The following is a 144179-nucleotide window of genomic DNA, read 5'->3' on the forward strand; positions in this document are numbered from 1 at the left end:
CGTTTGGGTCCTATTTTCATCAAATTCTTCCTTAGAACTTGATCTAACGGCTTGGGAGAGCGATCTACCACTGTTTGGAAGTGATTGGAGGGGATTGGAGAGTGGAAAATAGGATTTGTTGGAGGGTACAAGGAGTACAAATGACCTAATGTTGCTCTCGACTGCCTTTTAAAAATAGGGGTCCCGCCGTTTCGACCCCAAGTTTTGCTTGGGTCGACTCAAGGAGGGGTCGACCCCACTCAAGGCTCGGGTCGGCCCGGGTTCAGGCTCCAAATTTTTTTTTTTATTTTTATTTTTTATTCTTTCTGATCCTTACCAAATCTTCATGAGACATTGATATATGTGTAAGGAATCTATAAATTAATAACTTTATCAATGTTTCATAGGATTTACAAAATGGAAGGAGCGTATCATGAAACAACTTTTTTCCTTTTTTTTAATCAAAGGGATCACATATGCCTAATTCTTTTCTAAGCATGCAAAATCTATCTTCACTTAGAGATTTTGTAAATATATTAGCTAATTGTTTCTTGGTACACACATGCTCAATACTTACATTCCTATTTTGCACATGATCTCTAATGAAGTGATACCTAATTTCAATGTGCTTTGCCTTAGAGTGCTGAACCGAATTTTTAGTGAGATTGATGGCACTAGTGTTATCATATTTTATAGAAATTTTGTCAAGCTTGATTCTATAGTCCTCTAGTTGTTGCTTGAGCCATAGTACTTGGGCACAACAACTTCTGGCTGCGATGTATTCGGCCTAAGCCGTCGACAATGCTACTGAATTCTGCTTTTTACTAAACCATGATACTAAATTATTTTCTAAGAGTTGACATGTCCCACTAGTGCTCTTCTTATCTAATTTGCATCCAGCAAAATCTGCATCAGAGTATGCAAGCAAATCAAGACAAAAATCTCTAGAGTACCATAACCCTATGTTTGTGATTTCTCTTACATATCTAAGAATTCTTTTGACAGCACTTAGATGTGATTTCTTAGGGTCTGACTGATATCTAGCACATATTCCTACACTAAATACTATATCAGACCTACTAGCAGTAAGTTAAATTAAAGATCCAATTAAGCCTCTATAGAGTTTCATATCTATACTTTTTTTTTCAACTTTGTCTAGCTTACTGGTAGGGTTCATTGGAGTGCCTATTCCCTTGTAATTTTTATTTCCAAACTTCTTTAGTATTTCCTTTGTATACTTAGTTTGATGAATAAAAATTTCTTCCTTAGTTTGCTTGATTTGTAATCCGAGAAAGAAATTAAGTTCTTCCATCATACTTATCTCGAATTCTTCTTGCATTAATTCAGCAAATTCTTTACAAAGATTATCATTAGTGGCACCGAATATGTGTCATCTACGTATATTTGTACCACTAGCAGATTTTTATCTTTTCTCCTAAGAAAAAGTGTTTTATCTGCGTTTTTTCTACTAAAATCATTATTTAACATAAATTTACTTAGTCAGTCATACCATGTCTTAGGTGCTTGTTTCAATCTGTATAGTGCCTTATGTAATCTAAACACATGATCAGAAAATTCATGACTTTCAAAACCAGGGGGTTGCTCTACATACACTTCCTTATATAATCATTTAAGATGGCACTTTTTACATCCATTTGATATAGTTTGAAATTCATAAAGCATGCAAATATTAGAAGTAGTCTAATAGCTTCTAATCTAGCTACGGGAGCAAACATTTCTTCAAAATCTATCCCTTTTTCTTGATTGTATCCCTTAGCTACAAGTCTAGCTTTATTTCTTGTAACTATTTTATTTTCATCTAACTTATTTCTAAAGATCCATTTTGTTCCAATTACAGAATTATGCTTTGGTATTTCAGTTAATGTCCATACATTACTCCTTTTAAATTAATTTAATTCTTCTTGCATAGCATTAATCCAATTTATATCATGCTCAGTTTCTTCATAAGTTTTAGGTTTTATTTGTGAAACAAAAGCAAGAAAATCATTCAAATTTTTTAGAGAGGGTCGAGTGCTTACTCCTTGTGATGGATCACCAATAATTAAATCTTTGGGTTGTCTATGTGCGTACCTCCATTCCTTTGGCAAGTCTTGAGATTGTGGTGGATCATGATCATCTTCCTTTTCCTTTTCATCTTTCTTTTCTTGATTTGACACGTCATTAAGATTCAGCTTTTCAAACTCAATAATTCCTGCATCATCATCAAGAATACTTTCTCTCCTAGGGGACTCACTATCAGACTCATCAAAAATAACATTTATTGACTCTTCAACTACAAGAGTTCTCTTATTGAAGACTTTGTATGTCCTGCTAGAAGTAGAGTATCCTAGGAAGATACCCTCATCTAACTTGGTATCAAATTTGCTTAGATCTTCCTTGCCATTGTTTAAAATAAAACATCGACATTCAAATACTCTAAAATATTTAGCAGTTGGTTTCTTACTCTTCCAAAGTTTATAAGGAGTTTTCTTTGTAATCAGACGAATTAAAATACAATTTAAAATATGGTAAGCAGTATTTATAGCTTCAGCCCAAAAGTATTTTGGAAGATTTGACTCACATAACATAGTGCGAGCCATTTCTGCCAAAGTCCTATTTTTTCTTTCAACAATCCTATTTTGTTGAGGCGTTCTAGGTACTGAAAATTGATGAAAAATACCATTTTCTTTACAAAATTCTTCAAAGTGTTGATTTTCAAATTCAGTTCCATGATCACTTCGAATAGCAATTAAGGTGAAATTCTTTTCAATTATAACATTTTTATAATATTTCAAAAATGCTGAAAATGCTTCATTCTTATGTGCAAGAAACGAAATCCATGTATATCTTGAGAAATCATCCACTATTACTAGTCCATATTTTTTTTCCTCCGAGACTTATAGTTCTAGTAGGTCCAAATAGATCCATGTAAATGAGTTCAAAAGGCCTAGTGGTTGACACTACATTCTTTGATTTGAAAGATGATCTGGTTTGCTTTCTTAATTGACATGGTCCACAAATTTTGTCTTTTTTAAAAATTAATTTTGGCACATCTCTTATCAAATCCTTTTTGACTAGTTTTGATATTAAGTCCATACTAGCATGTCCTAGTCTACGATGCCATAGCCAACTTGTTTTATTTTTCTTTTCTTCATTAGTGATTAAGCATAACTCATTTTTCTTGGCTAAGTCATCAAGATCTACCATATAAATGTTTCCATGCCTATGTCCCATAAGTACAATGCTATTATTTTAGAATTTTTGATTATGCATACTGAAGCTTCAAATGAAACTTTAAGATCTTTATCACAAAATTGACTTATGCTAAGTAAGTTATGTTTCAAACCATTAACCAATAAAATATTTTCTATAAAAGTAGATAGAGTGATACGAATTTTACCCTTTCCAATGATATGTCCTTTTTCATTGTCTCCATAGGTTACCACTCCACCATCCTTAGATTCCAAGATGACAAATTGCTCTATGTCACCTGTCATGTGTCTTGAACAGCCGCTATCTAGATACCAACTGTTGCTGGGGGTCCAAACCGAGAACGATTGGCACAGCGGTATGAACGGGGTTCCCTTGGAATTACTTCGGCTGCGCTCCACCTTCCGCCGAGAAACCTGCAAGTAAGCCTCGCACCACCACCGGGGTAGTGGGGGCCCTCCGACGATCAAGTTAGGGGAGATCGAAGGAGAAGAAGAGGTAGCAGGTAAGATAATACTCTGAAAAATCTTGCTTACCCTCCCCTTCCCCCCCAGCCGCATATATATCAGGCTGGGGGGTTTTTCTGGGGATTGGTCATCGTGTGGCACGATGGGGTTGCCACTGACATGGTCGTTACAGGGCGTCGTGGGGCAGCGCTGGGTACGGCCATGGCAGGGCGTAGTGGAGCTCCGCTTTGTACGGCTGTTACAGGGGATCGTGGGGCAGCGCCGGATACGGCCGTTGCAGGGAGTAGTGGAGCAGGGGGCCGCGGCGTGCCTCAGGGGAACAGTCTGTTGTTGTCAAGAGATTGCCGACTTGGGGTCGGATTGCTGGATCAAGGGGCACCCGACTCGGGGTCGGGCTGCGGAGCCGAAGATATCCGACCCGAGGTCGGATTGCTGGATCAAGGGGCACCCGACTCGGGGTCGGGCTGCGGAGCCGAAGATATCCGACCCGAGGTCAGATTGCTGGATCAAGGGGCAGCCGACCCGGGGTCGGGCTGCGGAGCCGAAGATATCCGACCCGAGGTCGGATTGCTGGACCAAGGGGCAGCCGACTCGGGGTCGGGCTGCGGAGCCGAAGATATCCGACCCGAGGTCGGATTGCTGGATCAAGGGGCAGCCGTAGTCTTCCTGGGCGCGCGTGCCGGTCACGTGGGGCATGGTGGCTAAGTTCCCCCATAACAGTAGCCCCCCACTTCCGAGCCTGGAACCAGGAGGGGAACGGGTGAAGGGAGTGACGCTTCGAGATTGCCGCCATCCCTCGGAAAGGCGCGCGCGCTCCGAGCTCCCCGCCTTCTTTATGGCGTATGGCGGTTGTCGCTGATCTGGCAGTCTGCGGATTTCGGCGGACATCCTTCCTTAATGGCGTCGATTCGCCTTTGGGGCGCGAACGATCCTTCGGCAGCCGGGCGTCCTCTGGCGTCACCGAGGCGTCACCCGCCTTTCCGCCTATTTGACCGGGGGCCCTCCCCCGTCCGCCTTTCTCTTCACAGGCATCCTCGAGTTTCTCCCTTGTGCTGCTGCCGTTGCCGTCGGACTGTTCGTTCGCTCCTCCTTTGACGCTCTCGGAGCCGTTCTTCCTTCCCTTCCGGTGAGTTGCCCCACTCTTTAATTTAGGGCTCTCCTTACTTTCTCCCTTCGTATTAGTGTACCCCAGTCGTTCCGGTCCCTTCTCCCCTCTTGACCCCGTCCTGACCGTAGATTCACTGGCCGTTAGGGATGGACGAAGTAAGAGCGGACCGCATTCAGTCGGAGCTGGTCTCCGAAGACCTAGATAGGTTCGTGGCCCGGTACCACCTTCCCGAAGCCTGCAACGTTACGCTCCCGGGGCCTGAGGAGAGGATGTCCCATCCTCCTCCAGGAAAGGTCGCCATCAATGAGGACATCCTTCGGGCTGGGTTCCGCTTTCCCCTCTCGGACTTAGTCGTGCAGGTGCTTCGAGGTTTAAGAGTGACGCCGACGCAACTGGTGCCGAACTCATGGCGTACCCTGACGGCCTTCCAGGTTCTCTGCCGCATGCACGAGGTTCCCGCCACCCTGAACGTCTTTTGGAAATGCTACGGCCTGAACGGCCACCCCCGGGACAGAGGGTGGTGGTGCTTTGCGGTGCGGCGAGGGTGCGGCCTCGTCAAGGAGGCTCCTTCCTCCATTCATGGCTGGAAGGAGCGTTTCTTTTTCATCGACGTAAATCCTTCTTGGGGAATCGGGACAACCTGGGAGACGCCGATGAAGTCTCCGATCGGCCTATCGAGGTTGTCTAGGGAGGAGTCCGATGGCGTCGCCGTCTTGAGGGGGTTGGTTGCCGAGGGCCGGCTCCCCCCGGTGGCTAGCCTTATTTCCGAGGATGCCTTGGTGAACGTCGGTCTGAGCTCGGTCCCCGCCGACCGTGAGCCCGCCACCACTTCTTCTTTTTTAGCCCTTTTCTCCTCTTTCGTTTCTTCTTTTTTTTGTATGTTGGCGTTTTGCCATGTTGCATGGGTCTCGGCCCTGATGCAACGAAAGTTAATGCAAACAAAGTGTTTCTTCATTTCACTTTCGTCCTTCCTCTTTTTAACTCTTAGTAGCGTCTCGCCGACTCCTGACTCTTGAAGTTCCTTCGGCGCTAGGCCAGGCATCCGAGGGTTAGGCCTCAGGAAATTCTTCCGGCGCTAGGCCAGGCATCCGAGGGTTTGGCCTCAGGAAATTCTTCCGGCGCTAGGCCAGGCATCCGAGGGTTAGGCCTCAGAAAATTCTTCCAGCGCTAGGCCAGGCATCCGAGGGTTAGGCCTCAGAAAATTCTTCCGGCGCTAGGCCAGGCATCCGAGGGTTAGGCCTCAGGAAATTCTTCCGGCGCCAGGCCAGGCATCCGAGGGTTAGGCCTCAGGAAATTCTTCCGGCGCCAGGCCAGGCATCCGAGGGTTAGGCCTCAGGAAATTCTTCCGGCGCCAGGCCAGGCATCCGAGGGTTAGGCCTCGGAAAATTCTTCCGGCGCCAGGCCAGGCATCCGAGGGTTAGGCCTCAGGAAATTCTTCCGGCGCTAGGCCAGGCATCCGAGGGTTAGGCCTCAGGAAATTCTTCCGCTGGTCGGCCAAGGCTGGCGCAAGCCGAGGCGACCGGTCGGGGCTTCAGGCTAGTCTGCTTCCGGGATGATCATCGGGTTAGCCTGGCATCCGAGGGCCGAGCCTCGGAGAATTCCGCTCGTTGGTCGGCCAAGGCTGGCGCAAGCCGAGGCGACCGGTCGGGGCTTCAGGCTAGTCTGCTCCCGGGATGATCATCGGGTTAGCCTGGCATCCGAGGGCCGAGCCTCGGAGAATTCCGCTCGTTGGTCGGCCAAGGCTGGCGCAAGCCGAGGCGACCGGTCGGGGCTTCAGGCTAGTCTGCTCCCGAGATGATCATCGGGTTAGCCTAGCATCCGAGGGCCGAGCCTCGGAGAATTCCGCTCGTTGGTCGGCCAAGGCTGGCGCAAGCCGAGGCGACCGGTCGGGGCTTCAGGCTAGTCTGCTCCCGGGATGATCATCGGGTTAGCCTGGCATCCGAGGGCCGAGCCTCGGGGAATTCCGCTCGTTGGTCGGCCAAGGCTGGCGCAAGCCGAGGCGACCGGTCGGGGCTTCAGGCTAGTCTGCTCCCGGGATGATCATCGGGTTAGCCTGGCATCCGAGGGCCGAGCCTCGGGGAATTCCGCTCGTTGGTCGCGCGCCTATCACTTGCCGCTCGACGGAGTTTCTCCGTGGCCAGCTGCGATCGTGTTTCTCCTCCTCTCGAAGTGTCACCTGGGGAACACCAGAAGGCCATTAAATGCTAATTGAGGCGTTACCTGGGAAATCGGACCGGCCAGTTGCTGCTTGCGAGGAGTGCCAGTTAAGCGGCCGCGATACGCGCGTTCTTCGAGGTGGATGCGGCCTGGGCGCATGCGGAGATACGGGGGCCGCGGGATACACGCCGCCCGGAGTGTCCTGCACGAAGAATACAATTAAGGAGAACGACGCTTAAGAGATCGTGGGGGGATAAGCCTCGAGAGCCGGAACGGCTCCGGATTCGATGTGCCCACATTTATTGGAGCCACCCGCATCGGAACGACCGGGGGGCCACAGTTTGGCTATAAATATAAGCGTAGGTGCGGTGGAGCCTGCCAAGCCGGAGCTGTTCAGGTTGCCATGGGTCGTGGACCTCCTCTCCGGCGCGTGGCTGGGAAATCCCTGCCGGAGGAACGGGAGGCGCGCCCCTCGCGACTTCCGCCAACTAGCCGTTTCATCTGGGATCAACGGAAAGATTCTCCCCGGTGGAACTCTGCTCTAGGCGTTTCATCTGGGATCACATCCCCCCTCTTTTCAGTCCCACCTCCCGATTGAGCTCTGCGCTAGACGCTTCATCCGGGATCACGCCTCCTCGCGCTCTTCTCCCTTGTATTCCTTTCCTCCCCTTCTCCTGGGGAAGACCGGAATATCCCTTGGAGGTGGTGTTCCTCTAGAAGCAGTGTGAACTTCTTCTTCGTCCGCGCCGGCTCTTCGTCTTTTGCGTGAGGCGTCGATGGCGCCTCCGGGGGGAAGCACCCACGGCCAGTGGGATTGTAGCTGCTTCGGATGGAGGGTTCGGGATCCCAGATCTTCAGCTCCACGGAGTTCCCACCTCTTCTTTACTTTCTTTACTCCCCAATCCCCCTCTGGGAATTCTTTGTGATCACACGAATACGCCATTGTAACCAGGAATTATTGAAATGAAAAGAACTATATATTTTGTCGAACTGTCTTTCTGGCTTTGTCTTTCTACTGGTAATACACCTGCAGGTTAGCGGAATTCCAGCTCCTTGGAATTTCTCGACCATCTAGGGCCTCCAACTGGTAGGAGCCAGGTCGGTTTACCCAGCGAACCCTATACGGGCCTTCCCAATTTGGCGCCAGCTTCCCACCTTCCGCGGGTTGAGATGCTTTGGCTCGTCTTAGCACCAGATCTCCGATTCTGAAAAGTTTTGGTCGGACCTTGGAGTTATAATATCGGGCCACCCTCCGCTGATACATCGCCATCCGGACCTTCGCCATTTCCCTCGCTTCTTCCAAGAGGTCCAGGTTCCCTCGGAGTTGCTCCGAATTGGCCTCGGGTCGGTGCGCGGCCACCCGGGGCGAGGGGAGTCCGAGCTCCATGGGGACAACCGCTTCCGTGCCATAGGTTAGGCTGAAAGGCGTCTCCCCGGTAGGGGTCCGATGCGTGGTCCGATACGCCCAAAGGACGTTCTCGAGTTCTTCGACCCAAGCTTGCCCCGTCCGACCGATTCGCGCCTTAATTCCTTGGAGGATTGTCCGATTTGTCACCTCGGCCTCACCGTTGGTTTGGGGATGCGACACAGATGTGAACCGATGCTCGATCCCGAACTCCTCGCAGAAGTCACGGAAATGCTTGTTGTCGAACTGTCGACCATTATCCGAGATGAGGACCCGGGGTACCCCAAATCGGACAATGATGTTTTTCTTCACGAACTTCCGGACTTGCGCCTCCGTGATAGTGGCCAGCGGCTCTGCCTCCACCCACTTGGTGAAGTAGTCGATTGCAACAATCAAGAATTTCCGCTGGGCGGAAGCGACGGGGAATGGTCCGAGGATATCCATTCCCCACTGTGCGAAGGGCCAGGGTGCGGTGATTGGTGCCAAGGGGACAGAAGGGACTCTCTAGACGTTGGCGTGGCGCTGGCAGGCGTCGCATTTCCGTACGTGATCCTTTGAGTCCTCCAACAAGGTAGGCCAATAATAGCCTTGCCTCATGATCTTGTGCGCCAAGGACCTAGCCCCCGAGTGCGATCCGCAGACGCCCTCGTGGACTTCGCCGAGGACGTAGGCCGCCTCCGAGGGGCGGAGGCACCTTAAGAGGGGGGCGGTAAACGAGGTCCGATACAGCCTCCCTTCATAGAGTACGTAGTGGGCGGACTTCCTGACAAGTCGCCGAGCTTGATCTTCGTCTTCAGGGAGGATCCCTTCGGCGAGGTAGGCGACGAGCGGGTCCATCCAAGATGGCTCCGGATCAATCGCCATCACCGCTCCAGCCTCGCCGATGCTCGGGGCATCCAGGGTCTCCAGGTAGATTGCCCTCGACAAGTTGTGCGCCTCTGCGCCCACCAAGCGGGACAACCTGTCGGCCCTGGCATTTTCGCTTCTGGGGACCTGCTGGAGGTCGACGCTGCCGAGGTCGGGAATGAGTGCTTGCACCTTCCGGACGTAGTTCTGCATGGTCGGACTCCGGGCCTCGAACTCCCCACGGACCTGCCCGACCACCAGCTGGGAGTCGGTGAAAACCTTCAAACGCCGGATGCCGAGCTCCCCGGTGAGTTTGAGTCCCGCGACTAGGGCCTCGAACTCCGCCTCGTTGTTGGTCACTGGAAATCCAAACCTCAAGGCATACTCAGCTATCACTCCATCAGGACTGGTAAGGACCAGCCCGGCTCCTCCACCCTCGGGGTTCGACGACCCATCGATGTGAAGCGTCCAGGTCGGGAGGTCGAGGCTGGGCGTTTCCGACGGTCTAGGCTCCGCCTCCTGCACCGTGCACTCAGCGAGGAAGTCCGCGAGCACCTGGGCCTTGATGGCGGGTCGAGGCTGGTAGCGGATGTCGAACTCACCGAGTTCTACTGCCCACTTCACCAGCCGTCCCGCATTCTCGGGGTTGCTGAGGATCTGCCGTAGTGGTTGATCAGTTAAGAGGGTGACAGAATGGGCCTGGAAATAGGGGCGGAGCCTCCTGGTCGCAGTCAGCAGCGCGAAGGCGATCTTTTCAGCCTTCGTATACCGCATCTCGGCATCCCGTAGGACCCGGCTGATGTAGTACACGGGCTTCTGGAGCTTTGCCTCTTCCCGAACCAGCACCGCACTGACCGCGGTTGGGGAGACCGCCAGATAGAGGTAGAGCATCTCCACTTCTTGCGGCTTGGACAGCAGGGGAGGAGACGCCAGGTATTCCTTGAGCTGGTCGAATGCTGCTTGACATTCGGCCGTCCAGAGGAAGTCTTTCGGGCGTTTTAACACTTTGAAGAATGGTTGGCAGCGTTCGGCCGATTTTGCCACAAATCGTCCGAGCGCGGCGACCCTTCCAGCGAGCTCCTGAACCTTCTTCACTTTGGTCGGAGGGGACATACCTTGGATGGCCTTGATTTTATCCGGGTTGGCTTCGATACCCCGCTGGTTGACAATGAAACCGAGGAACCTCCCAGCCGAAGCGCCAAAGGCGCACTTCGCTGGGTTCAGCTTCATGCGAAACTTCCGCAAGGTGGTGAAAGTCTCCTCCAGATCCACGATGTGCTGGTCTGCCTGGCGGCTCTTCACCAGCATATCGTCCACGTACACCTCCATGTTCCGGCCGATTTGCTCTTTGAAGATTTTGTTGACGAGGCGCTGGTAAGTGGCGCCAGCATTCTTCAGACCGAAGGGCATTACCTTGTAGCAGTACAGCCCCCGGTCTGTTATAAAGGCAGTTTTCTCCTCGTCCTGTGGGGCCATCATTATCTGGTTGTAACCGGAGAAGGCGTCCATGAAAGACAGCAGCTGATATCCGGAAGTCGCGTCGACTAGTTGGTCTATCCGCGGAAGCGGAAAGCTATCCTTAGGGCACGCCTTGTTCAGGTCGGTATAGTCGACGCACATCCTCCACTTTCCGCTCGCCTTCCGGACAAGTACGACATTTGCCAGCCACTCGGGGTAACTCACCTCTCTTATGAATCCTGCCTCCAAGAGCTTGTCTACCTCCTGGTCGACCACCCGGATCCGATCCGGGGCACAGTATCTCTTCTTCTGCTTCACTGGCCGGTGGGTCGGGTCGACGTTGAGGGCGTGAGAAATGACCTCCGGGTCGATCCCAGGTACATCGGCCGCCGACCAGGCAAATACATCGGCATTGGCTCGGAGGAATTCCACCAACCGGGCCCGAGCTCCCGGGTCGAGATTGGCGCCGACCCGGACCGCCCGGTCCCGGCGGCCTTCCTCGAGGGGAACTTCGACCACACCCTCGGCCGGCTCCCCCTGCCGCAAGGCCACCTCGTCTCTGGCATCAAGGGACTCGACGTTGAGGGCTTCTGCGGGCTTCTTCCCTTTGAGGGTCGCTAAGAAACATTGCCGTGCGGTCGGTTGGTCACCTCGGACCTCCCCGATCCCGACCGTCGTGGGGAACCGCATGAGCAAGTGGTACGTGGAGACCACCGCGCGAAGGGCGTTCAGCCCGGGTCGTCCGAGGATAGCGTTGTAGGCCGAGGGAACACGGACGACCAAGAACCCGAGTCGCACCGTGGCTTCTGCGGGTGCGACGCCCGCAGTCACAGGCAGCTCAACGACACCTTCCACCGGGACAGCGTCGCCGGTGAATCCTATGAGGGGGGTGGATATTTTGCGCAACGATTGTCTGGACAAGCCGAGCTTTTGGAAGGCCTCGTAAAACAAGATATCAGCTGAGCTTCCACTATCCACAAGAACACGCCTTACATCATAGTTTGCCATAGTGAGGGAGATTACCATGGCGTCATCGTGGGGGGTCTGAACCCCCTTTACATCCTCATCACAAAAGGTGATTACATTGCCGACCCTCTGCCTCTTTGCGACGGCCGCACCTGACGCCTCCGTCGAGCCCCCTGCGTTCCTCACGGGCCGGGGGCAACCCCCAGTGATAGTGTGGATCACGCCCGCAACGGGTCGATTCTGCTCCCGAGGCTCCGGAGGAGCCGGGTCGGCCGGACGCGGGTCTGCGGGGGGACGTCGGTCGCTCATATATCGACCGAGACGCCCCCGGCGGATGAGAGCCTCGATCTCGTCCCGAAGCTGGAAGCAGTCTTCTGTGTCGTGGCCGTGGTCTCGGTGGTACTCACAGTACGCCCGGAAGGGCCTCTTCCCAGGGATCTTCCGCATCTGTCTCGGGGCCGGGAGGTCCTCCCGCCCCTTGATCTCCATAAGGATCTGGGCCCGGGGAGTCAGGAGAGGAGTGTACCGGTTGAAACGTCGGGGCGGAGAACGAGGGCGTGGGGCGCCGTGGTTCTTCGCCGGCGACGGGCTTCTGCGCCGACGCTGGGGCGTCGGGCTCCTCCTCTGGCGTGCCTCTTTCCGCCTTTTCTTTCCAAGCTTTGGAGGGATCTCGGCGGCCTCCTTGCTCCGGTGGGCGGCCGCCTCCTCGGCGTGCGGCCGCCCACTGGTTCGCCCGGGACAACAGCTCTGGGAAGCTCCGCGGCAGGCGTTTGTCCAGGGAGAAGGTGAGTCTGCCCTTCCGGAAGCCACGCTTCAGGGCTGAAAGAGCTACCTCCTGACTCAGGTTCCGGACCTCCAGCGTAACCCTGTTGAATCGGGTAAGATAATCCCGCAGGCTTTCTCCCTCGTTTTGCCGGACATCAAAGAGGGAGTCGGAGACCAGTCGCCGCCGGCTACTGACGGCGAAATGAGTGACGAAGAGGCGAGTGAACTGGTCGAAGGACCGGATTGAGTCAGCCTCCAGCCCGGCGAACCACGCCCTCGCCGAGCCACGGAGGGTTGCCGGAAAAGCCTTGCAGAGAAGGGGATCTGATGCTCCGTGGAGGAGCATAAGGGTCCTGAAACTCTCGACGTGATCCCGCGGGTCCGCCGCCCCGTCATAGGGCTCGATCGCCGGCATTTTGAACCCCGGCGGATTCGGGGTCCGCAGGATCCTCGAGGCAAGCGCCGGCTGGGAGGAGATCTCTAAGTCGGCGAAGGGATCTTTGGAATGGCCCTTCAGGACCTGGAGTTGTCGGTGGAGATCGTCCACCCGCCGGTCCAGGGAGCGCGACCGGTGGGTGGGAGGCAAGGGGCGGCGAGAGGGGGACCGACTGGAGCGCGGGTTCCTCGAGGACTGGGGGGTCTGGGAACGCGCCCGGGCCCGCCTCTCGGACCCCGCGCAGCTCCGGCGGGAAGGTCCCGGCAGAATGGAGCGTGCTCGAGAATCCTCCTCGCGCCGGCGCTCCTCCCCATGGGAGAGGAAGGAGCGCGGGTTGAGGAGGACAGGCGAATGCTCAGGCAGCGGCGGCTCCTGAACCCGCTGCGGCGCCCGGGACATCGCGCCCTGCAGATTCTGCACTGCCTCCGCGAGGGTGCGAACCTGCTGGGTTAGCTGGTCGAACTGGGCGGCTTCGACCGTCTGAACGGGCGGTGGGGAGGTGGAGTGTTGCTGAGAGTGTGTTGGAGATGCAGCGGCCCTCCGGCCAGAGGCGCGAGAGGCCCCGCGACCGGAAGCATTGGAAGCTCCACGACCACCTCGCCGTGCCATTACGATCGCTCTGAGATCCGGGCCCTCCTTCTAGCGCCAACTGTTGCTGGGGGTCCAAACCGAGAACGATTGGCACAGCGGTATGAACGGGGTTCCCTTGAAATTACTTCGGTTGCGCTCCACCTTCCGCCGGGAAACCTGCAAGCAAGCCTCGCACCACCACCGGGGTAGTGGGGGCCCTCCGACGATCAAGTTAGGGGAGATCGAAGGAGAAGAAGAGGTAGCAGGTAAGATAATACTCTGGAAAATCTTGCTTACCCTCTCCTTCCCCCCCTAGCCGCATATATATCAGGCTGGGGGGTTTTTCTGGGGATTGGTCATCGTGTGGCACGATGGGGTTGCCACTGACATGGTCGTTACAAGGCGTCGTGGGGCAGCGCTGGGTACGGCCATGGCAGGGCGTAGTGGAGCTCCGCTTTGTACGGCTGTTACAGGGGATCGTGGGGCAGCGCCGGATACGGCCGTTGCAGGGAGTAGTGGAGTAGGGGGCCGCGGCGTGCCTCAGGGGAACAGTCTGTTGTTGTCAAGAGATTGCCGACTTGGGGTCGGATTGCTGGATCAAGGGGCACCCGACTCGGGGTCGGGCTGCGGAGCCGAAGATATCCGACCCGAGGTCGGATTGCTGGATCAAGGGGCACCCGACTCGGGGTCGGGCTGCGGAGCCGAAGATATCCGACCCGAGGTCGGATTGCTGGATCAAGGGGCAGCCGACCCGGGGTCGGGCTGCGGAGCCGAAGATATCCGACCCGAGGTCGGATTGCTGGACCAAGGGGCAGCCGACTCGGGGTTGGGCTGCGGAGCCGAAGATATCCGACCCGAGGTCGGATTGCTGGATCAAGGGGCAGCCGTAGTCTTCCTGGGCGCGCGTGCCGGTCACGTGGGGCATGGTGGCTAAGTTCCCCCGTAACACCAACGTCTATTCTTGTCATTGGTTGTAAGACACACCTGCAATCAAAATCAAGGATGTACTTTAGGTGCCCAAACTATGTGGGGTCGTTTAGGGTTAGTGTTTGATGTTCCTTTTGGAACCCAAATTTTCTTGCATTTTAGCTTGCTCTCTTCACTCAATTTGTTATAGCTGAATTTTCTAAAATTACATTCGTATGCTTTGTGTCCTACTTTATTGCAGCAATGACAAGTTGTATTTTCATTTTTGGCTTTAACAAATATATTCTTTAAGTATTTTTGCTTTCTGTTTGTTTTATATCCTAATCCTGCTTTATCATATACAGCTTTTTGACTATCAAGAATCATATTTAATTTAGTCGAGCTAAGTGTAAACTTGTCCAATACGGATTTATATTTTTCTGCATCTTCTTTTAGTTTAAAATTTTTAGTAATTAGATTTTTGGTTTCATTAGTAAACTTCTTACTTAATGTTTCATAGTCATTAGATAATTTCAGCTTATCTTTCATAAGAGATTGATTTTCGTCTTTTAAAATTTTATTTTTATTAATTAGCTTCTTGTGCTCTTCCATAAGATCTAAAAATGCATCATGTAATTCTTCTACTGTAAAATCATACTCAAGTTCAAAATCTACCTCATCTTCATTGGCCATGTAGCAGATTTGAGCCGTGTTTTGCGGATCTTCCTTTTTCGAACTTGACTCCTCACTTTCACTCCATTCAGCAATGAGAATCTTCTTTTTGAGTTTTCTTGCCATCCATTTAATTTTGGGCAATCTATCTTGAAATGCTCGGGCTTGTTATACTCATAGCAAATTAGCACTTCTTTTTCTTTCTTTTTGTGCTTTCCCTTTTCTTTGCTTAAGCTGCCTTTGAGGAAGGGCTTTTTTTTGGTAAAACTCCTTCTTCCCTCTCATGAATTTTCTGAATTTTCTCGAGAACATTGTCATTCCTTCTTCATCATATTCCTCCTTTTCATTAGAATTCTCTAATTCACTGTCTTGTTTTGGAGTCGTGGTCTTCAGGGCAATGGTTTTCTTTTTCTTGACCTCTTCTTCTGAATTTTGCTTCATGGTCAACTCATGGGTCATGAGTGATCTTAGAAGCTCTTCTAATTATAGCGTGTTGAGGTCCTTTGCCTCTTGAATTGTGGTTACCTTGGCCTTCCAAACTCTTGGTAGAGACCTGAGAATTTTTCGCACCAATTCAGAGTTAGTATAAGATTTGCCTAAACTCTTTAGTCCATTTATGATATCCATGAATCTAGTGAACATTTCAGTTATGGACTCAGTGGACTCCATTTTAAACAATTCATATATGTGTACTAACATATTTATTTTTGACTCCTTAACTTGATTAGTCCCTTCATGTGTGACTTCTAGTCTATCCCAAATTTTTTTGGCTGAGATACATGTAAATATTCTATTGAATTCATTTACATCTAGAGAGCAGTAAAGTACGTTAATGGCTTTAGCATTTAGTTGCGCTAGTCTTTTATCATTGTCATCCCAATCTATTTCAGGTTTAGGAATGATTGTGTCATCTATGCTAATTGTGGGTGTGTGTGGTCCTTTAGATATGATATTCCACAAATTATAATCTAGAGCTTGAATAAATATCCTCATCCTAGCTTTCCAATATGTGTAGTTTGTGCCATTAAATAAGAAAGGTCTATTCGTGGATTGCCCCTCGCTTATAGAGCTTCCTACTTGGGTTGCCACGATTTTTGGCTCTTGATCGTGAGATCAACAAATACTATAAGAGCACCTGCTTTGATACCACTTGTTGCCCTAGGTGACAAGCCAAGAGGGGGGGTGAATTGGTTTTTCTAAATTTTTAATTATTTAATCAAATTGATAGATGAATGGGCAGTTTAGCTAATGTTAATTAAGTGCGTGTAGTGAAATTAGAATGGCACACAATACAAACACACAAGAAATATAGTGGTTCGGTGCTCTCCTAAGCACCTACGTCCACTCCCCAAGCGTCCCCTTAGAAATTCACTATAATCCCGCGGATTACAGTTGGATTGTTTTTTGGGCTCACAATCCAAAAATCTTTACAATTTGGTTTTTTAGGATCACCAATAACCTACGTTGGTTTTGCGGGCTCACCAACAACCTACAATGTTGATTTTTACAGGCTTATCAACTAACCTTACAATAAGATTAATAAGTAACAAAAGAGAGCTCCTAAGAGAGCAAATAAAGCAATTATAAACTACCAAGAAAAGTTTAGAAAATGTTTATTGCTTTGGAGGAGCTATTCTCTTCTTTGTCAAGCTTGCTTCACTTCACAATGATTGGTGGAGCTATTGATGACTCTTTGAAACTGCTCAACAACTTTCTTTTGACCCTTTTTATAAAGCAATTGAATGAGACTTTCTTTTCTAGGGTTTCCTCTTGAATATGCTTCTTTAATATCAAAAGATATCTTCCTCTAATGAATAGTATTTCTTAAATACCTTCCCAACCTCTATTAGTCACTCTCCAGCTGTTTGAATTAAAAAACTAGCTGTTTCTAGCCGTTGGGAGCTCAAAAGGTATTTTTGCAGAACTAGCCGTTGGGCTGTCATCTGTGCTAGGGTCGGCTCAAGTTACTGTTCATCAGTCTTGAGGTCGGCTCAAACTTCTCTAGGGTCGGTCCCTGCTACAGTGGGGTCGGCCCCTACTACAGTGGGGTCGGCCCCTGCTACAGTGGGGTCGGCCTTCTCAGGAAACACAGAGCCTTATTTTTCTTACTGTTTTCACTGGGATCGACTCATGCTTTCTTGGGGTCGACCCAAGCTCCAATGGGGTCGACCCAAGCTCCAATGTGGTCGGCCCTCTCAAGGATTCCAGAGACATGATTTTTGAACACTTATCCTGGGGTCGGCTCATGTTCTCTACTGTCAAGAGATGTTCCGAGTGGATATGGGTATAAGTTTAGCCCTCTGACCTGAGACCGCAACCTGTGACTAGCAAGCAACTCACTGTACTTTGGTACCGGACTATCTGAATTTCTAAATTCAGTGACGGAAGGTCACTGGGTATAGTCAAGTACTTGCGTAGTCAGTTGTGAGTCAAGATGGAATTGACTCCTGGAAATAAGAGATAATGCCTTGTGTTCAATTTAGCAAAACCTTGGCCAGGGTAATCCTTGTGAGAAGTCACAGAATTTCTAAAGTTGAATCACATCATGGATGCACTTATTACAGAGTTGACAGAACTCTGAAGTCATCCTGGCATTTAGGAGTCATAGGGATAAATTATACGGTAACGATAGTCCAAGGGTTCTTGAATGTTGCTTTGCGATCATTCGTCCTATCCGGACGTCGGGTACCATTGCTAGATGGTCATTTCGATTAGTACAAAAAGTTGTTCTTGTGCTACCGGCTTAGGTTCGAACCTATGGGGTCACATGCATAGAAGTTTCTAGGTTGATCAAATGGCTGATTAATGATTAAGAATCATTCAGGGGTAGTTTGATCAATTCGATTGGCAAAATTATCCTAAGCAAAAGTTGCATTAAAATAATTATTGAATTATTGGAGGGTTAATTAGTAATTGGATTACTAATAAATTCAATTTGATTGAATTATTGGACTTTAATTAAGCCAAATTGAATTAGATTCAATTTAGGCTAAATTAGGGTTTGACTCTAGTCAATTAAGAGTCATTATTATGAAGAATTAAGTGGAATTAATTGTAATTGGATTGCAATTGGGCTGAATTAATGAGCCAAATCAAATTGGTTTCGACCCAAATTAATTTGGGTTCATGATTGGGTCAATTTGATTAAACCAAGGTTTGTGCGGATTTTAAAGACCACATGTCGTCGTAGGATGAATATGACTTAAGTCATGTTCACACTATGCGGACTTTAAAGTCCACATGGCGTCGTAGGATGCATGCTCCCAAATCAATTAATTCTCCTAATGAGATTAGGAATCCTAATGTGATTAGAAAATTAATCAATTGATTAAGTGGACACATGTCATGCATCTATGAGCACAAGGATTGGACACTTGGCATTAATCCAAGGGTGGGTTATAGTCCCATACTCCTAATAAGATTAGGAGAAGCCCTAAACCCAATCTATAAAAGGGTAGCAAGAGAGACATTATGAATCAATTCTCTCCTCTTCCTCTCCACGCCAAGGGTTTAGTGATTATGATTTTTTAAGAACTTAGAGTTCTGAAAAATTCAGAAAAGGGTCACTTCATCTCTTCTCCTCTTCTCCTTCTTCATCTTCTTCCTTCATCTCATAAGATCAATCAAAGGTTGATTGATTTTAGGAAGAACAAAATCAGCCATAGCAGGGTTCCGTGCAAGCTAGCACTTCCGCGGGATCAGATCAACCCGGAGCTTCGCGTGGATCATCTGTAGAGGCCAGACACGTGTGTGGCTACGAGGCTCGACTTTCAGATCTTCAAATCCAACCTCTTCATCATAAGGTATGAGATTTATTTTATCTTAGTTAGGTTTAGAACTTAACAAGGATTGCTGATTTTCTAATTCTATGATTAATCATGCTTATAGTTATTTTTACATAAATAGTTTAAACGTTCCTATAATTTATTTTTGAGATATGATCTCCCTTGCATGCTTGGAATTAAAGAGTTTAATTCTATCTTTCCGCTACATTTTTCTAAAAATTTTTAAAATTACATGCACGCAAAAACCGGCTTTTCCCTTCATCTCTCTCTCTCTCTCTCTCTCTCTCTCTCTCTCTCTTTCTTCTTCTCTCTTGTTTTGCATGGGAGCTCGGAGGAGATGCATAGGCCTAGATTGGGTTGAAGCAATCGAGCTTTAGGCTAAGCTCAAATTTGGCCTTGGATTGAGCTTGGTTGAAATTTTGAATGAATTCGGGCCTCGGTCGGATTCCAACCATGGGTATTAAAGTGAATTGGGTCCTTATTTATTTCTTTCCCAATCCCATCACACTTTTTGTTTTTTTATAAATGCACTGTTAACTTGGAGGTGTGTAAGCTCGGATAGAGGTTGAATGGGTTTCTAGAGAAAGTAGGTTTTTTGGTGGCCTGACCTACATGCGATTTGATCCATTCAATCCACCCAATCTAAACATTGATCCATTCAATCCATCCAATCTAAACACTGGATGGAATAACCATGCTTGAATGCTCCTTTTCCCTAACTTAGCTGGCCAAACTAATTTATCTTTTTGTATTTTTAATTTTACCCTTATTATGATTTGAGGATGTGGAAAGGAAAGAGTGCATAAGAGAGAGTCTTAGTATAGACACCACCAGCTATAGCAAGGTGAATAATTCTCATGTTTGGTTGTAATCAACTCAATTTACCGGGTCCAAACCCTAGACCACCTAAACCCAACCTGAAGCTACCTAATCCAAATTCTTAACCCTTACCTCAAACCTACTAACCCAAGCTCAATGTTGTCACACCTAATTAGCTCAAATTTGTAGAGATGGATTTAAAACTGAGCCTTATAGATGCAATATGGAGCATGGCTAAGATAGATGTTATGAATCAATATATGGATCTCCCTATATCCTCACCACAAATTCTCCACCCATCATAGGTGCACATGGAAATGGATATTCCTACTTGTACAGAGTGCACCTTTATAAAATAAACTGTGCGTAATCTTCATCATTCTATCCTCCAAGGGACCACTTGCCAAGTGTTTGATTACAATTTTGTTTATTTATCCTTTCACCACACTATATTCCACATTTGCCAATAGGATTGAAAAAATATTACTAATTAAATTTCTAGCTTATATAATTCTTAATTCTTATTCTGTAATTCAGTTGGACCCCAAAAATTATTTCTAAAATAATTTCATAAATAAATATTTTATTTATAATAATAATAAAATATAATGAAAATAATTTTCATAAATCTCATTCGCCAGTTTTTCTTTGGTCCAACCTTATACAAATATACTGAATATACTACCTCAAATTGAGGCTGCTGGATTCTTTATTGAGCATTTATACAAATCTATCTGATGTACTTAAGACCCAACTTTATCTATATATTTGATCTTGAGAAGACCATCAACAATTGACTTAGTCAAAGCACAAGAACACTCCAAATATATTTGCATAGACCTCTCAGGTCAAAGGACATATAAACTAATTATGCTGAATACTCTTCTTAATATTAGTGATCACTTCTAGAAGGTATTCATATTTGGATCTCATTCAGTACATGTACTTTTACAATGCACCCACTCGTCTGCTTAAGGTCTCTACCTCAATGATGGAGCATGTCATCCTATTTATATAGCGGCACAGTGAGTATAGGCCTAAAATATGTAACTTGGCCTAGAACAACATGAATTAACAAAGAATCGAAAGACCACCACTCCGTGTCTATGATTCATTAATCATCGGTGTAGTCCTTCTACAATGTTACTCAACATATATACCATATGAACATCTCATGTCACAATCAAACACCAAATAAATAAATAAACATATATTTGAAAAGGAGAAATAAATAATTCAATAATTATTAAAATTATTTTACAAATTGGTTTTTGAGGGCATAATACTAACAGATCCAACGAGATGACTGGGCCAAGACCTCCCAAATTCTATAACAAACCTTTTATAAGCCCTTGTAAACCATTTATTCTCCCTTGTAATCCCAATTGAATTACAACCCCATCCCCATTTGGAACCTTGTAGATGATGCTGCATTGCAAGTGGCATCACATTTCTACTTAAGTTGCAGTTAGTGGCTTACAACAAAAGCTTGCTTCTTGTATTTGGAGAAGGATTTGGGAAATAGAAGGGTGTCGTTGAGAGACATCGAATACCTTGTGAGTGGACATCAAGTCCGTACTTTATGTACATGGCGATGGAAGTGTTCTAGATGAAGAGGCCAACATCTAAGCCAAATGAAGGCAAGTGCTTGAGCGTGCATCTAGGTGCCTATAGGGACGGAGCAGGCAACAGTACAAGCTTTAAGGAGGACGAAGAAGGTTGGAGGGGAGGGCAATGAAGGAGGAGGAGGCGGAATGGAGGGTGGCGTGGTGAAGTCCGAGTTGGAGGAGGTGGCCTGGCCAGGTGGTGATAGGGACCGACCGCAAATTCGAAGGTGACAACAAGTAGGGACTCGAGAACAAGGCATGGGAGGAGAGGGGAAAGGAAAGGGGAGAGACAACTGCAGTGAAGAGGAGGCGGCTAGTGCCAGCAACATCATCGAAGGTAGTGGCAAGGAGGAACTCGAGAGCGGAGTGAGGAGGAGAAGGAAGAAAAAATAGAGGACGAGAGAAAAACTATTTTTTAAAAAATTAAGATAACTACTTCAGCAATTGTGGCTCATCCTGCAGCTATTTTGATTACAATTTGATCAATCGCAAGATAGCCCTAAACTATAGCCTAACAAGCAACTAAACTTACGATGCAAATTGAGTCATAGGCATCTATACTAGTTGATTAGTCCATACCTACAAGTACTTAAGTTGCATCCAGCTCTATTTATGGGACTCCAAAGAATCCCAAATTCCAAAATCAAAAGACATCCTCACCTTCGAGTGTTATTCAAATTTTAATTTCTGAATTGATTAAAATCAGTAAAGATCCAAGCTTATATACTTTCCATGATACGCTACTCATCAAAATCCAGGCTACTTTACTTTCCATGATAAGCCCATAATTAGTGCCCAAATTCTTTCAATTCTCTTTGGACTAATCTTTAAAATGGTAATCGAACAGATTGCTCTCTCTCTCTCACTTTATATATATATGTGTGTGTGTGTGCGCGCGCGCGCGCATACGCGTTCATGTCTCGGGCTGCTTTTTGTTGGTAAACTTGAATTGTAATAATAAATAGCACAAGAGTAAATACAATTATGAGGTGCAATCTATCCTTCAAATCTTAAGGATAAAGAACAATGGAGCGTGGGCAACTCTCATAGCCAATGTTTGCTGTATTGCTTGTCATGAAACTTTTTCTTGCTCATGACTCGTGGCTCATGGCTTGCCTTCAAGAAAAGAACCTCCTCCCACAGCATAGTATTTAGAAGCTACCTATGGTATGCCTATAAGGGCTTGTTTGCAGTTTTATACATTAACAACATACTAGTAATTCTTCCATACAACTATTGAGTTCTTTCAAATTAAAGATATGATGTTTTCTAAAAGAATTCAAAGATGTGGCGCACAACAAAAATGCTGCAAGCATTTATATTATTTTGATTTAAAGATTATCATCTAATTCTTCCTTTAAAAAAATTCTTTCACAATTAGTTTTTTTATCATTTTTTCTTAAAAAAATCTATCTTGATCTCATCTTGCACGGACGATGCATTTCTTTGTTATACAACGTGAACAATTTTATAAGAGAAACAAAATAATTCAACAAATAATATTTTTATATATTAAAATTGTTAAATATTTTTAACAAATAGGTCCACCTTCGGTATTAAGGGGTTAAACTTATATTCCCTTGTTCTCTGCATCCATGCAAGTTTCTTCAGAATGCTCACGCTCAGCCCGTTTAATGAGACAAGCTTGCAATGATGTTTGACCTCTGACCGGTTTCCTCGATCAGACGAACTTGATCAAGCTTCTCACCAATCCAAGCAGAGCTATTAGATCGGTGAAAGAAGGTAAAAATAAAATAAAAATAAAAATCGAGAGGATACCGTGTTTGTAGAAAAGGAGGTCTGTCCGAATCTTTCGGCTATGTGTCAGACAATGAATACGCTGTCGCAAAACAGCTTTTGCCCATCTGTCCGAAACCTGCCCAAGATTCGGTCGGTTTCGTGGCCAAGTGCGATTGCCGAGGTGGGAAGACGTGACAGTCTCCGCGCCGGGCGCTGCGCTCCATGATATTACGACAGCGCTGGCTTCTTCGAAGCTTCCCCCTGATGGCGGCAAGTTCAAGACTCCGAAGGAGACGGAAGGCTTTAGCGGCTCGACATGCAGCGAGGTTTGTGCTAGAACCTGACAGCATGTGGTCCTCATTGATGAGGGCCAAATATGGAGCTCTGATATCTGGAGTGCGTGGAGGCCGCTTCCATTCTCCGGTGTGGAGGGAGATGTGTGCTAGGGCTACGTTGGTGCTATCAGAGATGAGATGGGCCATTGGAGATGGGCGGTCTATAGATGTTTTGGAGGACAGGTGGGTGACTGAGCAGCCGATCAGCCGTCTTCCGACCTTGGTGGACTCGGCGAGGATCGCTGGATTTAGGGTTAGTGATTTGATGGACCCAAAGGGGGGCTGCTGGAGGGAGGGATTGATTCGGGAGGTGTTTGGGGAACAGCTGGCAGTGATGATCATGGACCTTCCGATTCCTATGCAGGAGGTGCCAGATAGGTTAGTCTGGTGGCCGATGGGCCGAGCACAGGTGCGAGCCAGGAATCTCCACACTTTGACCAGTAGGGTGTCAGACCGGCAGATTGAGGGCAAATAGATATGGCGGTTACGGTGTCATCCGCGGGTGGCGCTCTTCCTCTGGAAGGTGGCATGGGGATGCCTACCGACCAGGGGTATGCTAGCCAGACGGGGCATGCGGATTTCTCAGTGCTGTGATCGGTGTTCAGGTATCGAGGAGACCATTGACCATGTTCTATTACAGTGTCCCAGGGCTAGAGAGATATGGAGCAGGTCTCCTGTTCTGTTACCCCAATCGGTGGAGTCGGTTCAGGATCTGATGCACGTGTTGAGAGCCTCTATGCGGAGCCCTTGTTCTGTTGAGGCGGGCATCATGATGGCACGCTTGACTTATCATATTTGGCTGGATAGGAATGCTGGTCTATTTGAGGGTAGAAGGTGGTCCTCGAGGATGGTGGTGGATCGAGCTATGCTATATGCAGGGGAGATTACCGCGGCTACTGCGTGGTTCACTTCTGGGATGGCTAGGGACATCTGGGGTACTCTTTCCACTGCTACAGCGCCCAGGTTCGCCCTTGTTTCTTGGGTACCCCCACCCCTTGGTCATCTCAAGGTGAATTTTGATGGTAGTCGGTCGGTGGATGGTGTCTCTGGAGGTATGAGATTTGTGATCAGAGACGGGAGGGGCAGATTGATAGCCGCTAGTGGCCGTCGCATACCAGGGCTTACCGTTATTGGAGCAGAGCTGAGGGCTGCTTGGGAGGGCTTATCCTACGCGAGGAGGGTCCTCGGCGCCATCCGGGTGCATCTCGAGGGAGACTCTTCGGTAGTGATCGATTGGATCCAGGGGGTGGACAGGTTCGGTGACGGTCATCCACTCATCTGTGAGACTAGGAGACTGGTTCAGGAGATGGGTGACTCTCATGCTACACATGTGTACCGGGAGGCGAACAGAGCTGCTGACTGGGTCGCCTCCTACGTTGCCAGGCACTCCGGAGAGTTTCTTTGGACATCAGCAGCTGATAGTCCCATTCCGTTGTTCTCTTTACTTTCTTTTGATATGGCTGGATGTACTCAAGTTAGAGTTATATGAACTGTCGTTTTTACCAAAAAAAAAAAAAAGAGGTACGTTCCTTCCAAAGTTCCAATTGCTTCGTGGCTTTTATTTTAATATATATTTTTTTTATTTGCGGTGGTGCAAGCGGCAAGTTCAATACGCGGGCGTCGATTAAATCAAGGAACCGCATACTCTATGCCTGGATAGTTCTATGTGGATATGCTTTCCTTCTATCAGTATTGAGATGGCGCTGGGATGACGTACTCACACGTGGATGGCCTAGTGAAATTTTCCACGGATTGGAAAGGGCACACGAAAACTTGCAACCTGCATCGAATATTTTCTGATGAAAGGAAGGCTCAGTGGAGGTTGCTACGTGGATAGAGTTTTGCCCCTCCCCTCCTCTCCTTTTTTTTTTCACCCAAAAAAAAAGAAAATTCAGTTTTTAAGTTTTAGATTGTCCTGTTGCCTAAAGTTCACCAAAAAATCAGTGCATTGAGAAGTTCAATATAAGTAGCTTGTCAAAAAAAAGTCTGACGACGGAACAGTGCTCTGGGGAAACTTCTAACGGATAGTTTCCTGCCGGAGAACTCTCCGTCGGTGTCGACGCCGGCCTAGGCGAAGTGGTCTCCGGCGTCGCGGGAGGCCGGTCGTCCATCCGGGTGGCGGGACTAGCGACGGGACCTGCTAACAGCTCGACGGAACAGGGTCTACTTAAAGTCTTCTTCCTTGCAGGGCGCCCTATGGATCGGAGGGGGAAGCAATCGACGAGGACGACAACGGAGGGAGCGGCGAGAGGCAATGGTAAGAGTTCTGGAGCCTGGACGAGGCCAGGGCCGTGGGTGACTCAATGGCCCACGGCCGCGGAGATCGAGCGGCTGAGCCGCTGCTTTCCGGAGGTGTTGCATCCTCCGGAGGAGCCGATCGCGGCGGCCCGGCTCGAGTGGGAAGGGCGGGCAGCGGTGGTCCGGAGCTTCGGCCGCCGTGTCCCAGCCGAGTGGGTGGCGAAGGAAGTCGCCGCCCGGACTAAGCTGACAGAGGTGGTGGCCGTCCCGCTTGCGGACGGCTACCTCGCCCTGAGGTTCCGGTCGATGGAGGACCGGGACCGGGCGCTGAGCGAGGGCCCGTGGGTGGTGGCCGGGCAACTACTCGCCATGACCCCCTGGGTGCCGGATTTTGAACCCGGTGAGGAGGCCGTGCAGACGGCAACGGTGTGGCTCCGCCTGCCTCGCCTGCCGCCGGAATATTGGTCGACGTCGACCATCTTCTACATAGCTGCTCGGGCGGGCCAGCCGGTTGCTGTGGACAGCTTCACAGAACAGCGGCAGGCGATGGGCTTCGCCCGGGTGAGGGTGGTGGTTGACACCACCAAACCTTTGCTGCCGGGAGTGCTGATCCAGGGGAAGACGAAGGTGCGATGGCAGCCCTTCGTCTTCGAAAATGCCCCGGTGTGCTCCCGGTGTGGGCGTATGGGCCACCAGGTAGCGGCTTGCCGCTCTCCGGCGACCGCTAGCGCCGAGGGGGGCTCGGGTTCGGCTTCGGCTTCGGCCTCGGCGGCGGCGGTGGACCCAGGGGGCGGGTCTGCCCAGCCAGCTCCGGGCGTCGGGGAGAACGCACAGGGACCGATCTACGGTCCCTGGATGGTGGCGACACGGCAACGAGTCCCGCGGGAGAATCGGCCGCCGTGGCCGGGGAAGACGACCGAGGCGCACCCGGGGCCCGGGTTGCCCTCGACTCGGCCGCTGTCTCCGGCAGCTCGACCAACTGCGCCGGTGTCCCCGACGGACACCGATGGCTGGCAGAAGCCGGCGAAGGTGGCTCGCCGCCGGTCCCCACTAGCCGTTGGGGGGGATGGCCACCCGGATACCTCCCTCGGCCCCTTCCTGGTGGACTCGGCCGATGACCTCCTGGCCGAGTCTGGGGACTCGGGGCTGAGTCGACGACTCGGCAAGGCTCCGATCAGGGCCGATCCCGAGCCTAGCCGGGCTGCCGCGGCCCGGGCCAAAACCCAGAAGCGGCCCAGGCCGCAGGCGGGCCTTGGCCCACCTGGGGGTACCGGGCGGGGGGCCCAGCTGGCCCTTGTACCTGTGGGCCGAGGGAACCCAACCGGGCCCCCCCAGCGCTACCGGGCCCACGAGGCCGGGCGCCGGGGTCGCAGGTCGGTGGGGGCGGGCCGGGGCGCGATCCGCGACGCGGGCGCGGCCCACGCAGTCGGCGCAACCCGCGCTGTTGGCGCGGTCTGCCCCAGCAGCATGCCGGAGTCTGGGGACGCGCCGAGCGCGCTGAAAGCGCCCGGTGCTGAGGTCGTGCGGGCCCAGGATTTGCTGGGCCCGTGCGATGATGCGCGCGGCCAAGGGGCCGCGCGGTCTGCCGAGGAATCGCGGGCGCTGGGCCCTCAGGCCCAGCCCGCGGTTGGTTCTTTGGGCCACGCCTCTTTAGGCCCACAGGCCCACTCATATACGCGCCTGGAGGGTCGGTCTGGACTTGCGTGGCAAGGCCCGAGCGAGGAACTAGCCGGGCCTTTCCGGTTTAGGCGTCCTCATCAGGGAGCAGATTTGGAGCTGGGTCCCCCCGCACACGACGATCATCTCACTTTGGGTGTGACGAGTGGGGCTCAGCCTGGGGACGTGCGGGTGGGCATTTACCATGATGGAGTCTTTCGGTTTGGCCCTTGGCCTCCGACTGGAGATGAGCAGCGGGAGGATGCACCCAGTGGGAGCGAGGCCAGGGACCACATCGTGCCGCCTTCGTAGGGGGGTCAGGCCGTACCAATGGTGATGGGAGGGGACACGGACCACACGACTGCTGTGCAGCACATTAGGGCGGCAGTCATGCAGGTCGCATCTGCTGAGCAGTGGGAGGGCCCAGGTAGCACGCTTGAGGCTGGCCCCGCGGCCCAGGGGGAGGATGGGTCAGAGGCCGACTACGTGGACTGTGATCCATGAGGATCCTAGCCTGAAATTGTAGGGGGGCGGCCAAGCCGTCCTTCATGTCATCCTTCAAACGGTTAGTGCAAGTTCATTGTCCGGAGATCTGCTTCATCAGCGAGACCCGGCTATCTGGTGAGGGGCTTGTACGTTTGAGACGGCGCTTGGGGAGGGACTGGGAGTCATACACAGTCGATTCCCGAGGGCTGTCGGGAGGTATCCTGCTACTGTGGAGGCGAGGGGTGGCGACCTTTGATGTCTTCCACAACTGCCCCCAACAGGTAGTTATGGTTGCTTCGGCACCGGATGTTGCGCCATGGGTTTTGTGTGGGGTGTATGCGAGCACGGATTATAGGGTCAGGAGAGTCCTTTGGCAGGAGATCGCCAGCCTTACCGCCCAGGGTGTCCCGACAGTTGTAGTTGGCGACTTTAATTGCATATTGAGTTCGAGCGACAAGAGGGGTGGGGCAGCCTTTATGGATAGAGCGGACAGAAGGGAGTTTCGCGATTTTGTGTCGCGTACTGGCCTGGTGGACTATGGGTTCTCTGGACCTCAGTTTACTTGGTGCAATAATCAGCTCGGCAGTGCTAGGGTTTGGGAGCGTCTAGATAGGGCCTTTGCATCCCCGGACTGGATCCTCTGTTTTCCTACATGCAGGGTTAGTCACCTACCTCGGATCGCCTCAGACCATTGCCCCCTGCTGATTTCCACATCATCGGGACCTAGTCATCATAGCCCCTTCTGTTTTGAGAAGGTTTGGCTATCATACCCCCAGTCTTGGGACATTGTCCGTGAGGCATGGCGCATCCCGGTGCGTGGAGATGCTATGCACCGGGTGTCGCGCAAACTAGAACTGGCCAAGAGGCGCCTTCGGCGGTGGAACCGTGAGACTGTGGGTGACATCTTCCGGAGAGTAGAGGGGGTAGAGACTGCGATCTCTGAGTTGCAGCGGAAAGAAGATCTAGAAGGTGAGCTCTCGGTGGATGATATGGGTGATCTCCGAGGGCTTCTAGCGACCCACCACTCACTACTACGGCAGCACGAGATCTTCTGGCGACAGAAATCTCGGGTTCAGTGGGTACATGAGGGTGACCGCAATACTAGTTTCTTCCACTAGTCTACGATTATCCATAGGCAGCGGAGCACTATCCACTCGCTGCGAGACGGGTCTGGACATCGGGTGGAAGGTGAGCCTGCCATTCGCCAGGTTTTGTTGGACTTCTTCCGTGACAGATGGACGGCGGATGAGGAGTCCGGCGACAGAGACCATCCCTTGAGGGTGGATGCGAGAATCGAGGATATTGAGAACGCAGCCCTGGTCCGACCAGTGTCCGCACACGAGGTTCAGGAGGCAGTCTGGGCTTTGGCTCCAGACAAGGCTCCGGGTCCGGACGGGTTCCCCCCGTTCTTTTTCCGACAGTATTGGGGTATCATTCGGACAGCAGTGGTAGAGGCTATTCAGTGCTTCTTCTCTCAGGAGAGGATGCCGGATGACTGGAAGGCTACCTTCATCACACTCATTCTGAAGCGTCAGGGGGCGGCGGAGCCTGGCCATTTCAGACCCATTAGTTTGTGCACAACCTTGTATAAGGTTGTGGCCAGAATAATGGTCCGTAGGATGAAGCCCTTACTGCCTGGCATTATCAGTCAGGAGCAGGGGGCTTTTATAGCCGGCAGAAACATCTCCCATAATGTTCTGTTGGCCCAGGAGATGATGTGGGATCTGCAGCGAGCATCGAAGCGACGTAGCTTGATGGCTATTAAGCTGGATATGGAGAGAGCTTACGACAGGATCAGCTGGAGATTTCTTCAGCAGGCACTCGAGGTGTACGGCTTCCACAGACAGTGGATCGGTTGGATCATGGGGTGTGTCAGGGGTCCAAGGTTTTCTATCTTGGTCAACGGCACACCTTCCCCTTTCTTCGAGTCCACCATGGGGCTGCGTCAGGAATGTCCTCTATCACCTTATTTGTTTATTCTTTGTGCTGACATTTTGTCTCGTGATTTGCAGAGGGTGTGTGCCCGCAGAGAGCTCGAGGCCTATGTTCCCGCCACGGGGGCTAGTCCTCTTTCCCACTTACTTTTCGCTGATGATTGCCTTCTTTTGGCCAGGGCGCGGGTTTCTGATGCACGGGTCCTTCGGAGGGTAGTGGCGGACTATTGCGCGGCGTCAGGTCAGAGAGTTAACTTCCACAAGTCAGTAGTTCACTTCAGCCCGAGTACGGAGAGCAGGGTCAGACAGGAGATCCGAGGGATTCTACAGATACCTCAGCAGGAGGAGACATTGACCTACCTGGGAGTTCCTATCACAGGTCGCAGACTGCGGGTGGCAGAGTGCTCCTACCTGGTGCAGCGGGTGGAGTGCAGGTTGGAGGGATGGAGAGCGGCCTCCCTGTCTATGATGGGAAGACTGACTTTGATCAGATCAGTGTTGGGGTCCATGCCAGTATACCTCATGGCCAACACCGTGGTTCCGAAGTCGACCCTGCTGAGGGTCGAGCGACTGCTGCGATGTTTCCTGTGGGGGTCATACGGCGGAGGCCACGGGGTGCACTTGGTGGCCTGGGAGCATGTCTGTCGGCCTACCAGTGAGGGCGGCCTCGGGGTGCAGTCCCTACTGGAGCGGCGCGAGCTTTTCATTGCTCGGCATGCAGCTCGGTTTTTGTTAGAGCCACACGGGCTGTGGAGTCAGGTGATGGCGGCCAGATATGGCCGTGGGGGCTCAGAGGCGGCACGGAGAGCGCGACGAGTCTCCTTCATGTGGCGTGAGATTGGGAGGTATTTGCCGACGGTGTCAGCAAATACCAGGTGGCTGATTGGCGATGGGCGGAGTATTGATGTGACTGCGGACCCATGGGTGGATACTGTTCCACTGAGGTGTTGGCCGACCATGATTGATGCCGAGGCAGTGGAGGGGTTGCGGGTCTTCGATCTTCTTGCCCCAGGAGAGTCAGCATGGGATGACGCTAGGTTATGTCAGCTGTTCGGAGGATACCTAGCTGAGAGGATCCGGTCCCTTCCGGTGCCAGGTTGCGGGGGGCCTGATGTCAGGGTTTGGGGCACCTCTTGCCGGTCCAGGGTCAGTCTGAGAGATCTCGCCGATGTTATCCTGCAGGAGCATGAGCCGGGGCAGGACTACACTTGGATCTGGAGGTCTGGGCTCCACCCGAGGGCGGCACTTTTCTTATGGAAGGTGGCATGGGATCGCCTCCCGACGAGAGCAGTGCTGAGCAGGCGAGGTTGGGGGATCCCTGCGGAGTGCGGGACATGTAGTGTTGAGGAGTCGATCGACCACGTGCTCTTCCAGTGTACGTGGGCGAGGTCGGCATGGCTGTGGGCAGGGTTCCCGCAGGAGGTTTGGCGTGGGAGGCCTCAGTTTGTACAGATGATGCAGCAGTGGCTGGCCCGGCCCCGGACAAGTCAGGAGGCTATTCGAGCGACCTGCACAGCACATCAGATCTGGCTGGCGAGGAACGCCCGCACCTTCGGTGAGCGCAGGGTGTCACCGAGGTTCGTTGCGGAGTTCGCGCGAGTCCAGGCATTGGAGATCAAACTTTCTTCAGATGGACCTCTGATAGCTCGGGTCACCTGGGGTTCCCTCTCTGCTCCGGCAGCTCCTCAGCAGGTGTTTTTCACCTGGGAACCCCCACCCCCGAGTTTCCTCAAGGTCAACTTCGACGGATCGGTCATGGATGGAGGTGCGCGAGGAGGTGTGGGTTTTGTAATACGGGATCTGCACTCCAGAGTGGTGGCAGCAGGAGGCTGTCAGGTTTTCGGTACGTCGGTGCCCGGGGCAGAGCTACGAGCTGCCTGGGCGAGTCTTCGTTATGCGAGGCAGGTACTGCAGGCTGACGCGATTGTCTTGGAGGGCGACTCAGCCACAGTTATTAGTTGGATCCAGGAGGAGCTGAGGGGTGAGGGCTCAGACCATCCCTTGGTTCGGGATATAGGGACGATGTGTGGGGTTGGGGTGGCCATCCAGGCCAAACATGTATTCAGAGAAGCTAATGGGGCAGCCGACTGGGTGGCTGCCTTCGCGGCTCATCATTCAGGGTACACTTTTTGGATGGGGGAGGGGAAGCTGCCACTGGCTCTTCGTGAGTTAGTCTTTTTTAACTTTATTGGGTGTATTCACACACGTACTGTATGAAAACCCGTTTTTAGCAAAAAAAAAAAAAAAAAAAATGTAAAGATAGAGAGCCCGTTCAGACCATCAACAACTGATTGCCTACTATGAAGAGAGCGCAAAATGCCTAATAATTTTCAAATGGAGCAAGCATGAAAAATCTAATTAGGGGAGAGGGGAGAAAAGGAGGGAGGGAAGTAGAGAGGTTGGATCAAGCCTCTTCAAAGGAAAAATTATAAAGAGAGAGAAACTTAAGACGATGGGACTTGTAGTAGGTAAATCTAGCCAATGATGGCTTGTTCTGACCGGTAGCCAAATGTGATAGTTGAAAGAGAGAGATAAAGGAGAGGGGAGGAGAGAGAGAGAAAACAAGGAGCGAAAAATAATTACATCTGGCTCACTAAAAGAGGGAGGGAGAAGCATAGGGAGAGGAAGAGAGAGAAAAAAGTGGCAGCCAGAGGGATAATGAAAGAAATACAAAAGAGAAAAAAAGAGAGGGACTTTGTAGTTGACTGGAGTTAGCCTACCAATGAAGATGGGTTTTTTTATAGAGGTCTTACAACTCATGGAATCTTGGTCAATGCATGTAATGGCAATGGACATACCTATCCCATCTATAGTTTCAATAATGATGTTATTCTCTTCTAATATATGTTCGCTGTAATTCTCATTAATTGTTATAATTATTATAATGGTTGTTACATATCTAGAAGTATGCTATTTCAAATTATTTTTTAATTTTTAAAATATGCTTGTCACAATGATCATTATAGAAATATAAGTAAAAGATTAATAATGAAAACTGATGATATATATTATTGGCCTATCGGATATAACACTATGCTACTCAAAGCACCTAGGAAAAAAAAAGCTTCTTAAAGAACAAAAACTCTCTCCCATTTCAATTGTAGAATGGCATACTATTTGACATAAATCAATCATGTCGGTCGAGGACCTAATATAAACACCAATTAAATCAGGCAATAGTAGTGGAAGAAAAAATTCAGAAGAGAAAAATAAATGTCTTCGAAAAAAAGTAAAGGCCAAAATAATGAGTTCATCTCTTCTCTTATAAAGAGTCCATGCAACTTTCTAACCTCTCTAAAAATTCTCCCAACCTCTCTTCATTTAACTCACTCCCTTTCTTTACACACACTCTCTCCCACTAAAAGATGAAAATATATACCATTACCTCTCACTAAAAGATAAACTCTTGTATATTGAGTTAAGACTTGACTTAACATGATAATCTGATTGGAGAAAAGAAATATTTTTTTCAAATCGCTCAACTTGAATTTCTCAAAAAATAATTAGAAGAAGAAGGAATATTGCGAAAGTAGGATTTAAATTTACTTTTCTTTCAATTAAATCATCCACAAAAAAATAAAGTACAAAGCCACTATTTATAATGGTGAGGTTTGCCCTTACATAATTTGGGTCGAATTTTTTTCTAATCCTAGTAAAACTCTCTTTCCTAAGATAGAGATCTCTAGAAATCTTTTAGAAAAAGCTAAAATTTTGGAGAAAATAGATTTTGACTTCTACATCAACTCTTTCTTCTGTTGCTTTGTTTGATTCTTCTTGGAAAGAGAGCTACGCATGGTCAAAGTTTTATCCAAAAAGAAAATTTTCGATTTGACCGGTCCATTTTGGAAAATGATAAAATTTTGGCCGATCCAACCTCTAGGAGATTAGATCAAAATGGTAGATCTTGAAAAAATACCCAATTTAAAAAAAAATAAGATCATCTCAATCGAGCTTCGTATGACTAGTTATTGTCTTCTAAAATTTGGGATATGACTTGCATTTCCGATGTGGCGTATCTTGCTCATGAACCCTATCCAATCCTGCTCGTAGTGGCCAAAGTAGTCAACATCAAGTCTAAGGATCCTCATGAATCAGGGCAGCCCCTATTTAAAAGATTTAGCTACCACTAAATTAGAATTGAAGGTAAAAAAATGTCTGCTTCCTTCGTCTCACGGTTGAACCATCTGGTTTTGCTTGGAGATAGTTTCTGGTCAAGCTCTTCTTCATTTATGAGCCTCAGCAAACCACTTGTTCTGCTCCTGCATCTGAACTTTATGGTAATGATGCTCGTTGATATCCTTCCTCATCGATGACTGATGACCCAAAAATTGATTTAAAGATTAATTTTGATGATCACAAAACCTTGAAGTATAATTACTAATGTTTGTGTTGCAAGAAGAAAGATAATTTATTTTGCAAGGAACATAGCAAGATTGGAAGAATACAAGAAGGCCTCCAAAGCTCTCAAGAAAAGTTGGAAGAAAGCTACAATTTATTGGCCCAAGTTTCAAGTTTAAAGAATTCAAGTTGGAGGAGCAAATTTAAAGAAAAATTCAAAAGAATAGTCCTCGAGTCGACTCCTGGAAGTTTAGAGTCGACTCTGGCACTCTAGAGTTTCAAGAAACAGTGCTCGAGTCGACTCCGATACTCTACGAGTCGACTCCGACTGAGAACAAACAAAAAGACAGAGAGTTGATTTTCAGCGCTACAGTGATCTCGAGTCGACTCCAACTTCAGTGCTACAGTGCGGAGTCGACTCCCAGCTACAGTGCCGGCAGACTACTATTCACGAGTCGACTCCTATTTCAGCCGAGTCGACTCCTGCTTCAGCCGAGTCGACTCTAGCACGCTGGGAGGCATAACGGCTAGTTTTTTCTTGATTCCAACTGCTCTATTTTTGTCTCTAACGGCTAGATTTTTGTTTCCACTCCCTCTAAAGCTATAAAATCAAGAGGAGAGCTAGGAAAGAATGCATGGAAGTGGGAGAAAACATTTAGGGAAGAGATTTGAAAGAGATTACAAGGGAAATCTCCCATAAGCACAAAAGGGCCATTCAAAGTAAAATAGAGAGAAGAAGAGCATCCAAGTGAATCCCAAAGCTTCCTCTCCATCCGTGTGCTGCCTCGGAGATCCTCTACTTCGTGCAAAATCAGAAGAGGGGCAAGTGAAGAAGAAGCCGAGTTCCTCCATCTACAAATTAGTTTGAGGGCTTCTTCTCTTTTCTTTACCTATTTACATTTGCTATATTTGCTTATTTGAGAAGCTTGTATTTGATTTAAACTCTTGTTCTAATATCTTGTAACTTGATTCAATCAAGGGATTGAATCAAGGGGATAAGGTTTGTTGGTGAGCCAAAGGGAAAAACCAACGTTGTAAGGTTGTGGTTGGTGAGCCTTTGGGGAAAACCAACTGGGTTGATTGTGAACCCGGAAAACAATCATTGTAAGGTTGTGGTTGGTGAGCCTTTGGGAAAACCAACTGGGTTGGATTGTGAGCCCGTGAAAACAATCGGTTGGTTCTAGTCGGTCAGCCTGTGAAAACCGACCGAGTTCGTTGTGATCTCGCAAAACAACAAGTTGGGTTCTGAGCTTGTAAAACAACCGACTGTAATCTAAGGGATTATAGTGAAATTCCCAAGAGGTCTTGGGGAGTGGATGTAGGTGCTGGGGTGCACCGAACCACTATACATCTTTGTGTTTGTGATGCCTTATCTCTTGTATTTCATGCCTTCCATTCATGCTTGATTGTGTAATATCTCTAGCTTTGTTTTCTATAGAGTTATAAGTGATTTGCTTAGCTTCCACTCCATTCTTACCATACACATAGATTAAGATTGATCATACAACTATAAGTTAATTTTAGATCAATTGCACCCTAAAGCCATAGTATAATTGCTCTAGCTTAATCTTCCACTGCTTTACTTGTAATTGCCTAGAGCTTAAGTAAATAAAATCCTATTATTCTGCTGCAGTCTATTCAAAGTAAAAATTAGGGAACATAATTTTTAGAAAACCCAATTCACCCCCCCTCTTGGGTTGTCACCTTGGGCAACAAGTGGTATCAGAGCAGGTGCTCTAAGATTAATTATTGATCTCACGATCAAAAGCCAAAGATCATGACAACTCAAATAGATAGTCTTCTAGAAGAGAGACAATTAATTGATAGGCCTCCACTATTTAATGGCATAGACTACATATATTGGAAAGCACGCATGCGCATTTTTATTCAATCACAAAACTACTACTTATGGAATATCATAATAAATGACCTTCACACACTCTCTCAAACTATTAATGAAAAAGACTTAGCACAATTGAATGCTAATGCTATGAACATACTATATTGTGCTATCCATGAAACTATATTTAATAAGATTTCTGCATGCTTATCTGCTAAAGAAATCTGGGATACTTTAGAAATTATTTATGATGAATCTCAACTTAGCTCACATGTGCTTCAATTACATACTAATAGTGAGACTGCAGAATCTCCCACATCAGCCGAGTCGACTCCCAGTTTGTCCGAGTCGACTCCTAGAGGAAAACAGTCTGAAAGGCAGAGACTCAGTTTTGGAGACCCTGTGAACGAGTCGACTCCAAGTATTTCAGAGTCGACCCCCAAGTTAGCCAAGTCGACTCCAATAAAGTCCGAGTCGACTCCGAGGCAGGACAGTTCAAAAGACAGAAAACAAACTCTTCGGCCTCTGAGAATGAGACGTCTCCCGAAGATCTCGAGTCGCCTCTCAAGTCAGTCGAGTCGACTCCAAGTTAACCCGAGTCGACTCGAGGAAGAAAGAACAACAAAAAAATTCAAAAGCTTCCTAAAGACAAAGAAGAAGAGGAAGCAAGAAGAAAGAAAGAAAGAGATAAAAAGGAAGAAACTTTTGACCAAGGAAGAGTCAAGCAAGGAAATGAAAGCTAGGAGCAACAATGATGATATTAGCTCCAAAGAACTACAAGAGGTAACTAACTTTTGCTTTATGGCACAAGAAGATAAGGTAAAATCTGAATCTATTTTTACATCAAATAATTTTCAAGAAGAATTTTCTTATGATGAACTTTTAAATGCTTTTTATGATTTGTATGGTGAATGTAGAAAATTAGCTATGAAAAATGAAAATCTTAAAAAGCTAAATTTGCAAATTTCAAAAGAAAGAAATTCTATTGCTGAAATACAAGACAAACTAAATTCTGAAAATAAAAGCTTAAGGTTAAATTCAGAAGAATTGATTCAGAAAAATCAATATTTAATTAAAAAAAATCAAAAGTTAAGTGAAGAAATTAACCAATCAAAATCTCTTATTAACAAATTCACTGTAAGTTCAGAGCGATTAAAAATGATGTTTGAAAGCCAATATGTTGCTTATGATAAATCAAAACTTGGCTTGACTCCTTTACTTAACAATAAATCTCTTGAGAAAAAGGTTATCAATTCACCAAGCAAACCATTAAATAAGATAACATATTTCAAACATGAAAAGAATGGACATAACAACTTTACCTATCGTTCTAACATAATTAAATCAAGTGGTAAAGTTATTACAATTAAACAAATTTGGGTTCCAAAAGGAACCATATGTCCTAACTCTCAAGGACCCAAGCAAGCTTGGGTACCCAAAATGAAAATATGAGGATGTAGACATAGGTGTGCCAAGATACCCATGGAACAAATAGAACTTTCATACAAATGGGTGTTCTAGACACACGTCAAAAAATGAAACTTAAAACATACTTATGAAAAGTAATTTTAAATAATAAAATAATAATAATAATAATAATGAAATCAGTAAACCTTGCATTTCATCATTATTTTTGCTTTAGTATTTGATTAAAATATGAATTGCAAGTATTGACCAATTTTGTGATATAGAAAATACTTTTGGAAATATAATCAAATCACTTCATTTTATAGTATACTTTACTCACTATTGGATAAGTTGCTAAAAGATTAATCAATTTATTAAGAATAACTCTATGAATTCTCTATATGCTTGATTGAGAGTTTTTATCCATGGCATTATTGTTTATTGATCATAGATATGATAATGTGTACTTGGTGTGCTTTTGAATATATGCACTATGAATACCAAGATTAAAGAAACCATCTTTGGCATATAAAATCAACTCATGCTAGTATGTACTTAATCTCAAAAGACCTTGCCATTGGCTTACTTAGATTATCTTCTGAAAGGTCAAAGTTTACTATGCATGCTAACTAAGGAAACAAACAAAAATCAATTTCTAAATCTAAAGATGTTGTTTCCATCACTAAGTTTTCAAAAGCTTACATTGGATGTGTTCTTGGCAAATAAAATTGAAATATTTTCTGTATTTGCTAAATCTTGTAAAAGTGTTTCAAATGATAAAGGTTTCCAAACTGTGAAGATAAAGAGTATCATGGCACACTGTTGAAAACCAAAATCCTGATAAAGTTTATACAGAAATTAATTATTTCAGCACCAAGGACACCTTAAGTAAAATAGGGTTAATAGAATTCTTGAAATGAAAAAGACAATTGTGTATGATAGTCATCTACTTAAATAATTTTTTTTTAAAAGGCTATCATTACTGCTTGTCATACATATGACTTCTATTAGATCTATTTTTGATGAAAACTTCTTTTGATCTTCTGAAAAATAGAAAATGAACTATTGCATATCTCTCATATTTTTCAGTCGTACATACTATGCTTGATATGTTCTTATAAAAATAATGCCAAATCTGATAAAGATATTTCTATCCTTGGATATCATTCATCAAGCAATGCATATAGAACATTCAATGAAAAGATTCGAGTTGTAGAAATATCAATTCATTTTGTTCCTTATGAGATTAATGATTAAATTATATATGGTTAATCTTTTACATATAACAATCTGAAAACTTGTTAATAATTATAACCAAATTGAGTTTTTCAGAAATGCACTTAATAAAGAAAAATTGATGACTACTAAAAGACTAAATCAAGAAAAGATGAAATAGATCTTGATTCTTGCATGATTAGAAATAAAGATCACCATTATCATTTGCTTGCTTTATGAGCTTTATATTCTATCAAATGAGTGTGTAGAATGGACACCTATGTGCTTACTTTATTAAAGAAGATATATGTTAAATTACCACCATATTGAAAACACTCATTACAAATATGATAAAGCAATATATAATTTGGAACAAGCATCAAAAGCATGATATAAAAGCTTAAGTAACCTTTTTGATAGAAAGTAATAGTGATAAATCTATGCATCAAAAAGAAGAATTTGTGATATCTTATTTGCTCAAAGTATGCATTGATGACATCGTTTTTGGTTCTACTAATGAAGAGTTATATGAAGATTTTACTTAGTTCATGCAAGGTGAGTTTGAAATATGTATGATGAATGAATTAACATCTTCTCTCAAACTCCAAATTAAGACAAACAAGAAAGGAGATCTTCATTGACCAAAGTTAGTCCACAAGAAAACTCTTATAGAAGATTGGCATGAAGAAGGTATGTCTATGACCCCATCTTGTAGAATTTGAAAAGGATGAGCAAAGTAGATCTATTGTTTTAAAGCTGTATTGAAGCATGATAGAATAATTATTTTGTCATACAGCTAGTAGACCGGATGTATGCTCATTATGTGACCTTGTGCAAGACTTCAATCTAAGTTTAATGAATCATATTTTATTGATAACAAATAAATCATAATCTGAATTTAGATAGAAACAACTGTTTAAGATAAGTTGATTAAAATTTAGCTAGCGTGTCTTATTAATAATTATCTTAAGCAAATAAAATCTAAACTAAATCGTTTTTGAGAAATTGATTTGACCTTGATAAATCTTCCTATTGCCTCACATGCTTGTCCTTGAACCATCTTGGTTAATGAAACTATCTCTTTAGTTCAAGTGATATGTGCTTGCTTATATTTAGGCAATCTCTTGAGTAAAGTGACTCAATATTCAACTATTGTCATATCTTATATTGAGTCATCTAGTTAAAAAATATGTTGGATGAATATTTTGTATCTTGAAGAAACTAATGACTTTCTTTCAAGAAAGAAAAGGAGTTTGTTAATGCAGGATCCTTGAGCAAGAAAATGAGAGATCTCAACTTGAAGGATATCTCCATGTAAGATACAATAAACATTCACATGCAAACAAGAGAGAGGACCTTCTTCAGCCAAAAGTTCATACATAAGAAATCTAGTAGGTATTTGACTGAAGAATGCAGAATGAATTGGTAATTCTAGATACTTCTCTCGTAAATTAATTGAGCAAAATCAATAACTTAAATCTTATTATGGCATGATTAAGGTCTTTAATTATTAATTTTTGATATCATGTCTATATATATATATATTGATTGACTTATACTTTTAGAAATTGTTTCATGGTTTGCCCAAACTATAATATATTTTGCATATGGCATGATGTCTTGAATTATGAGTTCTCAATATTTTGTAATGTTCCAATGCTTGAATGTTTGAAATACTACATAAAGTTTTTTTTTTAAGTAATATTAAAAAGAAATTTCAGTTTTATCATTCACGATTATCTTTGAAAGTTAAATAGATTTACAAAAAGAAGAAGAGAAGGATATTTCTATTTAGGCAAAATGAATTGATCTTGATCTATCTTTATACTTGCCTAACTTTGATACATAATGTCCTAATACTTGTTAAAATATCCTCCATTTTGTATCGAAACTCAATATTAAATACAAAGATTCTGAAAGTGCTCGAATGTTATTGAAATATGTATTTTCAATCTTAGTGATTTAAGATGAGCTACAATCTAGAAGATACATATCTCAAATTATAATTTTGAAAGCCTTCTTGGAAATTCTTATGAAAATTCAGAATCTGATTTTGTATAAAAGCTTAAACGTAACTTAAAAATGCTTATATCGTTACATTTTTGTAACCTTAGTTATATGCTTTAATGATCGCGTCATTCAGGAGAATAACTCAATATGATTTCTAAATGAAAATTTTAATATAAGAAAAACAGAATTAATTTTGATGCCTTGGTTGATTGTCTCGATACGCATCCGAAACATATCTTTTCTTATCCTTAAAGTGTACTAATATTGGTCTAAATGATGTGTCTTTCAATGATCTTAATTGCAAACAAATATTTTTTAAATATATAATTTTATTTTGATATGAAAAAGATTTATTGTGCTTCATGAAAAACTATGATTAAGAAATTGAGTTCTATAAATATGTATACTTCAATGATCATCTATATGTTTTTCTCTCCTACATTATTAAATACTTCCATCAATATATATATATATATTATTAAGAGAGTGAATGATCTTAAGTCTAGAAACATTTCAGCTCACTCAAATGATTCTTAAAAGAAAGAAAATGTAAATGCTTTTGAAAGAATTTGAGCTTCAAATGAATCATTTTCTGATTAATATTTCAGTACATTTTCTCAAAAATTAAGAGGAAGCATAACTTGTTCTTGAAGGATTAAAAAGAGTGATTGCTATAAATTTTGAATAATTCTAGATCACTCTACATTCTTGATATCATAAAGTTTCAGTTTTATTCACGTTTATCATTAAAATCTGAAATTCAACAAAAGAAAAGAATGATTAAAGAAGAATGCATCTTTTGAGGGGGAGCTTTAGATATTCAGTATCTTATCCTAAAGTTACTTTAATTTGATGCATACCTTGAATTTTTATGGATTGATTTTGATGAACCTCCTTATATTGCAAGACTTGCTTTAATTATATAATAAGTTTATACCTTGAGATGAGTTCTATAAAGGTTGTCTTATCTCAAACCTTGAGTCTTATGAAAATAAGCTGAAACTTATAGAAAATATTTTTTTTTGAGATTGACAATTTTATTGAACATTATTTTCAAATTCTAAACTCTTAAATGGAATGATCAATTGAGGGGGAGAAAGAAAATTTCAGAAGGAGAGATCTTATGGAACTTAATCGCATAAATCTATAACTAAAGGAGAGAGAAAGAATACTAAATGAGATGTGATCCTAATACTCTCCAATATGTATCATTTGAAATTTAAATTTGAAAATCTTTATGATACACCTTGAGGCTTGTTATTTGGTTAGTATATCTTATGCATCAATCATGAACCAAATTACAATTCAAACAGTTGATCTTAAGAGCCTCTAGTCTAATGAAATAGAGGAAGAATAATGTGTTGAATTTTCTTGAGTATCTCTTAGAAAACCTATTTTTGGAATTCACTAATGAGTTCTTATTGGCTTATTCTTTAGAACTTCAATTTAGTGCCAATTCATTATTATATGTACCAAAATGTGCTTCTTTTTAAAGGAATAAAGTCTTTAAAAGAGCTTTAAAAGAACCTTCAAAGCTTTCATTTTTATGTATACTCTAAGATATATCATAAATTGCATGAATTCATGTTTTAGTATTTATTCCACAATATTTTTACACCATTAAAAAAACCTTTACAATCATACTTAATATATTGCTCTTATACTCTGAAAATTAGTTAAATTGCTCTCATGTTGCTAAAATACTTAATATATTGGGCAAAAGATCTTAAATGAACAAGCTTTCATATTTATTATTAAAGAATGGTGAGATTTTCATTCGTGCTTTCTTTGAATATCATTCTTGGTACTTCTTGAATTAACTTGAGAAAGATTCCACCTACACTTGATTTGAAAACTATCTTTGGAACCACATTCGATGTGTTCTCACTATAATTGGCTCTGATCTATGCTCATTAATCTTTTTTTAACATTATTGCCTTGAGTTATATGATTCATATTCTATGTAATAATTTGACATGCAAATCAGAGTACAAAAAGAAAAAGAAATATTTGAGTATTCTTATCTTTGTGCTTAATGTTTCATTATCTTGCAACCTTTTTGATGTTATCAAAAAGGGGGAGAAATATCTAAGTATATGCTCATAATGCTTTATGTTGTGAATTGAATACAAATCAGCTTAAATTGAAATATGTTGATTGTATTAAGCTGAATAAATCTAAAGCATTATCATGAAGTATGTTTTTAAATATATATGTTTTCTACTTCATGCAACTTAGCTATGCATTACTTCTAGAACACATTATATTTTATATTGCATATACTCCAAGTTTTGTCATCATCAAAAAGGGGGAGATTGATGACCCAAAAATTGATTTAAAGATTAATTTTGATGATCACAAAACCTTGAAGTATAATTACTAATGTTTGTGTTGCAAGAAGAAAGATAATTTATTTTGCAAGGAACATAGCAAGATTGGAAGAATACAAGAAGGCCTCCAAAGCTCTCAAGAAAAGTTGGAAGAAAGCTACAATTTATTGGCCCAAGTTTCAAGTTTAAAGAATTTAAGTTGGAGGAGCAAATTTAAAGAAAAATTCAAAAGAATAGTCCTCGAGTCGACTCCTGGAAGTTTAGAGTCGACTCTGGCACTCTAGAGTTTCAAGAAACAGTGCTCGAGTCGACTCCGATACTCTACGAGTCGACTCCGACTGAGAACAAACAAAAAGATAGAGAGTTGATTTTCAGCGCTACAGTGATCTCGAGTCGACTCCAACTTCAGTGCTACAGTGCGGAGTCGACTCCCAGCTACAGTGCCGGCAGACTACTATTCACGAGTCGACTCCTATTTCAGCCGAGTCGACTCCTGCTTCAGCCGAGTCGACTCTAGCACGCTGGGAGGCATAACGGCTAGTTTTTTCTTGATTCCAACGGCTCTATTTTTGTCTCTAACGGCTAGATTTTTGTTTCCACTCCCTCTAAAGCTATAAAATCAAGAGGAGAGCTAGGGAAGAATGCATGAAAGTGGGAGAAAATATTTAGGGAAGAGATTTGAAAGAGATTACAAGGAAAATCTTCCATAAGCACAAAAGGGCCATTCAAAGTAAAATAGAGAGAAGAAGAGCATCCAAGTGAATCCCAAAGCTTCCTCTCCATCCGTGTGCTGCCTCGGAGATCCTCTACTTCGTGCAAAATCAGAAGAGGGGCAAGTGAAGAAGAAGCCGAGTTCCTCCATCTACAAATTAGTTTGAGGGCTTCTTCTCTTTTCTTTACCTATTTACATTTGCTATATTTGCTTATTTGAGAAGCTTGTATTTGATTTAAACTCTTGTTCTAATATCTTGTAACTTGATTCAATCAAGGGATTGAATCAAGGGGATAAGGTTTGTTGGTGAGCCAAAGGGAAAAACCAACGTTGTAAGGTTGTGGTTGGTGAGCCTTTGGGGAAAACCAACTGGGTTGATTGTGAACCCGGAAAACAATCATTGTAAGGTTGTGGTTGGTGAGCCTTTGGGAAAACCAACTGGGTTGAATTGTGAGCCCGTGAAAACAATCGGTTGGTTCTAGTCGGTGAGCCTGTGAAAACCGACCGAGTTCGTTGTGATCTCGCAAAACAACAAGTTGGGTTGTGAGCTTGTAAAACAACCGACTGTAATCTAAGGGATTATAGTGAAATTCCCAAGAGGTCTTGGGGAGTGGATGTAGGTGCTGGGGTGCACCGAACCACTATACATCTTTGTGTTTGTGATGCCTTATCTCTTGTATTTCATGCCTTCCATTCATGCTTGATTGTGTAATATCTCTAGCTTTGTTTTCTATAGAGTTATAAGTGATTTGCTTAGCTTCCACTCCATTCTTACCATACACATAGATTAAGATTGATCATACAACTATAAGTTAATTTTAGATCAATTGCACCCTAAAGCCATAGTATAATTGCTCTAGCTTAATCTTCCACTGCTTTACTTGTAATTGCCTAGAGCTTAAGTAAATAACATCCTATTATTCTGCTGCAGTCTATTCAAAGTAAAAATTAGGGAACATAATTTTTAGAAAACCCAATTCACCCCCCCTCTTGGGTTGTCACCTTGGGCAACAATGACGACTATGGTGACTCCTCAATCTTGATCTCGGTAGATCGATCAATAGAACCAAATAATGAAAGCTTGGCTTCCCATAAATAGTATCAAATTTTTGTATCATCATCACAAACTTGTTGCAAGCATTAATATGTCACTTCGCTTGGGCAACAATTGCAAAGTCAATGTTAGCTTGTATTTTGGAGGCATTGATCATGAACTCCTTTTCATTCTTTATAAGACGATACTTCTTTAGATGCCGGTAAAAGACTGCAGCTCGATTCCAAAGGTATGGGCTATAAAGGATAACCTAAAAAATATCTAAAGAAACTATATCACAAGTTATCTTGTCAATATACGTCTCAGTTATGGCAAATTTGAAAGTATACTGCTTGGTGATATTCAATTCGACATCCTTCTAAATCCAATTAAGAGGGTAGGAAAATGGATAACACTTAGTTTGCAACCCCAGCTCCTGAACCAAATTTTCAGAGATGAGGTTTTTTTGGCTTTCAAGATCTATAATAGCCTCTACAATGCTCTGCTTCACCTAGATCTTCATGCGAAAGAGTTTCTCTCGTGCCTTTAGATCTGCTTTAGTTGCTATCTCGAGTTTTTTCGCCGTCACACTTAATTTAGAGTCTTTTTGCTCAAGCTCGGGTAGCTTCTCAACTTCTATAATATTGAAAAATGCCTTTTTCTTCTTTCTAAAATTCTCATCCTTCTGTATCCTTTTCTTCAGCCGTAGCTCAGGTTGAAGTTTCTAACACTTCTTCTTGACGTGTCCATAGAGGCCACAATGATCGCAGTAATTTTTTTGAGTCGTCTTGGCTTGCCTTTTACTCTACTCCCTCTCTTGACATGGATTTTCACTGCTTTTTCTGAACGTGTCGCTCTTTTAACCTTTTCTAGGCTAATTTTCTCTTCAATCCCCGTAGCCTTCATGCTGGCTTTACTGATATCTTCAGTTTTGAAGAATTTCAGCTCTTTTCGGATGCTCTCCTGGAGACCTCAGATGTACTTCATAAAAACTGCACGATCGTTGATGAAGATTCTGAAGAAGATTGCTTGCATGTGGAACTTGATGATGTAGTCCTAGACAAACTGATCATATTTCTACCATAAAAATTACCACTTGATCCACCGATCCTCCTCATGGTCGATTGGGTAGAACTGCCTCTTGATTAAGTTCTTAAATTTATTCAATGTCAGATTTTAAACATCGTTGTTTCTCATGTATGAATTCCACCAGATAAGAGCATGGCTGAAAAACTTGAGACAAGCAAAAGCTACTTTTTAGATATTAGAGTATTCATAAATAGAAAAATATATCTCTAACTGGTCTAGCCAGTTATCTAGTTTTTTTTTATCAACAACCCATTATATACAGGATTCTCGATTCGAGCCTAAACTTTAAACGATTGAAGAGAGAGATTTCTCATATCCATCGATCGCTCATTCTCATCCTCCACGTTGGATGGTGGTTCTTCATCTCGAGCCATAGGAGACAGCTCCGCAATAGGAGTTTCTAGTATTTGCGTTGAAGGTATCGCCAATCTCGAGATGATCTTGGTGAGTTAGGCAATCTATTCTTCTAGTTGTATGAGACATCCCCTCGTCTCATCATCACTCATCGAGAAAAAACTAGCAACAATACTTGCCTTTATCCATCGATGTACTTGAAGCATGGATAGCCTTTTTCTCGATTGCTTGTATTCCGCACATGTCTTAACTATGAATGAGGCCCCCATAGATATAGAAGATCAGAGCTCTGATCCAACTTGATCCGATTGGGAAGAAGAAGGATTTTTTTCAACCTCTCAATTCAAATATTTTAGAATATAACTACAAGAAAATAGAATATTGCGAAGATAGGATTTAATTCTTCTTTTCTTTTATTAAATCATCTACAAAAAAATTGAGGTATATAGCCTCTATTTATAATGGTGAAGTCCACCTTTACACAATTTGGATAGGTTTTCTCTTCCTAATCCCAATAGGACTCTCTTTTCTAAGATACAGATCTTTAGTAAAATCTTCTAAAAAAAGCTAAAATTTTGTGAAAAATAGATCTCGACTTCTACATCAACTCTATCTTCTGTCATGTCGTCTGATTCTTATTAGATAGAGAGTTACGTACGGTCAAAATCATACCCAAAAAATAAACTTTTAGTTTGACCGACCCATTTTGAGGCCTAAATAATGAAATTTTGGCCTGATTTAATCTCTTAGAGGTTGGTCCAAAATTGTAGATCTCGATAAGTTATCCATTTATTTTTTTTAAAAAAAGACCATCTTTTTTTTTGTGTACTGAAAATGGGAGTATCATACATAATGTATATGGATACAACCAAAAAAATCAAAAAGCAGTACATTTTAATCGGGCATTGTATGACCAAATTATTGCCTCCTGAAGTTTGGCATCCAACTCGGCTTTCCAATGTGGTGGATTTTATTTCTAAATCCTATCCAGCCATGCTTGTAGTGGTCAAAGTGGTCTACATCAAGTCTAAGGATCCTCCTAGATCACATGAACTAGCAATAAAAGACAAAATATTCCAACTATAGTTGAACTAAGAAATAAAGACAAACTAGGAATAGTATTCTTGTACAAGCATGATAAGTAATGGACTTCCAACACTCCCCCTCATTGTAAAGGTCATACTAACAATGTTGAACTTGTCAATGTGAAATCTCACAATAGCTATTACCATCATTGCTATAATAACAACTACATGTAGTGACTTACTAAACCAATAATTAAACAACACAACTTCTTTATTGGCTCAAACAATAACTCCTTCGCTAGCTTGTCCCCTTCAATGCATATGTTGAAGGCGACGATATACTCCAACAAATATTAAATCACCAATTACAATTAATGTTTACAAAAGCAGCGACCATTATCTATAGATAAGTAAAATTAGTACTAAAACTTTGGTCATATTGATATACCCCCACTTGAGGAGCTCCATATATATCATTTACACAGTTGGCTCCTACTTATGGAATTAAATCTTTATGCATATAGTATTCTAACTGTTTAAAATCTGGAGTAGATTCAAAAATAACTAGCACATCACAAGCCTTATTGAATATTAAGGTATAACATGAATTATCCACACCAAGCATATTTTCTTATTGCTTGATCTTTGAAGCTACTTCAAAATTAATTAGCTATTCAAACTCACAACAAACTGAATCTTTACAAGGAACATCCATATTCTAGATAAATTCAGTTTAAGACTCCTCTATATGATTTGACTCCTCAATACAGATCTGTAAGATCAATTCATCTAAAGCATCTTTTGACTCTTTTTGAGGAATTTCAAAATCAACTTATTCTTCAATCATGATCTCCACTGAACTTGATACAGTATCCATCTCATTAAGCTCCCGTTGTTCCAAATTGTTTTCTAAGTTTGATTGATCCTTGAGCTAATCAATCTCGGCCTATTTTGAGTCTTTCAAACTTGATCCAAACTCTATTTGATTAACCTCCTCTTGCTTCAAATCTTAATCTTTAAATAAATATTCTATTTTTTATTTGGATTTTTGGAAAAGTTTGGAGTCAAAACTCACTTTTTAGGCAACATTTATTTGAGATGTCTTATCTTTCTAGTTCTTAAGTGGACAAGCACAAGAATATGTTATGCTTTCTTCGAGTCCTTTATATCCTGAACATAGAGATAATTCAATCTATTATATCTTAGAGAATCTACATCACTTTCTCATATTTCAGATTCCACTGTCTTCTCATAACCTCACTATCAAGAGTATCTATTGGCATCATCTTTGACTCTTCCATATATCCCAGATACATTGTTCTATTAGATATGCTTTGACAATGGATTTCCAAAATGGATAATAGGTATTATTCAACTTATGGAGACAAGTGGTAGCAAAAGTAGTCGTATTGATGTTAGTGAAGTCGGCTATCATGATATGAATATCAAATCACAATAGAGTTCACACATTTGCCCACATGTACAGTGAATTAGTAAAAGCTCTAGAACCACGTCAAATTATAAACACACAAACAACCAATAATCAATTCGCCACTTCGAAAACTGTTCTCTAGATAAATCTAATTGAAGCCGCATACTACTTAGCCATACTCCAACTTTACTCTCATATCATATAGAATGATATGCTACTTATTTTAGATCAAACATGTCAGCCTAAGATCTAAAACAAACACCAATTAAATCTAACAACAGAAATGGAAGAAAAATTTGAAAGAGGAAAATAAATTTACCTAAAGAAGAAAAAAAAACAGCGGCAAAACAATGAGTTCGGCTTCCCTCTCACAAAGACGCATCATGTCTCTCTAAAATGCTTCTCTTCATGTAACTCTGGACCTATTGTAAAAACCACATTTTCTCTTTCACTAATTAAAAGACAAAAACATCAGTATCTCCTACTAAAAAAAAAGACTCTTATATATTTAATTTATGACTCAGCCTAACTTAGCATGTACTAACACTAAAAAATAAAATATTCTAACTAGAATTAGAATAAAAAATAAAAATAAACTAGAAATAAAATTCTAATACAAGCATAACAAGCAATGAAATGCCAACACCAAATTCGCTAGAGTTGTGGCTTTCATTATAGGTAAGAAAGTTCTTTAGCCTATTCCACCTGCTCTCTCGAGTTACACACACTATAAGAAACTTGGACATTAGCGACGCTTTTTTTGGCTACTAGCGATGCTTTTATGCGTCGATAGAAACTATCCCGACGTTTTCCAAAGCGTTGGTAAAGCGTCGCCTATGCTACAGTGGAAAAAACATTTTCCGACGCTTTTAAAAGCGTCGCTAATTTCCGACGCTTTAAAGCGTCGCGAATTACCATTTGCCAAGAACTCTTTACCGACGCTTTAAAGCGTCGCGAATTACCATTTGCCAAGAAAATTACCATTTGTTGTCTGCATCTTCTCCTCCATTCAGAAATACAAACAACCTCCTCGATCAGTACCTTCATTCTATCCGTGCGGAGTGGTTGGGTTTGGCTATATAAACAGTTTTTTTTTCAGATCCGCCAATGTGGGAGTAAAATGAGGTGGTTTTTTGGATTCCGACGACACTTTTAACAACGCTTTTAAGTGTCGTTATTTAACGACGCAAAAAAGCGTCGTTAAAAGTGTCGTCAATTACATATTAACTTTGACGACGCTTTTAAGCGTCGTCATTTACCGACGCTTTTAAAAAGCGTCGGCAAATGTTGACGGAAAAATTTTTTTGCCGACGCTTGGAATAAGCGTCGGCAAATAAGAATCGGAAGTTTTCTTTTTTTGTGTAGTGACACAATCCTCTGAATTTGTAGACGCTGCCCCTAAACATCTTTCTGTGACATGCTGAAGCTAAGCCCCCATTGATTTTGATCTTTTCAATTGATAGTTCTTCATCCGATCTTTGTTTATTATGAATCTATTCAACAGATGTGCCCTCACCCAGGGAGGAGCCCCAATCCAAAAAAAAAAGAAACGAAGAAGTAAGGTCCAGGACCATGGTCAAAGAGTCGACTCCAAGCAAGCGCAAGCCCTCGATCATCATCGAGTCAACCGTGTCTACTCCTTAATCCTTATTAATAAGGATAACAAAATGGATTGTCTCGGAAACTATTAAAATAGGCATTACTCTAAACCAAAATTTTCCATCCTTACCTTCTTTTTTCTTTTTTTAAAAAAAGTGTTCTCTCTGTATTGCATCAACCCTGTTAGTACACGTCCCATCTTTCATATCTTATGTTTTCCTTTTGTCTAATTTATTCCATTTGATGACCTTCCCGCTTGTCAATCATTTGCCAACGAAAAGCAACCAGTCCCAGGGGTAATATACAACCAAAAAATCGGAAATAGCGCCATCTTGTCATCCATGGAAGGAAATGGTCTTCTTCTGCCTCATGCTACATTTTGTTGTACCAAAAAATACCTAATCTTATCACTCCAAACTCATTGTTATGAAAGTTCTATTCGGTAAAGAGTGTATGGACGCTCGCCTAATCATAATCATTTGGATGACGCTATGACTCACGGCGGAATCACCTTCCATCCGTCATGCACAAGTCCCCTTCATTGTTAGGTTTGTCTTACCCTTCTATCCTATGCTTATTATTTTTCTCTTGCTTTTACTTAAAATATATTGCTATCCCTCTTCCCCCTCTTCCCCTATTGGTTTATACCAGTATACAACTCCTAGTGGTGGATGGGAGAGCTTTAGATCTGACCTAACAGCCATGCCACGTCCATGCCATTCACATATTATTATTATTAGACATATCATCCCTTTTGTCACCACCCAAAGCTTCCATTGGCTCATTATACATATCCACCGTGCGTGAATAAAATGTGTATGCCACCGGATGACCTAGAAAGTGTGATAACATACACCACAAATATGTGCTTGGCTCCATAACATATTAACATTGTGGCAATGGAGGTTCATGGGATGATGCAATGCTAGCGTCAAGTAGTGGCTTTGTGACACCCGAATCCAATTTGAAGGGCTAAGCTGCCATTTTCCACGATCAGAAATCCCGCCATGGGTTGGTCCAGCTTACATGACCCACAAGGTCCGACAAGTTATGATCTCGTGAAAATCTCGAAATCTTTTGCGTCGGATGGTGAAATTTTGACATTACAAACGCTTCACCAACAAACTTCTGTTGAATGATGTGGAGGTTGAGCGAGTTGTGGGAATGAGGGGACAGAGGTGGTCTGGATCTTGTCTTTTCGAATGTCAGATTTCACGTATACAGATTAGGTAAAAATTATGATAAGATAATGCAGAATTAGTTGAGAAAAATTATGGTAATTTAACGTCTTCCTATGCTTACGATTAGGAATGAGGAGGGGCCCACATAAGGTGTTAGGAGGAAAATGTTTTACGGTGTCTTTCTGTGAATACCAAAAGTTTGAGATTCACTTATCACTGACATGCGCTTTCTAGTATTCAATAATTTCTCATTTTCTCGCAATAATTCTTGGAAGCAGGATTTCTTGTGCCGGTAGGAGTGCTATCACGCCCGCTATATGTGTATATTGAAAATCCATATAGGTATGCATTTAGTTTTACATAAAAAGTGTGCTCTCATAATGTCTAGTATTTAAATAAGGCTAGTGATCTTATTAAAATAAGGCTAGTGGTTTCAAATTATGATCTTTTGACTCGTCTATAGTCATTGTAAACAGTATTATAGTCAATCCAGCCTACGACTCATATGGGTTATGGAAAACTTCAAACAGAAGCCCTTCTAAGATTGACTATGAACTAGTTATGCTATTTTTATTTGTGATTGGACTCTTCATTTGGTGAGGAAACCGGAGCGTTAATGAAGAAAGTGTGCAAAAACACATGCAGTTTTGGATTCTTAAATAGGCCCCACTTGGCATTGCTGTAGGTAGTAAAACTTTAATCTGTAGAGCTTTAGGTAGTAGAGCTTTTGCTAGCAAAGCTTTTAATAAAAAGCTATTTGCTACTTGATTACTATATTTATGAAGTATAACGTAACTTTAACATCTATTTTTTGATTATTCTTTTTGGATGAGATCTTGCATCTTTATATAACAATTATATAATTTTATTCCATTACAATTGTATAATTAATGACGGTAATGTAATATAATCAAATAATCCAATCTTATGCAACTAAACAATTTTTAAAATCAACAAGAATTTTTTATCATAGTTTTCTTTTCTACACGTGCATTAGTAGGTACGCCAATGACTATTAAACATATAAGAAAAAGAAAGCTCTACACTCTCCAAAATTTAAGAAAGATCTTAGAAAAATCATAGAAAATCAAACATACTCAGTCACCAATTTTGAACAAATTGGACTCTTCTTAATAGATCATTTTCCTTTTAGAAGTTATTTCCTTCTTCAGAAATCTACTGTCCAAAACAAACCTCCTTGTATCTTGTGTAGGGGTGAAAGCGGGTCGGATTTTATCCGACCGCATCCATTTCTGTATCCAATTTGGATCGGATTCTGATACTATTTTCTTAATCTGATCAGATCCAAATATGGATCCAGATAGTCAACTCAAAAATCTTTGTGATACGGATATGGCGTCGATTAACTTGTTTTTTTTGGATTCGGATTCGGATATCCGTATTAAGAAAGGAGTCTAACTTAGATGGCAGATGCTAACCTGAACCCATCACCCAAATTTGATACGCTTCCCTTCCTTCTGCTTTTCATTCGACGCAATCGTCTCCACCCGAGTACTAGTCCCCTTTTCTTTTCGACTCTTCATTGTCTTCGAGTAGCTGGGGGTTTCGGACCGAAGCCCGGTGATTGCAACCGGCAACAACCATGACATTCCTTGGAGGTGCCATAGAACTCACCTGCACATCTTTACTACTTTGGAACTCGTCCCTATATTGTCTTCATCATCTTCGAGCAGCTAGAGTTCTGGTTTCCAAAGCACCGAAACTTAGCGATTGCAACTGGCGATGGCCGTGAGATTTTTTGGAGGATCCATAGTTCCCATCCAAGTTGGTGACCAGCAATTGGCCAACTATGAGCGGTATTTATGATATCTCCGCAAATTTAGATCTGCTATGTTTTCAGAGCCCCTTTGAACCAGGTAAATAACATTATCTTTCACCCTTATTATGGAAAAATGGGTATGGATCACTCCTATAAAATAATTATTCCAAAATCCATCCATCCTTCTTTCACCTAGCATCCATCTAGGCCATCTCAGGGTTAGGGTTTCTTCACATTCATCATATTTGCTAGAGACTCCTTTTTCTCCGACATTTTTAACCAGACAACTTTGGTGCCTTCTTGCGTCAGATATGTCTACATAATTCCAGCAACTCTTTGTATAACAAACATGGCAAAATGGATCACATAATGGTAGCTATCAACTATCATTTTGGTAGAGCCTCGATCTAACTTACATTTTCATTTGTTCAATAATCTTAGGGCCTCATTTTCGAATGTTTATTTTGATGGCTGAACTTGCTGTGACAATCCAACTATAATTAATGCACAGACACACACAAGAGATAACTATTTATAGTAGCACAAACACATTTACATACTATTCGACATATTTTTTTAATTTTTAAAACCTAAAACATCAATGTTCCCATCTCAACCTTCTGACAAAATTACACTAACTGAAGACTAAATGAGAGCTTCATAGCAATTGAAGGGGTTGATATATGTTATTGGAAGCAAGTCAAATTAATAAATTGTTTGTTAAAAGTTCTTGCATCATTAACGAAGGAATGCTGAACAGAATAGTTTTCTATTTTTTGAAGATTAATCAAGATTAATCAAGCCTTGGATGACATACAATTTGAAGAAAAAATCTAAAAGAATATTACATATTTAGAGCTAGATTCTGCCATAATAGTGCAACTGCAGCTGCCAATCAGGCATGTGTTAGCATTTATAGTTAAATGTGTATTCACTTAAATTTAGAAAAAAAATTAATGATCATGTATACTTGAAGTTTTCTTCATGGATTATACATGAATATCTACAGAAGTCTTGCTGCATGATTCATTTAGAGCTTCATGCTTACTCCATATTGATGAAGCTGTTGATTAGATCCATTGCACGATGTTTTTGCTTGAGCTATCTGTGATGCATAACAGACTAGAACCAGTGTTTGAAGAAAAATGCAATTAGAGTGCAAACCAACCACCCCTCACACACATACATACAAACTCAGTATTCCATCTATAGTGAGCCAAAAATTCTAGTAACACCTCAAATATGATTAACACAAAGCAGACGAAAGAGGCTACCAACTACTCTGGGCTCAGCAATTATCTATTATCTTTCTCAATAAACTATTTATGACCCATTCTTGATTGTTATTTAAGATCCTTATTGGGAGAAAGAAAAGTGGTCCATGTGGTGTTTATGGATTCTAATGCATTTTTAAGTCGTATTCATCCACATGGTAAAGTTGGACCACAATGTATATGTGATACCGGGTTACTTCCCTTTGTCATGTGAGATGTTCTACATATTTGTTTGTAATTGCTTCTCATTATTGATCATGCCTTTTTTGTAATTTTGAATTTTAATTTTCATTATAATTACAAAAAATAGAGATGCAAATAAGCCAACTTCAGCCAAGCTTTGGATTGATTAATGAATATATAGTTACTTCCCAGTAGCAGAAGTTTCATGTTTAGCCATTGTAATGGATTAGGAGGCAAGGATAGATTTAAAAGTGCATAAATGAGTTTTGCTTTATCCGCCAATGTAGTCGTGGTAGCCTAAGAATTTTCTACTATACCAACCAAAATAATTGTTAAAAGTTTTCATTATTTTTGTTGTTGTACAATGATGTTTGTTAAAAGTTTTTGCATCTTTATACTATTATCTATATTCATAAATATATTTTTGGTTGTCATGTATTTCATTTCTTGTAATTTGAATGCAATTGTTATATATCATGTTTTCTAGTGGGACTATTAAAGATGCAAATGGTAAATCAACTGAGCCTACAAATCAAATAGAGGGGCAAGAAATTTGGGAAGTAAATTAACATCTAAAATTTGGGATGATTTTGCAAAGTATGAAGTAGAAAAGAAAGTAAATAGAAAAGTTATTAAAAGAGAAGAAGCAAGATGTAATCATTGCAAAAGAATATTTAACGGAGCCAATACTTTAGGGAGAACATATTTAAAAAGTTATCTTGATAGTTATCATCGATTTTTAAAAATATTGATGCTAAAAGCCAATAAATATTGCAAACATCATTAAAAAGAGAGGATGGTACTTTTTCTTTGGACATACATGAGTATGATGAAGAGGTTATCTGAATGAAGCTTATATGTACACTTGTTATGCATGAATATCTATTTCTATAGTTGAGCATGAAGAATTTATTGATTTTATTAAATCTTTGCAACCATCTTTTGAATTAAAGAGTCGCATAACTCTTACAAAGGGAATTATGGAGACATATTTAGAGCAAAAAAAAAGGTCTATGATTTGTTTGGTCCACTTTCTTGCCGCATAAGTGCATCCATGGAGTTATGGACTTCTAGACAAAATAAATTTTATTTGCGTGTGACAACACATTTTATTGATCATAATTGGCTTTTGAAAAGAAAATAATTAATTTTATGCATATGGGAGAAAGACATATGGGAGTCAATTTATGCAACACATTTATCAAAAATATGATTGATTGGAATATTGATCATAAGTTATTTGTATTAACTTTGGACAATAATCATGCCAATGATGTTTGGGTTAGAGAAATTGTGGAAAGGCTTTAAGAAACACTTGTATGTAATAGCAAATTCTTTCATATGAGATGTGCTACACTCATTATTAATTTAGTTGTGCAAGATGGACTGAAAAAAATTAACATGGCAATTGAAAATATCCTAGAAATGGTGACAATCGTTCAAAGCTCTCTATTATAGTTTGAAGAGTTCAAGAAGAGGGCTACATAATGTAATTTGGAGGCACACAGAAGTTTGTCCCTTGGTGTCCCTACATGCTGGAACTCTATGTAAATGATGCTTAGGAAACTTATTACTATAAGAAGACCTTAAAGAGATTACAATATTTTGATCCTTATAAATTTGATATGTGTCCAACAAATGATCAATAAAAAAAGATAAAAGTATTTTGTTAAGCTTTAAAAAATTTCTGTAACATCATCGAGCTTCCAGGCACAATTTATCCAACTACAAATCATTTTTTTAAGAATTTTATAAAATTCAGTCGAAAATTGTTGAATGGAGCACAAATCTTAAGCATCAACTTTTCTCTCTAGGCATTATTTATGAAGAAGAAGTATGACAAATATTGGCAGCAATCTAATCTTATGCTAGCGGTAGGTTCATTCTTAGATCCTCGCTATAAAATAAAGATAGTCGAATCATATTACTTATAAATCTATCCTTTGAATGGAGAAAAAGAGGTCTTATAGTGAGTATGAAAGAAAATTTCCTTCCTCTTTCATTCACTTACGCATGAAAGAAAATAAAGATGTTGATAATGTCATCATAGGCCTGATAGCGAGTATGAAAGAAAACTTTCTTCCTCTTTGTGGAGTGATTGATTAAAACCCCATTTGATTTTGATGAGCTCAAAGCATTTGAGTATATCTTTTGATTACTAATGAATTCAATTGAGTGTTTCAGTGAAAATCCTGTCTAAGTGTCCCAAGACTTGGTTCATAATTTTTGGATAAGTTAAGGAGTCTGTTTGAACCAATGTCTGAGACTCGAGTCGACTCCCGAGTATCACGAGTCGACTCCAAGCATATCAAGTTCACTGGCACGAGCTCGAGTCGACTCCAGATAAGTACGAGTCGACTCCGACTGAGAACAGACAGAAGGACAGAAAGCTTCAACTCAAAACTTGTCAGCGAGTCGACTCCCGAAGTGCGCGAGTCGACTCCGATGTTCACCGAGTCGACTCCAAGGAAGTAAGAGTCGACTCCAAGCAGTCACAGGCAGAAAAGTCAGAGAACAGTTTTCGGGTCTGAGATTCGAGTCGACTCCAGTGGAACGCGAGTCGACTCCGATAGGTGGCAAGTCGACTCCAGAGAAAGCAAGAGTCGACTCTCAGCGGTACACAAAGAAAAAGTCAGAGAGCATTTTATGGACTCTGAGATTCGAGTCGACTCCCGCAATACGCGAGTTGACTCCAAGACACCGCGACCCCAAGACAGACAGAAAACCAAGTTACTGCCTCTGAGATTCGAGTCGACTCCCAGACAGCTCGAGTCGACTCCAAGACAGCTTCACGTCAAAAGGCAGAAGACCATCTTTCGGAAACTGAGAGCCGAGTCGACTCCAAGGAAGTTCGAGTCGACTCCAAGACTGGACGAGCCAAAAGACAGAGGATCGGAAGTTCGGGCTCTGAGATTCGAGTCGACTCCCAGGACAGTCGAGTCGACTCGAGTGGACAAAATTCAAAATTGGATCCACGGACTTCGGTGGATGAGCCGACTCCAAAAATTGCCAAGTCAGCTCCAGAAGTTGACGAGTCGACTCCAGGTCAAGACGAGTCGACTCCCAGTCGTGAAGGCAACTTTAATTCAAATTTGGAACAGTTGCCGAGTCGACTCCGAAAAAGCTTGAGTCGACTCCCGCTACAGCCGAGTCGACTCCTGATCGCGCGAGTCGACTCCAACCCACCAACGGTCATATTGTCAGGCTGCGCAGAGTGTTCAGAACGGGCAGAAAAAGCACTCTAACGGCTAGTTTCCGTGGGGGTTGGCTTAAATAGCCACAGAGGACTGTAGCAAGGGAGAGAACAACCATTCCACTCCAACTAATCAAGCATTCAAGCTCCGCAACGTGCTCTTCAACGAAAAAGAGGAAGATCTGCATTTACTGCTTCCAACTACATCTTCCCAGCAATTAAAGCCTCCTTCTCCTGCATTCAAGTCGACTACTCTTTCTAGAGGAGACCAGAAGTTTAAGAAGCCATTCCTCATCTCCAATCTAAAAGCGTTTGAGGCTTCTTAACTTCATTTATTGTTCATATTGTTTTCATCTGCTTTTTGAGAAGCTCATTTTCTGTTTTCTTTCTACAACTTGTATTTACTTGGTTCAATCAGGGATTGAATCAAGGGGATTGAGGTTGGTTGGTGAGCCGAGTTAAAACCAACGTGTGTAAGGGTTTGATTGTGATCCCGGGAAAATAATCGAGGCGGTTCTAGTCGGTGAGCCTGGGAAAACCGTCCGAGTTCGTTGTGAGCTCGTAAAACAACAAGTTTGGTTGTGAGCTTGGAAAACAACCGGCTGTAATCCAAGGGGGTTATAGTGAATTCCCAAGTGAGACTTGGGGAGTGGACGTAGGAGCAAGGGTTAGCTCCGAACCACTATAAAACCTTGTGTTTGTGTTGGATTGTCTCTCTTCTTCTTCCCCTCACATCACTCACAGCACTTAGCATTAATTAAATAACTTGCAATAGTTTTTAATTAGTCAACCACATCGTTTTAATTATTCAAATTATTTTAAAACCCAATTCATCCCCCCCTCTTGGGTTGTCTATCTGGGCAACAAGTGGTATCAGAGCCTAAAACTCTTCCACCCAAGAGTTAAAAGATCAAAATGACAACCCCATTTGGATCTTCCCACATTGAGGGTCAGTCCACCCAAAGACCCCCTTTCTTTAATGGATCCGACTACTCATACTGGAAGGCTAGGATGAGAATATTCATCCAAGCCCAAGACTATGAGATGTGGACCATTGTAGTAAATGGCCCATACATCCCATCCATATATGTAGAGGGTGTCAAGGTACCCAAACTAGAAAAGGATTGGGATGAACATGACATGAGGAAGGCACAACTTAATTCTAAAGCTATGAATGTACTTTATTGTGCCTTAGATAGAAATAAATTTAATAGGGTCTCTACTTGCAACTCTGCAAAAGAGATCTGGGATAGACTTGAAGTGACCCATGAGGGCACAAATCAAGTTAAAGAATCCAAAATTAATATATTGGTTCATAAATATGAACTATTTAAAATGGATTCTAATGAAACAATTACATGCATGTTCACTAGGTTTACTAATATTGTCAATGGCCTAAAAAGCCTTGGCAAGAACTATACTAACAGTGAGCTTGTCAGGAAAATCCTTCGGTGTCTACCAAGGTCTTGGGAAGCTAAAGTGACGGCAATCCAAGAAGCCAAGGACTTGAACAAATTACCACTCGAGGAGCTCCTTGGATTCTTGATGACGCACGAGCTAACCATGAAGCAACACAACGAGGAAGAGTCCTCTCATAAGAAAAAGGTATTAGCACTAAAATCTACTTCATCTAACAAGGACTTATCTTGCAGCAGCAGCAGTGAAAAAGAAGAAGATGAGGAAGATGATGGTGAGGCACTTCTTGTGCGCAAGTTCAAGAAATTTATCAACCACAAGAAGGCGTATCATCAAAGGAGAGGCCCCTCAAATTCCTACCGCAAGGACAAAGGTAAGGAAAGGGAAAATGAGGGGATTGGGTGTTACGAGTGCAAGAAGCCGGGTCACATAAGAGCAGAGTGCCCCTTACTGAAGAAGGGGAGTAAATACAAGAAGAAGAAGGCTCTTGTCACTACACTATCCGACTCCGACTCATCATCCTCCTCATCAGATGATGAACAAGAAGAGAAGGCCAATTTCTGCTTCATGGCCAACGAAAACGAGGTAACTTCCGATACGCATCTTGATTTTTCTTTTGATGAACTTTATGATGCATTTAATGAATTAATGGTAGAATATAAGGCCAAAAATCTTAAGAATAAAGAACTAAAAATAGCTAATCAATCATACCTACATAAATACGATAAATTAGTTAAGGATAAGGATTTAATCATCAAAGAAAATATAGAACTTAAGACAAGCAACCAACTTTTAACTCAAAAGAATAGTACCTTAACTAAAGATAATGAAAAACTAACTAAGGAACTTTCAGAACTTAAAAATCATAAACAAATCTTAAATAAGGATCTCACAAAAGAACTTAATGACCTAAAAGCAGAAAATCAAACTCTAACTAAAGAACTTAACAAATACAAACCCTTAGTTGAAAAATTTACATATAGTTCTGAAAAATTAAACATGATACTTAATAGTCAACGAGCCGTATTTAATAAAGCGGGTTTAGGGTATAAACCAAGAAATAAACAAAAACTTCTTAGTAACTTCTTTGTTAAAGCTGGGGAAACTAAAACTAAGAAAATAACTTGCTTTTGCTGTGGTACTATAGGTCATAAAGCAAATGTGTGTAATTTTAGGAAAAATAAAACAAAAAGGAAAATTAAAAGGGTATGGGTTCCAAAAGGAACCAACTTGACTAACCATGAAGGACCCAAGAAAACTTGGGTACCTAAGATGACATGATTTGCTTGTGTAGGAGTGTCTTGCAGCCAAGGTCAACAAAAACTGCTGGTACTTGGATAGTGGCTGCTCAAGGCACATGACGGGTGACAAAGATCAATTTTTCACCCTTGAAGCTAAGAAGGGAGGTGCTGTGACTTTTGGAGACAACAACCAAGGTCACATCATTGGTATTGGTAAAGTTCAAATCACCCCTTCTACTTTTATTGATAATGTTAGATATGTTGATGGTCTTAAGCATAACTTGTTAAGCATTAGTCAATTATGTGATAAAGGATATGATGTTATGTTTAAACCATCACTATGCATTATAACAAATCCTAATAATAATAGTTTAGTTTTTAAAGGGATTAGACGTGGAAATGTATATGTTGTAGACCTAGAAGATCTTGCAAAACATAACCAATGTCTAGTTGTAAATGAAACTAAAGATAATGATGCTAGTTGGTTATGGCACCGTAAGTTAGGTCATGCAAGCATGGACACAATAACTAAACTAGTTAAAAGAGACTCCGTGATAGGTTTGCCAAAATTAAAATTTGAAAAGAACAAAATTTGTGAAGCATGTCAATTTGGCAAACAATCTAGGAACTCTTTTAAATCCATAAAATGTGTCTCTACCTCTAGGCCTCTAGAATTATTACACATGGACCTATTTGGTCCAACTAGAACAACAAGCCTAGGTAGAAATAAATATGGTCTAGTTATAGTAGATGATTACTCTAGGTACACATGGGTCATGTTCCTAGTGCATAAGGATCAAGCATTTTCTATGTTTAAGAAGTTCCATAAGGAAGTAACAAATGCTAGAGAGTCTTCAGTCATAGCCATTAGAAGTGACCATGGTACCGAATTCGAAAATCAGTCATTTAATGAATTTTGTAGTAAGAAGGGGATAACCCATAATTTCTCAGCACCTAGAATACCACAACAAAATGGATTGGTGGAAAGGAAGAATAGAACACTAGAGGAAATGGCTAGAACTATGTTATGTGAAAGTAACCTCCCTAAGTACTTTTGGGGAGAAGCCATTAATACCTCTTGTCACATACTAAATAGAGTTCTATTGAGACCCATTATAAAGAAAACACCTTATGAACTGTGGAAAAACAGAAAACCAAAGGTTAATTATTTTCATGTTTTTGGATGTAGGTGTTTTGTGCATAATAATGGGAAAGATAATCTAGGGAAATTTGACCCTAAATCTGATGAAGGAATATTCTTAGGTTATTCTACAACTAGTAAAGCCTATAGAGTCTTTAATAAAAGAACCTTAGTTATAGAAGAATCTATACATGTTGTTTTTGATGACTCTAGTGACATCTCGTCTAGTAAGAAGGTTAATTTTGATGATGATGCTGAAATACTTGAAGAAAAGATAGATGAGATGGGATTACAAGATGATAATCAAAAGTTGATTGAAGGAGAATCATCAAGCCAAGAGGCTATTATGGATCATGGGCTAACTAAAGCTTGGAGGTATGCTCATGGGCATCCTAAGGAACTAATTCTAGATGATCCATCTCAACCCGTTAGGACTAGAGCATCCCTTAGGAATTTGAATAACCATCTAGCTTTTGTTTCACACTTTGAGCCCAAACATATAGAAGAAGCCGAAAATGATGTAAATTGGATAAATGCAATGCAAGAAGAACTAAACCAATTTACTAGAAACAAAGTGTGGAATATAGTAGAGAGACCTTCTGAATATCCAATTATTGGTACTAAATGGATTTATAAAAATAAACTTGATGAAAATGGAATTGTTATAAGGAATAAGGCTAGACTAGTAGCAAAGGGGTATAATCAAGAAGAAGGTATAGATTTTGATGAAACCTTTGCTCCCGTAGCTAGACTTGAGGCGATTAGACTACTATTAGCATATGCATGCTCTAAGGACTTCAAACTATTTCAAATGGATGTAAAAAGTGCATTTTTAAATGGGTATATTAATGAGGAGGTATATGTAGAACAACCTCCTGGTTTTGAAAATCATCAATACCCCAATCATGTATATAAGCTAAATAAAGCACTTTATGGTTTAAAACAAGCACCTAGAGCATGGTATGAGAGGCTTAGCAAATTCCTATTAGAACATGAATTCTCTAGGGGAAATGTAGATACAACACTATTTCTGAAAAAGCAAAATAAGGATATGTTATTAGTACAGATTTATGTTGATGATATCATTTTCGGTGCTACTAACAATCGCCTCTGCGAGGAATTTGCTGATTTGATGCAGAGTGAGTTTGAGATGAGCATGATAGGAGAGCTGAACTACTTTCTCGGGCTTCAAATCAAACAGTCTGAAAGAGGCATCTTCATCAATCAAGCCAAATATATCAAGGAGATGCTCAAAAAGTTTGACATGGAGGGAAACAAGTCAATCAGCACCCCCATGAGCTCATCATGCAAGTTAGACCAAGATGAATCAGGTAAATCTATAGATCAAAAACTTTATAGAGGTATGATAGGATCTTTACTGTATCTTACTGCAAGTAGACCTGATATTATGTTTAGTGTGTGCATGTGTGCTAGATATCAGGCTAATCCTAAAGAATCACATCTAGTTGCAGTTAAGAGAATTTTTAAATACTTAATAGGAACTAAGAACATAGGGCTATGGTACTCTAAAGAATCTAGCCTAAACTTAATAGGGTACACAGATTCAGACTTCGCTGGATGTAAGCTTGATAGAAAAAGTACCAGCGGGTCGTGTCAATTTCTAGGAGAAAACCTTATCTCATGGTTTAGCAAGAAACAAAACTCGGTTGCATTATCCACTGCAGAAGCTGAATATGTTGCAGCCGGGAGTTGTTGTGCTCAAATCTTATGGATTAAACAATAATTAGAAGATTATGGCATTAAACAAGATAAAATTTCCATTAATTGTGATAATACAAGTGCCATAAACCTAACTAAAAATCCAATTCAACATTCAAGAACTAAACACATTGAGATAAGATATCACTTCATAAGAGATCATATATTGAATGGTGATGTGACACTCCAATTTGTTTGTACTGATAATCAATTAGCAGATATTTTTACAAAACCCCTAAGTGAAGAGAGGTTTAGTGTGCTTAGGAGGGGATTAGGAGTGATTGATCCATCCTAGTGGTAGTTTCCACTAGATTCATTGATTTTGATGATTACAATGTGGTTAAAATAGAGTTCCTTTTCAATGATCATCAAATCAGATCTTAATTAGGTGATTTTCCCTCATTTGGCACGATTATAGCATGATTTTTAGGTGCGTGCCAAGGTTAGAGACGACTCGAGTAAGTTTCAGAGCCGGCTCCTAAGGGGGAGTCGACTCGCGCATTGGCGGGAGTCGACTCGCAAAGATGGCAGCAGAGGGGGAGTCGACTCGCATACTGTCAGGAGTCGACTCGAGGTCCACAGGCGCATAAGGAGAGTCGACTCGCGCATATTCTGGAGTCGACTCGAGGTCGAGTCGACTCACGACTCAGTAGAGTCGACTCGCAGTCGGGATCCGACTTTTTAACCCTAGAATTGTCGTTTCGAAAACACTTTTCTTTCAAGCCGCCACTGTTCAAAAAGCCCTAGAGCCGACTCCTAGGTCGTCCCCGATCGTCTCCAAGCCATTTTTCCGTCGATTCTTCGCCGGACATTGAGTTCTCCTCCCTTCCTAGGTCATTCCCGGTCGGTTCCGAGTCTTTTCCGTCGGTCCTTCACCGTCCTCTAGGTTTTTCCTCTCAGTTTAGGTCAAAATGCCGCGTAAGACCGTAGTTAGGAAGAGGTCCCGACCCGAGGCCGGTCCCGAGCGGCGCTCCAAGGCGCGGCACGATCCCGCGAGGCAACCACCTCCGGCTCGTTCCCCGCCTAGGGCGGTTCCCGCGAGGCCATTGGCCGGGAAGGTCGTCTCCACCGGGAGGTATGTCGATTTCGACTTCCTCTCCCGGGAAGGGTTCACCATAGGTGATAGACTTAGGGCCCAGGGCCTAGAGTACTTCCTTACACTGGACCTCCCCACATACCCGGGCCTTATTAGAGAGTTCTATGGTACCGTCCATCGGGGAGATGGAGGTATCGAGGGCACAGTAGCCGGTGTCCCTTTGCGTGTCACGGAGGATCTTATTGCCCACATCCTCCACCTTCCATTAGCAGGGGTGGCTCCCGCACACCCTGAGGATAGGGTTGAGGCCCTTACGGCCGTTCTAGGACATCCACCCCAGTCACCTCTAGACGAGGTATCCGCGAGCTCACTACCGATTGAGGTGCGGATCCTCTTGAGTATTTTGTCTAGGTCCATCTTTCCTAAGACAGGGAGATTTGATTTTGTAAATGAGAGAGACCTAGCTCTTATGTTCTATATCCTTCAGGACACCCCAATCAACTTCCCTAAGCTCATCTATAGGTATATGTGTGAGCCCCTAGATAGACCTAGGCTCACCCTCCCATACGGCATGATTTTCACCCTTCTTTTTAGGGAGTACGAGGTTCCCATTCCTGAGGGGGAGCCCTTTCGCGCTTTGCGATGGACTGATCGCACGCGTGCGGGGACCCTACACAGGATGGGGTTTCGGAAGAGAGAGGGGGTATGGGTTAGGAAGTCTACCCTCACCGCTCAGACCACCAGACCTTCACCCAGTCCTGAGCCCGATTCAGACTCCCAGACCTTCCAGACCATCCAGACCTTCCATCCACTCCTCCTGCTCCTACCACCTCCGCCGGACCTTCCTCCTCGGCTCCACCATCCATGGAGGTCCGGATTGATCCTGAGCAGCTCCGGGAGCTGCGACAGGAGATAGTCAGAGATGTGAGGGATGAGCTGCTTCGGGAGCTCCGAGGTGCGGTGCCTGCTCCCACTCCTGCACCCGTATCTTCTCAGTTGGTCCCTTCCTTGACAGCCGTGACTGACATGACGGCTCATGTACGGAAAGAGATCTACAATGTCCGGAGTTTGGTCCAGGCCCAGTTCCACAGCATGAGTGAGGTCACGAGCACCACTCGACAGATGCGAGAGGACATAGGTCGTGACATGCACACCACCACCGAGGGGGCCGAGCGCTTGTCGAATGTACTCATCGACAAGCTGGACGCACTTCAGACGTCGGTGACTGGGCTTCAGACGTCGGTGACTGAGCTCTCCACTACACATAGCAGAGCCACTACGTCTATTATCACGCAGCTTGGCCATGTTACAGATGCAGTCACTCTCCTCATGGAGCAGAGCCGATTGAGAGGAGGAGCCACATCCACGAGAGGAGGACCCACATCCTCGAGAGGAGGTGCCTCATCCTCGAGGAGGCCATAGATGTTTTTGTGTTTTGTCTTGTTTTACTTTACTTATTGTATTCTCACATGTATTCACATTCATATCAATACAATGAGTAGACATTTTATCTTCAATTATGTGCCATTTGATGATTGGTTGTGCCATTGATTGTGTGTGATTACCTCCTTTTTGATATGATGACAAAAAGGGGGAGAAATAAAATATGTAAAAAAAAAGGGGAGAAATATGTATAAAGTATGTAAAAGGGGCGAAATATGTAAAAGAAATCAATGGAAATCAATAAAAACATAAAACTCTTAAAAACACACAAATTTGTTCTAAGTGGATTCGGTACCTCGAGGCTCATTATCTCTCTTTTGGGGCTCCTAATGGAGTAATCTCCAGAATCTATTCAAGGGATATTCGGAGATTAGCTGAATCCTACACAAGAACAAATTGACAGATTTTCCCTCTAAATACAAAAAATTCAGTTCAAAAACTTCAAAGCATTAAAAGGAAATTCAGAGAATCAAAACATAGTTGAATGCATATGTTGAGGGGGAGAATCTGAATTTTAATCAAACTAAATCATTAATGACATATAAGCCAAACAATTGATTGCATAATATGAAGGCTTATATAATTCCAAATGAAAGGAGGAGCTTTAACTCCGAAATTTATTGTTTCACTCCTTTCAAGCTTGGATAAATTGAATTTCCAGATATTTGAATTCATTTATGGATTTTATTTCATTATTTATTGAGCAATTCATTTTACATATACTCAAAGTTTTGTCATCATCAAAAAGGGGGAGATTGTGGAGTGATTGATTAAAACCCCATTTGATTTGATGAGCTCAAAGCATTTGAGTATATCTTTTGATTACTAATGAATTCAATTGAGTGTTTCAGTGAAAATTCTGTCTAAGTGTCCCAAGACTTGGTTCATAATTTTTGGATAAGTTAAGGAGTCTATTTGAACCAATGTCTGAGACTCGAGTCGACTCCCGAGTATCACGAGTCGACTCCAAGCATATCAAGTTCACTAGCACGAGCTCGAGTCGACTCCAGATAAGTACGAGTCGACTCCGACTGAGAACAGACAGAAGGACAGAAAGCTTCAACTCAAAACCTGTCAGCGAGTCGACTCCCGAAGTGCGCGAGTCGACTCCGATGTTCACCGAGTCGACTCCAAGGAAGTAAGAGTCGACTCCAAGCAGTCACAGGCAGAAAAGTCAGAGAACAGTTTTCGGGTCTGAGATTCGAGTCGACTCCAGTGGAACGCGAGTCGACTCCGATAGGTGGCAAGTCGACTCCAGAGAAAGCAAGAGTCGACTCTCAGCGGTACACAAAGAAAAAGTCAGAGAGCATTTTATGGACTCTGAGATTCGAGTCGACTCCCGCAATACGCGAGTCGACTCCAAGACACCGCGACCCCAAGACAGACAGAAAACCAAGTTACTGCCTCTGAGATTCGAGTCGACTCCCAGACAGCTCGAGTCGACTCCAAGACAGCTTCACGTCAAAAGGCAGAAGACCATCTTTCGGAAACTGAGAGCCGAGTCGACTCCAAGGAAGTTCGAGTCGACTCCAAGACTGGACGAGCCAAAAGACAGAGGATCGGAAGTTCGGGCTCTGAGATTCGAGTCGACTCCCAGGACAGTCGAGTCGACTCGAGTGGACAAAATTCAAAATTGGATCCACGGACTTCAGTGGATGAGCCGACTCCAAAAATTGCCAAGTCAGCTCCAGAAGTTGACGAGTCGACTCCAGGTCAAGACGAGTCGACTCCCAGTCGTGAAGGCAACTTTAATTCAAATTTGGAACAGTTGCCGAGTCGACTCCGAAAAAGCTTGAGTCGACTCCCGCTACAGCCGAGTCGACTCCTGATCGCGCGAGTCGACTCCAACCCACCAACGGTCATATTGTCAGGCTGCGCAGAGTGTTCAGAACGGGCAGAAAAAGCACTCTAACGGCTAGTTTCCGTGGGGGTTGGCTTAAATAGCCACAGAGGACTGTAGCAAGGGAGAGAACAACCATTCCACTCCAACTAATCAAGCATTCAAGCTCCGCAACGTGCTCTTCAACGAAAAAGAGGAAGATCTGCATTTACTGCTTCCAACTACATCTTCCCAGCAATTAAAGCCTCCTTCTCCTGCATTCAAGTCGACTACTCTTTCTAGAGGAGACCAGAAGTTTAAGAAGCCATTCCTCATCTCCAATCTAAAAGCGTTTGAGGCTTCTTAACTTCATTTATTGTTCATATTGTTTTCATCTGCTTTTTGAGAAGCTCATTTTCTGTTTTCTTTCAACAACTTGTATTTACTTGGTTCAATCGGGGATTGAATCAAGGAGATTGAGGTTGGTTGGTGAGCCGAGTTAAAACCAACGTGTGTAAGGGTTTGATTGTGATCCCGGAAAAACAATCGGAGCGGTTCTAGTCGGTGAGCCTGGAAAAACCGACCGAGTTCGTTGTGAGCTCGTAAAACAACAAGTTTGGTTGTGAGCTTGGAAAACAACCGGCTGTAATCCAAGGGGGTTATAGTGAATTCCCAAGTGAGACTTGGGGAGTGGACGTAGGAGCAAGGGTTAGCTCCGAACCACTATAAAACCTTGTGTTTGTGTTGGATTGTCTCTCTTCTTCTTCCCCTCACATCACTCACAGCACTTAGCATTAATTAAATAACTTGCAATAGTTTTTAATTAGTCAACCACATCGTTTTAATTATTCAAATTATTTTAAAACCCAATTCACCCCCCCCCCCTCTTGGGTTGTCTATCTGGGCAACACTCTTTCATTCACTTATGGATGATATTGGTTCATCGAGAGGTAGTGAATATATTTTTGGTGAGTTTCATGAGATGGCAGGAAGAAAAATAAGGTTTGCATAATTTTTGAAGGAGAACACACAGCAGCAACGAGTGAAAATAGATTTAGATATATATATGTGGAGGAGCCTTTATTGCCATAGGTTGAAGTTGATGTTTTTGATATTTAGGCTGGTGAAATATAATGGCCCAAAGTATCCTATCTTAGGTTGAATTGTAAGAGATATTTTAGCAATTTCAGTATTTATGGTGGCATCGAAATCAACATTTAGTATACGTAGATGAGTGATAGATGCATTCTGAAGTTCATTAGATCCTGATATTGTTGAAGCTGTGATTTGTCCTCAAGATTGGCTAAGCTATGAGAAAAAAGGTAATTATTGTATTTTATATAAGATTTTTGTAAAATTTAATTTATTTATAGTAGTTTATTAGTTATTTTTAAATTTTGTTTTAGGTACTATTGAATCTATTATTCATGATCTTGATTCTTCAGTTGTGTCGGATATCTATTCTATTTTTGTTGAAGACTCAAACAAATAAACATCAATTTATATACTATGATAAAGTAAATGAATATGATACATCATTTTAAAAAATTAGTATATTCTTTTTGTTTATATATGTTGAAACTATTATACTAATATTATCATTTTTATTACAGGATGATTGGAGCATTGAAGATTGTTACATGATGTCATTCCATTAAATTGAACTATTCTACTTATTAGTTTATGAAACTTTTCTAAAGATATTTGTGTTGGGATGTCTTTGAAGTTTATCTTTAAATGAGATTAACTATGGTGGATGGTGGTTGTGTTTTTGATGCTATTTATATATTTAAATCCTTGCTCTTATATCATTTGTATTATGGGCATTATGCTACTTATTGATTCACTTATCATTTAAATCCATGCTCTTTTAATATTGGATGCCATAGATCTGATATAATATTATAGTTCTCCTTATCATAATTGTGTCATTAGATGAAGCTAGAATATAGGAGCTCTAGTGAGAAAGTAAGTATATATATATATATATATTGAATGATTATTATTTTGGAATATTCATATATCTTAATTGACTTTCTTATTTTCTCATATTTATATTTAGGTACTTCTATTATGAGTATGGATGAATATATATTCATGTTAACTAGGAAGAATGTTCATGATCATTTGAATTCTCAATATAAGATACTCTTTATTTCTGTTTCTAAATATCTTAGAATTCTATGATCTACTTCTTGCTTTAAAGAGAGTTTTGAATTATGACTATCTCTCTTTTATGTAATAAATATTTACTAAAATTATAATTTTTTAATTAAATTTATCTTTTATGAATATGTCATTATGGTTTTTATTTTTGAATTCTTGCTTTCATTAAAATTTTACTTTTTGCTTTTGATGAATGCTTGCTGAAATTATAATTTTTTATTGAATATATCTTTTATGATTATTTAATTGTTGATGAATGTTTATTAAAATTTTTTTTTAATTGAATCCTTTCTTTATGATCATATGTTTATCGCTAGTTTTCACTATTAAATTTTCCTCAAAATTTAATTAATACAAAAAAATATCCTATTTATATCTGTTTTCAGATAAAAAAATATGTATATATTTAATATCTGATTCGTATTTGTATCCGTTTATAATAAATATGGATATGTTTAATATTATCTATATTTTTTTAGAACAAATATAGATATTAAATTGATATTCGTTCAATATCCGTATTCATATTTATATTCATTGAAAAATATAGACACAAATATAGATATATCAATATTCGATCTATATTCGATCATTTTCAGCCCTAATTTTGTGGAGAGGTAGAGCCCTCTTCTATCTAAATATAATTTTTATTTTTCTTTTTCTCCTAAATGGAGTTCTTAGCAACTTGTGAAGTACACGATTAGAAGGATGCTAGAGCATCCAAAAGTCATCCAATTAAATGAGGCTCTTTCCCATTCGCAAGCCTCTTTTGAGAAGTATATTTAAAATACTTTGGTATATCGGGAAGGGTTTTTTTCTTCCTTGATTATTTGTAAAGTTTAATAATTGGCCATGGTTAAGAATAGGAGGAGGGGGAGAACTTTGGGAGGATGAAATATGCGCACCACGTGGAGAGCGGGGATGCTGTCGTCATGAAAATTCTCGACGGGAAGCACATCCAAACTCATTAAACTGATGACCAGGTATTGAGTTTACCACCACCAGAGGCTCCCTTTGAAAGAATCTATTCGTTTGTTTCTTTCCAGGAGTTTTGATGGGAAGAATAAAGATTGAAGACAGCTTTGTAGGAATGGATATAAATGGGCATTAAAGATGGAAGAGACCTCTGCAGCATGCTAAGGCCCTGTTTGGGGGAGCTGTTGGCAGTAGAGCTGTTGGAAGTAGAGCTGTTGGAAGTAGAGCTGTCTGAAGTAGAGCTGTTATAAAAAGCTGTTTGCTGTTTGGTAACTACATTTGTAAAGTGCTGTGGTACTTTGTTTTGTGTTTGGTAAATAAGCTGAGAAAGTACTTTTATATGACAAAATTACCATAAAGGACATTGCATAGTATTATACAACAGAACATAATAAAACATAACATAAATTAATACATAAATATACGATATAGTATAATATTATTGTAATATAAAATAATATTATGTTAATATAGCATAATAGTAATATAATTATTAGAGTAAATTAATATTTGGTAATATAACATAATATTAAATTATTTAACATAACATTTTAATGTATTATGATATAATGTAATATATATTATATTTATAGTATAATACAATAATAAAAGTATAAAATATTATAATTATTATTATAAATTAATTTTCCATAATATAACATAATATTAAATTATTTAAAATAACATATTAATGTATTATAATGTAATGTAATATAATATAATATTTATAGTATAATACAATAATAAAGGTATAAAATATTATAATTATTAGTATAAATTAATTTTTCATAATATAACATAATATTAAATTATTTAACATAACATATTAATGTATTATGATATAATATGATATGATATTATATTTATAGTATAATACAAAAATAAAGGTATAAAATATTATAATTGTTAGTATAAATTAATTTTTCATAATATAACATAATATTAAATTATTTAACATAACATATTAATGTATTATGATATAATATAATATGATATTATATTTATAGTATAATACAAAAATAAAGGTATAAAATATTATAATTATTAGTATAAAATAATTTCCCATAATTTTCCATAAAATAATTTTCCGCGGTCCAGGGGCTCTTCTGTGTGGTCCACGCTCGAGGAGGACCTCAGCGTGGGCCGCGAGGTTGATGATAAAAAAAAAAAACAATAGATTGATTTTGAAAGGTATGGAAAAGGAATAAAATTTTTTTCTTCTAAAATGTGGTTCAAGAGATGCATACAAAAATTGAAAAGAAAAATACATTTTCTTACGAAAGGGAGTCTGACGGCTTGGGTTCTTGGCTCCAGCAGATTTTTAGGTTTATACAGGGATAAACTATGTAATTATGTTATTTTAATATGGACATTTTTGTCAAAAATACAGCTTTCCGAAAAAGCTGAAACAGCTTCCTCCTAAAAGCTCCAAATTGGAGCTTCCTCCCAAAAGCTGTTTTCAGCTTCCCGCAAAAGCTGAAACAGCTTTTTGAAAAATTTACTAAACACAGTTTTTCATCTAAAAGTACTTTTGGAGGGCCAGAAAGTGCTTTCTGGCCCTCCAAAAGCTCCCCCAAACAGGGCCTAAGTATGTTGAAGTATCCAAAAGTTGTCTGACAGATGAGTGTCATTCCCATCCGAAGCCCTTTTCTTGGATGTTAGTGATTAGGAGAGAGAGGGAATGGCTGACACCAACAAGGAAATGAAGGGAGGGCATCCGACTGGAGTCCAGAGAAACGTAGTTAGAAGGGTTTTTTTTTGCGGTAGTCAGTGATTAGGAAAGATTCTTTTCATTACATTAGAAATAAGGTGAGGATGCATTGTTGCAGTCTTGATAATTTTATTTTTTTTATGCGCTGCAAGTAGGTCGGATCGGGTTGGATTCTAACTGACTCCGATCTGATCCGGTTTTTTGTTCGGATCTAAATTTTAGACCCAGATCCGATCCAGTTAAAAATCGGCTCGGGTCGGATCGGGTCCATGCCTATAAATTTTGACCCGACGGATCATTCGAATCGGATCGGATTCGAGTCGGATCCGGATCTATGTATTTTTATATTCAAAATTCTACTATATAATAGTATAAAACTGATCCAAAAAATGGGTCGAATCAGGTCTAGGTCCGAATCAAAATTGGGTGGACCCGATCTGACCCAAAAAATAGAACAGCTCCAAATTTAGGATCCGATCCGGCCCCGCGGGTCCTAAAATTCGGGTTGGATCGGGTTTTATGTAAGTCGGGTCACAGGTTGACCTGGCCCATTTGCATCCGTACTTATTATTAAAGACTTCGTTATCCTTATGACCGAGTATGGGGCTTTGGACATAAAAAGTAATTTTATATCACATATTTGATGGTGATATATTATTTTTTTTAAATGTAAATCAATATTTAGTTTTTAATATCTTATATTTATTTTTTGTCATATCCTCTGAATCAGAGGTATTTTGCTTGTATTTTACTAATTAATTGAAAATAATTATTTTAAATAATTCTCTTGCTATCCATTAATACCTCTATAAAGTAGGAGAGCTCATGATCACTAAGAAAAATTTGACTTTTTATTAATATTTTTTAACGTATATACCGATGCTTATAAATATTAGTAATTTTATTATTGGTTCTTTCGAAAGCACTATAAAAATATCGGCCATGTGAGAATAAAAATTTTAGTTGCCGACACCTTAAAAGTATCGGCAACGATGGATGCTCCGTGATGAATGTCTGCCTTTGTCGGCGCTCGGAAGCATGGATGCTACGCGCGTCACGTTGAATGTTTGAACCCGTAAAGTTGGAACAAGATTCGAAGGAAGGTCCCTTCTTTATTGCACTTTCGGCTCCTCGATAAAATGAGAAGATTTTAAAGACCCAAAACATCGCATTAGAATGCGCTGCCTTTTGGTGCCTTTGAGGAGTCTCCAAGTTGTCCAGGAGTCTTAAGAACCAAAATGTGGGCCACCTTGCAAGGAGAGCTCGACAAAGGCCACGGGATTTGAGAACCCGCACTAGGTGTTGCCTTCTAGGCCGAGCATTTTGTATTTTTAAGAAGCCAAACAGTATCTCGGTGCAGTGCTTGTCAACGGACTCACTCTACAAAATTCTTCACCTTTTTCTAGTGAAAAATTCGGGAGAATTACGGTTAACTGCAAAACTAAGCTATGAACGAGCCGAATCAAGCCATGCGTTGGCTGGTTGGCTTGTTTCTATATAATATGACGAGCCTGGACAAGCTACTGTGCATGGTTTTGAATCCTACCATATCCTATGTTATTAGTAGGCATGCTACTGGGTGAGGTTCTGGCACCTCCCAATCTACCTAGATTTATAGAGAATTGTAGTCTAAACTTGTGACCAAACCCTAAATATGTAAGGACCAGTTGGATTTGGATCCAAGAGGGTGAATTTTGGCATAACAATAAACTTGCTTCATTATAGCCTGAAGTTCATCAGCATAAAAGATGAAAACAATCTCTTGGTAAGCGAAGAAGATAAGGCTGTGTGATATGACCCTCTCCAAATTCTGCAGCTGTGAGAGTCTCATGAACTAGGCCACCCCTCTCTTTAGATTCAGGTCCAAATAGTTGAGATTTCAGAAAGCGCATCGATTTTTACTAGTCCTGCCCCAAGTGGACAACAATGTAGTAACACACCGATTATTTTTGGAAAAATTATAGAAACACCCTCTCTATTCTGATCGTTTTGCACTCATACCTCCTCGGCTTTAAAAACTTTTAATGGGTCAATTGAGTTTCCATATTGATCCAATGCGATCTTACAACACATCCACCATCCCATGCTATTAGTGAGCCATCACGAAAGATTAAAATATTATATTCTTCTTAAGCCTTTTACGTAATCCTTTTCGCTTCCCTAAATTATATTATTCTATTCCACCTCCTCCTTCTTCATCTTGCTTCACCTTTCTCATGTGCTACCCCTTCTCTATGAATCAATCTCAACTATCTTCCGCCTCTTTCTCCTCCTCGCCTCCGCCTTCCACAATTCTTCTCACGCCTCCTCCATCGCCTGGAGATGGAGGCGGAGAACCGAACCTCAATGCCCAATAAACTCTACTGTCCGAGTTTTGAATTGTTATCTGAATTGACCTCCACTTCAAGCCCACCCTTGCGACCTCCTTGCTCCTATCACACCTTCTTCGCTTTCCTTTTTGTCCTTGCCTTGTACCGCTATACCAATATATGAAACTTGATCAAGGATAATAATAAACAATAAATAATAATCTTTAACACTATATCAAGCTTGATCCAAGAAAATAATGAATAAGTGCAAGCTCGACTCAAGAACTAAGTTTTATCTATGAAGTCGGGCTATGTTCAAGCCTCAACCCAAGTAGCACTTGACTATGATCATAAGAAGTTTTTTTTGGTTTTAGAAATTTAGGACATCATGTGTGTGACATCCTTGAAACCAAATTTTGGAGGTAGAATAATCTTGGAGTTACATCTGATGGTGATTTTCTTTTATACTGAAGAGAGGAATATTCCACCTTATAGGTTTGCTCCACTCAATCCTATTTTACCTTTCAGTTCTTCATGCAATGCCTATTTATTAGTAAACGAAAAGTGATTCAATGTTTTCACAACAAGGAACAAAGTGTGGAGACATTTGATGATGTTGATTTGAGGTCAATGGAATATAAGGCATTGGGAGTAGTGCAGACACCCTTCTCTTCTCCCTTAGTTGCAAGCCGCAATCTTTTGCTACCGCTAGCCATTATCTTTCTACCCTGCCTCCTCTCTATGCTATCATTCACGATCATCCCCCCACCAACATCTAGACGATCCTATCTGTGGTTCGGCTAATATACACGACAAGTATTTGGTAAAATGCCAAGAGATACAATAATTTTAAACACCATAGTATGCTCAGAACGAGTAAACCCATTAAGTGCTGGATGTATTTCAGATCTTCTAGCTCACAGTGCCTGGCTTGACGTGATTACCTTGGTGGATGTTTTCTTCAAGATGGACATGACCAGATTTTTTATTTCCTATTTTCACTATAATTGTGGTAGCAATACTCGACAAAATCAGCATTGCTAATCATATATAGTGTATCGAAAATCTTAAAAAGTAGTTAATTATTCTAGGGGAATTTTAGTCCTAAAAGAAATTTAAGTTATCAGGTGATGGGCACATAACACCACTCTGCTAATGGTCATGAACAGCAGAATCATCTTTGGCCATGATGGTAACTCAAAGGATCCAAATAAAAAATTTTAAAGCCCAGAAGATGTCAATGCAAATTGGTTAAAGTAAAGGTGGTGTTTCTCTAATTTTTCTTTCTTTTGTATAAGTTCTTGGCTTGTATTTTGGAGCTTGTATAAGCGCATGTTGACGTTAGTGTGCTAGAAATCTAGAATTTACTGTACACAATATTATTTGTTGTTATGTTTAACTAAGTTCTTATGTTTACTTAATATGTTGTTAGTTACCCACGTATGAGAACTTGTTTGTAGTGCTGGAATGAAGAAGAAGAAGAAAAATCTACTTTGTTCTAGTTTATGCTCTTCCCCTGTTTTGTGCGAGGATTTGAATTCTTTTCGAAATATGTTTTTTCTTGTTAATTTATCACATATACAAGCTGAAAAGTCAAGAAGGTAGAAGAAGTCTTCTGCTGTCCTTTTTCCTAGTATTGTGCAATCAATAACCATAAAAGCCTTCATATCAACTAACAAACTCATGCAAACAAAATGAGGAGAAATAGTTGATTAGCCCTCTATAACACTACCCTTGCTTCTGTGATAGATATTCCCCAAGGTTAGATTGACAATAAGAAAGAAGAAGAGAAAAAGAGTAGGAGCCTGATTTGCCCCAAATTGAGCAGAATGAGTGAAACCACCTTTGTGCCAACCTAGTATCATGCTGGTTCAAATTGGTTCAGCATATCTTATATGTATCTATTATAAATTTTAAGTTTAATTTGCTGGAGGTCGGATTTACTGGAGGTCTTGAGTTCAATTTTTCTCCATGCTAATTATTTATTTAATATCCAACAATTGAGCCAGTTCAGTACGATAGTCAAATGAGCACAGAATAAGATCCTGAGATGGATATTTTCATATTATAAATAGGAGAAAATATGGGAATGTCCCTTGCGCTAACATGTCATCCTATGTGAAGCAGTGAAGGGAGGGTGTGATTCCATGATAACAGATAGAGGGTCTCCTGGTACATTTCTATCCTCTCTAATATTATTTTTACATGCAAATACTTTTTTAAATATTAATTGGTTAAAAAAAAGAATTCTGTACAAAATAAATTCCACAAAATTAGTTTCCAGCAAAAGGAATATGTTTTTAATTTCTGCAAACTGAAAAACATGTACTTAATTTCTAAGCAATAAATTTCAGCAAAGTAATATTCAAATTATTAGTTTTTGTTCATTACATTTCAGTGTCTTCAATTCTGCAAATAAAGAACTACACACAGTAATTTTTGTACAATAAATTTTAGCAAATTCAACTACCGAATAGTATATTATTTAATATTATATTTCTCTAATTTCAGTTCTACAAAATAAAACTTCTGTTTGTTAGTTTTCTGCTGAGGATACAATATTTCAGAAGTTAAAATTCAGTAAATTATTTTCTTGAAATTCAGAATATGGAACCATATGGTTAGACTCTAAATGTAGATCATGAGGCATATTGTGTTGTACATATAAATATATAAAAATCTGTTTCTGGATTTTATTATTATTATAATTGGTCAATTCAAAAGATAGAGAGGTCTTATTTGGGTAGTGCCTTGACTCTATTTTGGGTCTAGTGACCTTTACCAAGACTTTCAAAATAATTCTAGGAAATCATTTGTATGCAAATGTAGGTTGTATTTTGATATGCTGTAAATAATTATTAGGTTGTTGAAGGGATTGTTTCGGTGTTTTTGGATGTTGTTAAGACTGTGCACCACTTGAATTGGATTATCATCAATTGCACTTTGCAAGTCAATAGATTAGATGTCTTGAGGTAAGTATCCTTAGCACATCCTTTTTGTGATTTATTAAGCTATTAAACTTTTGTTTTGATTGTGAGATTCTCATATTCTTGGTTTTGGCTAGGATTATTTTAAATGAAAACAGTATTCATGATTAGTTGTGGTTTGGATTTTTTTTTATCATGGAACAAGTTTGGAAAACTTTAGAACTATAACTCTATTATAAAGCTTAGAAAAATGATTTTGATTATGTTTGGATGTGAATTTGAACACTTGATAAATTGAATTTGGTATAAATCCTATCGACTAGCTATGCATCGTCGGTGCCTTTACATGGATTGAAAACATGATAGTACTGATGCCTTGTTATAGGCTGGAAAGATGACAACGTCTATATTTCATTATGGGCTGAAAATATGATGCTCGCGATACTCCGTTATTGGATAGAAATATTACATCATTGATGCATTATCATGGGTTGGACATGTGACTTTATCTATGCTCCATGATGGGCCAAAAATGTGACATTATTGATATCAAGTCATGAGGGCCAAAAATGTTTTCACATGTCTAGCTTGTGTAGCAAGTTTGGGATGTGTCATCATCCATGTACATGCCATGTGTCCCTCTTTTGTTGATTTTTTGGGTTAACTAATAAACATCAAGATAATGATACAATGTACCTATTAAATTGAAATATTATCCATGGGAACGAAGGCCCAAAACATAATGGAAGGAAGAGAAAAAGATAGAGAACTCATCCCTCAGTCCGGCGAGGCTTCCCGACGACTCTTTTCGACAAAAATTGGAGGAAGAACTTCAAGAACGAAGCTTGAAATCGAGAGAACCCAAGCCCTAATCATTGATGGGTCTCAAAGGAGGAGGATGGGGAGTCTTATTTAGGCAAAAATTCGAGCTTTTCGGTGTTTAGATTGGCTTGGAACATAGCTATTTCGATCGCGATCGCGATCAAAATCGGGGAGGAAGGAGAATCTTTGCCAGAGTTGTCCTCTTCCAATTCGTCACATGCAGTGCACATGAAGGGCTGGGCTAGCCTCTTCGGGCCGGCCCACAAGCCCAAAACAAGTGCAAAACGGTCAATGGACTAGGCTCTCACATTCTGTCCCCCTTCAAAAAAATTTGTCCTCAAAATTAGCATACATGAAGTTTTGAAAAGCTGTGGATACTTAGCTTTCATCTCTTCATCAAGCTCCCAAGTAGACTTCCTTTCTGAATAATTGCTCCACTGAACTTCCCATAGGAAATACTGCACCACCTTAAATCTTGCTCCTTGTGATCAATAATACATATGGAAAGCTTTTTGTAAGTCAAATCTTCTTCAACTTGCAATGGCTCATACTCCACCATATAACTCGGATCCAGAATATACTTTCTTAGTAAAGAAACATGGAAGACGTTGTATACATTGGATAGCTCAGGCGGCAGGGCCAATCTATAAGCAACCTCTCCTACTCTATCGAGAATATCAAAGGGCCCGATGTGCGAGGACTCAGCTTACCATGTCTCCTAAGTCTCATGATACCTTTTGAGGGTGAAACCTTCAAGAAAACAAAGTCACTCACTTGGAATTCTATTTCTCTTATTTTCTTATCTGCCTAACTTTTTTGTTTATCTTGAGCTATGTTGAATCTTTTCTTGATCAATAAATTTTTTTCCTGGCATTTTGGACTAACTCAGGACCCAATAACTTCTTTTCACCAATATCATCCCAGTAGCGGAGACCTGCACTTTCTTTCATAAAGGGCTTCATAAGGTTCCTTATTGATGCTAGAATGATGGCTATTATAGGAGGCAAATTTCATGACACGGGTGCTTAAGGAGAGTTTTTTTCAAACGGCAGAACAAAAAAGAAATTTTGTCTATGGCAATTTTGACACGGGTGCTTAAGGAGAGTCTTTTTCAACCAGGGATTATGGCAATTTATTTTTGATTTATACCTAAATAAAGGTAAATTTTGGAAAGCCTATTTATGATGTTTTTTCCTTTTTTTAAGTTTGGGATGCTTTTTCTCATGTTTTTGGTTATGATCTTTTTTCTTATGGTGTTTTTCTTTCTCCTTACATTTAGGATTATTGATTGTAATTGCTTGAAAAGCATTCCAAATGTGTATATATAAAGAGATGCCCTATGTTATATTTTTAGAAAATTTAATTTCAAGTTTGAGTGAATTAAGGATTAAGCCTTTGGCTTGATGGGTTCCTTCTTTTGGGTGTTCTGTATCTCTAAGCATTTCTTTGGCTGGTGAGCATGCTCTTGCTATGCATCTCAGAGAGATTGTCTGTGAGTAGTGATAATTAAAACTCTGTATTCCAAGGATGGATTTCTTTGGGTGGTGAGTTTTTTTTTCCATCAAACTTTGTATCCCTTGGGTGGATTTCTTTGGGTAGTGAGTTTTTATCTATCCATTGTCCTTGTCCTTAAAAAATTGGTTTTACCATTATGCTCAAATTCTAGGTAGTTTTGGTTTGCTCGTTGTTTGTCTTCTCTTCCTTTTATTTTTTCGACATCAAATTGGTATCATAGCATCATGGCTAGTCGAGGCCGTGGTAGAAGAGGGCAGAAAGTTGAAGCACCAAACCGTGAGTGGGTAAAAACATTCGTCAGTGGGATCTTAGGAGGAGTTTGCCTACAACCGTTTCGCAAGTCAAACTACTGGTTGTAATCCTTTTGAAGTAGTGTATGGCCTTAATCCAATTAGGACTTTGCACCCACATATGTATATAAGGGTGTGCATGGTTTGTTTGGGTTGGGTTAGTTTAGGATTATTTTTGGAATTGAACTGATTAAAATCGGTTTTCTCAAACTGAAACCAAAACTAAACTGACTTGTTAAAATAAGGGGGTTCAAACAAACCCAAAAAATTTGGTTTAGTTTGGTTAAGTTTATTGAGTTGATGTTCAATGGGTTGGACTGCATGGATTGGGCTAAGTCAAAATATAAAAATTTTATTTAATATAATATTGATGTTCAATTGGCTGGACTAAATGGACTAGACTAAGTCTAAATATGTATATAAAAAAAAAAAGAATATATATGCACGTATATCATATGGGTCGGGTTAGGTCGGTTCGGTTTGAATGTGTATACTTATATATACATATGGGCCAGGTTGGGTTCAGGCCAAGTTGGTTTGAACGTGTGTGTATGTATGTATGTATATATATATATATATATATGTATATATATATATATGTATATATATATGTATATATATATGTATATATACATAAATATATGTATATATATATGTATGTGTGTGTATATATATATATATGTATATGTGGGTTGAATAGGGGTCAAGTCGGATCGATTTGAATCAGTTTTCTAAAAACTCAAATAGAAATTGAATTGAATATTTTTATTTCAAGACTTTTTCAAACCAACACCATACCAATTTTTTTAAAAAAAAGGATATAAACTAAATCAAAGAGACCGATTTAGGTTAGGTTCGTAGTTTGGCCCCTTTTTTACACACCCCTATTGTATTACATGTTAAGTAATAGAGCATATGCAATCCTAAAGATAGGAAAAGATATCAATTATGAAGCTATTCGCATGCTATTGTTGTATCCTGCTTTAGTATGGACGAAATTTCTGGACAGATGCAAATGTGAAAACATCATTTGTTGATATCATACTTTCTCTAAATTTTGTTATGCAATACCTGCATGGAGATTATCTTATTGGAAATCTCTTAAAGATAAGGTAATGTAGAAGGTCCTACACATGAAATAATTCCTATATGCGAATTGAGTTGAAATAGTGGTTTCTCCCAACTGAAATAAAGTCTTTGTAAGAAAATTTAAGATCTAACTCTATTCCTTCATTTGGTGATCCGATCAAGAAGAAGAAAATAATTTTTCAACCTACACATCTCGAATCTTTTTAAAAAAAGTAGAAAAATTGATGAAAGTATGATCTAGGTCTCTTTTTCTTTAATTTATGGATAATAAATCGAGTTGCATAGTCTCTATTTATACTACTAAGGTCTCCCTTATACAATTCGGGTTGAATTTCTTTTCTAGTTGAAAGTGAAAGTAACTTTTTCAAAATAGATATAACTAGTTGAAATAATCATTGATTTGGCTAAATCTCATCTTCCAATCATAAGCTAACATGTGGCATAGTAGGGACTAGTTTTAGTTGAACTTATATTCTTAAGCTGATTCAGATAAGAAAAGCCTAGAAATAGTTCTCCACTTGACTTAGGACTCTAAAGAGTCCAACCATAGTGAGACAAGGACTCTATATCCATAAAAAGGGGCTGAGGTACCAAGTATGCATCTCAAATTATTCTACAATACTCTCTTCTCTTTTTTGCTATTCCTCAAAGCCCTATTTAAACATCAAGAGGTACCCAACTGGATTAGCTTCGGCAACCTTTGAACTCTTCTTCCTTGTGTTTAGGTTATCCAATGCATATTAGATCTTCATCCTCTAATATAGATCAACTAGCGGCCTTCCATCTAGCAAATTGGATTTGGGAGGCAACATATTAGCATTGTCTATGGGAAATGAGAATGTACCTAGTCTTCTTCCTTCATCGAATATCTTCTCTTCCTCCAGTCAATTTGGAGCTTTGGATTGATCCAAGATCCTAGCTTCTTCTCTACCATGCAACCAGAGCACCAATGTCTCGGTGAGGCTGGATCCTTCTTCTCCACCAAAAAGCTTGACAACAATAATGAGTTCGGCAATGGTGAGACCAAGAAGCCTAACCGAGCATACACCTCCACCATTGTTGCCACTATAACTGCAACCATGGTTGTGGTCTTTAGATCCAACATTTATTGTGCCCCCGTCCCCTATGAAGGCTGCCAAGGGTATGTTCATCTGCATCCATGTAGGTCGGGAAGAAAGAGTCTGAGGTTGGGTCGGATGACATACATCTTGGTTGGTTCCACCACCAACTTTCTTTATGTGAAAGAGGAAGAAGGCCAAGGCTGAGGATGATGCCAACGCAGCCTGAGCCACCATCGCTGATCACTGCCCTTTTCGCTCTATGATCAACCCCTCTTCCATGACATCATTTCCATGACATTTCCATTCCGATGAGACCCATCATCACTTCCTCCTTCACGAGAACCAGCAACCTTGCCCTTCTCTAATCTCCACTCTCTCTGCCGATGGCTGACGACCTTTGCCATGAATGGCCTCTACTGCTCTCTACATCAAGAGGAAGCACAATAAAGCCCCCACCCGTCAGCTACTGCCAACAACATTGAAAGACCAACTTTTGTCTCCTGGAGGTTGTGGAGAAGTCATAGAGCTATGGTGTGGAGGTGCTCGACCTCGATGCCCTCAAGAAGCTAGATACCTCATTTGAGCATTGCCTCAGCAATAACCTTGCTGAGCTCCAGCTTCCCGCCATCAACTTAGGCTGCCTACCTTTGTTCATTGCTATCGTCAATGATGTTGCTACCTGAATCCTCTTTGCCCTTGCTCTCCTGCAGCGCCTTGCTTGTCTCCCTTTAAGTGCCTTCTCTCTAATATAGGCCTTTCCCTCTCTAACAACCATGCTCTAGGGTTTCAGATCCAAAGCCTCATGAAGAGCGAAACCTCTTCATGGATCTGGGTTTAGATCTGTCATATTTCAACCTAAATCTGACCCATTGAGAAGAAGCCACATCCTCTGCCACATCAACATATCACCTACCACATCAGCTGATGCGATCCGATAGAATTTGATCCGTATCCCAAGATTCTTGACTCTTCTTGATTTCTGGAAGGGTAGTTCCGACCTGATTGCAGACACGATTTCTAAAGATCCATCCGTTAGATCGATCTCAATTTTGGATATGTTGTAGATCTCCGCATTAGCTTTCCAGCGGTAGGTGTGGGTCTAGAGAGAATGTCGGGATCTTAAGATATCAGCCTCCGACTGATGACTGCGCAGGAAAGGACGGGCTGATAATCCAACGGGATGGAGTTGTTTGTAGAGGCTGGAAGGGATCAAGGAGGAGAGGAAGAAGAGGGAGGAGGTGGCTGGCCTCTCGGGACAAAGGTGGTGCAGCCGGATGAAGGAGGGGGCGGCGGCCTTGGACGGCGGCCTAGGGAGAGGGGGAAAGCGTCGCAAGAAGAGAAGAGAGAAGGGAAGAGAGCTAGGGCAAAAGCCTTTCAATTAATTTTTGCATGCTGAAATAGGTGCTCACCACATCTATTTATAGGTGGCTACCTGACCCCTTAACTTGACTAGATCTAATTGAATTCAAGAAACAACTAAATCCAAAGCGACTCTAATAAAGGCCAAGTCGGCTAACCCGAGCAAGGCTATGCTGAAATAAAATTAACATCAAGGACTCAAAAGCAAAAATAACCAAATGATTAAGTCCGAGGCGGTCTAGTGGATCCAACCGCATCACTCCACCACGCTTCCCTTAACCTTGTCCTCAAGGTCGGAAGTCAGAGAAACGATCAAGTATCTCAGTCTCAAACTCCCATGTGGCCTGGTCTGCTGCCCTCCCCAGCCACTCCACTAGTATCTAGGTTTCCAGTCGTCCTTCTACTCGTATTCTGCGCTTCGCCAGCACTCGAACCGGCTCCACTACCTCGTCCTCCGGTGGCTCATGTATGATTGGGCCGACAGATGTCTTGGGTCCAAGCCGAGCCCTCAGAAGCGACACGTGGAATACCGGGTGAACTCTCGATGTAGTCAGCAAGTCCAAGCGATACGCCACGGGTCCAATGCGCTCCATTATCTAAAAGGGCCCATAGAAGCGATGAGAGAGCTTCTGGTTCGCCATGGGCCGCAGTGTCAACTGTCGATAAGGCTGCACCTTGACGTATACCCAGTCGCCCACCTCGTATACTGGATCTCTTTGCTTCCGATCATGCAGCTGCTTCATCCTGTTCTGCGCAGTCGTTATGTGGAACTTTAACCGCCGTAAGGTAGCATCACGGTCTAAGAGCTCAAAATCTGCCTCTGTTCGGTCCGCATGTGACAGTGGATCATAAACTCGCAGCGTCGGTGGTGCTCGTCCATACACCACCTCAAAGGGTGTCATCCCTATGGCTGAGTGGAAAGCGGTGTTGTACGAATACTCGGCCCAAGGTAAATAAGAAAGCCACTCTCGGGGCCGATCACCAATCATACAGCGCAAGTACTGCTCGATGCAGCGGTTTACCACCTCCGTCTGCCCATCGGTCTGAGGGTGGTAAGCCGAGCTCATGGCAAGCTTCGTCCCTTGCTGTTTGAAGTAAGCCTGCCAGAATGCGCTAACAAAAATGCGGTCACGATCAGAAACAATAGTCCGAGGCATACCATGTAATCGAGTAATGTCCCGTATGTAGACCTCTGCCACCCGTCGAGCAGAAAATGGATGTGCGAGCGCCGAAAAGTGGGCATACTTGCTGAGGCGGTCCATAACGACCATGATCACTGAGTACCCTTGAACTAATGGCAGCCCCTCAATGAAGTCCATCGACACATCCTTCCAAACCTGATCAGGAATCGGTAAAGGCTGAAGTAGACCCGCAGGTCGCAGTGAATCCGCCTTCGCCCTTTGGCACACATCGCATTGCTGTACATAAGCTCTGACCGCTGCCTTCATGCCTACCCATGTACAGCTCTGGCTCAGCCTCTTGTAAGTCCTGAAAAATCCCTCGTGTCCAGCAAAAGGAGTATCATGGAAGTGCTGGATCAATACCTGCCGCATGGCTGAATCGGTGGGCACGCGGATCAACCCATGGTCTAGAATCAACCCATCTCGGTCCTCCATCTCGGGATGACTGCTCGAGTCTGCTGCCAACTCCCTCTGGATCTGTACTAGGTCCGAATCCCGGCATGTGGCGGTCCTCAAGTCTGAAATAAAAGGAAAAACCGGCGTAGTCAAAGCCGCCAACTCGTCGGACTCGGGATGGCGCGATAGTGCATCCGCCACTCGATTTTCTGCGCCCTTTTTGTACACCATCTCATAGTCGTAGCCGAGAAGCTTCGACACCCACCTCTGCTGGGCTGGAGTATGTATGCGCTGCTCAAGAAAAAATGGAAGGCTCTGCTGATCAGTCCGAACGATGAATCGGCGGCCGATAAGGTACGGCCTCCACTTTGCGACTGCATGGATGACCGCCATCATCTTCCTCTCATATGTGGACAGCGAGCGGGTCCTAGGGGACAACGCCTTGCTCATGAAAGTAATTGGCCATCCCTCCTGCATCAAAACAGCACCAATGCCGGCACCGGAAGCATCGCACTCGACTACAAACGATTTGGCGAAATCGGGTAGCGCCAAAACCGGGGCCGTCGTCATGGCTTCCTTGAGCTTCTCGAACGCTTCCGTCGCTGCCTCGGTCCATCTAAACTCGCCCTTTCGCAGCAACAGGGTCAGTGGCGTGGCGATCTTTCCATATCCCTCCACAAACCGGCGGTAATAACCGGTTAGGCCCAAAAATCCTCGCAGCTCCTTTTGGTACTTGGGTAGCGGCCAATCGGTCATGCAATGTATCTTTGCTTGGTCCGGCTCCACACCTGCAGCAGAGATGACATGGCCTAGGTACTCAACCTTCGGCTCGGCCCATAGGCACTTGGATCGCTTTACCTTCAATTGATTTCTGCGCAGAATTTTCAGCACTTCCTCTAAGTGCTCTAGGTCCTCCTGCCATGAACGACTGTAAACCAGTATGTCATCGAAGAATACAAGGACATACCATCGTAGTAATGGTCTGAATATGTCATTCATGAGCCTCTGGAAGGTCGCTGGTGCATTGGTGAGGCCGAACGGCATCACCCGGAACTCATAATGGCCATCGTGTGTCCGAAACGCCGTCTTGTGCACATCTTCGGGCCTGACACGGATCTGGTGGTATCCGGCACGGAGATCAAGTTTGCTGAAGTATTCTGCACCAGCAAGCTCATCCAACAGCTCCTTGATGACTGGAATCGGATATCGGTCCTTAACGGTGATCGCGTTAAGTGCCCGGTAGTCAACGCAGAATCGCCACATCCCGTCCTTCTTATGTACCAGCAGCACCGGCGATGAATATGAGCTTCTATTGGGCTGAATGATGCCGCTCTCCAACATCTCTCATACCATCTTTGAGATCTCCTCCTTCTGAACGTGCGGGTAGCGGTAAGGCCTCACATTCGTCGGTTCTGCTCCCGGTACAATCTCTATATGATGATCGTGCTCCCTCTCGGGTGGAAGACCATGAGGCTCCTCAAATAAATCTGCGAACCCCTGTAAGAGAGCAGCCAAATCAATAGATATACCTGCCTCCATCGTGGTCTCCGTCGACAGAGGTAAGAGCTGCATCAAGTAGCTGTGCGCGCCGGGTCCGGGCAAGCCGACTAGGGGCTGAAGTGCAGCCCTTGGGCTAGGCCGAATGCCATCCAATCTAACTCGCCGTCCGCTCCGTCTGAAAGTCACCCACATCTCGGCGAAGTCGAATGTAACCAGGCCAAGACTCTGCAGCCACTGCGTACCAAGGACCAAATCAGCTCCTCGTAATGCCAACGGATAGAGATCGAGCTTGAATTGGCTGCCCTGGATCGTCAAAGTGATGCCTCGGCATATGCCCTTCGCCCTCAACGTGGCTCCGTCACCCAATGCCACGTCGAAGCCCAATGTTGGCTCTGCTATGAGACCGGTCTGTTTGACGAGCCTCTCATCCAAAAAATTATGGGTACTGCCCGTATCAATGAGGATACACACCACACATCTTTTGATCATGCCGTCCACGCGTAGCGTTTTCGGTGTCGCCGATTTGGAGTAGGCATGCAATGAAATCTGAATTGGCACGTCCTCTTCCTTGGCCTCTAAATCTTGGGACTCGTCCTCAGCAACCTCATCACCATCTTCAGCCACGGCCTCGTCCTCCAATCCGTCGATCAACATCACCGCTCCGACGGGCCGCGCACACCGGTGTTCCGGTGTAAATTTCTCGTCGCAGCGAAAACATAGGCCTTTTGCTCGACGTTCCTCCACTTGTGCTGGTGTCAAGGTCCTCCCGGGTGGACGCTCAACCCTCTTGACATCACCTGACAAGCGAAGAGGGGTCCTCGGCCCTGTGTTGGCTGCTGCAACCGTCGGCGCTCTCGGCTGGCCGATGGAGCCCCATGCGGTTTGGCCGGCCCGAGGGTTGGTCCAGCTGCCCCGTGCCGCTGATCGAGTGGTCTTGATCTTCTCTTCCACCATTAGGGCCAAGGCAAAAGCATCCTCCAAAGATTGTGGCCGCAAAGTCCTCACCTTGGCTTGAATGTCGACACGAAGTCCTCCGAGGTATACGCTTTTCAGCGCGGAGTCGCTCCACCCCACCACTCGGTTGCTGATCCTCTCAAACTCCTCTTGAAAGGCTCTAACAATAGTCTTTTGGGTGACCCTTGATAGCATAGACCGGAAGTCATCGTACTCGGTAGGGCCGAAACGCCGACAAATTGCTGCAGAAAAATCCTTCCAACCGTTGAAAGGTCGGGCTCGGTCGGCGGTTTGAAACCATCGCAGGGCGGTCTCTTCTAGGTGAAAAGATGAGATCAATACCTTTTGGTCCTCCGCTGTGCCATGGTAGTGAAAGAACTGCTCAGCTCGATACACCCAATCGAGAGGATCGCCGTCTTTAAACTTGAGAAATTTCAGCCTAAGAGTCAGTCCGCGATTTCCTCCCTCTCGATCTCCATTACGGTCCCGATCTCGTTCATATCCTCGGCGTGGGTACTCCCCCACACGCTGGTTCCTCATCTGAAAATTTTGGATGGGATCATCCTCCATATCTGACCCGTCGTCGATGCCAATCGGGCTATCCCCCGAGCCCTAGCGCGTGCACCAATCGGTATGAGCTCGGGTCGAGGTCTAGGTCGATCTTCTCCTTGGTCCAGCCGCATCTCCTCTGGTGGGTTGGGAAGGAGAGGCTCACGAGGAGGGGGTCCCCTCCGTCCTGGTCGTCCACGGGTAGGGGCCGGAGATTCCACCCGGGTCCGATGCGGAGCTCCCCCCGATGGAGTTTCTTGCCGCTGATTTAGCAATAGTTGCAACATCATCTCGATATGGCGTTGCGTGGTATCCATCTTCTCCATCAATTGTTGTTGGCTCTGCTGCATAGTTGTTTGATTCCCACGCAAGAACTCCAAGAGACGGTCGGTGGAATCAAGATCGGGTCTCAGGTCCGCCGAGGCCGCGGGTGATCGCGAGCCTTCTTGATGTGGGTCGACGCCCCTTGAAGATGCCGCTTCTTGCTGCTTCGAGGTTGTAGAGCGGGTGTTCACCATCTTCCAAGGCCAAGGATTGAACTGCTCTGATACCAAATTGATGCGATCCGATAGAATTTGATCCGTATCCCAAGATTCTTGACTCTTCTTGATTTCTGGAAGGGTAGTTCCGACCTGATTGCAGATACGATTTTTAAAGATCCGTCCGTCAGATCGATCTTAATTTTGGATATGTTGTAGATCTCCGCGTTAGCTTTCCATCGGTTGGTCGTGAGTCTATAGAGAATATCGGGATCTTAAGATATCAGCCTCCGACTGATGACTGCGCAGGGAAGGACGGGCTGATAATCCAACGGGATGGAGTTGTTGTAGAGGCTGGAAGGGATCAAGGAGGAGAGGAAGAAGAGGGAGGAGGTGGCTGGCCTCTCGGGACAGAGGTGGTGCAGCCAGATGAAGGAGGGGGCGGCGGCCTTGGATGGCGGCCTAGGTAGAGGGGGAAGGCGTCACAAGAAGAGAAGAGAGAAGGGAAGAGAGCTAGGGCAAAAGCCTTTCAATTAATTTTTGCATGCTGAAATAGGTGCTCACCACATCTATTTATAGGTGGCTACCTGACCCCTTGACTTGATCTAATTGAATTCAAGAAACAACTAAACCCAAAGCGACTCTAATAAAGGCCAAGTCGGCTAACCCGAGCAAGGCTATGCTGAAATAAAATTAACATCAAGGACTTAAAAGCAAAAATAACCAAATAATTAAGTCCGAGGCGGTCTAGTGGATCCAACCGCATCATCAGCTTGGGTGACTTGTCAACATCTAGCGTTGGCTGGTTGGGCCCGGCTACATTGACCAGATTGGTCCAAGGAAATTCAATTTCTTTGACCGCTCGGTTCACCCATTTTGTAAATGGTTCAAAACTCGTACCCTAAATTCTTAGATGTGCTCTTTCCATTTTCGGCCTTTGTTTGCCCTAATTTTGATTATATAATTGATTATTTTATACCTATTTCTTCAGTTCGTCATCACATACTTGTAGCTATAGATCAATTTGATGCCTCCCTATCTATTTTTACCATTTTGGATGGATCCAGCACATGAACTTTATCGAGCTAGCTCTATTGGCATGCAAAATAGCAAAAATCTGTTGAGCTCGGTGACAAGGGATCGAAACCCAAGTATGGGGACAAACTAAGCTACAGTATATCTCACAAGACTCAAATAGGTATGACACATTTGCCATGTATGAATTGAATATTTATTGATCTAAACATTTCGAAATGGTTTTAAATATTTGAGAACTAGCTTTCATAGCTCACAACTCTCCAAAATTCAAGTCCTAGCTTAAAGTAGGCCAAGAGGACACCAATGGATCCATCCCAAGGACTATCGGGATGAAAAATCCTAGCTCAAACTAGGTTGAGGTGACACCAATGGGATCCATCCTCGGTAGAGACTACAAGGATAAATTTTCTAGCTCAAACTAGGCTGAGGCAACATCCATGAGATCCGTCCCTAGGATCATTAAGAGGAAAATCCTAGCTTAGGCTGGTTTGGATTGAAAGTTACACTTCCGACCAGACTGGTCGTAGGTAAAGCTAGCCAAGGAGAAAATTCTAGCCCAGGCTATGTTGGATCAAAATTGGCATGCTCGACTTGATAGATCATGAGTGATGCTCGCTAAGGAGGAAATCGTAGCTCAGATTAGGTTGGATCGAAGGTGGCACATGTGACTTAACCGATGGCGAACAAAGCTAGCTAAGGAGGTAATCCTAACCCAAACTAGGTTGGATCGAAAGTGGCAAGCCTGACCTAAACGATCACATGCAAAGCTAGCCGAGGTGAAAAGTTCCAGCACCACCTAGGCTCAGATGGGAGATGGCAATACTTGACTTGATCAATTGGTTACTAGATATCAAATAACTCATTCAAAAAAAAAACCCAGAAAGTCAAACACTAGAATGGCCTAGGACCAAAAACCAACCTTAAGCCAAACTCTTGTAACTCGGTCTTCTAAGGCTGGGAATAGAGGGCAAAGGCAAAGATATACCGATCTCACTTGATAACGACTTTGACCAGCCTAGAGGGCAAAGGCAAAGATAAGCCGACGTCGCTCAATAATAGCTCCTAGAGCTGACATAAAGAAGGACCCATTAAGAGGAACTCCAAAGCATAACGGTCTCTAAAGGCCGAACTAGAGGGTAAGAGTCTAGAAGTTGACCTCATATAGGGACAGCTTTCTGAAGCTTCTTCAAAGGAGACTGTAGCCTTTATGAGTTGACATTAAGTGATAACGACTTACAGAAAGATGCCTTCCAAGCTTAAGGCCTCTAAAGGCCGGGTCATAGGGCAAAGGTCAAAGAGTCGACCTCAGCGGCTCTTAAGTCAAAGAGTTGACCTCAATAGCTCTCATATTGAGAAGACACCCTCGGCAACTCTCAGGTTAAAGAGCCGACTCAACAACTCTCATATCAAGAAACTGACCTTAGCAACTCTCAGAACAAGCAAATTTCAATGGCTTAGATCAACCAAAGTTCTACACACTTAATCACACTTTCGATCTAATAAGATGTCACATGTCTAGTCATATAACTATCAACCTTTTAAAAGTATATTCAGTGTTCCAAATTGTAAGATGAGATATCAAATTCAATCAAACATAATCCATATCAAAATCAATGCATTCAATCAAGAATCATACAATATTCTAAAAAATGTATATAATAATAATAAAACACCATACATCTAGAATAATTCTAGAATAATTCGATTTAGAAAATATTTATAATTTATCAATAAATTTAGAAAAAGGTTACGTTACTTATCTTGCGAATGTAATCTATCTAATAGATCTAATTAATCCTAAAAGTCCCTCTAAGAGCCTAAATTATATTTTCATTAAAATTTTATCATAATTATTTTAAAAATTAAAATTCTAAATTCCAATACCCTCATAGGGCTGACCAAGCAGGGGTGCCCAACATCCGGGTTGGTTCGATCAAGGTGATTTCGTCGAATCATGCTCGGACTAGGGCATAGATGGCTCAACAGAGATTAGGAGTGACCAATTCTAAAAATATCCGGAATGGGCCAAGAGGGGGCTAGCGCGCCACCCGACGACCATGGACCATTGCCCTTCAACCATGATTGATTCAAAATCACTACGAGGAGTATCTTATTGGATCTATCATCTCTAGAGAGTAGAGAGAGAAATAAAAGAGAGAAAGAATGGAGAAGAGAGAGAAAAGAGAGAGGAAGAGAGAACAGAGTCTGTCTCTCTAGCCAAGAAATTAGAAAGGAGCAGAAAAAGGTAACCGTGGTGGTATCTGGGGTCAGGAGACTCACGGCCGACCAACAGGCGGCCGGTGATGATTGGTGGCCGATAGCACCCAAGCCCATCAAAAATAGAGGTTTCGATCCCTTAAACCATGAAACAGAGGGATTCTAATGGCCAGAACTCCGACCATGGCCATAAGCTACTGCAGGGGTTCTGGGATGGACCCCAGCGACAGGCATTAGCGATGGAAACAACCAAAAAATTGAAGAAGAAGGCTGGTTTTCACAAAAATAGGAAAAACAAAGCATCCAGTTTCTGGCAAAATTTTGGTGATTATCAGCGAGAATCAAAGCTTCCAAGGACCACGAAAGAAGGAGAGAGAGAAAGAGAGAGGCCAATTAAAGGTTGTCAGATTCTTATCTGGCTTTCAGCGATAGTTAGCAATGGTAACGGTGTCGGAAGTGGTCGGCATTCAAGGAGAAAAAATAAAGAATATTCAGTGATAGAGTCGATCAGAGACTTGGGCTCTTCAATGTGATGGGAGGGGATGAGGGGAGTAGCTCTAAATATAGCTCAGTCCCAACTGGAATCTAACTCCGAGTCAGATTCCGTCCGTCAAACTCGAGAGGAAGAAGACTCCCATCGGGAGTCATCTTCTCTCCTCGCATGTGCGCAGCATGTGCATCATATTTTTTTCTTTTTTTTTCTTTCATTTTTAGGCTGAAACATGCTTATGGGCTGGCCAAATGGACCTGGCCTAGACGACTTAGGTATTACACTTATATTTCTAGGTAGATCTAGATAAGCAAAGCCTAGAGATAGTTCTTCGCTTAACTTAAGACTTTGAAAAGTCCAACCCTAATGGAACAAGGACTTCACATCTATAAAAAGGGGCTCAAGGTGCCAAGTATGTATCTCAAATTATTCTACAATACTTTCTTCTCCTTTCTGCTTTTTTTTTTTGAAGTCTTGTCTGACTTAAGCATCGAAGGATTCTCGACTGGATCAGCTTCGGTGACTTTCGAGCTCTTCTTCATTCTCTATGTATAGGTCATCCAGCACATATTGGATCTTCCTCCTCTTCTGCGGATCCGCCAGAAGCCTTCTATCTACTAGATTAGATTTTGATGGCAATAATCATAAAGAAGCTAAAATTCTACAGGATGTAGATCTCGACTTATACATAACTTTATTTGTAGCTGCTCTATCTAATTTTTCCTAATTGGAAGATATATCAGCCAAATTTTTCCTAAAAGAAATTTTTTTTTGCTTAAACGGGCTTGCTTAAGACCCCAACAATAGAATTTGATCATGATTAATTACTTGGTGTGCCTCATCGTTTGGTGAGATATCACGTCATAGAGCTTAAAATATTACTTGATTTCCAAAAAAAAAAAATATGCCTCAATTGGATGCCATATGGGTAGGTTATGGCTTCCAGAATTTTAGAACACGATCCAATTTTTTAATGCAGCAAATCTTACTTCTAGATCCGGTTCAGTCCTCTCGATTGTAGTCAAAATGGTCCACACAGAATCTGGTAATCTTTCTAATCACTTGGCCAATAAATAATGACTAAGATATCAAATATTAAATGATAGAAAACATAGAGATGCCTAATTTTTAAGTTTAACTTTATCTAAACTAAATCAGAAACCAAATGGGATATTGTAAATTAAAGAAGGATTAGAAATTCTTAGCTAGTATGCTTTACAATATATATATATATATATATATATATATATATATATATATATATATATATATATATATATATATATATATATATATATATATATATATATATATATATATATATATATATATATATATATATATATATATGTCAAAATAAAGCAATAAAAGTGGTTATTTTATTTATCTTATATTCATGACTGTCAAATATTCATATGAGCCAATACCTTGGCTCAATATTTGGACTAGAAAACGGTGTTCATCTGACGTTCGTTGCCGCATCCAAATTTATGTACAAAATAGCTGATGTATCTAGATTTGCATGCATGACTCTTCCCATGTCAGTGAATGGCAAACGGATGACTGTTCATTCTAAGATTTATGCCTCACCTAACACAATGAGTCGATTTTATCTGAATTGCATATATTGTTGCATCTAGAATTACTATAACATAGTCGATATATCTAGACTTGCACGCATGACTGGCAAACAGATGACACAGACATTTTAACATCCATATATTCCTCACCTAGTAGGCATTCGATAAGTCTAATGCTCACATAGTCTGAGTGCTACTGGTCAAATATCATACATCAAGATGTATATAAAGGACGAGGTGCATTGTTGTGTTTCTTATGTGCGCATGCATGAGATCTCATATATGTCAAATGCTTTGATACATGATGTCGCAACATCGAACCAAGTCTTACCTCATATGCCCAGCTCTGACCATCAGGCTTGTTGATCAGATGATCGCTTTAATTGTTAGCCTTTGTTTTGGACCAAGCATGCGTGAAAGTAAGATAAAACCGTGCACGTGGGAGTGCTCCTAAAATAAATTGCCAAACTTGTCCCTGGGGCGGTGGAAGACGCAAGCCATGATGTGTTGTGGCCGTATTTTTGACCGTTAGCGAGATCCCTTTGACGAGCGCTGCCCGTGAAGGCCTGCGTGTCGGGCTCTCCTGTCGAAAACACCGCGTTCAAACCGTCGGCTGGGGCGTCAACGCACAGATTCTCCGGGGATAAGGTCGGCCTAGCCTCGCTCTCCACATGACCCTTTCTAAGAGTTAAAAAAGGAAAAGGAGAAGTACTCGAAAAATCGAATGGATCCTCTCACGACAGTAATATCGTGAAAGGAGCATAACAGCTAACGTCTAGAATCTCTTGGTATATAGATGCCATTGGCCGTGTTTGCTGGACCCAAAAGTGAGAGCACACCATGTGACTCACACTCTTCATGGAGTCGCATGGCCATGTGGGGTCCATAGAAGACGTGGGAGCGGCTCGGATTGTGAAAGTTGTTGACTCAAGGAGGCGTAGATTCTGCCAGCTAGGCGTAGTCAGGCTTAAGCCAAGCTCTAGTTAAAGCTCGACTGCAAATAATCATGCTTAAACTGTTTGATAATTATACAAGTTTGAGATGTTGAGTTTCTGATGAAGTATGACCTCGAGTCTGATTAAGTCTAGCCAAGTCCGTGGTATTCACAAACTACTTGGCTCATCTGTGGCTCCAAATTGATCCAAGAACAGTTGACGCGTTTTAAGTTTTGTTAAGTCCACTTGCAGATGGTGATGTTTCAACCATGAGTTTGTAACTTAACGTGGTCCAAAGAGAGACGTGTCATGTAAAGGCTGTGCATGCCCGGTGCCCCTCTTGCAAATGGTGATGCGTCACGCTTGGATTCATGGAATGCTCTGGTCCATAGGCGAAGCGGCACCACTAAGTCTTAATGTAGCTATATATGGTGAGGTGGTCACCGGTCTGGAGGTGCCACGAGATTTTTTTTTGTTGTTGTTGAAATAATGACTAATGATGGAAGAAGTAAGTCATTATCCGCGCTTTATTAAAGAATGAAAAAAATATTTATAAAGTATGGATACAAAGGAGCAGGAAGGAGAAGATTTAGAGGTGCCATGAGAAATTACTAAATAAAAAACCAAAATTAGGTCCAAAAGAAAAACTTTCATGCAAACTATTATCGAAGGATTGGATGTAAGATACTTTTAACTTTATTTTGAATCTTGACGTGTCTTATGTCAAATTATAGGCTTTTTTCATGACCTTGTACCATAAGTTGCAGCCGTTACAATTAATCATGCTGTAATTGCCATGCAATTGCATTGTCCTGGAAATATATATTGTCCAATTGAACAAATAATTTGGTATGTCTACAAAAAAAAGAATAGTTTTTAGCCATTTATAAGACGATTAAAAACAAATAATTAATGCACTACAAATTATTTGGGATATTTGTTATTGACGTGCTACCATGTTTTGCTTATGTTAAGTAGAATAGTCATTTAACTATGTTACTAAATGATTTTGAGTTTTGAGATGACATAAGTGAAGTGTACCATAATTAGATTTCTCGCATTGAACTAGCCAAGCACCATATGTCAAGCTCCTCCTCCCATTTTGAAAGATGGTGCCTGTAAATAGCTTGAGGAAAAAATAGCAATAAAATCAGAAGACCAATATTTAAATATTATTAGTTTTCTTTTGCTCGAAATGATTTATTATGTCATGATCAAGAAACAAGAAAACTGTTTATTTAGAGACTCTTTCAAGTCTTGTGTTGTTGCAGAGAAACAATTCCCCTACCTAATAATCTATACTACTATGTAGTACCAACTTCTATGAGACATCTAACAGTGTTGGTGCTCTTTTCTCTCTTTTTTTTGGGTTGGGGATAGGAAGGAAAACAAGCTAATAGACTTGGGTGGATTGATGTGTGGGCATGCCATCGATATCTGAGCTAGAAAGAGGATAGATTGTAGGAACATCTATAAATAGGATCATGAACCAGTCTTCAAATAAAGGAAGCGTACCTGGATCCATTGTTTTCTGGATGATCAAGTCCTTAGTTCGTATCTCCCTCTTGGCCCCTGTTCGAACACCCGGTGATGGAGACCGATGCCGTGTTCCCTATCTAGGCAGAGGGTGAGACCCGTTATGTTATCCTACCATCAAGGATAATGCCTCCACTTCTCACGGGATCGTAACTGACCACGATGTGGTCATGTGGGTCAAAACCCAACATTCTCCCACTTGACCCATATGACCATACTTTGGTTAGAAATGATATAAACATTAGGCGCGCATCATTCTAATCCATAGTCAGTTGGGTCATCATAATACCATAATTAAACAGCTTACTAATGCGAGTCAAGGCGGTTCCACATCAATATAATGACATAGTTCCTTCCAAGTACTACAACACTAGCAAATTATTTAATCATAGTCCATAAATGAGAAGTATCTTTAATGGTCAAACATTATGTCTTTGTCAAAGACAATTCCTGTAATCATACATTCAAACCCATACATGTACATATATTTGAAGAACAGGAAAATCAGAAACATAATCAATTATATCTAAGTGTCAAAGAAATAAACATAATACAATCCTCAACTAATATCATGGATTACAACTAAGACCCATTCTTTCAACATGCTCTTTAAAAGTCTTCGGTTGTAAACCTTTTGTCAAAGGATCTGCAATCATGAGCTCTGTCCTCATATTTTCTATAGACACATTTTGTTTCTGAACTTCCTCCCTGACAACAAAATATTTAAGTTCGATGTGCTTGGCACCATTAGAATATTTGTCGTTTCTGGAGAAATGGACGGCTGCAGTATTGTCACAAAAGATTCTCAGCGGCCTGGCAATAGAGTCGACAATCCCAAGTCCCGAGATGAAGTTACGCAGCCACAAACTATGAACCGTGGCCTCAAAGCATGCCACAAATTCTGCTTCCATGGTGGACGAAGCAGTGCTTGTCTGTTTGGCACTTTTCCATGAGATTGCTCCTCCAGCTAATAGGAACAAATAGCCAAACGTTGACTTTCTACTATCCACACATCTAGCAAAGTCTGAATCCGAATAGCCAATCACCTCAAGGCTATCTGACTTTCTATATGTAAGCATGTAATTCTTTGTTCCTTGCAAGTATCTCATCACCTTCTTTGCAGCTTTCCAGTGATCCATCCCTGGATTACTTTGGTATCTTCCTAGCATTCCAACTGCAAAACTTATGTCCGGTCTGGTACAGGTCTGAGCGTACATCAAGCTACCAACTGCAGAAGCATAAGGTATATTTTCCATCTGCTTACGTTCCAATTCATTCTGTGGGCATTGCATGAGACTAAATTTATCCCCTTTCTGAATTGGAACAACACTGGCTGAACAATTCTCCATACCAAATCTCTCTAGAACTCTGTCTATATATGCCTTTTGAGACAACCCTAACAATCCACGTGATCGATCACGAAATATTTCAATGCCTATCACGTAGGTTGCCTCATTCATATCTTTCATTTCAAAGTTCTTTGAGAGAAAAACCTTAGTTTCATACAATAAGCCAAGATCACTACTGGCAAGCAATATGTCATCAACATATAGGACCAAAAAGATAAACTTGCTCCCACTGACCTTCAGGTATATACACCGATCAACAGTGTTTTCCTTAAAACCGAAGGAAATGATGGTATCATTGAATTTGCGATACCATTGTCGGGAAGCTTGTTTAAGACCATATATTGACTTCTTTAATTTGCAAACCATGTGTTCTTTTCCCTTTAATGGAAAACCTTCGGGCTGGTCCATATAGACTTCTTCATCTAAACTCCCATTCAGAAAAGTAGTTTTTACATCCATTTGGTGCAACTCTAAATCATAATGTGCAACCAAAGCCATAATGATTCTAAATGAGTCCTTTTTAGATACAGGAGAAAAGGTCTCTTTATAATCAATGCCTCCTTTCTGAGTGAAACCTTTGGCCACCAGTCTGGCTTTATGTCGTTCAACATTACCCTTTGAGTCGAGCTTGGTCTTAAAGACCCACTTACACCCAACTGTTTTACAACCTTCGGGCAAATCAACAACATCCCAGACTTCATTCTGATCCATTGATTTCAACTCATCTTTCATGGCATCAATCCATTTAGTCGAATCAATACTTTCTATGGCTTGTTTAAAAGAAACCGGATCTTTTCTTGTCCCTATATCAAAATCAAATTCTTGTAGATAAACCATATAATCATTTGGAATGGCAGATCTTCTTTCTCTTTGAGATCTCCTTAATGTCATCCCTTGTGGTTCTTCTACAACTTGTTCAGTGGTGATAACTTCATTATGGAGTGTTTGATCATTAATTTGTTGTTCATTGTTATTAAACTGTGTGACAACTGTAGGAACAACAATTTTCTTAGAAGTCATGGGTAAAGGGACTTGCACCCTAACTTCTTGAATTTTCACATTTTGTGGTTTATCACTCCCACTGGTTTCACCATTCTCAATGAATTTGACATTACCGGTCTCTATAATTCTCGTACTATGGTTAGGACAGTAAATCCTATACCCTTTGGATTTTTCGGGATAACCTATAAAGTATCCACTAATCGTTCTAAAATCCAATTTCTTTTCATGTGGATTATAAATTCTGGCCTCCGCCGGACAACCCCAAACATGCAGGTGTCTTAAACTCGGTTTCCTTCCTGTCCATAACTCAAAAGGAGTTTTTGGAACTGCCTTACTAGGAACCCGGTTTAATATGTATACAGCGGTCTTAAGGGCTTCCATCCACAACGATATGGGTAACGGAAAATTACTTAACATACTCCTAACCATATCCATAAGTGTACGATTACGCCTTTCAGCTACTCCATTCTGCTGTGGCGTTCCCGGCATAGTGTATTGAGCACGTATGCCATGCTTTTCTAAGAGTTTAGCAAATGGGCCAGGGTGTTGTCCTGTTTCATCATACCTACCATAATATTCACCACCTCTATCAGACCTGACAATTTTCACCTTTCTATCTAATTATCTTTCAACCTCAGTAATGTATACCTCTAGGACATCCACTGCCTGAGATTTTTCATGCAACAAATAGACATAACCATAACGTGAAAAATCATCAATAAAGGTGATAAAATACTTCTCTCCACCAAATGATGGGAGTCAAAAGGCCCACAAATGTCTGTATGGATAATTTCAAGAAGTTCTTCACTTCTTGTGGCAACTTTCTTTGTGTGTTTGGTTTGCTTTCCCTTAATGCAGTCTACACACATACCGAGATCAGTAAAGTCTAAGTTTGACAAAATTCCATCCTTTACTAATCTCTCTAATCTTTCTTTGGATATATGACCCAATCTTTTATGCCACAAGTTAGAAGATCTTTCATTTATCATGTTTCGTTTAATTCCAATATTACGATGCAAGGTCATAAGAGTTTCAGCAAAATGATTATCAAGATTCACTTTATATAAGCCATCACACAAAACACCAGAACCAAGGAAGACATTGTCTTTGAAAAGACGCAAACTACCATTCCCAATTTTAAAGAAATATCCTTCAACATCAAGTTTAGAAACAGAAATTAAATTTCTAGAAATAGAAGGAACATAAAGAGTCTGAAGCAAATCTAAATGACAACCAGTATTTAAAAGCAAACGATAGGTTCCAACAGCTGTTACAGGAACTCTAACCCCATTCCCCAAAACGATAAAACTCTCATTTGGATCTTGCATCTGGGTTGTAAGGAATCCCTGCATCGTATTTGAAACATGAACATTAGAACCTGAGTCAAACCACCAAGTATTAGAAGGAACTTCAGTAAGGTTTGATTCAAAACATACATAAGCCAAAGGCTTACCTTTCTTTTCAAACCATGCCTTGCGTTTATGACAGTCCTTCTGATAGTGTCCCAATTTCTTGCAAAAATGGCATCTATCTTTGTTTTGTTTCTTCTTATGAACCTCGGTATCATGATGAGGCTCTTTACCCTTGGATGGTCCACTCTTCATGCCCTTTCTTGGCTTCTTCCATTTCTTCTTGGCTCCATGACTTACAAGATTGACAGAATGATATCCTTGTTGCTTAAGTCTTGTCTCCTCTTGTACAAGCATACTGGTCAATTCATTCACATTCCACTTATCCTTAATAGTGTTATAGTGAATTTGAAATGATCCAAATTGAGGAGGCAAGGAGTTCAAAATAAATTGAACTAAAAAGGATTCATTCACATCCATCCCAAGAGCCTTCAGCTTAGCAGCTATATTTGTCATTTCAAGGATATGCTCATGCATCCCACAAGTACCATCAAATTTCATGGTGGTAAGTTTAGCCATTAATGTCCCAGCCAGAGACTTATTAGCAGATCGGAAACGTTCTTCCACAGTTTTCAATAATGCTTGAGCACTGTCACATTCAGGAAGCGTTGACTTGATATTGTTCGCTATACTCATCCGCATAAACATAATGCTCAATCTGTTCGATCTTTCCCAAGTCTTATAAAAAGACCTTTCTTCCGAGCTGCTCAAATCAGTAATGTCAGCCGGTTTCTCAGATCGGAGTGCTAAATCAAGATCCAGAACACCTAGGTGAAACTGGACTTGTTCATTCCACTCTGAGAAATTAGTTCCATTAAAGATCGTAACAGATGAAGCTTGCGAATGAAGCGAAACAGGAATAGATACTGCAATAAGAAAATTAACAATAAGAAAATGCTTACAACATTAACACTTTGAGTTAGCAATAATGATGAATAACATAAACAGTATTACCATAATACACCTTTGGGTAGTAATTATGAAACACTAAATTACTATTATGGTGATTCCCAATTCACCTAGGAATAATTAATGATATAGGTCCAAAATTTAAATAGGTCTGTTGCCTTTGAGCATCCAATACCTATTAAATCAAGGATACTCATTAATTATCCTAACTCAGCAAATCAATCATTTGAAAGTGGTGCACCTTTGGGCCAATCCATAATATCTCATGATTGAAAAACTGTAAGTCATAATTTGCAAAGTCATTATCTTAATACCTGGGATTAGAGTATTTGATGACTTGATGTCTATTAAACATTCTAGTTGGGTTACTTTGGCAACTACCAAACTATATCATAATATAGACATCAAATTAAAATAATGACATTGCACATAATTGACAATTCATAATATGACAAATTAAAATAAAACATGTATTTAATATTTTACTAATCTACACAATCAGTACATGTGTCATATCATGCTATCAAGTATATTAAAATGTAAAATAAATGACAATTTTTTTTTTTTTTTTATCACATTACCCTACAAGGACCTCTGCATAAATAATATGTTTTACAGGGACTAAATTAACATATTTTGAGGACCTCTGCATAAATGATATGCTTTACAGGGACTAAATTAACATATTTTGTTTCTTACAGCCCTGGAAGGATGTCAGCATAAATAAAATATTTCACAGGGGCTTAACAGAAACAATTTCATCGCCTCTAGGGATTTCAGTATAAATAAAATACTTTACAAGGACTTAATAGAAACATTTTTCATTTTGTAACAGCCCTCTAAGACTTTAGTATAAATAGAAAGTTTCACAGGGACTTAAATAGAAACATTTCATTCTTTTAACATCCCCGGGAGGGCTGTATGAAAAAATAAAATGTTTCATAAGGGCTTAACGGAAAATTTTCCTTCTATTGGCTAAACGAATTCGGGTTTCGGATCGAAACCCAAAAAAAAAAAACCCGAACCCGTTATGCCTGTTATGCCCTTTTAAATGCAGCGGGTTAACGATTACGGGTTCGGGTTAAAACTCAAAACCCGGACCCGTTATGAATAATTTAATACTTTTTTTTTTTTTAAAGAACTGAAGACGGGTCGATCCCGACCCGTCTTCCTCCTCTTTTAGCGGCGGGCTAGGGTTCCGCCGAACCCAGCCCGCCAGCCTCCGGTCGCCGGGCGACGAGCGCGCCGCCTCCTTCCGGTGGACTCGCCGCCCGATGGCGAGCCCACCGGCGGTCGCACGCCAGCAGGGCAACGCCGGCGGGTTGGGGTTCCGCCGAACCCAACCCGTCGGCTCTTAGGAGCAGCGGGCGGCGATTATGCCGCCGGACGAAGTGCCGCCCGACGGCGCCACCGGGATGGGCCCGACGCCGGACGAAACGCCGCCCGACGGCGTCACCCGGACGGTCGAACCACCCGCACTGACTCCGGTGAGTTTTATCTTCCCCTTTTTTTTTTTTTTAAGAGTGGGAGGGAGACCATGGCCGGCGGCTACGCCGGATCTTCTGATGGCTCACGGCGGCATATGCCGGCCAGATCCAGCGTCAGCAGGGTCACCCCGAGTGGGGTTGTTTCTCAAATCCATGAATCCGACCCTGTGATGGCCGGCAAAACAACCCCAATGCCGGAGATCGCCTCTATGGTGCCAAAGCCATCCAGGGACAACGCAATGGTCGACTCTCGGCACAGTATCCCGGCATCCCAGTGACGGCCGGTCAACATGGCGATGATCAGATCGCCTCTATACTGGCCAAAACGATCATTGCCTTGTCCCTGTGATCTACCCTTTTACTGTGATCTGGTTCTAGGATGAACCAGGCTCTGATACCACATGTAGGAACATCTATAAATAGGATCATGAACCAGTCTTCAAATAAAGGAAGCGTACCTGGATCCATTGTTTTCTGGATGATCAAGTCCTTAGTTCGTATCTCCCTCTTGGCCCCTGTTCGAACACCCGGTGATGGAGACCGATGCCGTGTTCCCTATCTAGGCAGAGGGTGAGACCCGTTATGTTATCCTACCATCAAGGATAATGCCTCCACTTCTCACGGGATCGTAACTGACCACGATGTGGTCATGTGGGTCAAAACCCAACATAGATGGCAATGAATCCTACAACCTTGACCTTCAAACACTTTTGCTAGTAGAGTGCGACCTATTTGAGACAGGGAGCGGTGACTATTCTGCTATTTGATTCAATTGGTAGCTAGAGGGCCACTCTTTAGACTACTATTTCGTATTTACACATTCTTCTAAACTTTCAGATAGTTATCCTCTTTTGATGCCAAAAACTATCTCTTACTAGTAACTGCTATTCCGTTGGTTATTGTCCACATTTCGATTTATCATTTTTTGATTTTTTAGCAACCACTTCCACCACTCACATCTTCTTTTTGAGGCTTCCTTCCATAACACAAAGCGCAATCGTCTTCTTAAATCACTACTTATCCTCTTTGACAAACTATACTTATAATCAACCTATATCTGCTAGCTTTAGAACTTGGCTTGAGTCTCAGACAATCACTTTGCCTAATCCAACTAATTCCTTTTAGTCATGGTTAGGTCTATCTTGCATGGTATCTACTAAGGACTTGATCATCTCATCATTGTTACTACTCTTAGGTCTAGTTACATGTCACCACATTAGCCATTTTCCTTCAATCATAGATATGTATGAAATAGAAAAATTTCACCCACCTAAGTAAAGAACTGTTACAAATAATGAAGAAAGTAATAGATTTAGGTAAGAAGCAATATAAATAAAAAAAATAATATACCTGAATATTCGGTTTGATAACTTGCTACTAATTCCTCCTCTGCTTTCGGTAAATCAAATGGCAATCTCTCACATTCGATCTTGGCAACTCTGTTTGATGATTCCCATCATCTTCAGATCAGAAAGGGAATCTCGGATGGCATGAAACTGACTCTTTTACAAGAGAAAAGATGATTGCTGGGTAAAGCCCTCACATAAATATAGGAATGTGAAGAATTGGCAAACTACTTGAATCGACCAAGGAAGCTCTTCTTTTCAAACTACATGACTGACTCCTCAAACCATCTTTCTCCTTAACCACTTTCAATCCCTCGGCTAATAACTTTCACATCAAACTTGACCCTCTTAACCTATTTCTCATTACTTAGACTAGTTTCTCATTATTTGATCTGTAACAATACCAAGCGGCTATTACTTAACCAGATTTTGGGTTAGGATGTCGTGTAAATAATCGGTCATTTAATTATTCTCACATTATATTTCTTACATCACTATGAAAATAATGGAGACAAAGCATCTGATTCAAGAAAACAATTTTGATGTTGCACTTGCTCTGTTTGTTAAATTAATTTTTTACAATGCGATGCTGATGATATATAAATAATAAAGTTTATTATATATCTTTTATACTATCCATTTCTGGAGGTGCATTGCACATAGAGTCAGACGCAATTGGTGACTACAACATATTTCACATTTAATGAAGCATTAATTGGTTTAACATTTGTTTCTTCCATTGTATCACCTAACTAATTGCTTTTGCCTTCCTTTAGAGGACACGTGGGAAACAGGATTATTCATGCACCACTCTTTATTTTATTTTTAGTCATCAAGGCACCACTTCTTATTGTCTCATCATAACAGTTTATTTTATATTGATAGAAATCTAGTATAAGAAACTACTAATTTTGAGATTGTTTGATTGATAAGTTTTATTAAAACAATTATATAGAAAACTCAAAATAAATGAGTTTTATAAAAATAATTATTCAGTTGTGTTGTATAAAATTTATTTTGGCAAAATTGTTAAGTCATATAATCTAAAAATAAATTTTATGGAAAACAAGTCTCTCCAGACTCTCTTTTTTTTCGTAAAACTTTTCTTTTAGATATCTTGTTTTCCGTAAAATTTGTTTAAAATATAATCATGTTTTATAGGCATTTGTTTTAGTAAAACTTGCATGCAGCCAAACAACCTTAGCTTATAACAAGTCTTAGAGTTCTGTCTAATGCATTTGGAAAAGTTTTTGGGATGGGTACCAAACACATGGGTTTGAGTCTTGCCCGTCCCATTTTGGTCCAGATCTCCTCCCGTCTTAGTTTTTCTTTTTTTTTCTTTCTTTTATTTCTTAAATGGAATAATAATAATAATAAAGATGTAATTCCTTATATTTTTTCCGAAAAAAAGTATGGTGCAAATGCTATTTATTTAGGAGATATAAACAGCGGGAATTCATTTCTAAAAAGTTAAAAGGAAACGAGGAAAAATTTCTAAAGATAAATCAAGAATGAGCAATAACATACAATGCACACCAATTACTCATGAATTTAATGACTAATTACATCCAGGGAAGACTTTTCATTGTCGTGCGGTTTAGTCCATCCGGTTTGCCAAGGAAAAAGCGCGCGCAAACGAACAGGTCCAACTTGGGCCCTTAAGGATATGCTGAAATAGTCAAAATAAGAGGAGACAAATGTCCAACGTTTGGTGGCCGGCCCAATCCTTCTCCTAACCGCGCATTGCTTTATGTTAAATTTCGTTCCTTTTAATTCTTTACATGGATAACTGACAGCTGCACGATTTCAACGGTGTAGATCATCCCCCGGAGATCCCTTCCACACCGTCTACGCCGGACCACAACGCACCCTCCCCGCTTCTGACCTCCCCTTCCCTGGTCACTGAGGGTGTCCTCCTATCTGTTAGAATAATAATAGAAGGGACCCAACCGTGGGTTCCACCACCACCTTATGATGAATCCAGGATCCAGGGCAAGTTTCCAATAACGCAGTTATTGGCCTATTAGTTGTTTTAAATTGCTCAGGCTTAAATCATTCGAAACAATAGCCACGAAAGTTATTATTTGTCCCTATATACTAGGAAAAATGGCCAATATGAAATATTCTTTAGATTTTATATGTAAACTGCCCCCCCACCCTCTCCCTCTCTCTCTAAACGGTCCACTGACGTGCTTGACGGTCACGAGTATAACAGCATGGTTACCTATCGATTTCCAATGCCATTTTGAACGCCACCGTTTTTTTGATTCGCGTGATTTTCGGAAGATAATCCGTTCGAGCGGTAGCGTGGCATCATCTGGTTCGTCAGTAGTTTCCGTTTATGAGATGCTTTCTTCTCTAGATAAGGCCTGCGCCCTTTACGGCCCGCCGTCGCCGGTTCACCCTCATCACTATAGACTAATGGAATCCCAGGTATCGCGATATTACCACGAGATTATACTCGGCGGTTTCTAGAGAGATGAAGAGTGACGGGCGTTGAAGACTCGGTGAAGGCGCGGGACCCAGTCCACGGCCACGCGGCAAATCGACGCGGAGAGGCGGATCTCGAATCTTAGCGAGATAGACGAAACAAAAGAAGAAGCAAAAGTCACGGACGAGATATTCCATCATTATTCTTCCTACCAATAAATTGGTACAAAGAAAAATCAAAAAATAGAAAAAAGGTAGATTTTAAAGAGATTTTTTAATTTTCACTATTTCCTCCGGCCAGAAGAAAAGGAAAAAATGGCTATTTTTGCCCTATAAAAACCCCCCACGGTTCTCATGCAATTCTCGCCCGCTCCCCGAACTCTGTGTTTTATTCCCAGCCGGAGCCATAACGCCGCTAGGTTTCCTCCACTCCTCCGCCGCCCGCGTCTAGGTTTCCGGCGTCCTTCGCCGCCGGACTTTAGGTACTCTTTCTGCTCCTCTCTCCTCTTTATTCTTTCCGCTCCGTGCGTCGGAGAGATCGAGAAAGCCATCCTCCCTCTCTCTCTCTCCCGCTCGTAGATCCCTTGTTCTCGGATCTCAGATCTGTTATCCCAGCCAAATCCAGGGCGGTTGGTCTCCCAGATCCTCGGCTATCTAGGCTTATTTCCTCTCTTTTCTCGTTTTTCATCTATTTCTTTGTTTTCGCCGTCTTCTGAAGGTGCGGCGTGGGGATATCCAGCTGCTCTAAAGGCGAGCTAGAGTTCTTCTCCTCTATTTCAGTCCTCTCCTGCCTCGTTTGGGGGGGTAGCCGGGGCTCCGGCCTCGGCGGCTTTCAAAGCCCCCTTCTTCAAATCTGAGAGAAATCTAGCTTTTTCTTTTTCTACCATTTTTACTGCGATCGGGAAGAGATGCCGGCCCTGGCCTGCGTAGGCGCTGCAGTCGCCCCTCCTGGCTACGCCCTCGCCTGGGATGGCTCTCTTCCCGCGCCGGGACCATTTCCCGGCGGCGCTCCGACGGCCTCGACGGCGGCGGCCCTCGAACACGTCTCTCTCTGGTCTCCCGACCTCTCTGCCGCCCTCTACAAGATCGACAGCTGGGGCGCCCCGTACTTCTCCGTCAACGCGGCCGGCAACATCGCCGTCCACCCTTATGGTGCTTCCACCCTCCCCCATCAGGAGATCGATCTGACGAAGGTCGTCCGTAAGGCCTCCGAGCCCAAATCCGCCGGCGGCCTCGGCCTCCAGCTCCCCCTCATCGTCCGCTTCCCCGACGTCCTCCGCCACCGCCTCGAGTCCCTACACTCCGCCTTCGACTTCGCCATCCGCTCTACCGGCTACGGCGCCCACTACCAGGGGGTCTACCCGGTCAAGTGCAATCAGGACCGCTTCATCGTCGAGGACGTCGTCGGGTTCGGCGCCCCCTTCCGCTTCGGCCTCGAGGCCGGATCCAAGCCGGAGCTCCTCCTCGCCATGAGCTGCCTCGCGCGAGGCAGCCCCGATGCCTTCCTCATCTGCAACGGCTACAAGGACGAGGAGTACGTCGCCCTGGCTCTCCTCGCGCGGACCCTGGATCTGAACGTGGTGATTGTTCTTGAACAGGAGGAGGAGCTCTCCACGGTGGTGGAGACCAGCCGGAGGATCGGCGTCCGGCCGGTGATCGGCCTCAGGGCGAAGCTACGGACACGGCACTCCGGCCACTTCGGGTCGACGTCCGGCGAGAAGGGTAAGTTCGGTCTGACGACGGCGCAGATCCTCTCGGTGGCCCGGAAGCTCCAGCTGCTCGAGATGCTTGACTGCCTCCAGCTCCTCCACTTCCACATCGGCTCGCAGATCCCGTCCACCGCCCTCCTGGTGGACGGCGTCGGCGAGGCCGCACAGATCTACTGCGAGCTGGCGCGGCTGGGTGCGGCGATGCGCGTGATCGACGTGGGGGGCGGCCTCGGCATCGACTACGATGGCTCCCACTCCAGTGGGTCGGACATGTCCGTCGGATACGGCCTTGACGAGTATGCGGAAGCCGTTGTCCGGGCGGTCCAGTACGCTTGCGACCGGAAAGGCGTGCCGCCCCCTATACTCTGCAGCGAGAGCGGCCGGGCCTTGGTGTCCCACCACTCGGTCCTCATCTTCGAGGCTGTGTCATCCACAGCCGTCGCCGCGGTCGATCCGGCCACGGCCCTTGGACCCGGCCTGACCTACCTCCTGGAGGACCTGCCTGATGACATGAGAGGCGACTACCGGGATCTGATGGAGGCCACCTTTCAGTTTGACTGCGATAAGTGCCTGATTTACACGGAACAGCTGAAGAGGAAATGTGTCGAGCAGTTCAAGGATGGGCTTCTTGGACTCGAGCACCTGGCGGCGGTTGACGGGCTCTGCGAGCTGGTGGCGAAGGAGATCGGGTTGGCTAAACCGGTGAAGACGTACCATGTGAACCTCTCTCTCTTCACCTCGATTCCGGATTTCTGGGCGATCGGGCAGCTGTTCCCCATCGTCCCAATCCACCGGCTCGACCAGCAGCCGGTGGTGGAGGGGGTGCTGTCGGACCTGACGTGCGACAGCGATGGCAAGGTGGACCGATTCATCGGCGGGCGGCGGAGCCTCCCGCTGCACGAGTTCGGCGGCGGCGGCAAGGAGGGGGGTTACTATCTGGGGATGTTTCTGGGAGGGGCTTACCAGGAGGCGCTCGGTGGACTGCACAACCTGTTCGGGGGGCCGAGCGTTGTGCGGGTGACGCAGAGCGACGGGCCGCACTGCTTCGCGGTGACGCAGGCGGTGCCAGGGCCGTCGTGCGCGGATGTCCTTCGAGCGATGCAGCACGAGCCCGAGCTCATGTTCGAGGCACTCAAGAGGCGGGCGGAGGAGTCCGCCGCTCGTGGAGGGGTGGTCGACGCCGGCGCCGTGGCCACTACCCTTGCCTGCGCCTTCCGCTCCATGCCGTACCTCGTCGTCGGTGGCGAGACCGGCGGGGACGGGATGAGCTCCGACTCGGAAGGGTGCGCCGGCGCGGCTGTGGCCGGCGACGGGGGTAGCTACGAGGAGGACGAGGAGTGGGAGTTTATGCGGTGCCTGAGCGTATGAGGGTAACCCCCCGCACTGCCTCCTGATGATGCGTTTGTCGTGTGTCGTTGGAGTGCTTCGCAAATTTTCTTTTCTATTTTCTTTTTTATTTTATTTTAATCTGCTATATTCCATCTGCTTTAGCTGATGGGGATGTTGTAAGAGGCAGGGGATGTCTCCTCTTGTTGTCGCTGTTTCTTAAAATTTGCTTCAAATTAGAGGGACTTGGACGGATTAAGTCTCCAGTTTCAGGGTCGGGAATCCAGAATAATGTTCCTTGCTTTCAAAATGTTCGTTCTATTGCCTCTTCTACTTCGTTTCCTTTTCAATCCTTGATAGTTTCGTGGAAAATAATTGGATTCTAAGGATCATGGAGGGTCAGCAAAAAGGAAGCAGCTTTTCGAACATGAGTTTGAATATGCCGATGGAACAAGAGCCCCTATTTTGACCAAACAGCGATAGGCTAGAAGAATTAAGGTGACTGGTTGCAGACAGTTTGCTAATCAACACTAGGAATCTAAGAATCTGGTGGCCCCGCCCCTTCCTCAGGGAAAAGGTTATTCGTTGCAGCTGAAGAGTGTAGCCTTTCCTTTTTTTTCTTTTTAAGTTCTTGTTTTTTTCTGCGTCGAATTGTTCAGGTTAGAAGTTTTACTGCCGAGGATTCCTAAGCTTCTCTCCAATCATGGCATAAATAGGTGGGAAAATCATGGAACATTGTGTATTTCTCCATGCCTTAGGGTGATCCCCACGCTAAACAAAGGGACCCTTTTCACGCCTTTGCTCATACTAACTGCCAGCTAGTATTAATTATTTGGCTAATTGTTCTGTATTGGGCTTGTGGGAGTTTTGATAACTCTATTGCTGATATTTGTAACTCATGCTTTTTTGGTCTTAAAAACTCTGCTACCAATCTCCATACTGGGAATAATAATAAATAACAAAACTCCATTTCCGATTTAAAATGATGCAAACCAAACAAATAGGTAATTGCAAGTAAACTTTTTTGTGTTTGGTACGAAGGATGGTTAGGGTTGGATGAGTCTTTCATCTATCTTCCAGGATAGATGACATCTGATATTTTTTCTAAACTATCTTTTGATAAAAAAATATTATTATTAATTTATAATACTTATATATATTAAAGAGGTAGGACAATATAAAAAAATTATAATCTTTATAATTTGTAATTATACAAAAAGTTATATAAATATTTAATTTTAATTTACTTTTAATTAAGTAAATGATTTTATAAATTAATTATATATGAACTAATTTATTTTTATATATTAATTATATAAATAACTAATTAATTTATATTTTAATTTAAATAGTTAATTAATTTTATAAAAATAGTTAACTAAAAATATTGAATATCAACAAAAAAACTCGAATATAATTCTAGTTATTTATTTGTAATTGTGCAAGTTATGTACTAAAACGAAAATAATTAGTAATAAAATTTAATAGAATAGTGTTAATAGTATAGGTACAATAAATAAATAAATAAATAAATAAATAAAATGAATGAAAAAGTGAAAAATTGTTAGGGAATATTAATGAGGATAATTTTGCAAATGTAGAACTGCATCCTTTTACATGCCCCATCCCTTATGGATAGTGGGTTAGAATGGATTGGTAATTCCTACTTTTCATCCATTTTTCTTAAGATTTTCTGGACCAAATGGTGGGGATGGGGACATCCATCCTCCTAACCCCATCCATTCTTCTCATGATCCCAACCAAACATAGGGTAAATGCTATAGTTTGAGAATTTTTCTACATATTTCTTTTAGTGTTCTTTCAGTTCATATTATTACTCGTATTTAATTGACAATATCAAATAAACTTCAATCATCTGTGAAAATAATTAAATAAAATCGAATAAAACAAAATAAAATTAAATGATTAACTAAAATATAAAATAAAATTCTATTTCCTTTTCCAATTATATGAGATGCATTTCTCTTGTCTGTTTAAAAGATCATTTACTTGTTATGTCTCTGAGACCTCAAAGCCCAGCTGATTCAAAGCCTTGCAACTTGCTTACACGAGACCTGATGTTCATTGGTGGAAGTCATATGATCTTGAGTTGGGCAACTTTGGGCTGTAATTGTAGCAGGCCTGTGTTTGAGTTATAGCCTGTAGTCGAGCTACGGACCTCTATCCATTGGAGTTGGCAAGCTATAGACCTCCAAGCATTGGAGTTGGGCTACCACTTGCAACTCAACCTATGAGAGGGTTAAGGAACAAGGATCCAAATGCCCTGAAATGGAGTTGTGTTTTATTGGAGAGATAAACTTATCTTCGGTTATTGCTCTTATAATATCAAAATATTTATATTTTCCCACATTTTTAAACCCACCTAATATAACAAACCTTCTTTTTGTGTATAATTTGGGGTTTGGGGCTTGATGAATTTAGCTAATAGTCATCACTGTTGAACTCCACAGCTGATGAATGCTGATACTTAGGAATACATCATTTTGGATGAATTAGGCTTATCTATTGAATTAATTTTTGTAGAACCTTTGCTGATTATAATTGTAGATTGCTTATAGATCAGTACTTTGTACTTAGTGCATTTTCCAAAAGATATGTTACTAACCTTTCTTAATTTAGCAATGGAGGAGTTTGACAATAACATGATGTTTTAGAAGTTGAGGACTTTGAAATCAACATCTCAGTAATATATTCAATAAATACTCTAGGAGCATCAACTAAAATAAACTAAACTACAAACACCGATTCATCATTTATATCCAGTTAGTGCTTAGGTTTAATAAAATCTCTTAAATGAGCTAGAGGCTTTAATTGCATTTTACAACTTAAACTTTTGAGAAGTTTTGGCTTTGAAACTAATATTGTTCTCCCGTAAGGCATCCTTTAACCAATTAGTGAAAATTGATTTAAGATTTCCATCATACTTCATATTCAAAGACTACTTATCTTGATTGATGAATAACTATTGAAGTTTTTGTTTTGAAAAACAAAGAACTTCAAATATAATAATTGAGAGGAGAAGATCCTTCATCATGAAGACAAGGAAAATTTGTGTAAACTAATACAAATTTTGACTATCTAAGTTTATTTGATCCAAGCCATTGAATGTAGAGTTCAATTTTTTCCCCTTATTTGATCTTAATTAAACATTGAATTAAATTTCTATCGCCACTTGGGATGAGGAACTCAATCTTGATATTTTAAGTATTGACTATTTGCTTAATGGTATATATCTACTTGCAAATAAGAACAGGCAACACCGACAACCAATCTCAGAGATCACTATATTAAGGGTTGAGGTGTGAACTAGGCATATCTTTATAGTCCCTTGACCAAAAGGATATGATGCTTTTCTGTATTTAGATATCAATAAATTTAGGCCCAAACCTATGTATAATTCGTGGAGCCTGGATTATATCCTTGATAGGGAGCATAGTGGTTTAGATGTAACAGAAAGTTAGGCTTTTCAATAAGAAAACCATCATAAGTATTGCCCAGAAGACAACCCAGGAGAGAGAGAGAGGGGGGGGGGGGGGGTGGTGAATTGGGTCTTTAAAAATTATGCTATCCTTTTTCTACTTAGTGAAAGCTTTCTTGATTTTAAGCTTAAGCAATAATGGAAATGCAATAAAGAAGGGAAGACAAATAAACCACAACACAAACATACAAAATTTTATAGTGGTTCGGAGCTAATTCTTGCTTCTACGTCTGCTCCCCAAGCTTCACTTGAGATTTCACTACAATTCTCAGATTACAGCTCGGTTGTTTTGCGAGTTCACAACCCAACTCGTTGTTTTATCCGGGATCACAACGAATCTAGTTGGTTTTTTGGATTACCAACAAGAACCAACCTTGATTGTACACTATCCAATTCAAGGGCTTGGACAAGGCCTTAACCCCTTGATTCAATTCTCTCGTTGAATCAAGTTACAAGATATGGAAGGAATATTTAAGACAGTTACAAGCTTCTTTAAACTAAGCAGATATAGCAAATGTAAACTATGAATTGAGAGAAAAAGCCTGAAACGAAGGCAGCTGCAGAGTTTGGCTTCTTTCTCTCTTGACCCTTCTCAGATGGCTTGAAAAGCTTGAGGATCACACAGCTTGAAAGTTGAGAAGAACGCAAAGATCTCTCTTAGAAGCTCTTTTTCTCTTTTGACTTGAAATCCCACTCAAAAGCTCAAAAATTGTTCTTCTCTTTTAATGCACTTTAATGCTCAATCACTTGTCATTGAAGAACAGTTTATAGTGCCTTCTTATAGCCTATTTTCCATAAAACTAGCCGTTAGAGGAGGAAAAGAATCGTTTTGCCATTTTCTAGACTTCTAACAATATAGCCGTTGGAGTCTCAACAAATTTAGAGTTGACTCGAGCATTCAAGGAGACGGCTCGCCTGAGGTAGGAGACATCTCGCGCATGTGGGGAGTTGGCTCGCGGTCGGCCTCTTCAAAAATCGTCTTCTGCTTTTTTTGCGGGAGATGGCTCGTAACAGACTGGAGTCAACTCGCGCTCTGGCTCGTTAAAACTGACTTTCTATCTTTCTGCAGAGAGTTGGCTCGTAACAGACTGGAATCGACTCGCGCTCTGGCTTTTTGAAACTGAGTTTCTGTCTTTCTGTAGATAATCGACTTGTAACAAACTGGAGTCGACTTGCACTCTGGCTCTTTGAAAAAGACTTACTGTCTTTTACTGAGAAAGACGGCTCGCGTTCTGCCCGGAGAAGAGTACTGTTCTGTTCTTCACTTTGCGAGACGGCTCGCACTCAGCTGGAGACGTCTCGCGCACTGGCACGTTTGACACAGTCTTCTGTTCTACAGTGGGAGTCAACTCGCCTCAGTCATGAGTCGACTCGAGGATGTGCCAGTTCATTTTCTAAGTGCCAGAGACGTCTCGTCCATAGTAGGAGACGTCTCGTGGATTGTCCAATGACAACTAAGGTTCATTTTAAGTGTTCAACTAAACTTAATTTCTTTGAACCTTTTTCTAATGAATTCTTCTTAAGTTTTTATGTAATTTCTTCTGAAACACTCACTTAAGAACATTAGTACAATAAAGAATATACTCAAGTGTTTTGGGCTCATCAAAATCAAATAGGAGATCAAACACAATTGATCAACAATCTCTCTCTTTTTGATGATGACAAAACACTGAGTATATGCAAGTAAATTTGCACATACAAATTATTAGTTTAAAAATTCATAGATGACAAAACAAAATTAGATAGAAATGTACATAATTAAAATTTAGACATTCGATTTATGAAAGGTGTACTCAATAAGCTTTTAAGCTTTAAACTCCTTTCATTTGGAATTGCATAACATTTCTTTTCTTCAATTGTTTTGCTTTTACTTTGTTATGTTCTTTTCTTTAGAAATTTTAAAGTACTTCTTGTTTGCTTTTACTTTGCTATATTCTTTATTCTTCTCCCCCTTTTTGTCATTAGCAAAAAGTAAGTTATTATGCAGTAAAATAGATATACACACTAATTGCATAGAGACGAGAAATGTTTTCATTTCATTTCATCAAAAAGTTGATTACATTTGTGATGTAAGAGTGAGTATACAAGTGTGCACATCATATACAAAATCATATAGAGAAAGATACATCAAAATGTCGGGTTACCTCTGCACGTTGTGACGATCGCAGCGGAAAGATACGTGCAGGGTCGTTCATCTCATGAACATTCTAGGAAACGTAGATTTCAAAAATTTTCTAAAATTCTCTAACTCAGATTTATGAAATCTAAAGGAAAGATTAAAATTAAAAGACTAGATTAATTTCAGATCTACTACAATTTTCAATTGTATAGAATTTATAAATATCTGTTGCCCAGAGATGGTCACCCAAGAGGGGGGGTGAATTGGGTGTTTTAAAACTTTTTGTCTAATTAAAAGAAAACACACAAGTGTATGTGCAAAAGTGAAACTAAAGTTGTAACCACAGTCAATCGCAAACACAAAGGTTTATAATGGTTCAGAGCTTCCACTGCTCCTACATCCACTCCCCAAACACCTTTGGGAATTTCCACTATAATCAGCGATTACAGTCCGGTAGTTTTTCGAGTGCACTACCCAACTCGTTGTTTTACCCCAGGCTAACAATGAACCCTACAATCCCCCAATTTTAACTTAGGCTTGGGATGCCTATCCCTTGTTCCAAGTCCCTTGACTGGAACAAGCTCAATATTCAAACGTTTTACAAAGATTTAAAAGCTCTTATGAAAGCAAATATAGTAATGAGAAACAACAAAACCGGAAGAACTCTTTTTGCCGTTGGAAGCGTGGGTTATGATGGTTCTTCCGATGTGGATCACGTTGGCTTGAATGTGAGCTTTGATTGCCGAGTGGGAGTGAGTAGATGAGCACGAAATCAGAAGAAGACTTGAATGCACTTGATTTCTCCTCTTGAAAGCACTAACTCCCTTGAACCTCTTTCTCTTTCTTCTCTCTTGAATGATCTTGTGTTTGGTTGGTGAAAAGATGGTTTAAAGGCACTTAAAAGCTCCCTTTTATAGCCCTACAAGCAATAGATCCGTTAGACACAAAAATATAGCCGTTTGAAATTCGAACAAACCTGCAAAAGTGTGTCAGTCGCGTCCCAGGCGCTCCGGAGACGTCTCCGCTTGAACGCGAGACGTCTCGGCTGTATAAAAATTCTTTTGACGATGTTGGAGTCGACTCGGCGCTTTCTGGGGACGACTCCGAAGAAGAACAGCTCGACTTCTTATTTTTCTGTTTTTCTGAGAGAGTCGGCTCGGCACTTTACGGGGACGTCTTGGGATGTTCATGCTTTATGCGTGGGGACGACTCCGCGATGTCGGGGACGACTCCGAAGTTCTCTCAATGAAAAACGAGTCCTCTGGAATCCCTGAGAGAGTCGGCTCCGCGCTATCTGGGGACGTCTCCGGAAGTTTGTGCTTTATGTGTGGGGACGACTCCGCGTCCTTCGGAGACGACTCGCGCGTATCCCTTGAAATCGACCTTTCTGCCGTCTCTGAGAGAGTCGGCTCCGCAGAGTCGGGAGTCGACTCCGACCTTGCGAGACGCCTCGGCAGGTGCCGGGGACGTCTCCAGACGTGCCATTTCTTCCTCTACGTGCCAGAGACGTCTCTGGGACAAACCGGAGACGTCTCGGCTGCCCCTGATCTGATTTCTTCATCTCAAAAAAATCTTCAATAAATCCTTGAAAAATATGGGAACATGCCTTGACAATTCTTAACAATATTCTTAGTTAAACACCTGAAATCCTCAAATAAATTGTTAATATAAAGGGAATTATACTCTAGTGTTTTGTATTCATCAAAATTCATTAGGGGGTCAACAATCTCCCCCTTTTTGATGATGACAAAACACTGAGTATATGCAAAATTTAAAATTTAAACATATACACAGTATTTGATCAGATGTACAAGTATTGTGTTTTAGTTAGAGCTAGATACAGTATGCATAATTCAATATAGTCAACTGTCAGTTCTATCCTTATGCATAAGTATTGATCTTAGTAGCTCTTTGAGCAATTTTGGCATGTTATCTATCACTTTTAGATTTGAATCAAGTTAGTGTATAAATTAATGAAATATTGATGCTAAAAACAATTAAAAACCAAATACTTTTGACTCCCCCTTTCTTTTCCAGAAGGACAATTGTCTTAAAGCCAACATTCTTCAATTTTATCTTTTCATTTTGTTGATTCTAATTAAACTTTCAAGTATGAGTGTAAATTTTGTATTTTGCATTCCATTTCCATATTGGTGGTTCTACTCCTCCTTTTTGTCATCAACAATGAAGGGGACAAATTTTCCTTAGGTACCTAAAACGCAATTCCTATTAGAATTCAGCATTCATTTCACTCCCCCTTTGTTTTGGAACTCATTTCAGACCTTTCAAATACAGTTAGTACAGGTTGTGCTCCCCCTGTTTAATATGCATTGTTAAGTTGGCAAAATAGTAAAATAATTGCACATTGTCAAGTTTGAACATTTAAAGTATGTTATGACATTTTCATGGCACATCACAGAATTAGAAACATACACAAAGTTTCAAAAAGAAGGGTATGACATTCATATGGTATTACAATCATTTGAAGCCATTACAAGGATAAAAAGCTATTACAAGTATAAAAAGCCATTACAAGTATTGATTGCTAATACAAGAGAAGAAGTTCCAAATAAGCCTAGGGTTTTACAGAAAGATAAACCCTAGATGTCCACAAAATATCCCTCACCGGCGACCACGCTCAATAGCCCCAGCAGCAGCCTCTATAAATCTATTTATTGAATCCATTAGGGTTCTAAAGTGATCTCCCTGAGATTGATTGAAGGCTGTCACTAGTGCTTCAAACTCATGGGTTGCCCTGTCAATCCTTCCTCTAAGTTGGGCAGCCACACTGCCCACATTTCCTTCAGGACTTGCCAACTCTTGAAGACCATCCGATATGATCTTCAATTCAGCCTGTATCTCACATGATCTTCTTATTTGGTTTGTTGCCACACAAACCAATTCTGACGCTATAGCTTCTATCTGAACTTTGATTTCCTTCAATTCTTCTAGGAGTGCTTCATGTGAGGTACGGATGGGAGCTAACTCAGCAGAGATTATTGATCTCATCTCTTCCCTCATCTGCTGGCACATCATAGATGCTAGGGTGTGCATCTGCTCATCTGATAAGGATAATGATCCACTAGCTGGAGGAGGAGGCACTGAAGTGGATGGTCCAGCCGAGCTGGAAGGTACATCAGGAAAGGCCATAGGGCTATGTGGAGGAGAGAGGTGGTCAGGCTCCTGATGTTGGATCTCAGGCTCTATGATTTGGGATTTTCTTTTAGAGACCTTAACCCAAGACCCGTCTTTCTTGTGAAACTCCATCCTATGTAGTGTGCTCTCATTGTAGTAATCAGTGTTTCTCAAGGGTTTTTCTGGCTCATTTTCAGGGATAGGTACCTTAAAGTGTTTGAACAGTAGGGTGAAGACCATCCCATATGGTATGCTAAATCTGGAATACCTATGACATATGGAGATGTAGTTCAACATGAGCCTCGGGAGGTTTAGGAGAATCCCTAGCAAGATATGGTGCATAATGGCTAAGTCTCGCTCCGAAACGAAATCGAAGCGACCAGTTTTTGGGAACAAGACCCTGTTGATTATGCTCAAGAGCAATCTCATTTCAGCATTGAGGTCTTGGGACTTAACTATGTCAAGAGGACCGCAGTCCTCTCTACCTAGGATTAGGTTTAAGGCAACTTCCCTTTGGGGATGTGAGGTCGGAGCCTCACCGTACTTGGGGATTTGTAATAAGCTAGACAAGATGTCCTCATTGATCTCTACCAATGTGCCTCGGACATATCCGGTGTACCCCGAGCTCCCTAAGGCCAAATTGCTAAACATTTCTCTTATTAGGCCGGGATAGGTTGACATATTTAGGAAACATAGGTGTTCCCAACCTTGGGCATGGAGTCTCTCTCCAATAGAGAACCCCTCACTAGCTAGGAAATTAAAATCAATGTATCTACCTGTGGTTATTGTACGATTCGCACAGGAGAGGGTCACGGTTGGCGGAGCAACCGGAGGAGACGGCGCGGAGGGCTCTTTCCTCCGTTCCTCGTCGTCGTTTGCTACCCTAGGACGCCTCCCACCCGTACGCCTAGCTTTCTTAGGGGCCATTGATTGGAAATCTAGGGAAATGGGGAGAGATTCTGGTTCGATTTGTGGTGGAGAGAAGATGAAGGCTAGGGCTTAGGTTTTCGTTGGGGACGAAGGAAGGCAGCTCGGGACGGCTCGAGCTGTTTCGACCTATTTTAAAAACTTTCATTCGGTCCCCGAGACGTCTCCGCGACTAATGCGAGACGTCTCGCCGGGGGGACGTCTCTGTGATTTGCCAGAGACGTCTCAGGCACTGAAAAATTTCAGAATTATTTCTATCTTTTCCCAATTTGTTTTATTCAACCACAATAATCAGCATGATTTCTTTTGGTGAATATAGAGTGAGCTTGTTTGTGATCCTTCCCCTCAATAATACATCCTATAAAAGTTTGATAATTAATTTTTGAATTATCAATATTGAAATGAGGAATATTTGACCAAATTTCGAATGCCTATGAAATAGGCTCTGAAAATATCTCCATGAAGAGTCCAAGGGAGGGTAACCATCCTCCGGAAAGTCAATCAATTCGTCATCTAACTTTGATAGATTCATGTTTTCACTTATTAAGCACTAGGTTTGCTATATGTGACCTTGAAGTGTATTATTAGTTTGAGTAGCATTCACATGTATCTCTAGAGCTTACAAAGCATTGCATTACAAGTTCAATCTATTTGCTAGGATCATACAAGCACAAAGCATTCCTTAAAAAGTTGAATCTATCTTTACAAAGGGGCTTTGTAAAGATATCGGCCAATTGATTTTCAGTGCATACATAATCAATACATCATTTTTCAGCACATGATCCCTTATAAAGTGATGCCTAATCTCTATGTGTTTTGATTTAGAGTGTTGGACAGGATTTTTTGTTAAATTAATTGCAATTGTATTATCACATCTAATTGGTATGTTGTCCATTTTGATACCAAAATCTTCAAGTTGTTGCTTAATCCAAAGAACTTGGGCACAACAGCTTCCGGCTGCAATAACTCAGCCTCAGCTGTGGACAAGGCAACTGAATTCTGTTTCTTGCTAAACCAAGAAACCAAGTTAGTGTTAGATGTATGCCCTAGAAGCCAATTTGGCTGACACATTGTTGATTCTAGGGACATAATTTTGTACTTGACTATTTATTATTGAATAAATAAAAGGCATCTTTTCATTCATATTATTTATGTGTCTATGAATCGTCCAAGAAATTAATAAGATGATGATACATATTCTCAAGAGTTGAGAATTTGAGCCATGTATCATTGGTGATTAATTTCTAAATGCTCCTGATCAATGGATCATCACGAGGACGGTGATCGATCCGATCAGTGCACAGATCACTTTCCTTCTGGATGGACGAGACTTGAGTCCACAGTGTAGGGACACTGAAGTGATAGTGTAGGTGCTTGTTAGAGAACAAGGGTACTGAGCGTGACCAAGACAAGAAGTCACTTGGATGTCTATCCACTCGTCAGTGACTTACTTGATGTTGCAGTAGTGTGACTGGTCCTTTGACCTGCGGTGCTTCGGCTACTCACAGTGAGGTTATTGTAGTTTGACTGCACACATACATGGTCTCTAGCCATATGGGTCCATGCAGTGTAGATTGGCTGCAGTAGGTTCACTGTAGGAGTAGGGTATGCACCTACAAGGAATCTATCGACCTTGATAGAAGAGGAGTGATCCTATGTGATTTGTTAGACTGAGTTCTAAGACCTTGGCCAGGGCAGTAAAGTGGAGAAAGAGTTTTCCACTATCGAACTCAAGTCGAATAAATCTTGACATATGACAGACGATGGGGTTTGACGAGTTGTCCATGACCTCCGTCCTGTAGGGATCCACGATAGTAGGACTGTATCACACGTTAACTGCACCTAGAGGTTCATCATTCCATTCTGCTGGGTAGCCACTACATGCTGCTAGGTGTCACTGGTGGATGGTGGGACTCATAGGGATTATCTTGATGATCGATAAATCCTAATGAGTTGAGTTGGAATCGTTCCAACCCATTGAAAGGAGTTTTCAATGATATAGTGATAGAGATCACAATATATCTCACTACCAGTCAGAATAGAACCTATGGGGTCACACACACTAGAAGTATTGACCGATCCGATGGTTGAAATCGTGATTAGGAATCACAAGAAATCAATTTGATTGATAAAAAGTTGAAGAAGGAAAAAGGAATTAATTAATTGGACTTGAAACAAGAATCCTACTTCGGGTAGGATACCTAGAGTTCTAATTGGATTAGGACTGGAATTCCTATTTGGAATAGGATTCCTCAATCCTAATGAGATTAGGAGTTTTGAATTAAAATTGGATTCCTACTTGGAGTAGGATTCCTAGAAATCCTAATTGGATTAGGACTTCGGATTCAAATAGAGTCCTAATTGGATTAGGACTAAAATTAAATAAATCCTAATTGGATTAGGATTCCTTAAGTCTAAATTAATTAATAATCTAATGAATCAACATGACTCCTAATTGGATTAGGATTGAAGAGTTCAATTGAGTCATGGTTCATTCAAGTCCTAATTGGATTAGGACTAGTATGCATTGAACCAAATTTGGCTAAGCCTAATCGAATTAGGACTAAACCGGATTAGGGCCTCCCAATCCTCATTAGATGAGGATTAGGGCAAACCAAGAGGAGGGCCGTACGCCCCCTCCTTCTTCTCTTCTTTGGTGCGGCAAGGTAAGAGGGGCCGGCGCCCCTCTTGGAAAATAGTATGGAGCTCCTAAAAGTTAGGAGCTCCACAATCTATTTAAAGGGGCTCAAGGGGCAGCACCTAGTGCATTGGGATTTCCTCTCCCTTGTGCCGTACGCCCTTCATCCTCCCCTTGGGTTTTCAGCCGCCATCAGCAAGAAGAGAGAAAGGGATTGCCGGCTCATCCTTCTTCTCTTGTTTGGGCTCCAACGCAAGCAAGGAAGAGAAGGCTGCAAAGGGTTCTTGTTCTTCTTCATCATCCCTCCTTCTTCTTCCTCCTCTCAAGCACTTTCAAGAGTTGAAAGAAAGAGAGGAGATCAGCCATCAAAGGAAGTCTCTGCAAGGGAGCTAGCACCCCGGGGAGACAAGGAAACGTTGATCGGATCTCTACTTCGTGTGGATACCCGTAGAGGCCGGACGTTTGAACGGCTTCAAGCGAACCCTCTTCCTAAAACCACGAATTCAGATTCGCGGTGATCATCTACCCGCGCAAGGTGAAGATTTGATCTTCCTATTAGTTTTAAAAGTTTTAATTCTTACCTAATTACGAAAGGTCTCGAAACAACGTTCATGTGATGAACGTCGAACTCGCGCATGCCGATTCCGCTGCCATCTGAAAAATTTTTTGAAATATCAGCGGCATGGGCGGGTTCCCAACAGTGGTATCAGAGCCTAGGCTTCGTAGATTAAGGTAAGAATTAAATATCTAAAGGCATATTAGATCTGAAAATTAAATGATCATGCATGCTGAAAAATTCTGCATGCAGATTTTTCAGGGGTGCTGATTTTTACATGCTGATTTTTATGTGATAAAAAGATGATTCTAATTGCATTGTTAATGGGATTACAAAGTTTAGAATCATGATTAGCATGATCAGCGACCTATGTCATGATATAATCAGTTAAGTTTCAGATCTGAAAATTATAATTGTAGCATACGGTGATGATCATAGGATTCAACCCCTTTTGGTATCAAATGTAATGACCTGCGATGTGATCTGCGATGTCATGTAATTTTTCAGATGCTTGCATGCATCTTATTTGATGTTTTGAGAGGCCTGCGTGCCTCCTAAAAGGAGATGTAAATTATTTTTATTTTTATTTTACATCTGGTTGTATTTCTGTGATGTGATGTACATCAACGATCAAGTTGAAGCAAAGGCATGAGATGAAAGGTGATCCAAGCGGTTGATGGCGATGGGATCAAGGGTTGATCAAGGATCGAATCAAGGAGGCTTGGAACCAATTCAAGAGTTGAAGACCACTTGATCAATTGATGTGCATGTGCTTGTAATACGACCTAATTAGAATCCATGATCATCACCTAGTTAAAGTTTAGCTTTAATTATTGCCGCGATTATAACTGCCTGCAATGCGCCGTTTGCATGTGATGTGAATGAGAGTCGGGTAGATAGGTCTACATGTGATGTAGCAAACCCAATTGAGACCTAAATCAAAACCTCCTCAATCAAGTCGAGAGTGAACCGACATGAGCAAGTCATATTAGATTAATTGATCTAATTGGTGTCTAGGAAAGCATGAAAGGTGGTTACTTAATTAGGACCTTACTCTCTGAGTAAGGGGAGCCTCCCACCTGCTTACCTGGCCAATTGTTCGATTACCTCTTATGAAAGGCTCAAGTTGCAAACACTAAGACCTGATTAACCAATATTAAGTCAATAGGTCTTCCACTGTAGTAGAGCTGCTAAGGCCTTTCTGATGTTGACTTGTCTCGGCTGGATACAGTGGTCAAGTTGCATTGGGGGGCTGGACCTCTCTATAGACATGAGATGTTGTAGGGTAAAGGTGGGGTTGGGCACCAATAACTGTTAGGTGAGGACCCAATGACGACTTTATTCCTACGGTTATACAGTGGGTCTGACTTAACTAAGAAATGGGACCAATAACTGTTAGGTGAGGTCTTCATGGCTTAGAGACCAAGTTGCACTGCAACATGCTTGAGAAGCATTGTACAAGAGTTGTACACTCATCCATCTATGTGTCACCAATAACTGTTAGGTGAGGTGGCATGTAAATTGGTGGGACCGCAGTACCCACTAGAAACCCTAGTCGTGTGTGATTTCCGTTTTTCTACCAGGGGAGTGTGAGGAATTCGAGAAAATAGTGGGAGTCACAATTTGTTCTAAAAGACCTTAGGACAGATTAGGATCAAGTACAAAAGTCTAACTAGAATCTTTACTTTCTGCAGATACAATGTCGGCTTCAAACCCTTTGACCCGTATTCTTGAGACCAACCGACTGACCGGAACCAATTACAAGGACTGGCTTAGAAATCTCAAAATAGTTTTGGACTGTGAGAAGATAGGCTACATACTCGATTCAGATATCCCCACATTACCAGCACGTCCCACTGATGTTCAGCGTGAGATGCATAAAAAGTGGTTGGACGATGACATTAGAGTAAAATGCTATATGATGGCATCTATGTCTAATGAACTCCAATGCCAGCATGAAAATATAAAGACTGCTAGGGACATACTGGCACACCTACAAGAGTTGTATGGTGAGCAGAGTCGCATAGCTCGTTTTGAAGTGTCCAAGAGGCTTTTCAAAGCGAAGATGCGCGAAGGGCAGTCTGTCCATGATCACGGTCTGACCATGATCAAGGACCTAGAGGAGCTTGAGAAGCTCGGTATGGACATGCACAAGGAATTACAAGTGAATTTGATCCTACAGTCACTTCCTGATTCATTTGGTCAGTTTATAGTAAACTACCACATGAATAAGATTGAATGCACTAAGACTGAACTAATCAACATGTTGGTAACTGCTGAGGGAGCCTTGAAAGGTTCAAGGGGCAATGTCCTTGCTGCTGAGTTGACTTCTGGTTCCAAGAGAAAGTCTACTTGGAAGAAAAAGAAGCTTGCAAAGAAGCAGAAGAAAGACAAGAAGCCAAAGAAGGAAGTTCAAAAGAAAAAGGCGAACGACAAAGGGAAATGTTTCCACTGCAATGTCGAAGGCCACTGGAAGAGAAACTGTCCTTCATACCTCGAGAGCCTAAAGAACAAGAAAGGTGACACACCTTCAGAAGGTATAGACTTGCTCATAATTGAAACTAATCTAACGGTTTCTTCTACTTCTAGTTGGGTTATAGATTCTGGTTCTAGTGCTCATTTGTGCACTACCATGCAGGGTCTAAAGGAAAGTAGAAGGCTGGCGGAAGGTGCGGTAACCCTTCGGGTTGGCAACAGGGGCAAAAGTTGCTGCTGTGGCTGTGGGCACCTACCATCTGCGACTACCGTCTGGATTTAGTTTAATACTTAGAGACTGCTACTATGTACCTGTTGCTAGCAGAAATTTGATTTCTGTTTCATGTCTAGCACAGGAAGGTCATGTTTTTACATTTGACAAAGACTGCTGTTCTATTTATTTGAGAAATAAAATAGTAGCACGTGGTTTTATGATTGACAGTCTCTATCATTTACATATGGATGTATCTGTGAATGTTACTGAGCAAGATGTGAGTGCCAAAGGATCCAAAAGATCCAGAGATGAGATAAACCAAAGATATTTGTGGCACCTCAGGCTTGGCCATATTGGAGAAGACAGAATGAACAAAATGGATAAAGATGGGCTTTTAGGCTCATTGACTTCCAAGTCATATCCAGTTTGCGAGTCCTGTCTTCAAGAAAAAATGGCTAGACTGCCCTTTGTAGGACATGGGGAGAGGACCACTGAAATACTTACCCTAGTACATACAGATGTATGTGGCCCATTCGATGTGCTAGCCAGGGGACGTTATTCATACTTCATTACCTTTACCGATGATTATTCACGGTATGGGTATGTGTATCTTATGAGACACAAGTCTGAATCCTTTGAAAAGTTCAAAGAGTTCAAGAATGAAGTAGAAAAACAAACTGGAAAACCTCTTAAGGCCCTTCGATCAGATCGAGGAGGAGAATACCTTAGTGGGAAATTCCGGGACTATCTCAAAGAAAACGGCATAGTCTCACAATGGACACCTCCGGGTACACCTCAACTCAACGGGGTGTCAGAGAGGAGAAATCGGACCCTATTGGATATGGTCAGGTCCATGATGAGCTTCACTGATTTACCTATGTTCCTTTGGGGAGATGCCTTACTCACAGCGATTTATTTATTGAATAGAGTTCCCTCTAAATCCGTTCCTACCACACCGTATGAGATATGGCATGGTAAGAAACCAAGTCTGGGTCATCTCAAGATTTGGGGATGTCCGGCCCACGTCAAGCGACTACAGGCGGACAAGTTAGAGGCTAGGACCATAAGTGCTCGTTTTATAGGATATCCTAAAGAGTCATTAGGATACAATTTTTACGTCTCAGAGGATCACAATGTGTTTGTGAGCCGTCATGCCATCTTCTTGGAAAATCAGTTTATCCTCGATAGAGGCAGTGGGAGGAAAATTGAGCTTGAAGAGAAAGTCTCTTAAAAGCAACGAGTCATGGATCCTATAGAACCTATTCATAAGGAGCCAGTACACGATGTCCCTCAACCACCTCGTAGATCTAGTAGGGTCTCCCATCCTCCCGATAGATACTTAGGTATACTAGAAGAGGATACCGAGGAAATGTTCCTAGTGGGAGATAGGGATCACATACAGGATCCCAAAACCTACAACGAGGCGATATCTGATATCGATTCCGAGAAATGGCTGAAAGCTATGAAGTCAGAGATAGACTCCATGCATTCCAACCAAGTCTGGACCTTAGTAGATCCACCAGAAGGTATTGTACCTATTGGATGCAAATGGATCTACAAAAGGAAAATAGGTTCGGATAGAGAGGTAGAGACCTATAAGGCAAGGCTTGTGGCGAAAGGGTATAGTCAGCGCGAAGGTATTGACTATCAGGAGACCTTTTCACCTGTAGCCATGCTAAAATCCATCCGGACATTGCTTGCCATTGCAGCATTTCATGACTATGAAATCTGGCAGATGGATGTGAAAACTGCTTTCCTGAATGGATATCTTGATGAAGATATCTATATGGAACAGCCTTTGGGTTTCACTTCCAGTGATGGAGACCACAAGGTCTGCAAGCTGCAAAGGTCCATCTATGGACTAAAGCAAGCCTCTCGGAGTTGGAACACTCGTTTCGATGATGCAATCAAAACGTTTGATTTCATCAAAAACGAAGAGGAACCATGTGTTTATAAAAAGGTTAGTGGGAGTGCTGTCATTTTTCTCGTACTGTACGTAGATGACATTCTCCTGATTGGGAATGATATTCCCATGCTAACCTCGGTCAAGGTCTGGTTGTCAAAAAAATTCTCCATGAAAGACCTTGGGGAAGCATCCTATATTTTGGGAATAAAGGTCTATAGAGATAGATCTAAAAGGATGCTTGGCCTTTCACAGAAGATGTACATAGAGGAGGTGCTGAAGAGGTTCAGCATGGAAAACTCCAAGAGGGGTCTCCTACCCCTAAGGCATGGAATTCATCTCTCCAAGAAGATGTGCCCCAACACATCTGAGGAGATTCAACGCATGAGCAAGATTCCTTATGCATCGGCAATAGGAAGCCTCATGTATGCCATGCTATGTACACGACCTGATATAGCTCTTGCTGTGAGTGTCACAAGCAGATATCAGTCGAATCCAGGTCAAGAACACTGGACAGCTGTGAAGAATATTCTTAAGTACTTGAGAAGAACTAAAGATTTATTCTTGGTTTTTGGAGGATCATCAGAGTTAAAGGTAGAAGGGTACACAGATTCAGACTTCATGACTGATGTCGATGACAGGAAGTCAACATCTGGATACGTGTTCTTGTGCAATGGTGGTACGGTGAATTGGAAGAGTTCTAAACAACCGATCATTGCTGATTCTACTATGGAAGCCGAATACATCGCCGCCTCTGAAGCTGCTAAGGAAGGCTTCTGGTTCAAGAAATTCATTGCAGAGCTGGATGTGATGACATCAGATGCCATAACACTCTACTGCGATAACAATGGCGCCATAGCCCTTGCTAAGGAGCCAAGGTCTCATCAGAAGTCTAAGCATATAGAGCGGCGCTTTCACCTCATACGCGACTATGTGGAGAAAAAATATGTAGAGGTGCAGAGAGTAGACTCCGCGGATAACGTGGCAGACCCTTTCACTAAGCAGCTGAGTCAGCAAAAGACTGAAGCCCACCTTGAAAAGATGGGCCTAAGATATATGACCAATTGGCTTTAGTGCAAGTGGGAGATTGTTAGATGTATGCCCTAGAAGCCAATTTGGCTGACACATTGTTGATTCTAGGGACATAATTTTGTACTTGACTATTTATTATTGAATAAATAAAAGGCATCTTTTCATTCATATTATTTATGTGTCTATGAATCGTCCAAGAAATTAATAAGATGATGATACATATTCTCAAGAGTTGAGAATTTGAGCCATGTATCATTGGTGATTAATTTCTAAATGCTCCTGATCAATGGATCATCACGAGGACGGTGATCGATCCGATCAGTGCACAGATCACTTTTCTTCTGGATGGACGAGACTTGAGTCCACAGTGTAGGGACACTGAAGTGATAGTGCAGGTGCTTGTTAGAGAACAAGGGTACTGAGCGTGACCAAGACAAGAAGTCACTTGGATGTCTATCCACTCGTCAGTGACTTACTTGATGTTGCAGTAGTGTGACTGGTCCTTTGACCTGCGGTGCTTCGGCTACTCACAGTGAGGTTATTGTAGTTTGACTGCACACATACATGGTCTCTAGCCATATGGGTCCATGCAGTGTAGATTGGCTGCAGTAGGTTCACTGTAGGAGTAGGGTATGCACCTACAAGGAATCTATCGACCTTGATAGAAGAGGAGTGATCCTATGTGATTTGTTAGACTGAGTTCTAAGACCTTGGCCAGGGCAGTAAAGTGGAGAAAGAGTTTTCCACTATCGAACTCAAGTCGAATAAATCTTGACATATGACAGACGATGGGGTTTGACGAGTTGTCCATGACCTCCGTCCTGTAGGGATCCACGATAGTAGGACTGTATCACACGTTAACTGCACCTAGAGGTTCATCATTCCATTCTGCTGGGTAGCCACTACATGCTGCTAGGTGTCACTGGTGGATGGTGGGACTCATAGGGATTATCTTGATGATCGATAAACCCTAATGAGTTGAGTTGGAATCGTTCCAACCCATTGAAAGGAGTTTTCAATGATATAGTGATAGAGATCACAATATATCTCACTACCAGTCAGAATAGAACCTATGGGGTCACACACACTAGAAGTATTGACCGATCCGATGGTTGAAATCGTGATTAGGAATCACAAGAAATCAATTTGATTGATAAAAAGTTGAAGAAGGAAAAAGGAATTAATTAATTGGACTTGAAACAAGAATCCTACTTCGGGTAGGATACCTAGAGTTCTAATTGGATTAGGACTGGAATTCCTATTTGGAATAGGATTCCTCAATCCTAATGAGATTAGGAGTTTTGAATTAAAATTGGATTCCTACTTGGAGTAGGATTCCTAGAAATCCTAATTGGATTAGGACTTCGGATTCAAATAGAGTCCTAATTGGATTAGGACTAAAATTAAATAAATCCTAATTGGATTAGGATTCCTTAAGTCTAAATTAATTAATAATCTAATGAATCAACATGACTCCTAATTGGATTAGGATTGAAGAGTTCAATTGAGTCATGGTTCATTCAAGTCCTAATTGGATTAGGACTAGTATGCATTGAACCAAATTTGGCTAAGCCTAATCGAATTAGGACTAAACCGGATTAGGGCCTCCCAATCCTCATTAGATGAGGATTAGGGCAAACCAAGAGGAGGGCCGTACGCCCCCTCCTTCTTCTCTTCTTTGGTGCGGCAAGGTAAGAGGGGCCGGCGCCCCTCTTGGAAAATAGTATGGAGCTCCTAAAAGTTAGGAGCTCCACAATCTATTTAAAGGGGCTCAAGGGGCAGCACCTAGTGCATTGGGATTTCCTCTCCCTTGTGCCGTACGCCCTTCATCCTCCCCTTGGGTTTTCAGCCGCCATCAGCAAGAAGAGAGAAAGGGATTGCCGGCTCATCCTTCTTCTCTTGTTTGGGCTCCAACGCAAGCAAGGAAGAGAAGGCTGCAAAGGGTTCTTGTTCTTCTTCATCATCCCTCCTTCTTCTTCCTCCTCTCAAGCACTTTCAAGAGTTGAAAGAAAGAGAGGAGATCAGCCATCAAAGGAAGTCTCTGCAAGGGAGCTAGCACCCCGGGGAGACAAGGAAACGTTGATCGGATCTCTACTTCGTGTGGATACCCGTAGAGGCCGGACGTTTGAACGGCTTCAAGCGAACCCTCTTTCTAAAACCACGAATTCAGATTCGCGGTGATCATCTACCCGCGCAAGGTGAAGATTTGATCTTCCTATTAGTTTTAAAAGTTTTAATTCTTACTGTTACGGGGGAAATAAGCCGCCATGCCCCACGTGACCGGCACGCGCACCCAGGAAGACTACGGCTGCCCTTTGATCCAGCAATCCGACCCCGAGTCGGACATCCTCGGCTCCGCAGCCCGACCCCGAGTCGGCTGCCCTTTGATCCAGCAATCCGACCCCGAGTCGGACATCCTCGGCTCCGCAGCCCGACCCCGAGTCGGCTGCCCTTTGATCCAGCAATCCGACCCCGAGTCGGATATCCTCGGCTCCGCAGCCCGACCCCGAGTCGGCTGCCCCTTGATCCAGCGCTCCGACCCCGAGTCGGAGATCTCTTGATAACGACAGGCTATTCCCCAGAGGCACGCCGCGGCCTCCTGCTCCACTACTCCCTGCAACGGCTGTATCCGATGCTGCTCCACGATCTCCTGCATCAGCCGTACAAAGCGGAGCCCCACTATGCCCTGACGTGGCCGTACCCGGTGCTGCTCCACGACGCCCTGTAACGGCCATGTCAGTGGCCACACCATCGTGCCCCACGATAACGAACCCCCCTGAGAGACCCCCCAGCCAGGTATATATGCGGCTGGGGGGAGAAAGGGGGGGGTGAGCAATATCTCCCAGAGCACTCTCTTACTTGCGATTATCACCTCTCCTCCTCCTCCAATCTCCTCTGACTTGACCGTCGGAGGGCCATCACCACCCTGGTGGTGGTGCAAGGCTTGTTTGCAGGTTTCTGGGCGGAAGGTGGAGCGCAACCAACACCAACCAAGACAACTCAGACGGAACCCCGTTCACACCGCAGTGCCAATCGTTCTCGGTTTGGACCACCAGCAACAGTTGGCGCTAGAGGAAGGGACGAATCTTAGAACGATCGTAATGGCACGGCGAGGTGGTCGTGGAGCTTCCAATGCTTCCGGTCGCGGAGCCTCTCGCGCCTCCGGCCGAGAGGCTGCTGCGTCCCCAACGCACTCTCAGCAGCATTCCACCGCCCCTTCTCCCATTCAGACGGTCGAAGCTGCTCAGTTCGACCAGCTAGCCCAGCAGGTTCGCACCCTCGCGGAGGCAGTGCAGAATCTGCAGGGTGTGATCTCTCGGGTGCCGCAACGGGCTCAGGAGCCGCTGCCCCCCGAGCACTCGCCTCTTCCTCACAACCCGCGCTCCTTCCTCTCCCATGGAGAGGAGCGCCGGCGCGAGGAGGATTCTCGAGTGCGGTCCATTCTGCCAGGACCTTCTCATCGGAGCTGTGCGGGGTACGAGAGGCGGACCCGGGCGCGTTCTCAGACACCCCAGTCCTCGAGGGGCCCGCACTCCAGTCGGTCCCCCTCGCGCCGCTCCTTGTCCCCCACCCACCGGTCGCGCTCCCTGGACCGGCGGGTGGACGATCTCCACAGACAACTCCAGGTCCTGAAGGGCCACTCCAAAGATCCCTTCGCTGACTTGGAGATCTCCTCCCAGCCGGCGCTTGCCTCGAGGATCCTGCGGACCCCGAACCCGCCGGGGTTCAAAATGCCGGCGATCGAACCCTACGACGGGGCGGCGGACCCGCGGGACCACGTGGAGAGTTTCAGGACTCTTATGCTCCTCCATGGAGCATCGGATCCGCTCCTCTGCAAGGCCTTCCCGGCGACCCTCCGTGGCCCGGCAAGGGCATGGTTCGCCGGCCTGGAGGCTAACTCCATCCAGTCCTTCGACCAGTTCACCCGCTTCTTCATCAGCCATTTCGCCGTCAGTAGCAGGCGGCGACTGGTCTCCGACTCCCTCTTTGATGTCCGGCAAAACGAGGGAGAAAGCCTGCGGGATTATCTCACCCGCTTCAACAAGGCTACACTGGAGGTCCGGAACCTGAGCCAGGAAGTGGCTCTCTCAGCCCTGAAGCGTGGCTTCCGGAAGGGCAGACTCACCTTCTCCCTGGACAAACGCCTGCCGCGGAGCTTCCCGGAGCTGTTATCTCGGGCAAACCAGTATGCAGACGCCGAGGAGGCAGCCTCCCACCGGAACAAGGAGGCCGCCGAGGCCCCTCTAAAGCCCGGGAAGAAAAGGCGAAAAGAGGCACCCCAGAGGAGGAGCCCGACGCCTCAACGCCGGCGCAGAAGCCCGTCACCAGCAAGGAACCACGGCGCCACACGCCCTCGTTCTCCGCACCGACGCTTCAACCGGTACACCCCACTCCTGGCCCCCCGGGCCCAGATCCTCATGGAGGTCAAGGGGCGGGAGGACCTCCCGGTCCCGAGGCAGATGAAGAAGATCCCTGGGAGGAGGCCTTCTCGGGCGTACTGTGAGTACCACCGAGACCACGGCCACGATACCGAAGACTGCTTCCAGCTTCGGGACGAGATCGAGGCTCTCATTCGCCGAGGGCGTCTCGGTCGATATGTAAACGACCGACGTCCCCCGGCAGACCCGCGTCCGGCCGACCCGGCCCCTCAGGAGCCTCGGGAGCAGAATCGACCCGTTGCGGGAGTGATCCACACCATCACTGGGGGCTGCTCTCGGCCCGTGAGGAACGCAGGGGGCTCGGCGGAAGCATCAGGAGTGGCCGTCGCGAAGAGGCAGCGGGTCGGAAATGTAATCGCTTTTTGTGATGAAGATGTAAAGGGGGTTCAGACTCCCCACGATGACGCCATGGTGATCTCTCTCACTATGGCGAACTATGATGTAAGGCGTGTTCTTGTGGATAGTGGAAGCTCAGCTGATATTTTGTATTACGAGGCCTTCCAAAAGATGAGCTTGTCCCGACAATTGTTGCACAAAACATCCACCCCCCTCATAGGATTCACTGGAGACGCTATCTCGGCCGAAGGTGTCATTGAGCTGCCTGTGACTGCGGGCGTTGCACCCGCAGAAGCCACGGTGCGACTCGGGTTCTTGGTCGTCCGTGTCCCCTCGGCCTACAACGCTATCCTCGGACGACCCGGACTGAACGCCCTTCGCGCGGTGGTTTCTACCTACCATTTGCTCATGCGGTTCCCCACGGCGGCCGGGATTGGAGAGGTCCGAGGTGACCAACCAACCGCACGGCAGTGTCTCCTAGCAACTCTCAAAGGGAAGAAGCCCATGGAGGCCCTAAGCGTCGAGTCCCTTGACGCCAGAGACGAAGTGGCCTTGCGGCACGGGGAGCCGGCCGAGGGCGTAATCAAAGTTCCCCTCGAAGGAGGCCGCCCGGACCGCACGGTCCGGGTCGGTGCCAACCTCGACTTGGAAGCTCGGCTCTGGTTAGTGGAATTCCTCCGAGCCAATGCTGATGTGTTTGCCTGGTCGGCGGCCGATGTACCTGGGATCGACCCGGAGGTCATTTCTCACGCCCTCAACGTCGACCCGACCCACCGACCAGTAAAGCAAAAGAAGAGACACTGTGCCCCGGATCGGATCCGGGTGGTCGACCAGGAGGTAGACAAACTCTTGGAGGCAGGTTTCATAAGGGAAGTGAGCTACCCCGAGTGGCTGGCAAACGTCGTACTTGTCCGGAAGGCGAGCGGGAAGTGGAGGATGTGCGTCGACTACACCGACCTGAACAAGGCGTGCCCCAAGGATAGCTTTCCGCTTCCGCGAATAGACCAACTGGTCGACGCGACTTCCGGATATCAGCTGCTGTCTTTCATGGACGCCTTCTCCGGCTACAACCAAATAATGATGGCTCCACAGGACGAGGAGAAAACGGCCTTCATAACAGACAGGGGGCTGTACTGTTACAAGGTAATGCCCTTCGGTCTGAAGAACGCTGGCGCTACTTACCAGCGCCTCGTCAATAAAATCTTCAAGGAGCAGATCGGCCGGAACATGGAGGTGTACGTGGATGATATGCTGGTAAAGAGCCGCCATGCGGATCAGCACATTGCGGATCTGGAGGAGACCTTCTCCACCTTGCGGAAGTTTCGTATGAAGCTAAACCCAGCGAAGTGCGCCTTTGGTGCTTCGGCCGGGAGGTTCCTCGGCTTCATTGTCAACCAGCGGGGGATCGAGGCCAACCCGGACAAAATCAAGGCCATCCAAGATATGTCCCCTCCGACCAAAGTGAAGGAGGTTCAGGAGCTCGCTGGAAGGGTCGCCGCGCTCGGACGATTTGTGGCAAAATCGGCCGAACGCTGCCAACCGTTCTTCAAGGTGTTGAAGCGCCCGAAAGACTTCCTCTGGACGGCTGAATGTCAAGTGGCGTTCGACCAGCTCAAGGAGTACATGGCGTCTCCTCCCCTGCTGTCCAAGCCGCAAGAGGGGGAGATGCTCTACCTTTACCTGGCGGTCTCCCCAACCGCAGTCAGCGCAGTACTGGTTCGGGAAGAGGCAAAACTTCAGAAGCCCGTGTACTACACCAGCCGAGTCCTCCGGGATGCCGAGACGCGGTACACGAAGGCTGAAAAGATCGCCTTCGCGCTGCTGACTGCGACCAGGAGGCTTCGCCCCTATTTCCAGGCTCATTCTGTCACCCTTTTGACCGATCAACCACTGCGGCAGATCCTCAGCAATCCTGAGAATGCGGGACGGCTGGTGAAGTGGGCAGTAGAACTTGGTGAGTTCGACATCCGCTACCAGCCCCGGCCCGCCATCAAGGCCCAGGTGCTCGCGGACTTTCTCGCTGAGTGCACTGTGCAGGAGGCGGAACCTAGGCCGCCGGAAACACCCAGCCTCGATCTCCCGATCTGGACGCTCCACATTGACGGGTCGTCGAACCCTGAAGGTGGAGGGGCTGGGCTGGTCCTTACCAATCCCGATGGAGTGATAGCCGAGTATGCCTTGAGGTTCGGATTTCCAGTGACCAACAATGAGGCGGAGTACGAGGCCCTAGTCACGGGACTCAAACTCGCCAAGGAGCTCGGCATCCGGCGTCTGAAGGTCTTCACCGACTCCCAGCTGGTGGTCGGGCAGGTTCGAGGGGAGTTCGAGGCACGGAGCCCGACCATGCAGAGCTACGTCCGGAAGGTGCAAGCACTCATTCCCGACTTCGGCAGTATTGACATTCAGCAGGTCCCAAGGAGCAAAAATGCTAGGGCCGACAGGTTGTCCCGCTTGGTGGGCGCTGAGGCACACAACTTGTCAAGGGCGATATACCTGGAGACCCTAGATGCCCCGAGCATCGGCGAGGCTGAAGCGGTAATGGCAATTGATCCGGAACCATCTTGGATGGACCCGCTTGTAGCTTACCTCGCCGAAGGGATCCTCCCCGAAGATGAAGATCAAGCTCGGCGACTTGTTATGAAGTCCGCCCACTACGTACTCTACGAAGGGAGGCTGTATCGGACCTCGTTCACCGCCCCCCTCTTAAGGTGCCTCCGCCCTTCGGAAGCGGCTTACGCCCTCAGCGAAGTCCACGAAGGCATCTGCGGATCGCACCTGGGGGCTAGGTCCCTGGCACATAAGATCATGAGGCAAGGCTACTATTGGCCGACCTTATTGGAAGACTCAAAGGATCACGTACGGAAATGCGACGCCTGCCAGCGCCACGCCAACATCCAGAGAGTCCCCTCTGTTCCCTTGGCGCCAATCACCGCCCCCTGGCCCTTTGCACAGTGGGGAATGGATATCCTCGGACCATTCCCCATCGCTTCGGCCCAGCGGAAATTTTTGATTGTCGCCATCGACTACTTCACCAAGTGGGTGGAGGCAGAGCCACTGGCCACCATCACGGAGGCGCAAGTCCGGAAGTTCGTAAAGAAGAACATCATTGTCCGATTTGGGGTACCTCGGGTCCTCATCTCGGATAACGGTCGACAGTTTGATAACAAGCATTTCCGAGACTTCTGCGAGGAGTTCGGGATCGAACATCGGTTCACGTCCGTGTCGCATTCCCAAACCAACGGCGAGGCCGAGGTCACAAATCGGACAATCCTCCAAGGTATCAAAGCGCGGATCGGACGGACGGGGCAAGCTTGGGTCGAGGAACTCGAGAATGTCCTTTGGGCGTATCGGACCACGCATCGGACTCCTACCGGGGAGACGCCTTTCAGCCTAACCTATGGCACGGAAGCCGTTGTCCCCGTAGAGCTCGGACTTCCCTCACCTCGGGTAGCCGCACACCGACCCGAGGCCAACTCGGAGCAACTCCGAGGGAACCTGGATCTCTTGGAAGAAGCAAGGGAAATGGCGCAGGTTCGGATGGCAATGTATCAGCGGAGGGTGGCCCGATATTACAACTCCAAAGTCCGACCGAAGCTTTTCAGAATTGGAGATCTGGTGCTGAGGCGAGCTAAGGCATCTCAACCTACGGAAGGTGGGAAGCTAGCGCCGAATTGGGAAGGCCCGTATAAAGTTCGTTGGGTAAACCGACCTGGCTCCTACCAGTTGGAAGCCCTAGATGGCCGAGAAATTCCAAGGGGCTGGAATTCCGCTAACCTGCGGATGTATTACCAGTAGAACAACAAGGCCAGAAAGACAATTTGAAAAGGTGCAACACTTTTTATTTCAATAATTTCTGGTTACAATGGCGTGCTCGTGTGATTACAAGAAATTCCCAGAGGGGAATTAGGGAGTAAAGAAAGCAAAGAAGAGGTGGAGAATCCGTGGAGCTGAGGACCGAGGATCCCAAACCCTCAACCCAAAGCAGCTGCAATCCCACCGGAAGTGGGTGCTTCTAACCGGAGGCGCCATCCAGCACCTCACCAAAAAGACGAGGAGCCGCCGCAGAAGAAGCTCCCGCTGCCCCCAGGGGAACGCCGCCTCCAAAGGATATTCCCATCCTCCCCAGTGGTAGGAAAGAGAAGGAATTCGAGGGGGAAGAGCATATGGAGGCGCGGTCCCGGACTGAGCGTCTGGTGCAGAGCTCAATCGGGAGGCTGAACTTCAAGGAGGGGAGATGTGATCCCGGATGAAACGCCTAGAGCGGAGTTCCGCCGGGAAGACCCTCCTTGTTGATCCCAGATGAAACGGCTAGTTGGCTGAAGTCGCAAGGGGAGCGCCTCCCCTTTCCTTCAACAGGAGTCTCTCAGTCATATGCCAAGGAGGAGGTCCGCGATCCATGGCAACCTGAACAGCTCCGGCTTGGCAAACTCCATCGTACCTGCACCTGTATTTATAGCCAAACTGCGGCCCCTGGTCGTTCCGATGCGGGTGGCTCCAATAAATGCAGGCGCATTGAAACCGGAGCCGTTCCGGCTCCCGAGGCGTATCTCCCCGCGATTTCCTAAGCGTCATTCTCCTTAAACCGCATTCTTTGTGCAGGACAATCCGGGTGTCATGTACCCCTAGGTCCACATATCTCCGCTCGCGCCCAGGCCGTATCCTCCTCGAAGAACCCGCGTATCGCGGCCGCTCAACTAACACTCCTCGCAAGCAGCAGCTGGCGATCCGATTTCCCAGGTAACGCATTAATTAGCGTTTAATGCCCTTCTCGTGTTCCCCCAGGCAACGCTTAGAGAAAAGGAGAAACATGATCGCGGCTGGCCACGGAGAAACCCCGTCGGGCAGCGAGCGACAAGCGCACGACCAGCGAGCGGAATTTCCCGAGGCTCGGCCCTCGGATGCCTGGCTAGCCCGATGATCATCCCGGGAGCAGACTAGCCGGAAGCCCCGACCGGTCGCCTCGGCTTGCGCCAGCCTTGGCCGACCAACGAGCGGAATGTCCCGAGGCTCGGCCCTCGGATGCCAGGCTAACCCGATGATCATCCCGGGAGCAGACTAGCCTGAAGCCCCGACCGGTCGCCTCGGCTCGCGCCAGCCTTGGCCGACCAACGAGTGGAATTTCCTGAGGCTTGACGGCCCTCGGATGCCTGGCTAGCCCGATGATCATCCCGGGAGCAGACTAGCCGGAAGCCCCGACCGGTCGCCTCGGCTTGCGCCAGCCTTGGCCGACCAACGAGCGGAATGTCCCGAGGCTCGGCCCTCGGATGCCAGGCTAACCCGATGATCATCCCGGGAGCAGACTAGCCTGAAGCCCCGACCGGTCGCCTCGGCTTGCGCCAGCCTTGGCCGACCAACGAGTGGAATGTCCCGAGGCTCGGCCCTCGGATGCCAGGCTAACCCGATGATCATCCCGGGAGCAGACTAGCCTGAAGCCCCGACCGGTCGCCTCGGCTCGCGCCAGCCTTGGCCGACCAACGAGCGGAATTTCCTGAGGCTTGACGGCCCTCGGATGCCTGGCTAGCCCGATGATCATCCTGGGAGCAGACTAGCCGGAAGCCCCGACCGGTCGCCTCGGCTTGCGCCAGCCTTGGCCGACCAACGAGCGGAATTTCCTGAGGCTTGACGGCCCTCGGATGCCTGGCTAGCCCGATGATCATCCCGGGAGCAGACTAGCCGGAAGCCCCGACCGGTCGCCTCGGTTTGCGCCAGCCTTGGCCGACCAACGAGTGGAAGGTCCCGAGGCTCGGCCCTCGGATGCCAGGCTAACCCGATGACCATCCCGGGAGCAGACTAGCCTGAAGCCCCGACCAGTCGCCTCGGCTTGCGCCAGCCTTGGCCGACCAACGAGCGGAATTTCCTGAGGCTTGACGGCCCTCGGATGCCTGGCTAGCCCGATGATCATCCCGGGAGCAGACTAGCCGGAAGCCCCGACCGGTCGCCTCGGTTTGCGCCAGCCTTGGCCGACCAACGAGTGGAAGGTCCCGAGGCTCGGCCCTCGGATGCCAGGCTAACCCGATGACCATCCCGGGAGCAGACTAGCCTGAAGCCCCGACCAGTTGCCTCGGCATGCGCCAGCCTTGGTCGACCAACGAGTGGAATTTCCTGAGGCCTAACCCTCGGATGCCTGGCTTAGCGCCGGAAGAGTTTCCTGGGGCCTAACCCTCGGATGCCTGGCTTAGCGCCGGAAGAATTTCCTGAGGCCTAACCCTCGGATGCCTGGCTTAGCGCCGGAAGAATTTCCTGAGGCCTAACCCTCGGATGCCTGGCTTAGCGCCGGAAGAATTTCCCGAGGCCTAACCCTCGGATGCCTGGCTTAGCGCCGGAAGAATTTTCTGGGGCCTAACCTCCGGATGCCTGGCTTAGCGCCGGAAGAATTTCCTGAGGCCTAACCCTCGGATGCCTGGCTTAGCGCCGGAAGAGTTTCCTGGGGCCTAACCCTCGGATGCCTGGCTTAGCGCCGGAAGAATTTCCTGAGGCCTAACCCTCGGATGCCTGGCTTAGCGCCGGAAGAATTTTCTGAGGCCTAACCCTCGGATGCCTGGCTTAGCGCCGGAAGAATTTCCTAAGGCCTAACCCTCGGATGCCTGGCTTAGCGCCGGAAGAATTTCCCGAGGCCTAACCCTCGGATGCCTGGCTTAGCGCCGGAAGAGTTTCCTGAGGCCTAACCCTCGGATGCCTGGCCTAGCGCCGGAAGAATTTCGGGAGCCAGGAGTCAGCAAGACGCTACCGAGAGTTAAAAGAAAAAGAAGGACGAAGGCGAGATGAAGAAACATTCAACTTGCATTAATTTTCATTGTTTCAGGGCCGAGGCCCATACAATTTGGCAAAACGCCGGTATGCAAAAAAAAAAAAAAGAAGACAACGAAAGGGACAAGAGGTCAGCTTGGAGGAACTCCCGGGTCGGGAACGTCGGGCTCGTCCGCAGGAGGTAGGGAAGCAGCAGGAGAACCAGCAGGCAATGGCGCCGGAGAGGAGTCGAGAAGGGAAATCTCGCTCAGGTCAACTTCGGGGTACTTAGCCGACACCCTTGCCAGGCCCTCCTCGAAGCCTAAGACAAAGGCTTCGGCCCCCGCGTCCGACGCGTCACGGACAAACTCGTCGGACTGACGATAGGTCTGTACTGCCTCCGACATATCATGAGCGAACTCGGCGGACTGGCGATAAGCCTCTACCGCCTGACGCCCGATTTCCGCACTCCTCTCGGCCAGCGCCGCCTCGGCCCGCTCCATAATCTGGGCTTTCGCCTCTAAGACCTTCGCCACAATCCGGCCTTCCGCCTCGGTGGAGACCCTCAGCAGCTCAGCCCGAGCCTCCTTGTGCTTCGCTTCGGCAGCAATGCGAGCAGCCTCAGCCTCCGTCAGGCGCGAATGAAGCTCCTGATCGCTCGCACGGGACTTCTCCAAGGCCGACTCCAATTCGCCCAGCTTAGCTTCAAGAGACCGGGTTCGGTTGCGGGCGTTGTCGGCTGACCGCTGGGCCTTCTCCCACCTCTCCCGGTAGTCGGCAGCCTTCCGGGACTGCTTCTCGGCCCGCTCATCCGCCTTCTTGACCTCGCCCTCGAGACCCGAGGCAACCTTAAGCTGCTCCTGAGCCTCCAACAGTTGCTTCTCGAGGGCAGCAAAGCCGAGTGCCCGCTCTTCGGCCTCCCGGAGCCTCGCCTCGAAGTCCCCGGTCGTCCTGCCTGCCACAGCCTGGCCTCCCTTTTCCACTGCTTTCAGCCGGTCCTCGGCCTTCGCCAGAAGCCCCGCCTGTTCCTTGTAGCACTCCTCCAGACGGATCATGTACTGGGCGAGCTAAGAAATAGGAAAAATAAGGGAGTCAGGCGGAGAACAACAGAGCCAATAAATGGTGAAAAGCGGCCAGAAGAACACTCACCGACATGAGACAGACACAGCTGGCAGCCCCAACGTCAGAGACCTCCAACTCCCGGACCCGCCGACGGTCCTTCTCCAGCAGCACTGTTTCGATGAGATTTCGGGCGCCATCGGTAGTGAAGGCAGACCCCGATTTCTCCCCAGAGCCGGACGGTGGTTCTGCAGCCTTACCCCTATCCATCGCCTGGGGAAGAGTCCGGCCGATCGCGCTCGGGGCGGGGGTCACCCCAGGAATTGATAGGGTCCCGCTCGGTCGGGGCCTCGGCGCGTCCCTCCTCGAGTCATCAGGAGCTGACCGAGTCGAAGGCCGGGTCGGGGACCGATCACGTCCGATCCGTCCGTCTCGGGCAGGCTCGGATGATACCTCCGGAGTAGCGGCAATCTTACCACCGGAGGGCTGATACAGCGTCAGCTGCCGGTCCGTGCCCACGACGTCTCCCTGATCGGTGGGCCCGGACTCGTCGGTCGGCGTCGGAGGCACCTCCTTACGGGACTTCTTCGCCGGTGGGGCCCCGCTCGGAAGAGCTCGTTTCCTCCTCTGGGCTGCTTCCAGCAGGGACGCCCTACCAACAGCCTTTGTCTTCACCGACCGCATGACGTCGTCGATCTCTGCAAAAAGGACGGGATAGTCGGAGACGGAGAAACCAAAGGAAAGAACGGGACGAAAAAAGGAAAAAAGTCAAGAAAGAATCGGTGGCGGACTCACGGTCGGTGGGGACCGAGCTCAGACCGACATTCACCAAAGTATCCTCGGAAATAAGGCGGGCCACCGGGGGGAGCTGGCCCTCGGCAACCAACCCCTTCAAGGCGGCCAAGCCATCGGACTCCTCCCTTGACAGTCTCGATAGGCCGATCGGAGACTTCATCGGGGTCTCCCAGGTCGCCCTGATTTCCCAAGAGGGATCTGCATCAACAAAAAAGAAGCGCTCCTTCCATTTGTGAATGGAGGTAGGAGCCTCCTTGACAAGGCCGCATCCTCGCCGCGCTGCGAAGCACCACCACCCTTTGTCCTGGGGGTGGCCGCTCAGGCTGTAGAACTCCCAAAAAACATTCAGGGTGGCGGGGATCTCGTGCATACGGCAGAGAACCTGGAAGACCGTCAGGGCCCGCCACGAGTTCGGCACCAGTTGCGTCGGTGCCACTCTTAAACCCCGTAGCACCTGCATGACCAAGTCCGAAGGGGGAAAGCGGAACCCGGCCTGGAGAATGCCCTCATTGATGGCGATCTTCCCTGGAGGAGGATGGGACATCCTCTCCTCAGGCCCCGGGAGCGTGGCGTTGCAGGCCTCGGGAAGGTGGTACCGAGCCACGAGTCTGTCTAAATCTGTGGCGACCAGCTCCGACTTAATTTGGTCTGCTCTCACTTCGCCCATTCCTAATGGCCAATAAACCTACGGTGAGGACGGGGACAGGAAGGGGGGAAAGACCGGAGCGACTGGAGTACACTAATATAAGAGGGGAAAGTATGGAGAGCCCTAAGTAGAAGAATGGGAAAAACTCACCGGAAAAGAGGTAAGAACGGCTCCGAGAGCGCCAAAGGAGAAACAAGTGAACAGTCCGACGGCAGCAACAGCTGCGCAAAGGGGAAACTTGAAAATATCTGTAAAGAAGAAGACGGACGGGGAAAGGCCCCCGATTAAATAGGCGGAAAGGCAAGTGACGCCTCGATGACGCCAGAGGACGCCTGGCTGCCGAAGGGTCGCTCGCGCCCCAAAGGCGAATCGACACCATTAAGGAAGGATGTCCGCCGAAATCCTCAGACTGCCAGGTCGGCAATAACCGCCATACGCCATAAAAAGGGCGGGGAGCTCGAAGCGCGCGCGCCTCTCCGAGGAACGGCGGCAATCCCGAAACATCACTCCCTTCACCTGTTCCCCTTCTGGTTCCAGGCTCGGAAGTGGGGGGCTACTGTTGCGGGGGAAATAAGCCGCCATGCCCCACGTGACCGGCACGCGCACCCAGGAAGACTACGGCTGCCCTTTGATCCAGCAATCCGACCCCGAGTCGGACATCCTCGGCTCCGCAGCCCGACCCCGAGTCGGCTGCCCTTTGATCCAGCAATCCGACCCCGAGTCGGACATCCTCGGCTCCGCAGCCCGACCCCGAGTCGGCTGCCCTTTGATCCAGCAATCCGACCCCGAGTCGGATATCCTCGGCTCCGCAGCCCGACCCCGAGTCGGCTGCCCCTTGATCCAGCGCTCCGACCCCGAGTCGGAGATCTCTTGATAACGACAGGCTATTCCCCAGAGGCACGCCGCGGCCTCCTGCTCCACTACTCCCTGCAACGGCTGTATCCGATGCTGCTCCACGATCTCCTGCATCAGCCGTACAAAGCGGAGCCCCACTATGCCCTGACGTGGCCGTACCCGGTGCTGCTCCACGACGCCCTGTAACGGCCATGTCAGTGGCCACACCATCGTGCCCCACGATAACGAACCCCCCTGAGAGACCCCCCAGCCAGGTATATATGCGGCTGGGGGGAGAAAGGGGGGGTGAGCAATATCTCCCAGAGCACTCTCTTACTTGCGATTATCACCTCTCCTCCTCCTCCAATCTCCTCTGACTTGACCGTCGGAGGGCCATCACCACCCTGGTGGTGGTGCAAGGCTTGTTTGCAGGTTTCTGGGCGGAAGGTGGAGCGCAACCAACACCAACCAAGACAACTCAGACGGAACCCCGTTCACACCGCAGTGCCAATCGTTCTCGGTTTGGACCACCAGCAACACTTACCTAATTATGAAAGGTCTCGAAACAACGTTCATGTGATGAACGTCGAACTCGCGCATGCCGATTCCGCTGCCATCTGAAAAATTTTTTGAAATATCAGCGGCATGGGCGGGTTCCCAACAGTTAGCACCCAAGAATTGACATGTGCCACTTGTGCTTTTTTTGTCGAGTTTGCACCCGGCAAAATCAGCATCGGAATAAGCAATTAAATTTAAATCAGATTGTTTAGAATACCATAAGCCTGCATTAGATGTCCCTACTAGATATCTGAATATTCTTTTAACAGCTTGCAAGTGTGATTCCTTAGGACATGCTTGGTATCTAGCACACATGCAAACACTGAATAATATGTCTGGTCTACTAGCAGTAAGGTAAAGTAAAGATCCTATCATACCTCTGTACAATTTACAGTCTACACTTTTACCTTTTTCATCTTTGTCAAGCTTGCAATTTGAGCCCATGGGTGTGCTGATTTCCTTTGCATCCTTCATCTTGAACTTCTCCAATATTTTCTTGATGTATTTGGACTGACTGATGAAGATGCCTTCCTCTGATTGTTTTATTTGTAGCCCAAGGAAGAAGTTTAGCTCACCCATCATGCTCATTTCAAATTCTCCCTGCATAAGCTTAGCAAACTCTTGACAAAGACTATCATTAGTAGCACCAAAAATTATATCATCCACATAAATTTGCACAAGCAATAAGTCATTCCCTTTTCTTTTAATGAAGAGTGTTTTGTCTACATTTTCTCTTTTAAACTTATTTTCAATTAGGAAATTACTTAATCTTTCATACCATGCCCTAGGGGCTTGCTTAAGTCCATATAATGCTTTATGCAATTTAAAGACATAATCTGGATGTAAGTGGTTTTCAAAATCTGGAGGTTGTTCTACATAAACTTCCT

The 144179-nt window shown here is 43.7% G+C and overlaps 4 protein-coding genes across 4 annotated transcripts; 2 read left to right on the forward strand and 2 right to left on the reverse strand.

Moving 5' to 3' along the window:
- Window positions 1–27455: 27455 nt before the first annotated feature.
- LOC120104997 (uncharacterized) lies at window positions 27456–77614 on the forward strand. The gene is made up of 5 exons (XM_039117014.2): window positions 27456–27595; window positions 27652–28686; window positions 28846–31237; window positions 77379–77488; window positions 77581–77614. The coding sequence occupies exons 1-5, from the start codon at window positions 27456–27458 to the stop codon at window positions 77612–77614; spliced, it is 3711 nt and encodes a 1236-aa protein (XP_038972942.2).
- Window positions 77615–86500: 8886 nt separating this feature from the next.
- LOC148699724 (uncharacterized) lies at window positions 86501–87145 on the reverse strand. Its single transcript, XM_088712895.2, has one exon. The coding sequence runs from the start codon at window positions 87143–87145 to the stop codon at window positions 86501–86503; it is 645 nt and encodes a 214-aa protein (XP_088569021.2).
- Window positions 87146–99948: 12803 nt separating this feature from the next.
- LOC148699725 (uncharacterized) lies at window positions 99949–101087 on the reverse strand. The gene is made up of 2 exons (XM_089927901.1): window positions 100239–101087; window positions 99949–100131 (listed from the first exon to the last, which is right to left on the reverse strand). Exons 1-2 carry the CDS (start codon window positions 100840–100842, stop codon window positions 100097–100099), a joined length of 639 nt encoding a protein of 212 aa, XP_089784027.1. The 5' UTR covers window positions 100843–101087; the 3' UTR covers window positions 99949–100096.
- Window positions 101088–106710: 5623 nt separating this feature from the next.
- LOC103697802 (arginine decarboxylase-like) lies at window positions 106711–109711 on the forward strand. Its single transcript, XM_008779734.5, has 2 exons — window positions 106711–106848; window positions 107085–109711. Exon 2 carries the CDS (start codon window positions 107275–107277, stop codon window positions 109441–109443), a length of 2169 nt encoding a protein of 722 aa, XP_008777956.1. The 5' UTR covers window positions 106711–106848; window positions 107085–107274; the 3' UTR covers window positions 109444–109711.
- The last annotated feature ends 34468 nt before the right edge of the window (window positions 109712–144179 follow it).

This window comes from Phoenix dactylifera, chromosome 16 (assembly GCF_051530095.1).
Source record: "Phoenix dactylifera cultivar Ajwa chromosome 16, Ajwa_hap1_PhDact_Kaust_v1.1, whole genome shotgun sequence".
Classification (NCBI taxonomy): Eukaryota; Viridiplantae; Streptophyta; class Magnoliopsida; order Arecales; family Arecaceae; genus Phoenix; species Phoenix dactylifera.

Coding starts and splice junctions, on each gene's coding strand:
- LOC120104997 (XM_039117014.2), top strand. CDS start 27,456: ATGGTGATGGGAGGGGACACGGACCACACGACTGCTGTGCAGCACATT. Junction 27,596..27,651: donor GCGGCCCAGGGGGAGGATGG/GTCAGAGGCCGA, acceptor CTGAAATTGTAG/GGGGGCGGCCAAGCCGTCCT. Junction 28,687..28,845: donor CGACAGAAATCTCGGGTTCA/GTGGGTACATGA, acceptor CTTCCGTGACAG/ATGGACGGCGGATGAGGAGT.
- LOC148699724 (XM_088712895.2), bottom strand. CDS start 87,145: ATGATCAAAAGATGTGTGGTGTGTATCCTCATTGATACGGGCAGTACC.
- LOC148699725 (XM_089927901.1), bottom strand. CDS start 100,842: ATGTTTATGCGGATGAGTATAGCGAACAATATCAAGTCAACGCTTCCT. Junction 100,132..100,238: donor GGCATGGTTTGAAAAGAAAG/GTAAGCCTTTGG, acceptor AATACGATGCAG/GGATTCCTTACAACCCAGAT.
- LOC103697802 (XM_008779734.5), top strand. CDS start 107,275: ATGCCGGCCCTGGCCTGCGTAGGCGCTGCAGTCGCCCCTCCTGGCTAC.